General features: G+C 32.4%; 3 protein-coding genes across 6 annotated transcripts; 2 read left to right on the top strand and 1 right to left on the bottom strand.

Annotated features, from left to right (window-relative positions):
- Window positions 1-10537: 10537 nt before the first annotated feature.
- On the bottom strand, window positions 10538-30198 carry LOC127703299 (solute carrier family 35 member C2-like). Its single transcript, XM_052207822.1, has 10 exons — window positions 30082-30198; window positions 27516-27706; window positions 24932-25082; window positions 24073-24136; window positions 23503-23575; window positions 22299-22467; window positions 20882-20965; window positions 18746-18921; window positions 17242-17365; window positions 10538-15371 (listed from the first exon to the last, which is right to left on the bottom strand). The coding sequence occupies exons 2-10, from the start codon at window positions 27699-27701 to the stop codon at window positions 15256-15258; spliced, it is 1143 nt and encodes a 380-aa protein (XP_052063782.1). The 5' UTR covers window positions 27702-27706; window positions 30082-30198; the 3' UTR covers window positions 10538-15255.
- A 7-nt stretch (window positions 30199-30205) lies between these two features.
- Window positions 30206-43832, top strand: LOC127703297 (uncharacterized). Of its 3 annotated transcripts, none has more exons than XM_052207821.1 (8): window positions 30206-30235; window positions 31777-31957; window positions 34387-34486; window positions 36198-36346; window positions 37261-37357; window positions 40543-40707; window positions 42228-42298; window positions 43345-43832. In XM_052207821.1, the coding sequence occupies exons 2-8, from the start codon at window positions 31782-31784 to the stop codon at window positions 43382-43384; spliced, it is 798 nt and encodes a 265-aa protein (XP_052063781.1). In that variant the 5' UTR covers window positions 30206-30235; window positions 31777-31781; the 3' UTR covers window positions 43385-43832. The 3 variants fall into 3 exon arrangements, with proteins under 3 accessions (XP_052063781.1, XP_052063780.1, XP_052063778.1); XM_052207820.1 differs by having other exon boundaries at window positions 30224-30316; XM_052207818.1 differs by having other exon boundaries at window positions 30224-30348.
- A 4225-nt stretch (window positions 43833-48057) lies between these two features.
- LOC127702005 (uncharacterized) lies at window positions 48058-62598 on the top strand. 2 transcript variants are annotated; one of them, XM_052205981.1, is made up of 11 exons: window positions 48058-48145; window positions 50372-50448; window positions 50980-51152; window positions 51722-51872; window positions 52372-52538; window positions 52995-53137; window positions 54365-54537; window positions 56551-56621; window positions 58628-58835; window positions 59988-60095; window positions 62123-62598. In XM_052205981.1, exons 2-11 carry the CDS (start codon window positions 50374-50376, stop codon window positions 62378-62380), a joined length of 1527 nt encoding a protein of 508 aa, XP_052061941.1. In that variant the 5' UTR covers window positions 48058-48145; window positions 50372-50373; the 3' UTR covers window positions 62381-62598. The 2 variants fall into 2 exon arrangements, with proteins under 2 accessions (XP_052061941.1, XP_052061942.1); XM_052205982.1 differs by lacking the exon at window positions 48058-48145 and adding an exon at window positions 49821-49841.
- Window positions 62599-119802: the final 57204 nt, after the last annotated feature.

Raw genomic sequence — 119802 nt, 5'->3', positions numbered from 1 at the left:
GTGTAATAAATGGATCTTAATTATAAATTTAATACCAAACAAAAAACAATAAACTTGCGGCAAAGATGGTATACCGCAAACAAAGGTGCAAAGATTTTTGTACACCATATCCGGATTTCGACAATTAATGTCTCTTCAGTGATGTTAGGAATCGGAAAAGTATTTGGAATGCCATTTAATTTACCTCAATTTAGGATAGACTCTCGAATTTTGAGGAGTCAAATCAGGATCATATAAACCCAAAGGCAAATATAATACAAGCCCAAACGAAAAAATATAAATAAGTCTAAATTGAAAACAACGTTCAAACCTATGATTGCGTTGGATAAAAACCGCGGTATACCATCTTTGCCGCAAGTTTATTGTTTTCTGTTTGGTATTAAATTTATAATTAAGATCCATTTATTACACCTTGTGACCCGTTTATTTGGCAATCGCCAATGGCAGTCAGCAGGGTTTAAGAACATTTGTTGTTCGACCTGTTAGTCAAATGCGTTTTGTTAAAATATACCTTTTCACTTTTTTGGTCTTTTGGAAAATGTTGTTTGTGCTGTATTTAGACCCCTCTAACAAGAAATTTGTTTTGCATGCACACGTATAAAAATTGCGGTTTTTATCCAACGCAATCATAGGTTTGAACGCTATTTTCAACTTAGACTTATTTATATATATATGTTATAATATACATAATTACTCTAAATATCAGCACAACAATGTCATATCTGCAAATTTGCGGAAGCAAATTTTTGTTCTTCCCTCGCCGGGATTCGAACTCATGCTATTGTGATATCGAGACAACACCGCCTGCACTGAATCCAGCGCTCTAGACCACTCGGCCACCTAGACTGAACTAAAAATTAGCTTTCGGTGGCCTAGTGTTACCTTTCCTCGTCAGTAGAATCTAGAGTTGTATCACAGTACATGATAAATTAGGCATGAAGATGGAATTGATTGCTGATAAGCTAAATTATCTATCGTAGAGGATCGTAAGATGCAGTCACAGAAATAATTATTTGATAAGTACATCTAAACAAGTGACAACTTTACGACAGATCCATCCATTGGATCATCAGTGAAGGTGATACACGGCTGAAAACACATATCATATTCATAATTACTCTAAATATCAGCACAACAATGTTAAATCTGCAAATTTGCGGAAGCAAATTTTTGTTCTTCCCTCGCCGGGATTCGAACTCATGCTATTGAGATATCGAGACAACACCGCCTGCGCTGTGTCCAGCGCACTAGACCACTTATATATAAATGCCTAAGAATGAAACTTTAACACGATAATGAGTGTTATAAAAATAGTTGTTAAATATTATACATTCACGCTATATTTCGCTAAACAAATTAGCTTCATTAGGCGCGTGCAGCCATCCAGGTAAAATCTGATGCTGCTAAGATATTTTTTGTAGCTTATCGTACATTTCCAAGGAGATGTACGATAAGTTGCAAAAAATTCTTTATATATTTATGCATACACTGTGGTTACATATAACACTAGATTGCAGGGACACAACACGTATGACCGCAGCTCGGGTAATACTTAAATACTAATGTCCTTTATGTATTTGTCCTGTAAAGAATTAATATTGGTGATATATCTGTAATAGTCTCCGTTTAAGTGATTCACAGCATGTGTAGGCTCAGACGGTTAATGGTTAAGTGATTCACAGCGTGTGTAGGCTCAGACGGTTAATGGTTAAGTGATTCACATCATTTGTAGGCTCAGACGGTTAATGGTTAAGTGATTCACAGCGTGTGTAGGCTCAGACGGTTAATGGTTAAGTGATTCACAGCGTGTGTAGGCTCAGACGGTGAATGGTTAAGTGATTAACAGCGTGTGTAGGCTCAGACGGTTAATGGTTAAGTGATTCACAGCGTGTGTAGGCTCAGACGGTTAATGGTTAAGTGATTCACAGCGTGTGTAGGCTCAGACGGTTAATGGTTAACATGATATACTAGTAAAAATATACGTTTTTTATTGGTGGTAACCGTATTTTGAAGTGCACGTCATGTTTTATCGATATTTGTTTTTGTGTTATGGGGCCTTCGTCTCATTGCCGTATATCCCACATATCCATTCTCAGAATTATAAAAGAGATGATGTCGAAGGATAAGCATGAACGGCTCCTCAATGAACACTGGTCATCTTACTCGGTAATCAGCTGGAGGCAACGAACTAGTAAGCTTGTAAAAAAACTTCAAATTGACATTCGTCATATATATTAGTGGTCAAAGACTGAGCACAAAGCGTGCACTGCCTCTTCACATAACACTCGCTCGTAATATTACTTGGTAGTCATAGACAGGAATGAGGTAGCCTTCTAATAAAATTGGCATAGTTATTCAGTGTAGGCAGTCAGTAACCTGCTATCATTTGACATTCGTCAGAATACCAGTAGTATAAGTCAGTAACGAGTTAGCATAACTTAACTCGTCATATTATACTGAGGTAAAAACCAGGAATGAATATGAATATCTAACTCCCTCTCGACATTCGACATTTTATATATAGTCAAAGCCCGAGTTAGCATACCCTGCTCTCTTATGTGACACTCGTCATATAACCCAGGAGTCGAATGTTAGTAAATAAGTTATGATATCTTGCTCATAACTTGACACGCGTCACATGACTGAGTGGCCAAAATCAATCAATTAGCATATCCGGACCCCTCACTTGACACTCATATGTCTGGTTAGTTATATATATATCTAAAAATGGAAAAGGTGTAATACCACCAAAGCATAGTACGTCACACGAAAATAGGTCGAAAAAAATATTCCCTTGAATTTGACAGTTGTAGGTAATTAATCCTACATTTCATTGCAGTAAATCATTTCTGGGTCATAAACATATAGCTTGGGTATTTAAAAGACACCATTATTTTTTTTAGGGTTTCTATAGAATATTTTGGAAACTTGAGGTTACATGGTTACTAAAGCTTGTACACAGGTTAATAAAAGGGGGAAATTTGATTGGTTAACTTCTAGTGATGGTTTTTTTCTTATATGCAATGAAATGTTATGTGAAATTTTTTCTATAGTACTGGACAGGATAAAACTTTACTCATGCCAAGTATTTCTTTATTTGAAACAAAGATAAATTCTGCACAATTTTTTGAAAAGTGCAAATTTAACAACGACTAATAGAGGAAAATCAATGGTGGTATTAAACCAAAACGATATTTCCTAGTATACAGATTGATGTTGGGATGTTGCTATACATAAAAGAGAATATACAGAAGAAAAATTGAAGTCATGTCATTAATTTTTTTCATTGAAGATTAATTGGCCTTCAGTATCAATTTTCATATGAATGCTAAGTAACAACAAATCTGGTGACGAATAATTTTCTCCATCCAAATAGAATCTTTAATATTTTGCAGATTCCCCACTCGGACGCTATTTATTTAAATTTCACAAGAAAACTTTCTGGTACTTTAACGGAGTGTGATAACTGCGTTAACCTTATTGCCTTTTATTTCTTCTATATACTTTAGTTTTGAGTAAATGGTGTTGTCAAATTCAAAATGTCAAATGTTTTAACGCATTTGTACATTCATAACATGTACTATAATATATTTTCATTTTTTAGAATCCATCAGTTCTGTAATCCAGGTCTTTTTGTGATCAATTAAGACCATAGGATGTATTGTCATCACATGGTGTTCGTCGTCGTCGACGTACACTTTTTCAATAAACTGTTAACACAGAGATATGTCTCGCCTATTTGTTATTTTGATAATGCAAATGTTGAAATTAAAATAGCAATACTTTAACATGTAAGTTATGAGGGGCCTGATGGGGGGTCTCATCACGATTCACGAGTTGATTTTTTTTTGTCAATCACGATTCACAGAAAATAAATTTCCATGATCACGGATCACGAAAATATAAAAAAAAAAAAATCTGTAGAAAAACGGATCACGATAGCGAAAATGCGCCGATCACGAAGAACGAAAATAACCCACCAGGCCCCTCAGTTATGCAAATATTCAAAGTCAATGCACCATGACTGAAGGTACTACAGGGCTAAATCTCCATGGAAATGAGATGTGCCAATGCTAATACAACTGCAAACCAAATACCATTGACTTTTCATAAGTCATTCCCTTTAAACAAACCTTAACACAAACATTAACTTGTAAACTATGTAAAAGTTTCAAAATCAATGAACCATAATTAGGGGGTGGGGTTATATAATCTCCATGGGAATGAAACTTGCAAATGCCAATACATTTGCATACTGAATATCATTGACTTAACATTAGTGGTTCATCTTAAACTGACCTAATCACAAACTTGTACATGTAAACTTAGCAAAAGTTTCAAAGTCAATAGACGATGACTGAGGGGTAAGGACCAAATATTCTCCATGGAAATGAGATTTGCTAATGCTTATACAACTGCATACCAATTATCATTGACCTATCACTAACGGTTCCCCTTAAACTGACCTAATCACAAACCTATGAATAAGTTTCAAAGTCAATAGACCATGAATGAGGGGGCGGGGCCAAATAATCTCCATGGCAATGAGATATGCCAATGCTTATACAACTGCATACCAATATCATTGACCTACCACTAGTGGTTCCCCATAAACTGACCTAATCACAAACTAATACATGTAAACTAAGCAAAGTTTCAAAGTCAGTAGACCTTGACTGAGGGGGCGGCCAAATAATCTCCATGGTAATGAGATGTGCCAATGCTAATACAACTGCATACCAAATATCACTGAACTACCACTAGTGGTTCACCATGAACTAGACCTAATCACAAACTAATACATTGTTGACGCCGCCGCCGATGCCGGAAACAGCATACCTATATCTCGCTTTTTGACTCCGTCAAGGCGAGACAAAAACCTTCTCTCCTGAGCTAATATCGGATTGACAGGAACTGTAAACAAGATTAATATCAAGGCAAATATACAAATTAGTTACATGATCTTACATGTCTAATAGTATTTATAACACTATCAATACCGGTAACTGTTTGTTGAAGTTCAAATCCTCTTATAAAACTTTTTTCAAAATTTGTTTGAATTGATAAACAAGCAAATCGGGATAATTTCATTAGTAATAGGGCCGATATCTTTTTGCGACAAAAATGATATCTGTTGCGCCACAACTTATCTGCGCCAGTGCTTCTTCTGTGCCACTTCATTTTGGAAACTCATAGGTTTCATTTGCGCCAATAAAACAATCATACAATTCAGATAGTAGATAATAGGTAATATATATTGTGATGATTGCTTAATTGAGAATGATTTTATTTAAGGAGGGAATGAAGGCTTAACAAATTCAATAAATAATGGAGATCTTTGCATTGACCAAAAATAATTTAATGATCTTGATTTTACTTAAATGTTTTGAAAAGCTGAATGAGAAATAAAATTGACAGCAATAAAGAATGAAAATAAATATCCAGATGAACAGTCTCAGGTTCTTCTGAGCTGTTTATTATCGACAATTTAGATATAAAAAAATTCCAAAAAGTCTCATGTTGCAGTTGTCAGATCAAATACACGGTTCCTTCATTCAGCACTCAAGTTTAAAAGTGTTATGTACAACATTAAAGACCCTTTAGTGAGCAAGCTCTATTACTCATGCCCCTTAAAACAGGGAAAAGCATTTAGTGACATGGTTTATTTGTTTCTGTGTAACTTAAGATAGCTATGATTTTTCTGTTAATATTTTTAAAAACAGTAAACTAAGTTGTCTTACACAAATCTATATTGGTTACCATAACCTTGATTATAGCGACCACATATCAATAGGAATATACCTCTCATTATATGTCCCAGTCACCATTGGGGTTTAAAATTATGGATGAACAACATATGAAAAAATCAGATTTATATAGTGCAGCGCCAGTGGTCATATATTCATGTAAGGTTTCAACCCTATCTGCAGTTTTTAATGTAACATCCAGAAACAACTTCTTTGCACAAATTGACCTTTGAGGTGTTGACTTCAAAATCAATTGGAAGCCTCCTCTCATTATATGGGATCATATATCTAAGTTACTCCAGTTAACAAGCACATATGTAGTATTTGATTTAGAATCAAGAAACCAACCTTCGGTACAAATTACAATCTACTTTTAGTAACTTTGACCTGCCCTTTGAGGTATTGACCTCAAAATCAATAGGGATGACCATCATATTTTACGTGACCTTATATTAAAGTAAGGTTGCAATCTCATATTAAGTATTTGTGTGAGCATCTTGAAATGAAAATAACTGACATACTTACTGAGGAAGAATGATGATCAAATGGATGTGTATTGTAAATAGTTCAAGTTGAAACTAGTAGTGGTACATAAGACAAAACATATGTATTATCCAGGGGCCAAACTTTTAACCATATCCAAGACAAAGCCTTACAAATACAAAAAACTTGCTTCATAGGTGGCTATTCACATGTGACACTCTGAATCATACCAAAAGTTGTGAATGATTTCACCCATTACTGCTGAGGACATTGATGGTACTTGCAGTAATTCCACCAGTACTGTATGTAAGTAACTTGTAACCTGGACACACCAGTGACTGCTGGGAAAGACTGACTAACAACCAAGAATAGAATGGTGACGTCTGGAGACAGATGGCATTCAGGGAAGACAAACAAGGGTGTGAAGGGTTGGCACCCCAACACGCTGTTCCTGTGAAGGAACACCATACCAAGCTACAACACAGAATAACGAGCAATACCCCCAGGGTCTTCCGAGACGGGGGAGGATGAGAGACCCATTGAGCAGGACAAAACGGTAACAACTCGGCTAATCCAACGGACTTTGACTGGAACAACGGCAGAAACTAAGTGTCATTGTGGAAAGGTTTGCAAGAACTTAAAAGGTTTAAAGATACACCAGGCAAGAACTAAGTGTGGATCTGGGAAGCAGCAAAGGGAACGCACAGTTAACACTGATGAGACGAAGGAGGACCACAGCCAGGATGCACACCACAGTGCGGAGGACCTCTTACATAAGGAAGCTACTCAGATCAACATTGAGAAGGAGCAATGGAATCAAAACCAACAGAAAACAGCGACAATACTTTCAACAGACAGCTGGAAAGAAAGGATACAATGGCCATCAACAGATGATAGGAGATGGGAGATCTTTGATGAAGACCTAGACAAGATCTTAGATAACACACTAACTGGAGATGTACAGAGAAATATATCATCATTGTCAACAATTGTATATGCAGTAGGACAAGAACGATTTGGAGGTAGCAACACCAAAACAGTGTAAGCCACTCAGGGTAACACCAAACATAACCGACGTCAACAAGAAATACAAACACTCAGAACCGAAATAAATGATGTCTCAAAGCAGTATAGAAGAGCAAACGAGAAGGAAAAAGAATGGTTAAATGAGCTAAAATCAATACTGAGGGAGAGAAGAAACTATCACAAAGAGCAGAAAGAATCAGAAAAGTAAGGAAAGAAAGACGGAAGAAAAGAGCAATGTTTGTTGCCAAGCCTTACAAGTTTACCAAAGCAACACTGGACGGAACGGAGGCGGGATCAGCGAAAAGCACAAAAGAGGAAGAGGAAAAACATCTATCAGAGAGACACAGCGACGTTATGCAGTGGGAACATCTAGGAAACTGCAAAAGGATAGAAAATGTGCCAGAACCAGAAATACCAATGAATATTAAGGAACCATCATGGAAAGAAGTGTCAGATGTAGTGAATAAAGCTAGGTCTGCATCATCACCAGGACCAAATGGCATCCCGTATAAGGTATATAAGAATTGCCCAAAGATTTTGAAACACCTGTGGAGGCTACTGAAAGTGGTGTGGAGGAAAGGGAAGATACCATCATGTTGGCAGAAAGCAGAGGGGTGTTTTATTCCAAGAGAAGAAAAATCAGAAGACATCACATAATTTCGAACAATATCCCTCCTAAATGTAGGAGGAAAGATCTTTTTCTCTATCATGGCTAGAAGGATGACATCATTTATGACAGATAACAACTATGTAGACACTTCAGTACAGAAGGGCGGGGTACCAGGATTCTAAGGATGCGTGGAACATACAAGCATCATTTCACAACTGATTCAAGAGGCCAAAGTGAACAAGAAAGATCTTACAGTAGTATGGTTAGATTTGGCCAATGTCTATGGCACTATTCCTCACATGCTGATACAGGAGTCACTAGATCATTACCATATTCCAGACCACTTTAAGATAAGAAGTTATCTCAGTAGGATTGAGCTGCGGTTTACAACAAGCACATTTACAACAACTTGCAGAAACTACAAAAAGGAAGGAATAGTTACTGGACGTACCATCTCAGTTATCTTGTTTGTCATGGGAATGAATATGATAATTAAATCTGGAGAGAGAGAAACTACTGATACACATGTCCAGGCTAGATGGGCGTTAAAGGCCTTGGAAGAGACAGTAACATGGGCAAGGATGGCTTTCAAGCCAAAGAAGTCTAGAGCTCTAATACCGGTAATAAGAAAAGGGAAGAGCACACACCAAGTTGAATTGAAGGTGCAAGGAGAAGTCATTCCATCAATAATTGACAATCCCATCAAGTGCTTAGGAAAGTGGTTTGATGACTCTTTAAGTGACAAGAACAATATAAGGAGAATCGAACAACAGGTTTCAGAGGGAATGAGGAACATCGACAAGACAGGTCCACCAGGAAAATTAAAGGCATGGATATACCAACATGGACTCCTGCCAAGGATATCATGGCCACCTATGTTGTACGAAATTACATTGACAACAGTTGAGAAGCTTGAAAGAACCATCAACAGGTGTCCCTCCAAGTTTTACAACTGTAGGACTGTACAGCAGGACAGCAAAGTTGCAGCTACCATTAACATCAATAGTGGAAGAATTCAAAGTAAGCAAAACTCGCCTTGTAATGACATTGAAAGAATCTAGAGATGACAAAGTAAGAAGAAAACAGCAGGTGTCCAAGTAAGAACAGGACGGAAGTGGTCAGCCTCCAAAGCAGTTTCAGAGGCAGGGAGTAGATTAAGGCATAAAGATATCGTAGGAACAGTGGCAGTAGGAAGACAGGGCCTTGGAACATCGAAAAGTTGCTACTGGAAAAATGCTAACACCCAAGAGAGACGAAGTCTAGTTCAAAGAGAGTTAAAATCTAGATGAGAAGAAAACAGACAAGCAAAGACAGTAAAATTAGGGAGCCAAGGTGCTTGGTCGAGATGGGAATTAGAACAACGATCCCTTACATTGTCAGAAATATGGCGATATCCTCAATACCAACTACAGTTCATTCTAAGATCAGTGTATGATGTGTTACCAACACCTACAAATCTGCACAGGTGGAAACTTTCAGAAACACCAGATTGTCCCTTTTGCGGAAACAGAGGAACACTACAACATGTACTTTCGGGATGCAATATCGCTCTTACACAGGGGAGATATACATGGCGACACAATCAAGTACTCCGGGAACTTGCTGAAGTGATAGAGAAACAGAGGAAAGATGCAAAACACACTAGAAACAAACCTATCAAGATCCAGTTTGTGAAGGAGGGGGAACTATGCCAGAAAAGTAAACAGAACACATTAGGAATGTTAAATCAGGCTAGAGACTGGCAGTTAGAAGTAGATCTAGGAAAAAAGCTGCAATTTCCTGATATTGTACCAACTAACCTTAGACCAGACATGGTTCTCTGGTCTTCCGGCAGTAAAAAGGTTGTAATTATAGAGCTGACTGTTCCCTGGGAGGAGAGATGTGGCAAAGCCAATGAAAGAAAGAGGGCAAAGTACGATGAACTGTTGGCAGTGTGCAGAGATAGAGGATGGCAGTCATGGAACTTTCCTGTAGAGGTAGGCTGCAGAGGCTTCCCTGCACAGTCAGTGTGGAGGTTGTTTTCTGCAGTAGGAGTGACTGACTGGCCGGCAAAGAAGAGCAGCAATTCAGAAACTGGGCCAAGCAGCAGAGAAAGCGTCTTGCTATGGATGAAGAGAGACAGTAGTAGCTGGAAACCCACCACCAATGCGCAGTGATTGATCACCACTGTGGACCGCCCATCCTGAGTGTGTACCGAGCTAGGGGTCGAAACACATGATGACGGATGGCCTTGGCTGAGGACATTGATGGTGTTTGCAGTAATTCCACCAGTACTGTATATAAGTTGTTTAAAGTTCAGTTGCACATAAATGACATATTCAGGACAAGAACATGACTATATGATATGAATATAATCCCTACTTTGTACTAGACTGACTTGCTGAGCCAGATTATCAACATGCTACTTTACTAGGTAACAGTCCGCAGGAAGATATTTAAACCGAACCAGGCACCTTATTCTGACTCCGAGCCGAGCGATCTCTACTCTAACTCCTCAATGCTGCATGCTAAGCAAAAAAGCTGCCAATTTTCAAGTCTTTTGTTTGACACCAGAGGGGGCTTAAACTCGAAACCTCATTCACGAAAGGAGAGCATGCTACCACTAGACCACCAAGCTGGATTGCTGCAAATTGAATCTTGTATATTAATTCTAATAAAAAAAACACCAAAATAATATTCAACAATAATGTATTAAAACAATTATATTATACAATGCATATCACAATAAATTAATAAAATTTTATGAAAATTGGAGATTTTTTGACTACTTGATCCCAAGGCACCTGAAGCACGATATAAAGTAAAATCAACAAGTATTTATTACCAATGTAATTCTTTATTATTGTGACTGAATTACAAAAGTTCAATAAGTCTAGAGAAATTAAAGAATAATTTTTTGTACAATATCATGGATAGTTAGCCACAGCTTATCGACCAATCTGTGGCTCACTATCTGTGATTATACAGTGAAACCGGACAGAATTTTGTACTTTAAATACGGTAAATCTTTTCTAACATAATGGTTTGTCATTTGATTGAAAAGTACCTTAGACTAATTTACTATCTACACCATATTCATTTTAAATGTGTCTCCATCATCTGGGAGGTTTTAGACATTAGAATACATTGTACAATTTTTTGAAAAAGATTTTTGATAATTGCAGGAATGTTCAAGTCTGATTGGCATGATATGATGAAACAATGTGGAGGACTTTAGATTCTTCCTATTAAAAGGATATATAGAGGAAAAGGTAGTTTCACAGAAGAAAAAATTTGTCATTTTACAGAATCTACAAAATCATTTTTCATCTGATCTACTGTGGATTCATTGGTATAGGTTAACCACGAATGTAAATGTTCAACAAAAGTACAAAATTGCTTAAGGCTTGCATGCAAACTTTGTCCAAACCACAAATTCAAATAACCATGAAAATGCAATTTTTCCCAAACCCATGAAAATTGGTATACACGAAAAAATTAATCCACAGTAGCTGAAATCAAAACTTGCTTCTTTGCAGAAAGCCTCTAGAACATGTACATCAATCTTTTTTTACATACATTCAACTTCACATTATAGAGAAAGTATTAGATACCGGTAGGTCTATATGAAATAAGAGCCTACAATAGCAGACAATTTTACTACAACATCAATACACTATTGACCATGGAAAACAACCTTTTCCCCAATTTTTTAAACAGGATAAGTCTACTAGTTGGAGAGAAGATAACATATGATAACAAATGACAGAAGATAATACTTAGTATTAGTAATAGCTTACAGTGATAAACAATGAGTTGAATAAATAAAACAATTGATATTATTTTTTACTTTTAACATCAATCAAAGATGGATACATACTGTCATTGCACAATGTTATATTCATATGAAAATAAGTACTCAGAAATGATTCAATGGAATGTTGTCTACACCAATTAACCATTCTCAATTATATGCTACTTCCCTTGCCAAACAAATTATTAGGCATAATAATTTAACTACATCTTTACACAGGTATAACAAATAATTCATCTAAGAGCCCAATAATTAATTTTCAGTACAAAAATCCATCTGACACAAAAGATAAGTGGAAACTGGAGGTAATATTTTCATGCAGCAAGTTTTTCTTCAAAAATAAATATTATTAAGATATAATTCTATTGAATTTATTAAGAAATTTGTGACATTATTAAGTCTAAGTATTTTTTCCTATCAATATCAGTGAACATTTTCTAAAAAATGTTTTTAACATACATGTTGTAAATATTAAGGGCTTTACACATAAATAAATTTTCAAATGTTTTTCTTCCTTATTGTCCATAGTTTTGTATGGAATATATATATCTGAATTTAATTAAGTTGGACACAACCTCTGTAATTAGGGGAAATCCAGGAAATTAGGAACGACCTATAAATAAAGGCAACAGTAGTTAACCGCTGTTCAATAGTCATAAATAGATTAAGCGAAAACAAATCCTTTAAATAAACTAAAACCGAGGGAAACACATCAACTATAAGAGGAAAATAACGGAACAACAGAAACACAGAACTGCAACAAAAACAAATGCCAACATACATATACAGTGTAATCACAGTAATATTTGTACTATGATAAATGTTGAAATTTCAGATTTCAAATTATTCCGAGAAAATTGCATTAGGTCAGACTTAGCAAATCCTTTAAATAAATATGTCTGTCTTTGAGAAAAAATGCTAAATTTGTCATAAATGTAACAATAAGGTGGTAGATAGCCTTTGCCCAACTTTGTAAAAGTAAAGATCTTGGGACTTGTTTGTGCACGAAATAAAGAATATAACTAAGTACAACCAGTGATAATAAACAGCTGCACCATAAGCGCATGATACGCCCGTCGTCTTGTGTGTGAATTTTTATGCAATAAGCATAAATAGTTTCTGACATACGGTGTGACATGCGAAAACCCCCCTTTTTTTTTACAAAAAACTCAATATCTCTAAAATAAAATTTTGAATTAAAACCAAAAAGTTTACAGATCTTATGATTAATATAATTAAGAAGTGTGTAAAATTTTAAGCAATAATCATAAATCGTTTTTGAGATACGGCGCGACATGTGAAAACCCCCCTTTTAAAAAAATTAAAAAATCAATATCTCAAAAATAAAATTTTGAATCAAAACCAAAAAGTATACAGATCTTTAAATTAATATAACTAAGAAGTGTGTAAAATTTTAAGCAACAATCATAAATCGTTTTTGAGATACGGCGCGACATGTGAAAAACCCCTCCCCCTTTTTTTACAAAATACTCAATAACTCAAAAATAAAATTTTGAATCATCACCAAAAAGTATACAGATCTTAAGATTATTATAACTAAGAAGTGTGTAAAGTTTTAAGCAATAATCATAAATTGTTTTTGAGATACGGCGCGACATGTGAAATACCCCTCCCCCTTTTTTAACAAAATACTCAATATCTCTAAAATAAAATTTTGAATCATCACCAAAAAGTATACAGATCTTAAGATTATTATAACTAAGAAGTGTGTAAAGTTTTAAGCAATAATCATAAATTGTTTTTGAGATACAGCGCGACATGTGAAAAAAAAAACACACCTATTTTAGTTACTAAGTCCCGTAACTCAAAAAGTTTTAATCTTATTTTCACCAAAAAATATACAGATCGTTTGACCATCATAAGAAACAACTATGTTAAGTTTCATGAAATTTGGATAAGTCATTCTCAAGTTACAGTGCGACATGTTTACGCCGGACAGACAGACAGACAGACAGACGGACGCCGGACATTTGTATACCATAATACGTCCCGTCAAAAATTTGACGGGCGTATAAAAATGTGTAGAAGAACAAAATAACTTTCTAGAAGTTGAAACTTTACAGAATATATAACTTGATACTGTTTCGTAAGCAGTGAAAACCTAAGGGAAACAACTCTTGTGTGGCTGCATATTCCAGCAACACAAAATAAAATGCTCCGCTGGGGCGCAGCTTGATTCGACCGCAGAGGTCGAACCCTGAACAGTTGGGGCAAGTATGGACACAACATTCAAGCTTGATACAGCACTGAATTTGGATTGTAATTAAATATTTGACACAGCATAGGTTTCTGACACAGAATGAATGTCGTCTAAGAACTTAAAAATTTTTAATTTACCTATTCATACCATATCATTATTATTTGCTTTTATATATAAATCAGAAATGACCAATTTAAAATGGAAAATTTTAAAGAAAAAAACGAAAGAAAAAAAATTCCCCCCCAATTTTTTGAACCCCCTTATGATTCATCACCCCCAAACTCAATCCCAGCCTTCCCTTAGTGGTATGGTACCTTGCAGTACAATTTCAGAGAGATCCATACACTTGAACACAAATTATTGTCTGGAAACTAGAAAAATGCTCTTTTTTTTGCCCCTTTTTGGCCCCAAATTCCTAAACGTATAGGGCAATTACCAACAAACTCAAACCCAGCTTTCCCTTTGTGATATGGAACCTTGCAGTACAATTTCATAAAGATCCATACACTTACACACAAGTTATTGTCTTGAAACTAGAAAAATGCTTGTTTTTTTGCCCCTTTATGGCCCCTAATTCCTAAAATTTGTAGGCAATTACCGCCAAAATCAATCCCAGCATTCCCTTTGTGATATGGAACCTTGTGGTACAATGTCAGAGAGATCCATACACTAAAACACAAGTTATGTCTGGAAGTTACAAAAATGCTTATTTTTGGCCCCTAATTCCTTAACTGTTGGTACCATAACCCCCAAAATTAATCCCCACCTTCCTTTTGTGGTATTGAACCTTATGGTAAAATTTCATAGAGATCCATACACTTACACACAAGTTATTGTCATGAAACTAGAAAAATGTTTTTTTTTTCCATTTTTGGCCCCTAATTCCTAAAATTTGTAGGCAATTACCGCCAAAATCAATCCCAGCATTCCCTTTGTGATATGGAACCTTGTGGTACAATGTCAGAGCGATCCATACACTAACACACAAGTTATGTCTGGAAGTTACAAAAATGCTTATTTTTGGCCCCTTTTTGACCCCTAATTCCTTAACTGTTGGTATCATAACCCCCAAAACTAATCCCCACCTTCCTTTTGTGGTATTGAACCTTATGGTAAAATTTCATAGAGATCCATTAACTTAAACTAAAGTTAGAGTGCGAAAACCAATGTGTCTTCGGACGACGACGACGACGCCAACGTCATACCAATATACGACCGCAAAATTTTTTTGCGGTCGTATAAAAAGAAATGTAATCTCAAGTTGTTATTTTGGTAAATGTGGAAAGTTTTTGTACCAATTTGAGCTTAAATTAACAACATATAGCACCCCATATTGCAATAATTTAAGACAATAACAATAAATAATAATCATATGCTATCTGTCTGTACGAGCATTAAAAACATCTATTTCATCATCAGAGTCTACATTAGCTTCTCCATTGCGTATTAACATTTCCAAGTCATGTGACATTTCTTTAGTATCTGTACTTCCTGTAACAAGGCAATACAAATTTAAAATTAGATATGAAAAAAAATTATAGTAGTATTTCTGATGATACAGCGCTGTTATTCCTTAACAAACATGGTTTACACAAGAAATTTTATAAAGTGTTATTTTCATATACTGTAAATTCAAAAGGACAACAATGTGAGATTAACTATTGCAATTTCAGTAAAAACTGCACACAGTTATATGTATCAGATGTTAGAATGCAAGTTCTTATTATTGCGATACTCCTTCAGTCGCATTATTCGCACTTATAAAAACCTCACAATAATTTTTGAATTTACTGTACTATATGGTATGTGTTTTTTTATTTCTTGAAGGTCTTATGGTGACCTATTTAAGTTGTTTCCACATCTTCTTATTTTTATACAGTATCTTATGAGAGGAAAACATCAATGACATGGACCACCAAACAACCTCAATATGGTAAATATATCTAAGATATTCATTAGATAAAAGAAATCTACTGTATATATATGTGGTTTATTCATAAATACATATAATACAAACTTTCTACACATATGATCGTGTGTTCAGAGATTTACTCTTTGTGCATTTTGTAAGTTTTAATGCATTGTTTTGTAAAAAAAACCCATGACATTGTATAATTATTTCAAAATAACATACAGCATCAGCTGTTGTTTTGATTTAACATGTTTAAGATTGTTAACATCCCCAAGATTTATTCCATAAAAAATTGTTTTTCTTATTTCCTGAGTGATATTTAGGACATATACATTTAAGACTTCTCAATCATTTGCTCTAATAATTCTGTATAACATTAAATCTAGAAATAGGCATTGAATTAAGAAAATTGTGCATGTTTTGAATTGATAAATACAAGATGAAATATAATGCAGTATAATTTTGATTAATCTAAAAAAAGAAGTTACAGGGGATTAATTAAAATCTGGTTTCCACAAGGTTACTTTAAACTAGGGATGTCAACGTGTACTCGAGTATCGCTCCTCTTGGGAAATTAAATATTAATCGAAATTAATCAAAATTAAAATTCATTTCAAATGTTTGCGTTTAATTGTCATTTAAAATTCCTCTGAACATAGGTAGGCTATGAACAAAAGCACCTTTCCAAGGCTTACACTTTTAGCTTATCGTGTCTTAGTCATTCCACCACCTCTGTAACGTTAGAGCAAATATTTTCGCAGGAGTGTTAGTTGTGTAACAAAGCGGAGAAATCGACTTGATAAGATATTTCTAAATAAGAACAAATTTGTTGCACCCTGTGTCTGCCCTCGGGTTAAAGGCATCAGTAAGTTCTAATCATCACCCCTTTGGTCATCATTAAATGTGTTTTTTTACGATTCCCAAATACTATTGTTTGAGTAATAATTTTTCTATAGATTTTTATTAATTAATTGATTAGATCATTGCCAATTTACATAATTAGTATATGTAGTAAATGAGCTATTAATTATGGTATAAAATTCCTGGGACTATTATCTAGTCCTGGGTAATAATATTGAAGGTTTTACGTCCATAAGACAACGTCCCACAATACGTAAAATGGGTATAATTTTGTATTTCCATTTTGTAGATGTTTTTCCGAGCGAGTACTCGAGTATCGCTCAGTAAATCTAACGAGTCCTCGATTAGTAAATCTTCACCGTGTTGACATCCCTACTTTAAACTGTTCATAATTAATTTTCCAGAGAACAGGTCATTGGACTCTTTGTTGGTTCAAATAGGGTGTAATAATGCATAAAAAAATATTAGATGGCACAACAGACCAATCAATTTCTCTAAGAAAATAGACCTACAAAAACAAACAACAATGAACAACACATTGTCAAGATAGTTTGACTAGGTACAGACACAAAATTACTTTATACTTACTATAAACAGCTTTAAGAATGACATGTAACGAGATCCCTGCTAAACAAGCCACAAGTCCAAGGCCATTTAAAAAAGTCATTTTATCACCATTTACTGTGGCTGCTAAATACAATGTACAAATTTCCTGAAAAAGTAAATAATTAGAAAATGTCAAGCTATTCATGAAATATTAAAAACCCAAATAAACTAGATATTCTTACATTTATTTTCTTTACATCAATTACCATATATATAGTGACTATGTATATGCATGCTGAGTAAGCTTAGCAATGTTACTGGTTCATAAACCATTGAACTATGTACATGCATGCTGAGTAAGCTTAGCAATGTTACTGGTTCATAAACCATTGAACTATGTATATGCATGCTGAGTAAGCTTAGCAATGTTAATGGTTCATAAACCATTGAACTATGTATATGCATGCTGAGTAAGCTTAGCAATGTTACTGGTTCATAAACCATTGAACTATGTATATGCATGCTGAGTAAGCTTAGCAATGTTACTGGTTCATAAACCATTGAACTATGTATATGCATGCTGAGTAAGCTTAGCAATGTTACTGGTTCATAAACCATTGAACTATGTACATGCATGCTGAGTAAGCTTAGCAATGTTACTGGTTCATAAACCATTGAACTATGTATATGCATGCTGAGTAAGCTTAGCAATGTTACTGGTTCATAAACCTTTGAACTATGTATATGCATGCTGAGTAAGCTTAGCAATGTTACTGGTTCATAAACCATTGAACTATGTACATGCATGCTGAGTAAGCTTAGCAATGTTACTGGTTCATAAACCATTGAACTATGTACATGCATGCTGAGTAAGCTTAGCAATGTTACTGGTTCATAAACCATTGAACTATGTATATGCATGCTGAGTAAGCTTAGCAATGTTACTGGTTCATAAACCATTGAACTATGTACATGCATGCTGAGTAAGCTTAGCAATGTTACTGGTTCATAAACCATTGAACTATGTACATGCATGCTGAGTAAGCTTAGCAATGTTACTGGTTCATAAACCATTGAACTATGTACATGCATGCTGACTAAGCTTAGCAATGTTACTGGTTCATAAACCATTGAGTTTTGTTGTATTGTTATATATATGCTATTGTAATGATACCCGGGTCCCTATTCCATATCATTGAGAAAATGAAAACTTGGAACTTCCAATTTTTTGTTTTACTTCCTGAAAGTTTTTGATCAAAATAAAAAGGTCTTCAAATTTATGCATTTCAATTGATTCTAATGAAATGACCTACCTGTTATTTCCCAAAAATTGAAAGTTGACCTAAATATTTACATACTAGTGAACATTCAGGTTAAATTTCCTTATTTTTATATTCAATTCCCTGAAATTTAAGAAAATTTGTAGAATAAGAATTAAAGAGTCTATCTACATTTAAAAGAAAAAAAAACAACCTGTAAATTGTAATGCATATCCTTTACAACACTTTTGAAGTTTTATCCTTGACTGGCTCTGTTCTACACTTACCTTAAATATTCCTGCTATAGACAGTGTTAAACTTGATGTGTTTGCTAACAATAAAAATTCACTGAATTCTAGGAAGAAGGCTAAAACTGCTCCAAGTAATACTAATCCTGCATTTCTCAGCACAAGAGAAACATCTGAATACCTAAAGAAATCAGCCTTTGCACTCAGTAATTCTCCTGTAAAACAAAAAACATTCATATTGACTAAAACATACAAGAGGCCCCTGAGAATCAACAGCTTATGAGTAATACATAAACTGTTAGATAATATCTGTTTAATTATGCCTTGCCTTTTGTAATTTTGATACATGTAGTATAATGCAAACGTTGAAATCAAAATGCCAATATTTAAACATGTAAACTATGCAAATCATTCAAAGTCAATGAACCATGATCGAAGGTACAGGGCAAATAATTTTAATTTACGGAAATGAAAAATGCCAATGCTTATTAAACTGCAAACCAAATACCATTGACTAATCATATGTGGTTCCCTTTAAACTAACCTAACCACAAACTTTATCATGTAAACTATGCAAAACACTTAAAGTCAATAGGCTGCCGCTGGAAACAGCACACATAAGTCTTGTTTTTTTCTACTTTGTCGAGGCAATACAAAAATACTAAATGTTCTTACAAGTATATGTATATGTATTAAATGCGTTTGTTAAAATTATTTTCAGTTGTAATGAAAAAATGAATGACAAGACCACTTTGCCCCTCAACTAGAAAATTAAAATTAAACATTTCAAATACATCCTCTAGATGTTTAAAAACAAGACATTAATCTGTCATATGACAGTATTCATATTTTGTAATTTTGTCTAATATTTTTATTTAGGGTGTTAAACTTCTTGCATTTAATGCAGAACTGCCAAAATAGCCTCATTTTGAGATATTGCCATTAATATTTATATATATATATGAGGAAAGTCTTACTCCAATAGATCTTTTGCTACAGGTGTCTTAAACAAAGATGTTTTAAAATACCGGTATGGGTAATTATTTACCAATGACTTAAAATACATTATAAATTGTCCATTTTAACTGGTCTTAATACAAGATTTTAATTTCCGGTTTTTGATTCAAAAAGGAGTCAGAAAATGGATGTGTGTATTGGATTTCAACAAGTTTGATGTTAAAGTTGTGGTTATTTTTCATATGTTATATTTTTTTTCTTTGAGTATATACAAATATGGACTGTACAAAGGTTGAATATCCAGTATTGCCACCCCTTAAAGATTATTTCTCTTAGGGCGCAGTCTGATGTAAAAGAAGTTTGTAGGGTTGACGATCTTGGATAGGCACCACTTTCAAGGGGCTACATTTGTTTAATTATACCTAATTAAGGGCAACATTGAAAATTTGTGTTAAAGAAGCTCTTGCACATGTCTTACTGTAGTAACAAATTGTCAAAACACTTTTTTCAGAGAATTATTTTGTGTCTTAAAATGCCTCATATGTACTACAAAGGAAGAAAATTTTGTTGGCCCTGAAAAGGGCCATTTGTGAAAGCTATCCTTTGCACCAGATGGATTTCAAATACTTGTTTCTTCATCACTCCACAGACTTTTAACCTGGCCTTTACCATTTTGTTTACAACCGTCAGTGACATCATTTTGATGGTAAATAATTCATGTAAAAATCGAGAGGCTCAAAGGGTTATCTACTGGTGAATAAAGAAAAATTTAGCAAGTTTATTACATCATACATGTAGTAACATCCAAGATGATATTTCTGCACTAAATGCCCTGAATATATCGTTCATACTTTATTCATTAACCAACAAAACAAACATAATATTGAAAATACTGAGGAGTAAGCTATTTTTACATTTTTTAGATAATGGCTCTTATCGTTTCTTCTTCTTTAAACTGTTACCCAAAGTTATACATTTTTAGTATAAAGCCTGTTCATTTTCAGATAGAACATATCACATATATGCAATCAGAAATTGAAAAAAAATTGAACAGGAAGTCCTCATCCAATGTATATGTATTAATTACAACACTTCCCCTCTTTATTGTAATAGACTACGATTGGGTACAAAATTTGGCATACCAACAGTAGTTAACTTAATTTTATGCAAATGACAGCTGACATTCTAAAATACATTAAAAATTTAATAAATACAAACCTTCAAATGCTATAGATAAAGGTAACAAGCCTACAATCATCCATGGCTGTATGTGGAACATCAGGTCTAATGGATTACTTAAACCTAAAAATACATTAGAGTCATACATTCTTATAATTGGAACATCATATCACGTCTTTCACTAAGTAATATTAAACTATAATCAAGATGCATATACTATAACAGATTACAATTAAAAAATCTTATCAATATTGCTAGACCAAATAAAGTCCTTGAATTATTATGTGGAATATCATTGCTAAATAATAACATGTATAGTAAAAGACAGAGTTGGACACTCACAGACATGTTTGGCCATGCTGTTCTTTGTGTGCCTGTTCCGGTTTTGGGCCTGTGGTTCAGTGGTTGTCCTTTGTTGCTGTCTGTCTTATTTTTGTTTTGTCATAAATCAGCCAATAGGTTTTCTGTTTAGTAGTGTTGCATTTTGTCATGTATTGGCCTTTTGTTACTGGTTGTTTGGTGTAGATTTTGCTCATTGTTGGTGGCTTATATAATTATGGTTGCATTAACTCACATCATTTGGACTCTGGTGGATGGTTACCTCCTTGGCAATCCTACCACATATAGTTATATACAGAACATCCTTTTTGATAAATAACTTAATCATAATAACAAAAAAATGGAAGTAAGAAAAACCATATCATAATGGTTGGTCAAGGTCATTAAACACCCCTTAGTAGTACTCCCTTGCTCATTTTATTAAAAGAAGAGTTACTTTCAATAAGAACCAAATAGATATATATCTATCTATTGCAATTTCTCATGCATAGAATGAGAGCTAATCACACTGGGTTTAGTATGGATATTACCATAATGCGACCTATGACAAACCCTTTCTTTCATAATATGTATTTTCTGAAATTTGAACTTTAATGAAATGAAATCTGTATGAAGGTGATCTGAATATTGCACTGACATATTCTTTACTATAGAAGGATGGCCAGCTACCATAACATTTGACCTCTATAAATAGAAGTTTCTTACATCAAGATCTTGATGCATGAAACTGGCTCACCTTGACCTACAATTTATATATGTACTTTAACCAGTCATTCGTGTACAAATTGTTTGCGAAGGTGAACCACTTTTATACAACCACAACAAAAAGGATGTGTCAGGTCTGATCTCATTTGCAGTAGACGATCGGTGTTCGAGTATATATATTGTTATATGAAAGAAAACATACAATCATGGAAAAATATCTCACATCTCACCAAGTTATATAAAGCTATAATCAAGATGTACAAACAATGAAAGACTAATCTTAAAAATCTATTAACCTTCATTGGGCAAGAGAAACTTATTTATATTGTCAATGCAGATATTTTTTGTCTTTTACAAGGTGTGATGAGCTAGCACAGTGTTGGATTAAACCTTATATTAAAATGTCTGTTACCTATTTCATGTTTTTGTGTGACTATTTGTGCCAATGTCCATCTGAGACCAGACAAAATGGAGGCTGCAAAAACCATTAGGAATCCCTCTAGATCAAATTGTGTTGATTGGAAAGTAAACATAAACAGACCTCCAGCTATAAATAATACTACAAATATTAATGACCATCTCTGAAAAAGAACAAAATACACATTTACTTATGCTCAGAAGTAATTAAGGCTGACATATCATCATAAATGAAATGATTTAAATTCTTACATAATGATACAAAAATTGTCCAGGTCTAGTAACTTATTTCCTAGTGATAATTGATTGATTGTTGGTTGCTTAACATCCAGTAGCAAATATTTCATAGGACTATAGTGATTATTGAGGCTCAATGCAAATGTTTAAGATCTGGTGATGAAACCATAAAAGTATATTGAAAACTAGTTTAGGAGGTTCAATTATAAGCTTTTTCTCTAGTCTTTATTTATGAACATCTCAAACACCAAAATATTAGCTTTATACAAAAGATAGATTTATACAAGGAATTTATATAATAATGGCTCATTGCTGAAGGCATTCAAAGAGATATTTAGATACTTGGTTCTATCTTGACCCATGGTTTTGAGTTGACAATATTTTGCCTAAAAGATCAATAAAGTGCCCTTCTTTTGTGTGATTTCATTAAAAATTGGTGAGTTTATTTATATTAAATGTGTTTCAAAATTACAATAACAAATGTAGATGTACTTATTAAAATTGAATTAATGAGAAACAGATAATACCGGTAAGTGACCACGTTAAGTATTAAAATATAAACAAAGTCATAAAAGATATAAATCATCTAAGAATAGAAAAGTTCCAGAATAGTTGTTTCAATGTGGAGATTGAATAAGTCGTATCACATGACATGCCTTGATTTTTATGCAGGCAAATTCAGTAAATGAAATGATTTAAATAGATTTGCACTTAAAAAGTCGACCATACTGTTCTAGTTTGTCTCCCTCACCCTGATGAAAACCTACTGTAAGGTGACATTGTCCATATATTGATCTTTTCATGCAGACATGGTTGTATTGATTCCAGCACTGCATAGATTTCTGATGTTATCATGTGACTTTTGTCAATGTGTTTAAAATGAAATTGGACATGAATGTATTCTTTTATAATACAACAGACCGTCTTACAATCATTCCACAATAATGAATACAAATACCTACTGGTTTTTCTAGTCTAAAACACAAAGAAAATCCTAGTATAAATACTACAGCTGTTGACTTGGTCATTGTATATCTATAAATAAATATGCATAAATTACCTGTAGAAGTCAAGACAAATCATTTGTATCTATTCATTATTCCTCTGAACTGACATTTTTCTTAGTTCTTAGTTTGTATGATTCATCCTAAATAAAAGCTTTTATCCTTTGTATTTCAGCCATGAAGTGAAAAAAAAGGACATATTACTATAATTGAATGAAACTTGGTGTCTTCGGATCCTGATATTTAGAACATGTTGACAGAACTATGGTATTAGATATTTTTTTTAAGGTGAGATTTTCTCCTGGCTTTTGAATAACCCCCCTGGCCTAGTGTTACTGTTCTGTCATTGCTGGTGTTTCTAAGTGTCCATACTATTGACTGGCATTAATGTGACCTTGTCTTGTCCTTATTTTAAGATGTTCGATAGTGACTTTTAAGAGTGTTAAACCAACATAACATTTCAAGAGGGAATGCATAATTTAACTTTCTGCTATGAAGTGATCAATTAAAATGAGGATGTATACTTACAAAGATACAGTAATAAACTCAAAACTCCAGTTTGATAATGCTATATCCAGAATACTAGCAATACCTGTAATATAAGTCAACACCATAATCAACAGAAAAATATCATTCATAAACAAACGAACAAAAACTGATTTTATCACCTTTTCAAATCCTGCTGTTTCTGTATAGGTGCTTGTAGTTTGGCGTATCATTTTTGAAAACAAATTGTGCATAACCAGAATGGCATTAAAATTGCCAAAGTCAAGCCTAGCTTAAATTATTTTTGATATGCATCCAGATACACTAGATATTGCTTTAAACTTATTCTTACAGACAGTAAACTGGATTTCTGTCATTTATTACTACATGTACTTTTAGATCATCCCCCATTTTTACTATGGTTCATGTTGCTCAGTCTTTGGTTTTGTATGTTGTGTTTCATGTACTGTTGTTTGTCTTTTCATTGTCTTTCGTTTTTTGCCATATTATTGTCTGTCTGTTTTCGATTTATGAGTTTGAATATCCCTTTGGTAAGTTCACCTCTCTTTTTAACAATCTATTTGGATCAACGACAATATCTGGTGTTCAGCGATGCTAAGAGAATTTGGACTACTGTATCTACATGCTCAACCAAAACCAGATTTTTGTTCATAGGTTATATACAGTGTGTTAAATGTTCTTCTTTACACCATATAACAATATCATGGTGCTCCAAGATATGGGGAATATACAGTACATACATATCAACAATTTATTTCCTTTTTGTCAGGAAAATTATTTTCAAACAAAGTTCTTTTACTTATAATATTAAAGTCTATTTTTGAAACAATTATTTTTTAAATGCACATTGAGATGAATTTATTTTGTAATGTGACAATACCTGTAGGAGCAATTTTCTTCACATTTATGTCCCAAGGTAAAGTGATTCTCTCTTTACTGGTACACACTTGTAATAAACATCTACATAATCCTGCTAGTATGAACTTGATGACTAGATGGGCCATAGTTAATGATAATGGAATCTTAAAATGCTGAAATTAGATTTTACAAGAATATAAAATATTAAAATAAAAATCTGTATGAATCAAATGCTTGTGAGCACTGAAGGGTAAAAATTGCATTCATTTTCTGTGGAAACTAATTTTAAATATTACTTTAACAATGACATCATTGATATTTTTAGAACTTCAACAGATACTAGATTCATGCACCATGCACAATTTATGTAATTTTCTTGACAAATATGGTTAAACACATACACATCATTGTGTAACTTGAGTATCTGAGTAAACATTTCATTGAAAATTTTCTTGAAACTTTCATAAGTAGGATGTATAGATTGATTGATTTTTGGTGTTTTAACGCCACTTTTAAGCACCGCTTTTGGGCTATTTCGTGGCGGCCAGTTTTTATTGGTGGAGGAAGCCGGAGTGCCCGGAGAAAACCACGACCTTCGATAGGAAAACTGACAATCCTAGTCAATTAAGATTGGAGTTGAGTGCACCCGCACGAGTGGGGTTCGAACTCACAACCTCAGTGTTGACTGGCTAGTGATTAAAGTAGTAACTACTTAGACCACTCGGCCACCGAGGCCCCTAGGATGTATAGAATGTTTTGCTCAATTCTCTATGTTTTGTGTATATCATTCTCTATGTTTTGTGTATATCATTCTCTATGTTTTGTGTATATCATTCTCTATGTTTTGTGTATATCATTCTCTATGTTTTGTGTATATCATTCTCTATGTTTTGTGTATATCATTCTCTATGTTTTGTGTATATCATTCTCTATGTTTTGTGTATATCATTCTCTATGTTTTGTGTATATCATTCTCTCTGTTTTGTGTATATCATTCTCTATGTTTTGTGTATATCATTCTCTATGTTTTGTGTATATCATTCTCTATGTTTTGTGTATACCATTCTCTATGTTTTGTGTATATCATTCTCTATGTTTTGTGTATATCATTCTCTATGTTTTGTGTATATCAAGAGTAGTGAAAAAATCTGGAAAATTGATAACTATCAAGCCATCAACATAAGGGTTTTGATTGCATGAATGCAATCTTTACCACAAAAATTAAAGATGTAACAAAATTTTTTACAAGTCATTTGTGCATATGTACGCACTGCTGACAGACATGAGAACACTTGGAACTATATGTTTGTGTGTAAAGATTTAGTTACTGGTTTATTAGCTAAGCTGTTGGGGAGGACTGTACCTTAGAAAAGAATTGGAACAATAGTTCCAATCTTTCAAAATAAAAAGGGCCAAAATACATTTAGTTGCATTAATTAAGTTCATATGCCTGTTATTGATTATCAGGTTGTCTTCATATTGGTATTGTAAAAGACCTGCTGAGAGTTCCAATTTTTTTCTTTGGATGAGTGGAGAAAATTATTTGTTAAGATTTCATGATTTGAAACAATATGTTTTATTTATTTACAACTCAAAAGGGGATAGACTTGATGTTGGGGTCAAACTATTATTATCAATCGCTTTTACATATGAAATCAGTGATAAGCCAGGGTCAATTAATGCCATGTAAAACACATTTGACATCACAGTTGTTATTTGGAATTTAAAGAAGTTTTAGCAGGGTTATATAGGTCCAAGGAAGATGTATAAGACAAGCTCAAAAGTGCCAAGAGTAAAGATAAATTGTGAATTAATTAAAATTTATGATCAAATATCTGACAGAAGCACCAAATTTTTTAAAGACAAAAACATTTACAAGACCATCAAGTGACATTATGATGATTATGATATAGTATACAGAACAGTAATTATAATTAGTTATTATCAAAGGTACCAGGATTATAATTTAATACGCCAGACGTGCGTTTCGTCTACATAAGACTCATCAGTGACGCTCAGTTCAAAATAGTTATAAAGCCAAACAAGTATATAGTGTTATTTCTTTGCTAAGTTATTCCTTGGTTTTTCAGTTGTTTTAACCTTTTAAATTTAATTTGTTTTTACTGAGAGAACTGTAATAAATGAGTAGGCAATCTTACATTCCCTGCATCATGTCGTCTCATGATTAGTCATAAATAAGTTGGTATTCAATGATTCCAATTTTTTCTTATTTTCTTCAAGATATCAAAGGGCTATCAGTCATTGATAATCAGATCTTAGTGCAAGTGAAAGTTAAAAGAAAATAGATTATGTACATATTCTATCAAGAGAAACCTACAACGCTACAAACATGACAAATGTACTGATGTAAAATGTATATACATTTAATTTCAAACATGCAACATTTTTCTAAACAGATTTAATTCATTTTGACAATCATGACAATGAATATTTAGTTTTTATAGCTCTAGGAGAATAAATTATATATTTCCATCAGCAACCATAACTCTCCATCAAATGCAAGAATACACCTTGTAGTATTTTAAGGACCTTTGCTATGTTGTTTAAGTTTTCATACACGACTGCTGATTTAGAAAAGAACTTACATGAATAAACCTCTGGTTGTAAAATGTCAATCCAATGGAAAATGTGTAATAAAATATAACTAAACATAATGTTTTTATGGCTAGTTTTACAAATGAACAGGAACACACTGATGTTTTTACTATTTTGGCTCTCGGTTCAACTACATCCTCCAGAACTCTCATAGGGGGCCTTCTTTTCTTCCCCATGGTGTCTACAAAATAAAGTATGATTTTGTAAAATAAAAGTGATGTTAGATTACATAAAAATAAAGGATTAATATATTATTCACAAAGCTTACAAGTTATATTTTATACTTTAGTGTCTTACTTGATCATGTTGATGGGGATTGTTTTATGCCAAATTTAATGCACATGTACATGCATGTCCGATTTAAATGTGCATGATGAATTAGTAGGTGATCAATTTTCAATGCTCTGGCATGTCTGGAGCCTCTGGTGGTTTAGTATAGATGTCACCTCTCCATAATTTTTCAAGAAATTTTGTAATCCCATCCTATCAACTTGTTTCCTGACATGGTGGTGAAATCTCAATTATTATAACATGAAAATATTTGTGATAGGGTTATGATGAAACAAAAAGATGATCACAATGATGATGAAATAACTTGACCTACAAACCCTATAATCATAGACAAAAACAATAAAAAGTTGATATTTTTCTACAGAGTGTTTAAGGATCAGATACCAGCACTACCGCCTTACCACCACATAAATATGAACCAAAATGAAGACCAACATTTGGCCCATTGAATTTCACAGATAGATATATATATACATTTTAACTAAATTTTTAATGTAAAATATCTTTTGATATCAAAAGTTTTAAGCTTAACTAAAAAATAAATCATGTAATTAAAATGTTTGAAAGACATGAAAGACTTTTAACATGTTTAATTTTTTCAAACATTATGCAGAGTTAAATTGGCTCTTAATTATGCATAATGTTTTTCTAAAAGGTTATTTTTTTTTGTGTGCCTCATACCAAGGATTCATATAGTATAAATCTGTGCTCATACCGATCTTTTGAGTTTAGCCTATAAACTATTTTCATATTACCGACTTTTGACCACAGGCATTTGTCTCTGAAATTTTTTACCCCCTATATACCTTAATGTAACACAAGGTACTTAACTCGCGTTTTTGAAAAATGTCACCTGGTCATGAACTTTTGTTATATTTCGATTTCACAGTCGTCTACCCCACTAAAACTTGTTATGCCATAAATCAAAATTGATCTATCTACACAATGGTGTATATCAGGCCTACCTTTATTGTCAGAATCATTCGTAGCAGGCCTCCCCAAGTATGTCAACCGTAATTATTTCATCTCCCCACAGCTGATTGGAAATAGAAGTCTCGCAGTATATGATTAATTATAAAAAGTATTTCCAAAAAACTTGTTAGTATTTGTCTGAACTTATCATCCAGATAGTAAATTTGTAAAAAATTCTGTGAAAAAAAACTAACAAATGTTATTAGAGGTATGTCTTATGAGTTATGAGTTTCTATTTTTAGACTCAAATTTTCCCATTCCATTAATGTTATTCACTTTCTCTCCGGATTTTACATATAAAATGAGATAACTCCAAGAAACTTTTATTTTTAGCAATAAGATTTGACCGATCGGAAACCAAGATATGTATAAGAGAGGGGAAAGATACCATTTACTGCTAGACTTATATTTCCAATCAGCTGAGGGGAGATGAAATAATTATGGCATTTTTCAAATATGCAGATTATTAATAAGTACCTTGTGTTATATTAAGGTATCTAGGAAACAAATTTCAGAGACCAAGTGCCTGTGCTTTTGACTCTGGAGTTTATTTTTATATTTTTTCGTAGGACATCCTGGTACTCTGTCAAATTAGAGCAACGTAATGAAGTAAAGTCAAGCTTTCAATCTGTACAATTTTGGTGGGGGGAATTAACTGTCTTACATTGTAGGTTTTCTAAAAATAATCGGTAAACAGTCAACTTTGCCCCAAAATTGCACAGATTATATGTTTGATTTTACTTCTTTTGTATGCTCTTACTTGACCAAGTACCAAGATGTCCAACCAGAGATTAGGTGACCTGTTCAAAATTATATAATCTGGAGTCAAAAATCAGTAATATGAAAAAAAGTCTATTGCACCTGATTTGTAGTTTGTTCTTGTGAAGTGCTGTTGCAACACCGTCCCAGGTTAGGTTGAAGGTTGAGTGCTCACAAACATGTTTTACTCTGCCACATTCTTTATGTGCATTTATCAAGTCAGGAGCCTGTAGTACAGTGGTTGTCTTTGGTTCATGTTTGTCAAGATTTGTTTTTCGTAAATTGTTTTGTTATAAATCAGCGACCAATTGTACTATTTGCCACGTTGCAATACAGTTCTGGGGATTCTGCAATGTACCCATACAGATACAGATGACTACAACAGTGACCATTGACTAAGGGAGGTGATAAAACAAGAAAATTTTAATCTGGTGCATATTTTTAAAGCTGTGTACATGTGCCGATGATGTGGACAGCTGGTCTTGATTCTCAAATACAAAACATCACCCTCTAACAGTTTTAAATAATTCATACATGCTCTTTCAGTAGTTTGTCATTTTTACGTTGGTCAAGGACTCATACATGTACACTATATCCTGCAATATTAGCTGGGAGATTTTGTTTACATATTTGCCACATTTCAATATCCGGTATTGTGTTGGGAGTTAGACCGGCGCAGCAACTTCCGGTATTAAATTTCGAATTTTCCAACTCTTCCACAGCCACAGGGCTACTTTGCAGCTTATATTTCATGGTTAATTAAAATCGGGTTCTTACAGGATTAACAGCTATATAAAACAGGTGGTGTGCTAGTCAATACTATCATGAAAGCTGTGAAAGGGGACATGTTTAAAAAAAAATTGTGGGAAAAACTTGTTTTCAACTGGGAACAGTATATATATGTTCCTGCTTTAATCATCAAAAAACTATTTTTTTCAATATTATTTTGATAAGATATTCTTAAACTGAATGTTGAATTAACACCCTTCTAATTTTCAATTGAAACAAACTATATTTCACTTCCCTTTTCAAACATTTTTTTCCATGAAATTTACAGACTATCACTAGTACTGAGAAGAGGTGGACAGGGGGTACCCTTCTCCGGTATCGGGTCCATTCGTGCCCAATACACGTTCGCACATAGTCCAAATAATTATGACGTCTTGGAAGGCTATTTTAAATTTTTGCTTTGACGCCTTCCAGCGATGTAAGGCGTCAAAGAAAAAAATATAATAGCCTTTCAAGATGTCATAATTATTTGGACTAGTTCGCACCCCACACGTTCCCCTCTAGGTCCGTTCGCACCCTTTTTTTTTTATTCAAAAACCTGAAAATTTTTTAGATGCTTTGTAGAATTATAAGTTCATATCAAAATATTTTTATTTTCATAAATAAAAATTCGGGAATTTTTAAATGAAATATTTTAAATTGATTTGATGATTATTTATTAAATGTTAATTATGTATGATTACTGCTAATTGGTATTTATACACAGCCTAATTTGGTGTTATTGTTGAGTGTTTTTTAAATCATGATTGTTGTCATGGTTGTTTTGACTTAAATATTGTATTAATAGTTGATTTGGTCTCCATTTGTATATTCATGAAGTTTTTGCAATTGATCTTAAAGCAAGCAACTATGAATCAAAACATAAATCCACATGAAATGCAAGTCTATTCAGTCTTGTGTATGTAGAAGACATAGAAAAGACCATAGGAACCTTTAACAGGGCTCTAGTATATCTGATGCAGGTGAACAGAATGATGGACAGACAGGAGTAAAGTATGCCCCATCTTTAAAATAAATAAAAAACATATTGAAGACTCTATTGTATAAACCATTAAGTAATATAGTATAAATATATATGCTTAAGGTGGTACCCAACACCTTGACTAAAATTAATTTGGCTCGTTTAATTTTCATAAAATTTTGACATAATGTTTACTTTGACCCTTTGACAAAAATATAAAAATTTCAAAGAATTTGAACCAACCACTTTATCAGAAAAATTTCGTTGGTTATATAGCATTTTGACAAACACTAATTTTGATCATTGAGAAGCGTAATATTTCCTTAACAAAACAACGTGATTAAAACGTTTAGCTGATTTTTACAGAGTTATCTCCCTGTAGTGTTAGGTACCACCTTAATATGTTGCATAAACTTTTACATAACCTCTTGAATATAAAATATTTTCAGTATATTTTATGCATATATATAACATTACAGAATTCATGATGGCTGGTACAAAGTTAAAAGTTCATCACTATTACATAAGAAATTCAGAAGTACCATTTGAAGAAGATATGTTCAATGAGTTTAAAGGTCATAGAAATTTAGCAGTGGAAGAGTTACCTCCCTGGACACAGGAAACCACCAAGGAAAAGGCATCAAGAAGGGCTGTTTCTAGGTATATTTTTATGTATTACGTGTATTTAGTATAAACAGAACCCAAAGATATTGTTTGAAACATTTTTTTTAACATTTTGTAAATACCAATATTTGTTCATGATCATGATAATTTTGGAAATCTACCACTAAAGACCAATCTCAACGTGGAGGAAGACATATCTTCCGTTTGGATATTATACGTTTCTTAGTCTTTTCCAATGTCTTTATTTGACTGTAGTTTATTATTTTGTTGCAATTTAGAAAATATTTTCAAAATAATTTGTTCATGTGCACTATTAATATAGGTTGGACATGCAGTATATGTACGTCCAAACTACCGAACAAGTTGATTATCTAAATTATTTTTTAAATGAATTCATTTGAATGCAGATTTATAAAAGCATTGAAATACATGTATTAGGGATGAACAGGGAAGTAAAGATGAAATCAAATGTGAAAGCTATGCACAATTTGTTCTATAGTAAAATATATGTAAAAATATACCACAGAAAGAAGTCTTTAAATGATGCTTATATATATATATATCTGTATAATAACAAGATTTCAATTATGAAATTAAAAAACATAAAATCTTATACTCTTGACACATTTATTTTTAGTGGGTACCAATTTTTATACGACCGCAAAAAATTTAGCAGGTCGTATTGGTATCACGTCTTCGTCGTTGTCTGAAGACAGTTGGTTTCCAGACAATAACTTTAGTATAATTAAATAGAAATCTATGAAATTTAAACACAAGGTTTATAACCACAAAAGGAAGGTTGGGATTGCTTTTGGGGGTTATGGTCCTAACAGTTTAGGAATTAGAGGCCAAAAAGGGGCCCAAATAAGCATTTTTCTAGTTTCCAGACAATAACTTGTGGAACGGTGTATGGATCTCTCTGAAATTATACCACAAGTTTCCAAACCGCAAAGGGATGGTTAGGAGTTGCTTTGGGGGGTTATGGCTCAAACCGTTTAGGAATTAGGGGCAAAAAAGAGGGAAAAACAAGGGTTTCCTGGTTAATTGACAATAAGGACAACTTAAAAGCAGTGTAAGGGAGGTAATCCAGACACAACATTTTGATTACCTCCCTTACACTGCTTTTAAATTATGTATAATGAAATGTTGTATTGTCTTGAGATGATTAGCTGTCAATTTATTTTTAGAAGTTACTATTAAGGAAAATTAATTTTAGGCATGATTATGTATGTCATTTTCTTTTTTCAGACTTTTATGATGTATTTAAAGGGTAATTATGGTTGCAAACTCCATTGGAAATTTGAATTGAGATTATGACCATATCTTGAGGGAAAGAATTTTTTTGGGGAAAAAGGGGGGGGGGGGGGGTAAATTTTTTCTCAATTCAGATTTCAGAAAATTAAAGAAGAAAAATTCTTCAAATATTATTTTTTTTGCAAAAGAAAAGTTTTTTTTTTTTTTTTTTGGGGGGGGGGGGGGGTCAATATGCAACAACATATATAGTGTATTGCACAAATGCGAAAATAAAGGGGGGTTATTTCTTTTTTGTGGGGGGAGGGGGGTCAATTCACAACAGCAAAGTGTATTGCACAAAAGCAAAAAATTGAATATAAATTCAAATCATATAACCAATTCTAAGTTCTTTGACTACAGTTATTCTGTGTCAGAAACCTATTATGTGTCAAATATTCAATTACAATTCAAATTCAGACCTGTATCAAGCGTTAATATTGTGTCCATTTTTGCCCCAACTGTTCAGGGTTGGACCTCTTTGGTTGTATCCAGCTGCGCTCTGCGAAGCAATTTATTGTGGATTAATATAGAAATTTGGTATTTTGTTAAACATTTATATTTGTAATTCACATATACCCACAATATACACAAAAATTAGTACCCAATGAATAACAATTAACCCACAGTATGAGAAATTGTAGACAGAATTATATTACATTACAGCAGTCAGGAAAAATTAGAATTCTTCCCAGTTCTGAATGATACATGAACAAGACTGCAACAAGATAATTCATTCAAAATACACAAACACATGTTTGGAAAAACACCCAAGAATAAATTAATCAGCAGTTTAATTGGTGTAAAATTGTTAGGCTATACACCTAGACTGAAAAAAAGACATAACACAACCAAATCCCTCTATGGGTTGGAGATGATAAATATACAGCTGTTTGGTGTGTGGGCTGTGTAGGTTTGAATGTTAGAGAAAAATATGCTTGTATTAATGTAGCTAGTATTTTCATCTTTACAGGTAATGGTAAAGAAGATAGGATATATTAAACATGATGATAAAGTATAGTTTTGCATGTATAAGAAATTAAGAAATGATAGAGAAATGAGCAAATTTAAAGTAATTATACAGAGCTATTTCTAAAGCAGTTCTTCCAAAATTGATTTTAGGGTCATGTTCTTTCCATTATGTAAAACACTTCAATAAAATGTTGTATTTGTAGGGCATTGAATGCTATGCTAAACACAGGTAAAGGTGGAAAAGTTTACCTGGGAATTGTGGACAGTGGAATGGTAAGGGGTCTGCAGCTTACAACTTATCAGGTAAGTTTTACTATAGCTATAGAATTCTTAGTGGTTTGAAGCTCAAAAGTTTGCCTGGGTTCTGTGAAATGTGTTATTGTTACAATTATTTAGTTTAGCAGGATATTGTGGGCATTTTTAATTTTTAAGATCACAACAATTATGGTTGCTTTTTTTTCTTGTCTCAAAAATAGCAACAATAAATGCACAGAAAAAATTCTCAGTTGAAATCACATTTTAACATGATCATGGTAAAAAGGGGATTGCAAAAATAGGTAGCGAAAGAATTAACAATTTTTAACAGCTTACATATATATCAAGGCTATTTCTAAAAGGTTTGCATTGTTTTCTCCTTTGCCAAAAATTTTAAATTTGGAAACATTCTGTAATTTGAAAATAGAAAATATACTATTTTATTCTATATCTTGGAATTGGACAAGGGTATTGGCAAGCATTTTTCTTTTATAATTAACTTGGTACAGGTCTGAGATGACAATGCAATTAAGGCTTTGAATATTCAGTTATGAAACAAAATTTACCAGTATATGGGACAAAATTACCAGTCAATTTTCATTAAATGTTACCCTTCTCTGTCCCGTACCATTCCGTCCGTCCCCAAAATTTGTTTCCGTTCTAGATCTTTAGTTTGCCTCAACCAAATGTTATAAAACCTTACACACAATACTCATTACCACAAAACACAGATCAACTTCGAAATTGGGTGGCGTCACTTTTTCCATTCATGAGTTATGCCCTTTATAAACATAAAAATTGCGGAATTTTTCATTCCCTTTTCTAACTTAAGTTTGCCTCAACCAAATGTTATGAAACTATGTCAATAATTAGTACATTGACTCATGCATATTTACAAGCGGGGGCATCTGTGGCCCATTGACACATTCTCCATTTATGTTTCTTCCTTAAGTATTTGTACTATAAAAAAACTTTTAATTTTTGTTTATAGCAAATAGGATTTTTGATGGTTTTCAAAAAACATTTCTTGCAAGTATTAAATAATACTTTTATTTGACCCAATTTTTGATATGGGACCTCTTATAGCTTATTATACTAAACAGTATGGGATTTGCTTATTGGTGAAAGATGTAAATTGACCTGTAGTTGCTGACATGCACACCATTCAGTCACGGTCGACAATTGTTTCATTGCAATCATATCACATCTCCTTATTTTTATACATGTACTATATAAACGATTGATAATTTGTTAAAAGTAAACGATTGATAATTTGTTAAAAGTAAACGATTGATAATTTGTTAAAAGTAAACGATGAATAGTAAATTCTTAGGGAAAATGTAACTTTTGTGCCCGACTGAGTCGATGTATATCAAAATAAAATGTATAGATTACTGAAAATTTCTTTTATTATATATATATAAAAAAAACTTTTTATCAATGCTTTTGTCCAATGACTGGGGGATATAAGGTATGATTTATATGTCGGAAGTTTCATAATAATTTTGTTGAAACCCATCAATTATTTGCAAAACTGATTTTTTTTGTTCATATTAAATTTGAAATAAAGTATCAAGTCATTATATATATAATTAGCTTAAAGATACATATTTTATTGTGATTATCTGTACTAGTGCATCACATGATTTATTAATAAGTCAGTTTGCATTGCTTTATGCTCCTGGTAGTTCTTTTGACAGACACCTCTCATATATGGTGCTTTTTTAGAATAAAAATTTTCTGATATCGATACTTTCAGCAAGACCATGTAATTGGTAGTCTAGATGATTTGATGTCCAGGTATAAGCCTCCAGTAAAGAAACATCGTTATAGGTTAAAGTTTGTTCCTGTTGTGGACACAAAATGTTCTGAGGAGGAAATTATCAAGCAGTGTTCTTATGATGCAAGGTAATGTGTTACAAAAGGAGAAGGTAAGGTAGGATTTGGGAGTAAGTATAAAGTCCTTAACAGCAACATGTCACTATACGGCCATCCACACCATTTAGTCTCTGATGGATATTTGCCTCATTAGCAATCATACTACATCTCATTTTTATATCAAGTGTGATTTAAGTAAATGTTACATTCTTATAATGCACTTGATGCCTGTTATTTTCTGTAAAGTTGATATTTTTCTTGATTTATTATTAATTACCAACATCAGGTCATGTAAAAACTACTATTCGTTATTAAATTGTTTTTTTTTGGATGGGGATACAGTGATGTACCAAAATGAATTAATTCCATATTTCAAATCATTCTATATTTCAAGAGCTTTTCAATTTTAAAAGTTTTTTTTTGGCATTTTGAGCAGTGGGTTTAAACTTGAGATCTCTGTCATCTGTATTAATAGCTGAAGCATTTATCCATTGTACCACCTACTCTACAGCATGTACAAAGTGAAGAAGTTAAAAAAAAGTTTGATATTTAACTCTTTGGGGCATTTGTTGAATAATTTTATTGGTGGTTCATTTTTATCCCGGAAAAATCCATGAAAATTAGTAGCCCATGAATAATATTTTGTCTACTACTTATCATTTCTAAATCTCATACATTCATGACATTAGCTATAGTTAATCTGTTCTTGTTCTAGCTCTTAACTTTTTCTGACTTTGATATATGCCTTGCATACCTTATATCTATTTCTATCCTACCAGTTACCAGAATTATAATTGTAGTATTGAATAAAATGTTGATAGAGAAAAGAAAATATATGTATATTATCTATGTAAAATTTAAGAATAGAACTAATATGACTAATATGACTTGGTTACTGTGATTACAAATGAGAGAAATACATGTATCATTCCATAAATTTTCAGTGATTACTGTGACGAGACAGAGAGAATGAAGCCACATATATTCAGAAGTCATCGGTATTGTTGGTGTGATAAAGATGGTGTAGCTCAGTTTAATTGTGTAAGTGTTCATAAGAAATAAATTATATAGATGGAAATGTGAAAGACACCAATAATTTATCAGTGTAATCTTATTCAGTACAACTTATTACAAAGTTAGAAAAAAAGCAAAAAAAGACAAACCAAAAAAAGTTGAATGACATATACTCAGAGAGGTTAGAAATAACAGTAATAGACTAAAAATATTTGAATGATATATATTAACTCTTCATGTTCATGTTCACCTGATAGCAGTAAAATGGTGAGTAAAACTATATAAGGTAGGTTTATTGATTGATAGACAACTAACGTCCAGAAGTAAATACTTACAACTTACTAAAGAGCTGTGTGTAAATATTGCATGAGTATTCAGGATAGTAACAAGTTAATGGTTGGTAATCTATTGATATGTTGAGACTGATTATAAGAAGTATGTCCAGTGCACGATGTTTTGTCGATATTGTCAACATCGCAATGTCTACTTTATCATGTCATTATTGTGTTTACATTGTATCCTATCTATATATATATATATGTTCTGTTAACATCGTTCACATCGTATACATCGTGATGTGGACAATATCGTTTCAACATCGTGTTTATGTTGTATATATAGAGTGTATACTTTTCTGTTTACATCGTTCACATCGTATACATCGCAATGTTAACAATATCGTGACAACATCGTGTTTATATTGTATATCGAGTCTATACTTTTGTGTTTTCATCGTTCTCATCGTATACATTGTGATGTTGACAATATCGTGTTTACATCGTTCACATCGTCAACATCGTATTTATAGTGTGTACCAAGTCTATACTTTTGTGTTTACATCGTTCACATCGTATACATCGTGATGTTGACAATATTGTGTCAATGTCGTGTTTATGTTGTATATAGAGTCTATACCTTTCTGTTTACATTGTTCACATCGTATACATCGTGAAGTTGACAATATCGTGTTTACATCGTTCACATCGTTAACATCGTATTAATGTTGTGTAACAAGTCTATACCTTTGTGTTTACATCATTCACATCGTATACATCGCAATGTTAACAATATCGTACCAACATCATGTTTATGTTGTATATAGAGTATATACCTTTCTGTTTACATCGTTCACACCGTATACATCGCAATGTTAACAATATCACACCAACTTCATGTTTATGTTGTATATAGAGTCTATACCTTTCTATTTACATCGTTCACACCGTATACATCGCAATGTTAACAATATCGTGTCAACATCGTGTTTATAATGTATATAGAGTCTATACCTTTGTGTTTACAATGTTCACATCGTATACATTGCAATGTTAACAATATCGTGTCAATGTCGTGTTTATATTGTATACTAAGTCTATACCTTTGTGTTTACATCGTTCACATCGTATACATCGTGATGTTGACAATATCGTGTCAACATCGTGTTTATGTTGTACATGAAATCTATAACTTTCTGTTTACATCGTTCACAACATATAAACCCTAAGCCGGGAATGTCACATTATATACCCTGTCTGAAACTCGAGTTACACATATATTACTGATTATCCTTGCCTATTTTTTTTATCAATATCAGGTATTTGTTTAACATTCACCACACAGTATATATATTCAGTACATGTTTAATATTTCTTAATATTTTGTGTAATTCTTTTAAATACAAGTTTTCCATCATCTCAATTTTTTTTTTCTTCATTGATATTTTTTAATGATGTTTTTAGATTTCTTGAAATTTTGTATTTTCTATGTATTTTTTTTTTAACAACAACAAATACTGAAAAAGAACAACTTGATATTTTCCGCATATGTAAATGATTCTATAATTTGCTGTGAAATAATTCTATCATATATGCAATAAGGAGTAGGTCCGGTAAGGGCCGATTTTGGCCTCAAATTTCAGGTTCATATAACGAAGGATTTTGGACACTTTTTGAACACTAAAGTGTCTATTTCAGTTGATTCTATTAGTTTATGTGAAAGATTTTAACTGATTTAGTCATTAAAAACGCTCCGATTCAAGCTTAAATATAAAAAATATATCAAATATGCCAAAAATGTCACTTTTCAGATGGTTTTTGTCAAAAATGAAAGTGGCCGCATCCGTGTTCATCCTCAACCTTTATATATGTTATTATTATCATCAAATACAACTTACATTTCAATATTAAGAATGAACACAAATGCAGCCACAAAAAAAATTTATTGACGGATACACGCCATTATTTTCCCTCTGAGAGCCTCTTACATTCTTTAAATGTTCTGCATAGCTTAAGGATGTTCGCTACTCTGTTTCAAAATAACAAGCTTTTTAAAAGACTGTTATAAATAAATAGTATATGAATAACGGAACTAAAAAAACACATAAAAATGAGGGGTCCTTGTCCTTGTTTTCGAGATATAAGCCATTGAATATGCAATCGTTTTATTACATTTCAAACATTATAAATAATGTTGACACCATACCGTGCACACTACAATGCAAACGATGTAAACAGGATATTGATAATACATTGTATACATCGCGATGTTAACGATGTCAACGATGTAAACAGTATATAAGAGTTGTTACAATGTAAACAATGTTGACAATATATCTTGTTAACATTGTTAATAACGCAATGTAAACGATGTAAACATTACATCGTTACAACATCGTACACATTGCGATGTATACGATGTAAACAGTATAAACAGCTGTTACAATGTAAACGATGTTGACACAACATAGTGTTAACACGGTTGATATCGCAATGTAAACGATGTAAACACGATAATCTTTACAACATTGTATACATCGCGATGTTAACGATGTCAACTATGTAAACAATATATAAGAGTTCATACAATGTAAATGATGTTGACACGATATCGCGTTAACATTATAAATATCATGATGTCAACAATGTTGTTTTAACATTGTACACTGGACATGGATGGATTATAAATGTGCTGTTTTGTGGTTTATATTTGATCTTCTCCCAAATGTGTGTCTTTAGAGGGGAAGAGGCAAATAGAAATTCTGAAGTTTTTTGTTTGAGTCATCTAGGGATCAAACCTAGAACATCTTTTGATTGAGACAAGCTCATAAGAAAATGTTGACCTACTACCTATACAACTTCACTATTGAGTCTATAAATAATCATTTAACATGCTTTTTAAAATGAATGTAAAAAAGTGATTAATTCATTACGCAGGGTGTAATGACACAAGATTATGTAATTGAGATAGACATCTTACCATGGAACAGTAAAGATCCACGGAATCAAGACAGTGGATGTGGATCACTGATAAATCTCCATCCACTGCATGAAGATGAGGAAGGTTCAGTCTACTTCAGAAGACAGGCAAGCTTAGTTAAGGTAAGACTGGGCTCATGTAACTGGGCCACTAGGGCAAGGCTTAATAAAGGTAAGACAGGGCTCACATTACTTGGCCATTGGTAAAACTTAGTGTAGATAAAGAATTGGTAATATATGCTATTCCTTTGATTTCCTGGTATGCCACAATGACTAGAATCTATATCAACAACAGTTTTCAAAAACAAATAAATGTAATTGAAGGTTTCCTACAAAAGTTTGTTCTGCTGGTAGATCTGACAAAGGTGCATCCAAACATTCCCCATATGAGAGTACCCATGCTAATTTTCACTCAATAATGATTTGTATTGCTACTTTTAACATTATACTCCAATACTTAGGATAAAATGAAATAAACTTCTAAAGTTACAAATTCCAATAAAAAATAATGTTTGTTAACTATATAAATTGCCATATATCTAAGATTTCTTTAAATGTGAAATAAATAAAAAGATACATGGTATGATTTTTAGTAACGAATTTAAGGGCTCCAGTGAACTTTAAAAAGTTATCATCTGAAAGTATTGGTTTTGAATTGACAGATAAAGATATAAATATACGCTTTGATGACGTGAACATATAATGGCTACTTTTTTTTGTGTCCATCAAAAACAAAAGCTATGTGAGGAAAAATTACCTTTAAACTGATACATGTACTTTGAAGAAGAATCTCATACCTTGTCAATATTACTACCTACCATGAAATGCATGTTTAGTAGATTTTCTCTGCATTTGCATTAACTGTTCTTGGGACATATCCCTTGAATTATCTCAAATATTTTTTTTTTTAAAGTAGCCAGATGATAACGCGTTACTTTTTTACAGTATTACTAACAATGAAATGCAGGTCATTTAATGTGACTTTCACTTTGCTGAGTTATACCCCTTGATATGTCTCAAAATGGTATAAATTATTAGTGTATGATAACTTGTTTGCTTTGCACTAGAGTTTTGATACTTTACAACATTACAATGTATCATAGAATGCAGGTTATATAAAAAGGAGATGTGGTATGATTGCCAATGAGAAAACTATCCACCAAAGTCCAAATGAAGTGGATGTAAGCAATCATAGGCAACTGTATGGCCTTCAACAATGAGAAAAAACCCATACCGTATGGTCGGCTATAAAAGGTCCCGACATGAAAAATATGAAACAAATATGTTTGATTTTCAATGTTATTGTGGATAATGATTTGAGTTTATACAGCCCTGGAATTTTTTCTCAAGTTGCTAGAAAAACATTTTCATTATGACAATGTAAGTACTTAACCTTGAAATTATTGTTCTTTTGAGTACGTATTTTCATGTTCCTGCCCTAATGAAATATAAATCTTCATTAAATACTCTTAACATGTCAAGAACTTAAGAAGAAATTTCTTTTCAGAAACCAGAAAGGTAAGTTACACGAATATAAATACTACCACAGTATGCATAAGTTTCATTTATGTGTTAATTTATGAGCTTGTGATCATTCACCAAATAGTTTGTGACTTATTATTTTTACTTTCATTTTATTATAGTACTCTATGTCAGAAATATGTGAGTTAACCAGACAGGAAGCCAGGGAATCCTTGGAGGAAGAAGTTAACAGGTAATTTCATAATTTATATTATATCCCAACTCTAGAAGATGGGCGATATTGCATTCACCTTTGCTGTCCTTCCATCTGTCCATTGGTCCACTCTTCCAAAAAACATTTCTGTCACACTTTTCCCAGCTTCAACTGAACAGAACAACTTTCTTATTAGTTTATCAGCTTGACAGTGATGAGTTGTAATATGTTTTCTGATCTCTCAAATACTTTCTTCCTGTTAAATGATACTTTGAATTTTTCAAATTGTCGAAATAATAAAACAATCCTCATCACACTTTTCTTCAGTACTCCTCAACAGAATGATTTCATATTTGGTCAGGAGTAAGGAAGTGATCGGTTTTTATTGGAAAGCACTTTTTGAATTTGTCAGACACCTTCTTACTGTAACTGATTCTTTGAAACTTTCAATATGTTGAATGGGCTAAAAGAAATTGTATCACATTTTTCCAGTACTTTGGAACGAAATGATTTCACATTTGGTCAACAGTTTGACAGTGATGAGTTGGAATGGGCGAACACTGAGTTGCCAGAAATCTACCTCCTTGTTTGCCAATACTTGGAAATATGAGTGGGGTATTCCTAGCACCACGACAAATGCATTCTTCTTTACTCTCAATGTATATTCATTTTTGCTTATATTTTTCAATTACAAACAGTTCACGAGATATTTAATCAAGATGTCATAGGTCAGGCATACTGTGGATTCATTTTTTCCTTTGTTACCAATTTTTGTGGATTGAAAAAAAAAAAAGAAATTCGTGGATATTTGATTTCGTGGTTGCGCAGAAGACTGCATACAAGCCTATAGCAAATTTGTACTTTATTGAACATTTAAGTTCCTGGTTCACATTTACCAACGAAATCCACGAAAATTGGTATCCCATACATTATGATGATTCCATGTTACAATCCTTCTGCTGTATTTACCATGTGCCAAAAGGGCATATCAGTATCATCTAGATCATGCAATGGTATACACATGTTTTTTTTTAATGTGTGAGGGATGATTTAATGAAATGTTTTCATATATTAATTGATTGTAGGCTGAAAAGAGAAATAATCACAAAAGAGGAGCTATGTTAGGAGACCTATCCTGTCAAATACTAGTAATAGACATTGCTAGGAGGCATATGTTTGTCCTACCATTCTGATGATAGACATTGCTACCATAGATGGTGAGAATTCAGGTAGTGTCATACCTAAAAGAATTAAAAAGTTCTCCAACCAGCAACATGAAGGACATGTACATTGAGGAATGAATTTAGGACATTACAAATTGTTGATTGAGACTGTTTAACATTAGACAGAAAAAGCTTGAAGATAAAACACTAGCTTCATTAATTGAGGGAAGTTTGTTTGCAGAAATTTTATTTCGTAGCAAATAGTATTTGTAACTTGTTATCTTATGTTTGATATATGAATGTTTATTTTTGAAAAATGAATTACGGTATGTTATATAATGAAATGATGTATTTTATACTGTTATATATATGAAAGAACATTTGATGAACAATAAAACAGATGTATTTCATGGGACTAGTTGAATGAATTAGGCATTTGAAGACTTACATATGCAACTAGAAACTATACTGCACTATGTATCCCCATAAGCCAGATATTACTATACACTGGCACCCGTCCTAACAAAAAATTACATATAGCCAGGATCCACTAGCAATTTACAGTACATAATAACAGAATACAGTACAGATAACTTGATGGATGTCATTTAATCCTGCTATTGATATGAACAATTGATTGAAAAAGAGATGTAGCTCTATGTCAATGAGATTGCTCTGGTGCTCTGGAATGGTTAGTTCCTGCTTCAATAGGCCCACCCATAATGTTGCTTATTATTTGTAAAAACATCATAATTTATGAAGGGGAGAGGACAGTCCAGGAACAAGTCGTTGAGGAGCTAGTATCATGGTTGGTTCCCATAGAAATGCTCATTATAAGAATAAGGAGATGTGGTATGATTGACAATGAGACAACTTTCCACCAGAGTTTAAATGAATTGGATATAAGCAATTATAGGCAATTATAGCCTTCAACAATGAGAAAAACCCATACCATATAATCTATAAAAGGCCTCAATATAAAAAATAAACAATTCAAACGAGAAAACTAACTACTGTCTATTTAAAAACACATCCACAAATCATGACAAACAATTTATAAATATAACCTCAGGCATTTTGTTGAAAAAAAGTTAAATCACAAAAATACTGAACTCCGAGGAAAATTCAAAACGGAAAGTCCCTAATCAAATGGCTAAATCAAAAGCACAAACACATCAAACGAATGGACAACAACTGTCATATTCCTGACTTGGTACAGGCATTTTCTTATGTAGAAAATGGTGGATTGAACCTGGTTTTATAGCGCTCACTTGTATGACAGTTGCATCAAATTCCACTACACTGTGGTTTTAAGCTGGAATTAGCAGGATATCACTGGGTAAGCAAATTATAGTCAAATATCTGAAGTTATGCCAAAAAAAAGCTTGCTCAGAAAGTATTTACTTTTTTAACCATTGTGCTCTAGATCCACAGAAAAAAATTATATAACTTATTAAGATTTGCAGGTTCAGGGTTCTGCGGTTGTATCAAGCTGTACCCCGCGGAGCATCTTATTCAAGATGATTACAAAAACAAAAATATTGTCAAAAATTATTATTTGAGATTGTAACTCCTATAAGATGTTGAACTTCAAATTAAGTTGTGTTCACCTATACTAGTATATATCTCTTATATTGCTGATCATTTTGGTACACTGTAACAGTTTCTCTCTATCATAGTTCTCAAGATAATAGCCAAAAAACATGGAAAATATTTAAAGATTGTTAACTAAGGGCAATCTCTTTATCTAGTCTACTACAAGCTAATTGACAAAGAAAAAAAAACCCAATTTTGGTCACATTGACATTTCTTTACCTACTAGAAGTGGATTGACAATTTCAGTCATGTTAACTTATTTGTAGATCTGATTTTGGTAATCATTTTTGCTGTTTACCATGTTTACAGTTTCTATCATTATAACCTTTAATGGGTTATTATCCTAATCACACTTTGCATGTTAATTTTCATTATAATCTTTTTCTTTAAGTATTTTAATCCTAATGTACAAGTTAATCCTTACTGCCCACCTTTATATACATTTTACACAGATGCAATTTTCATCACCACCCAGGAATTGTAATACATTTTTTATGACTAGCTCTATACCACTCACTGTGTAACAGAAATTTTACCTCACTGTTACATTGAAGTTACATAGCCAAGATATTCCAAGTTTCAGTAAATATTGGCACTCTACCCACAGACTGGTTCCCTTATTCATAAAAAATGGAGATATCCATGTAGGTGAAAACAGCAGACTGGTATCCCTTGTGTATTGTGCAAAATATCGGTGCACATGATTTGCAAGCACATGCTAAAAGATCTGAGAATATATAAAATATTCACAAAGCTTAGCCACTGCTTCCATTCCTGATACTGCTTACAATTCAGCTACTGGTTACTACGGAATAAATTAAGATCTCACTAACCAACATCATAAAAAAAAACACACACATCAAAACTGATATGGCAATATTGGATTTTGGATAATTTTTCTAAATGGTTTCGACAGAGTACTGCCTGACCAATGATATTTTCATGCCATGTAAATGATCTTCTTGACTGCATCAAAGCACGGTTATTTGCAGATGTTTGTCAACTGTATCGACAAATAATGTCCACAAAAGACGGACACCATTATACATGAAGACTTAGATAAACTAGAAATCTGGGCAAACAATATTGCATGAAATTCAATGCTATTTAATGGGCATAAATAGAAGTCGAGCAATTTCAACTAATTAGAAATCATATTTTAGAACAAGTAAAAACAAACCCGTATTTGCGACTAAACATCTCGGAGCAGCCACATTAACAAAAAAAGTAAAAGTAAATTTTATGTTTCATTAGAAAACACTTGGGCAAATGCCATCAAAAATACAAAACCAGACTTCCATGTCCATGATTAGACCAGTTTTGTAATACGGAACTAAACTATGGGATCCGTACACACTCAAAGACATATTGAGAAAATAATGAGGCATTCAAAAGCGTGCTGCATATTTAACAAATATGATAACTAATCTCGAGATCAGGATGCATCCGTGACGATCATCCTCTCGGAAGTGAAATTAAACCACCAACAAAAAAGAAAGAAACAACGAATTGTCATGTTTTACAAAGTAGTTGAGGAACTGGTAGCTTCATCTCACCAGCCAGGAGTAAAAAGAGACAGATTAAGGCAAAAAAATGCTATAAGCACAAACATTGTTGAACGACTGGAAACAAAAAACTCAAAATCTAATCAGACTATTCAGTGTAACATCGACAAAAAGAAAAACCCATTATTAGCAAGAACCATAGTAGACAGGAAGCATCTGTCAGGACAATTTTAATATAGAAAATTGAGTAACGCCCTTCAACACCTGTATACGTGTTGGCAGAAGATTTATCCATCATGAATGAAATAATAATTTCGTATTTATACGAACTGACATTATCACGATTAAAACAAACAATACTGAATTCCGTACACTCGTTACTATGATATCCTTAACAAAGTACGCTTGAGGCTTAAAGTTTGGATAGTCACACAATGCAAATGCACAGTGAGCATTAAAATGTGAAGAACATCAACAGAACATCCAAAACCGCCTGAGATTTAGTTTGCATGTGCGCAACTTTATACATAATTTCGGAACTGAAAATTTCCAAACAGGAAGCACTGGCTACTGGGTAAATGGAACTTTTTCGATTGATATTCTTAGTTGGAAAATACTAGTAGTTGTTTTTATCTATTATGTTTTTTTTTTACGTATTAACATAACAAATTAAGTTATCACGATGACCTTTTCGAACATATGATATTGACAAAAGGGTTTAAAATATATAATTCACTTAGTTCACTATGATTAGATAAATGAGGCGCTTATTCTGCTCAAACCGGTGCTAGAGGCCATCTTGAATTTGTAGTGAGTTTTATTTAGCTTTAGCTCGTTGCTGAAGGCCTCACTTCAATTTGACTTCTCTGAGGTGGCCTGTTGCAAGTCAAATTTTCTGCTTCTATCTTCATTTTCACGTGGCTTTATTATTCCCGCCCTTCATTCCGGTCGGCCAAACTTTTTAGAGCATTGTTTTATTGGTTTTCCTCGTGATTATCCATGAAATATTCTAAAAAAAAATCAACTTTTATCAGTCTAATTTTGCTGCCTTATTTTTTTTGTCTTTAAAGTTCTTATGAACATTCCTAATTTGATTTGTGGTAGCTCACACGGTGTCATGATTATGATTAGCCTAAGGTGTAGAAACATTGTAAAAATAATTCATTCTGGTTAAAGATATCTTTCGTAGCGAAATTGTACATACAATTGTAAAATTTGCAATGTGGTATTACAATTGATCACAATTTTATTCAATAGCAACGCGAAGCGCTAAATAACCTCTTGATTATAAATAATAAAATTTATAAATTAATTCTTAGAAAAAAATAAAATACTGAAATCTGTTTAAAAAAACCCAAAGAAAGTCCATTCTAAGAATAAATTTATCAAGAGAAAATTCATTTTGTCCGTTCTTTATCTAATTTTAATGTAGATAAGACAAATTATCATTTTAATTCATTCATCCACTCCTCTTATCACCAATATCAGTAAATAAACTTAAATAGATAAATACGATTAGTAGACCTGTGATCTAAACAGCGTAAGACAAATCTGTTTACTAATAATACATCACCGAGTGGCACATTTGGATCACATTTTTCGAATTGAAAAATAATATTTTGGTGAGTACCTTATTGTTGATATTGGAACTTTTATAACTTATACCTGCTAAATACCAAGGGTACTGAATTCCATATTGTTTATTATAATAGTGAGTTTCAATTAATATAAAATAAGGAGACTTGGACCGACGGGGTGATTGCCAATGAGACAACTACCCTCTACACAGAGATGAAATGACGAAGATTTTATTCATGAAGGGTTGTTGCATTCGGCGCCTAAAATTTTGATATCCTAAGTATTTTTTTAACAAATACATGATTGAAAGAACGAGGTTAGGTTTTTTGAATTTATTTTACTGAACATACGAATGTTTATTTTTTGATTTTACCGAGTGAAATAAGGCGGAGCGTTGAGTGCTAAAAAATTGGTAACTCCTCCACATGATAAGGTATTTGTCTGAAGTCAGAAACCTCGTCATATTGTGGCTGTCTTTATTTCCATCTTTATGTTTTTTTTTGTCCAAAAACAGTTTTGTGTCATGTTCGAAGCCAGGAACCGCTCACCGCTTAAAAAACTTTTTTGTCCTGAAAACAGTTTTGTGTCCGTTCGAAGTCAGGAACCTCACCAATGATTGTTTTTAATTTCATCTTTGCGTTGTAATCTTTAAATCAGTGTTTTGTCAATTCAGGATCCTCTCTTTTTGTCCTGAAAACAGTTTTGTGTCTATCCGAAGTCAGGAACCTCTCCAGTTGTCTTTAATTTCATCTTTTTTTGTTTGTTTTTGTTATTTAAACAGTTTTATGTCTATCCGAAGTCAGCACCTAGCCAATTGTTGTTTTTAATTTCATCGTTGTGTTTTTGCCCTTAAGCTACTTACCAATGCTTGTCTTTCTTTATTTCATATTTGTGTTTTTTTGTCCTCTGAACAGTTTTGGGTCTGTCCGAAGTCAAGAACCTCACAAACGGTTGTCTCTTTAATTTCATAATTGATTTTTTTAGGCCTGGAAACATGATTCTGTTGATGGCAGATCTTGTATGATCTCTGTTGATTTTATTTATAACGATTAAGAACTTGGCATTTTGCATAGACACTTGTTTATTGTTGAAGACCGTAATTTTCTGTTGTTTTTCAATCGCATCGTTGGTTTCATTGTAACGTTTTCGCCTCGTGTAAAAGAAGTTGTTGATTCGCCTCGATCTCAAGGCTGGTCATATCGAAACTTCAAAATTGGTATTTGCTTCATCTCCGCCAAACACGCTGAATTAATCAGTAAAGGCAAATATTGGTAGGCTCGGAGTCCGTGTCCAGGTCTTTCTGCGGAATGTTGCCGTGTGAAATACATAAATTAAGGAGATGTGGCATGAATGTCAATGAAACAACTATAGGTGTCGGTCTAGTATAACGTAGGGTTCATATTAATTTCGCATTCGCATGTTATTGACCTGAATATTCATTTCATTTGCCAATGAACGTTGACCAGCCATCCCTCATCATCAAACTTTTATGATAAGATTTGCGTTTACGACATCAAAGTAATGAACTTTAATTTAGCTGTATTTTCGTTAAGGAATAAGCGATATGTTTTTACTTATTTCTGAATTTAAAATATGTATGCACATGTTATGGTATGTCAATTTTATTTTGATTATCTGTTTCAAGTTTTATATATCTGAAACAAATATAGAATTTGTTTGACAATCTGTTTGATATAAAATCACAAAAGTACACCCACTCAAGCGGGTTGTCTGCGAAAGGTAAGACCAATTTTAATATGCCAGCAACTCTAAGGATCATATTTTCTTGAATAATCATAAGTTGGCGTAAAATAGAAAAAGTTTTGGCGTTATTTAATTCGTAAAGTTTTTTTTATTAAATTTTTAAAATCAAACTTTACATTTTTTTAAGTTTAAACAATAATATCTCATAAAAATTGAACAGTTCCATGCCAACTAATTGCAGATTTGAGATGTACCCACGATCTACAATATTACCATGACTGGGACTAATACCTAGTACCAGGCCTAGGTAAGGCAAATGTTGTATGAATCTAGGTACTCTTTCAGTCGATTCAGTATTCCAATGTTTAAGATATTTAATGAGTGCTGGTCTCGAGTAAATGCATTGACAATTTGATCGCGTGTCGATATAAACCGATTAGGAATACGGTTTTACTGAAAAAATGACATATTTTCCAAGATGAAGAAAAACAAAAGGGAAATATAAAACAGCGCTTAAATTACCAATATATCTAAATATAGAAATAGTATGTTTCATTTTATTCTAGTGATGGCGTTGACCCGTGTAATATTAGCTGTGCTTGGATTCTGTTCCAGGATAGTTGAATCTCTACTTTTCGTCATGGTAAACTTTTAATATTATTTGTTTTTCTACACACAAGAGGTGCTTACTACAGGGAAAGTTTATTAATGCATAGAGTAACTCCCGGCCTAGATATAGAAACATTTAGTTCTGATGAGTTAAAGAAGTTATAACACGGTATCACATAACATTTTCTGACATATCACAATTATATCTTTTCCTATTTCGAAATTTATATCAAAGACTTTAACTTTATTCTTAATTCTAATGGCCTTTTCTTGAGATTTTTATTAAGAAAACAATCGAGCCTTTCGAGCGTCTGACCATCCAAGCTTTAGATAATTGTCACTACCAACCGTATACAAACATTTGCTGTCAATTATATTAAATACAATAAAACATACAATTGAATATGCGCTTAATTTGATAAACACGGATACAGGTATACACACAATAGCTTTAATGAAATAATACAATGTTTGTTATAGCTTTCTTTCTTCTGTCCGTTATTTGGAGCCTCGTGTTGCATATGTCAAGTAATATATATTTATAACATTATTTACGTCGTTTCAGATTGACTGGTATGACAAGTATGTGTACTCACCTTTACAGACACTATTGCTACCTATTGTATCCCGTATACCACGGTTCCTAAGTATAAGAGGGCTAGAATATACCATATTTTCAGCAAATATTGTTTCATGGACCAGGACTGCTCTAGTTATTCCTATAGCATGCTGTCTTAAGTAAGCCTTTGATTTACAGAGTTCACAACTTTGAAACTCTAATACACATTTAATAACCCTTAGAGCTGGATTCTTCATTGAACCCTCCGGATTTGTCTCACTACTGGATATTACAAATTTCTGACTTAAACTGAAGAGTATTAACGTCATTGTCAAAATAAAAAAAATTAAAAAAAAAAAAAAACGGCCAAACGAAAAAAAAACAAAAAAACAAAAAAACAAAACAAAACAAAACAATGTACACTTCACAGAAAACTAAAGATCGAGCAGCACAAACCCCAACAAAAACGGATGTGAACTTATAAGAGGACAAACTTCGTAATGATTTCAAATGCTTTTTAGATTATTTTTTTTTTATTGAAAATCGATTCTTTTAATTGTTATCAATATAGCAACAACAGTGTCACTATAGGAGCTGTTTAATATCCATATATCACAAAACTATTACAATGATACTGAACTAGACGCGATGATATACATTTTACTGCAGTAATCTCACAACATTATCTTTATTCATTTTTACCTTTTCACTATGTTTTTGAAAGACAAATTCGTTTTATTATTTACAGAAACCAGTATTACTGGACGGCATTTTTCCTTGTGGTATTTCACGATTTTCTTGACCATCTTGACGGCATCGTTGCAAAAGCTCAAAAACAAATATATGGCTCTGTAGACGATCCTCTGCTTGGCGGATTCATGGATGCTTTCTGTGACAAGGTATAATACATAGAACATATAGATTACTCCGCTGCTTATAAAACTGTGTTCGTGGACGCCATTGTTCTTTTTTTTTTACTAAAACCAGATGTCACTTTAGCATTAAGTCTTCGAAAGCAACTCAATAAAACAACCAAATTTCGAAACTAAGTAAACGACCTCATCTCAATCCATTGACGCAACTGGCATAACCATTTCACACTATATGACCGTAAAATCAACTAATTCGACTGTATGTGTTGTAAGGTTTGAATGTAATCGGTGAAGATATAAAGAGCACCTTCATATAAGAAAAACGTCACCATTAGATGTGCATTTTAACAAATTCAATAATTAGCTATCGAAAAATGTAATTACATATGTATCAATTAGAAATTTATGTATACTGTTGATGATTTCTTAACTGACCTTAATATTCATGTATCTCATTGTTTAGTTTTTGGTGCGATTTGCTTAGTATCAACTTTAAAATATCTGTTATGATTAATTTCTCTTTCAGCTAGTGAATGTTTTTGCCCTATGGTCAATCCTATTGACCACCGATTTTACCCAGATGACCTGGAAACAGACGAACATTTACATCACATCTTGTTCCGTTATTATAGGATTTGAATTTGTTCTCGGTGTTGTCAGAGTACAAGACTACTTCCGCTCCTACTATCTCAGGTATAACGAAAGTATTACATTCGAAATTTGTTAATGATTGCATGGGAGGTATAAATTGCTCTGTAAACGACATTCGTTACCTTCTTACGATCCAAAAACAATGAATTATTTCACATTTTGCTTCCTATCATATTATTATGATGACTCATCAAGAGGATTAGACTTATCTGACAGCATTATACTCTAGTGCCAAGGGAATATTTCCCCTATACCTTGCGTACAATAAACCCCACATTATTCTTTTTGTGTCTGTCCCTAGCCAGGAACCTGAAATCCAGTTGTTATCGTTTGTTGCTGTCTGCTATTTGCTTCCTTTAGTTGTATGCTACAAAACCTACAAATGTTGTAATCAGTAAGTCAGTAATCCCCAAGAAATGTATTTATACATGCTTTATATTGTTAGATTGCTGTTTCATTGACAGATATCCCATTATAAATCATTCTTACATTATACAGGCTGCTCAGAAAAAACGACGCTTTAATAAGTAAAGCGGACACAGCTGCTGTCATGGAAGGAAAATTAAAAGAAAAATTAGAATCAATGGGCATTGCATTCCTATGTTTGGCTGAAGCTTCTCCTATACCTATTACTTCATGGTGTATGTAGACATTTCGTTTTACTTTTTAATTTTCTAAAAAAAACCATTAAGATCTTCAATGTACTCGTAGTAATTAAATTATTATTTGGGTTCATCATGGAAACTAATAAGGTACCTCGCTTACATTTTATTCGAAAAGATGCCATTGGCTTTTCAGCTGCAGAACAGAGGTTGTTAGCTTTAAAAAAATAACGGTAAGTGTTTTAATTAGATTATTTACATTAAAACTATTCCAATGTTGTATATATCAATGACACAGCAAAAAACAGAGGGCCTTAATTCATACCCGAAATTAAACCTGTTAATAGATTAAAAAGAACACAAAACTTTACGATACATTTGATGGGCCTTATTCATACCCGGAACTAAACCTGTTAATAGAATACAATGAACTCAAAACTTTACGACACATTTGTTGACTTATATCCTTATAGTAAATTTTACTTTTCGTATAATCAATATAACTGTTTAACCTGTCTATAGTGTATACACATAAAATTTATTATGTTGCATTCGAGCTAGTGTCCACTACCGATACTTCAATAGGACAGCATAGTCATTATCACACGAACATTCACGTTATACTAAGCTGATGATATATTCACTCCAAAAGTTAGGCAATCACCATACAGAATGATAATAAGCGTAGTACAATTGATTACAGATATATTTCCCTTTTTGTTTCACTTCCCTGCGCCGATAACCGTGACTTATTTCAATCGTTTCCGGATTTCACCAGTGGGAAACAAGACGAATGTTTCATGCAAAGCAACACATGGTTTAACTATTAGTTATGATGGGCGTTCGTATTGGCAAAAGCTTCTTGTGTTAGTGCATCGGATATGTTTGTTTTTGTTGGCCAGCTTTAGATTTGTCTGTTTTGTGTGTGTATGTGCGTGTGTGTGTGTATTGTCCTTTGCATATGTTTATTTTATGTATATCCTTTCATGTGGTGAGTTGGCAGGAGGTATCTTGAACCTTATATACACATTTCATAATCGGACGGATAAGGACTTTAAAATTTGAATGAAAACTTTCCATTTTAAAATAGTTAAATGATTAATAAACGGATATATAAGCGGACTTATCATTCTGGTTCTCAGTTCTTCCGACTGACCATGCAGGCTTTTTATCAATGCAGTAGTTGGCACATATATATTATCTGGTGAGTGTTTTTGTACTATCATTAATTCCTTTTCCATTGTGTCGATTGATTATATATTTTAGCTGGAATAACTGGAATCGCATGCCTGATCATGTCTGTAAGATTGGCATACGCCAGTTTGCAACATAAGTTGAAAGCACGTGAACAAAGAAGACGAGATGAAGTAGACTTTGATGAAATTCCAGAAACCAAAGAAGACGGCGAAAAGGCAACCTACACAGAAAAGATACCAAAGGTAAACAAAGCTGTGTAAACTGACACTATTTCCTGCCTTTCAAGCCAAAATAAAACATGACGTGTTTTGCAAAAGATATGAGAAAGTAATAGTTAGAAATTCTGATTACTTGGAGTGATGATGAAATAATGGACAATTCAAACGATACACTGGTGACTGGTATTTGATTGCATTTGCCGGTAACTTCAATAATCAGAATTTCGACTTGAATGATGGACGCCTAATAGAAGATTATTGGATTCGGAACAATTAACCAATAACATTTCTTGTATACTGTGATACGTGTATCAGTTGCTGTATTGTTACCATAGACTACATATAAACAGATTCAACTAATAAAGCAAAAATTTGCAACCAACAACATCTTATAAGTGGAAACGAGGATGAACCTACTCAGAATACTAACTGGTAGACGTAGAGACGCGGCTATAACTGTTCATTGCATTCGTTTTGAATTGTAAAGACGTTTAAGATGACAGTGTGATTTTATCAGAAGAGCATGCGATTGTTTTGTGATAATCAAGAGACGATTTCAAATGAAACGACAGACATTAATCGCGCTCATTTCATCTGCTATCATTGACTAAAAGCTAGTGACTTTCTTTAGTTCTTTTGCAAAACACACATCCCTTGCACATATTTTTCCATTTTATCACAATAATGCACAAAACTGAATAAATACTGCTTAATCCCATTAGAATTTGTCTTAAGTAATATTTTCAGAGCCAAATCACCAATGCAGAGCTTAAACCAGAAGTTTGATAGCTTGGTAGTATATCGGTAAGATGTAATTAGTCTGTGATATTAGATATTAAATCTTACACCATTTTTCATTTTATTTTTCTATTGAATAGTAGTATCTTGGTATTATTATAAGACAATCGCAATTAAGATACGTTTTTATTTTATGCTATTCTGTATTTTTAAATTACGTTATACAAATCATATATGATCTCTAGTCGTCAATTGACATCAACCAGTCTGTAATGTTTCGTCCCATGTGTGTATACGTAGTCGGTCTCATGTATTTGCTTACATTAAGAAATTAACAACAAGAGTAGTTTGAAAATAAAACTTTAAGACAATGAAGATGATTTCAACTTTCCAATTGTACTCTTAACGTGCATTTCTATGTAGAAATATTCAAGCAGCGCTTGTAAATGAACTAAATATCCCCCAGTTGGTTGATACGATATTCCAGAGCTTGCAATTCCTTTCATGATTTCCTTTATAGAGGGTTGCTACGTACAAGGAACTATTGAATCAAAGTTTCTGACTGTTAAAGTTGATGCCATCGTGATTTGGTTGACCGTATTGTCGTGGCCACAATGCCGTTATCTTCCCTCTATTGTGATATCACCGAATGCGGCAGCACTAAATCTGTAATTACCATGAGCAACACGCGACGGACGAAACATGTGGAGCAGATCCTTTCCGGAGCAACAGAGGTCACCCTTTGGTTTTTTTTTTCGATTGGATTTTAAGATGATATCATCTTTCAAAGATACAAAAAAAAATTGTTTAGCTGATAATGGATATAAAAGTTTGAGACTAAAAATAATGAATAATTTAAGCTTTGAAAAAAATCTAAAAAAATCTGCCATATACCTCATATTTGCTTTAGTTCAAAGTTGACATTATACGGTTTTTGCTGTTGATTTGCATTTAACGCTCTCATTATATTAGACTTTCTTAACTCTAGGTCTCAAGCGTTTCAGATGCAGTACCAAGAAACACACATTGCGCACATTTAAATGATATCATACATTTGTATTAAGCAGTCAAAACCCACTTGTGTCAAAACCCAAGAAATATACTTGTAAGAACTTTTCAAATTAGAGGCCAAACAATGGTTAAACAGTATTCATTTGACTGCTGTTGATATCTATTCTTTAATTCATAGCCTTTATTTGGACGTGTCTAGTAAAAGACGAATTAAAAGACTGCTTTACACAGACTGTTTTTTAAAAAGATTTTTAGCCTGTGATTCACAAATATGTATTTAATTTTCAGAAATTAAGAAAATGCTACAGTGAATCAAATGCATCTAAATTCTTGGCTGAAAGTATTGAAAAATCAAACAGGTAATTCCCATAGTTTCTAGTAATAATATTTAATCAAGGCACAACGCTATCAACCGACTTGATTTTTTTTAATATTGTAACAAATTTAACATGGATTCAGTAAGACAAACCACATAGAACGGTGCATGCATATGTGCGATAAAAACCCGAAAGTCACTTATTATAAACCATGTTTAAACCTAAGTTCAGGGAACACATCTATTGGAACCATAACTTCAAAATAATTATGGATTCCATTCAGGACTACGCCAGAGCATGGACTAAATGAGAAGAAGTTGAACTGGACACTTTTTCAGATTTGTCAAAACAATCAGGTCTCTGATAAAACGTCATATTCATAATTTGAAAAACTGTGTGAATGATCGACCAAAGTCCGTTTTCAGAAACAAAGAAGTTGTGAAATGTTTATCATCTCTTCACGATAAATGCGTTGTTGTTCATAAAGCTTCAAATAATATTTTCTTTGTATGTAAATCGTACTACTACGAGTGTCTTGTAAAAGAATTAGGATTAAATGAGCACTCATGTAATCACACATGTAAAAACATATCATTTGACAAGAATGAGATTTTCGCGAATCATAAGTCCTTCATGGCTTCAATGAACATTACATTGAACTGCAAATCCGAGGACTTACCTTGTTTGTATTAGATACTTAAACTTCACAAAATTCCGTCCAAACAACGGCACATTGCCGGCGGATCTGCATTTTCTACAAAGGAATTGTCCATTAGATTGACATAAATTCCGTCTGCAGTGAAAGAGAGTCTTCAGAAATACTGTGAAACTGTTTACTCACGTTGTGGTATTAACCATATGTGTATTCTAAAAAACTCTAAAGAACTTCTTGATTATTTTAAATCTAGATCTTCCTTTGAAATTAATTCTATCAAAACTTTTGATTTTTCAACCCTGTATACCACCATTCACCATGTGAAATTGAAAAATCGTATAAAAGAAATAATCCACAATGCTTTTCAATATAAAAATGGTAGCATTGCTTTGGAATACCATACAGCATGTTTTGTTATATAGTGAACAAAAAGGTAAAACATGCTAGACAGAGGAACAAGTGATCAGTATGCTGGAGTTTCTTATTGACAACATTTTTGTTGAATTTGGAGGTAGACCTTTTTAAGAAATTGTCGACATTCCTATGGGAACGAACTGTGTGCCTCTCCTTGCCGACCTCTTCCTATTTTCATATGAGTCGGAATTCCCTCAGACACTTGTCAAAGAAAAGATGACCAAAGAAGTCAGATCATTTAATTTCACATTCAGATATTGATGATGTTCTTTCCATTAACAATCCAAACTTGTCTGATTGTTTCCATTAATATATCCTCCAGAACTAGAAATTAAAGAAAAACCAAACACGGCTTCCTCTGCCTCAGGTTATCACGTTGTTGATCATCTTAAGTACGTGTTATAGTGTTCTTTTTATTTGTCCTTGTACATTTTAAACCTTTACTGTTTAGTCCAATTTTGGTAATATACTTTTTGCGTGGCTCGGCACTTATACATCCCGCCTTTGTATTATTGTACTATGGTCATTTTTGTATTCTTGTCTTTCATTTTTGCTTATGTACTTTGTCTGTAGAGTGTCTATATGCAATTGTGTGTTTCTTTGTTGAAATTTTTATTTGGTTTTATAGTGATTATTACAATGTTGACTGCCGTACCCCAAATTTTGACATTTTTTACCTATTATATCTGTTTGTTTTGCTCACTCATTGTTGTCAATAAAATGGAATTCTATGCGTCTGTCGTACAAGTGAGAGGTTTAGCTAGCTATAAAACCAAGTTTAATCCACCATTTTCTACATAAGAAAATGCCTGTACCAAGTCAAAAATATGACAGTTGTTTTCCATTCGTTTGATGTGGTTGAGCTTTTGATTTTGCCAATTTTTAAAGGACTTTCCGTTTTGAATTTCCCTTGGAGATCGGTATTTTTGTTATTTTACCTTTACAATGTATCATAAAAACATCACAGTTTTCCTTTCAGCACATTGTCAGAAGAAAATGATTCAACTGATGATTCCATATTTGATGAAGGTGAAGATACTGTCCGGCCACTACGACAGAGACATAATTCTGTTCCAGTAAATGCTTTTGATACACGTGTTGATAAAGTGTATACTGTTGGTTGTTTTGATTTGTTTCACAATGGTCATATCACTCTGCTGCAACGTATGAAAGCCCTTGGGAAACAGGTAGAGTTTTGATTAACAATTAATTAAAATGAATGAACGGCTTTATACTTATATGTGTTTTATTATTTAAGTGTTCCTGCCAATATCAAAGTTTACAATCAATGTTTGTTTCAATGCTTGTTTTTGTAGCAGGTCAGTGTTTATGTTGTTCCGTTGTTTTCCTCTTATAGTTGATATGTTTCCCTCGGTTTTGGTTTGTGACCCGGATTTGTTTCAGTTAAATCGATTTATGACTATTGAACAGCGGTGTACTACTGTTGCCTTTATTTATATTCAAACGTACAATTTATTCTTCCTTATCAGACTGATTTGTGACGTTTGAACGTATACTTTCAGTCAGTAAAATTTAAATAAATGAAGAAGTCAACCAAGGAAATTATTATCGGTATTTTTTTCATTATACATATAATCATTCAATGGTTAACATTAAAAGAAACGCATTTCATACAAGCACTAGTTAACAAAGGCTTACTAGTATTTGTTAGCATTGACCATTTTCAAAGTGTTCTATAGATTGAACTAATATTCGCAATAAATACATAAATTTGATGAGTTTTTACAGTCACTGCTGGTGGACGTTTTGTTCCCGAGGGTATTACCAGCCAAGTAGTCAGCACTTTGGCGTTGACATGATATATCATTGATACGGCCATTTTCTGTTTATTATATGCTAGAAACACAAAAGGGTTTCTACCCGCAGGAATAGAAAGCCTTAATTAGATTTGACACAACATTTATAAATTTTTGTTTTTCAATGCTCTACAACCTTGTATTTGATTGGCCTTCTTTCTGTTTGGATACAAGCGCCACTGGTGAGTCTTCTGTAGACGACATACGCCTCTGGAATACAAAATTATAAGCCTGATATCTTTTGTGAGTTTTCATGTTTACCATATTCGTGAATTATTCGGAAATATAGATTTTTTTTGTACTAGCTTACGAAATGGAATGGAATGCGAGCTTTATTGAGTTTTTCTCTGGTGTGGCAGTAAGTATAAGCAAATTAGTAAATAAGTAGGTACAGACAAAACAACAATGATTAAATATTATATTCATTGCAGTCTCCATATTTGGCTTTAGAAGGCACTTTTAATATTGCATTTGTTTTCTGAGCAGTTGTTGTTAAAATAGTGTCCAATCTATATTTTGAAGGTTATAGTAGGGGTCCATGACAGTAGAAGTATCTTCAAACTAAAGAAGAGAGTACCTATAGACAGCACAGAGAAACGAATGCTAAATGTCAAGAAATACGCAGACATGGTAAGAAAAATCTTCTGTGACTGTATAATACCCTATGTAAACCTATGTGTACCCAATACCTAATATGAATAGTAGCTAGAATATTGCACTTTCTCTACACAATTTTTTAATCCATATTTTAAAGCTATGTTAAATTTTCCTATATTTATGCAAGAGCTATTCATTTTGCTTATATTTTTAAGAGTTAACTATGTTTTTTGAATTGTAGAAATTTGTGTTAATTGTATATTGATCTAAATTAATGAAGGAATAAGAATATAAGAAGAATCAAAATGTCATTTTTTATTTAAATTGTCGTTTTAAAAGCACAACAGTAATTATAAACACACGAATTCCGAGAAACAATTATGTATTACGTTTTGTTTAAATGTAACATACAATTAAAAAAATCACTACGGAATCCAACATCTTTTTGTGAGAAATTTTAAATGCTTTATGGTGACTAGCAATATTTAACTTCTAAAATGGCAGATGTCTTAAACAAAACAAGTTGGTCGCGGATCGTTCTCACATTTTGCTATTATTGAAATATTGAAATTAGAGAAAATTAATATTGTTAGGGATACAGTTGTAGTATCTATTTCAATAATGATTTTTAGACAACTAACGCAAACTTTGGTGTATTTTGATAGGCGAAAAATATCTTTTGTCTGTTTGACGTCATCAGGTCTGTGTAATTTTGCTCGTGTCGACATAAAGACAAAACCAGGAACTACAAATAAGTTTGACGTCATAAGATGAAAAACTTTAAAGCAATTAAAATGTTGATTATAAAATAATGTGCAACTAGTGATGAGAAAAAATTATTAATCGACCTACCATTAGAGTAGCAATTTTACAATATTTTGTTTTATGGTAAAGAAAGACAAAAAATTCTGTAAAACCTGCCATATCCATATGTAAATCAAATCAATAAAAACATAAATTTTGAAAGGAATAATATCTCGTATAAGTGTTTCATCTACGGCTCTGATGGCGAAGTTTGTAATGGCTAACATAGGAATAATACTATGATATAATTTGTTAACTTATTTTACACTTTACCTTAAGGTGTTTTGTATTGGGAGCACTGATCCTACCACCTACCTTTCCTCTGTTGTGGCTTTATCAGCTTACCAGACAGCATTGTATGTCCGTGGAGATGATATGCCAAGCTTTCCTTCTAGACCCTTTGTACAATCTGTCATGCCTGTCTGCCTGCTTCCATATACTCATGGTGTTAGCTCTACCCAGATTAGAAAATTAAAATATGCTCATATCAAACATGATGATGACATTAACAAGGAACTACATTTATGACAATTCATATCACATAGGAATATGGAATATATTTAAGACAGATTAAATTAAAAAGATAGATTTATATTTATTTAAATTATTGCAATTATGTGTGTATTCATTCATAATATCTGTCATGGTTGTGAATTAAAGCTTAAGGACAAACCGTAGTTCGTATTTATTAACCCTTAAATATTGCTTTACGTATTTAAGTTGATTTATACATGTAAGTATAACTTAAACACTAGATTTGCTTTCATATTAAAAGTTTATGAAAAGTACAGGTATATTCTGAATACCTTGCTTCATTTTTTCCCCAAAATATCGATTAGGAAATGCATTTGTACAGTACTGTCATTTAAGCTGCTAGCTACAATAAGTGCATAGTATATCATTAAAAACAATAATTTTTGTCAGTCTTTTATAATACAATGCCAATCTAGCACTGTATTTTTTTTAGATGGCCGATTTGATAATTTATAGAAGCTAGATAACAATTATATGTATATATCGTCATAAAACAACACAGGAAATGTAAAAAAAATAATGAAAATACAGTTAAAATTCATCGCCACCCAACAACATTTAGACAGTTGTATTCTTTCTTGTCATTTGCATAGACGTGGTGCGGTTTTCTTTTCACAGATGACCAAAGAGAATAACATTGTTTGGTTCTTTCATGTTTCATTTGATATTTAGAAAATTGATTTTTCACAAGACGTTTAAGAATTATCATAATTTTTCCCTAGGTATATTGTGTAGCAGGTACTGACCCTACAAACTATATACACTGCATATTAACGGAAGATGTCACAGAACGACATATGTACGTACGTGGTGATGATATGCAAGATTTTCCAGCAAGAAATCTGTGTGAAGCCCGGATGACAGTGAAATTTCTACCATATACTAAAGGTGTGTCATCAACGAAACGAAGAAAGAGTGAATTCACGTCATGTAATTATGGAACACATGCAAAGGATGACGTGCAAGCAATATTTTATTGAGTACAGAATAAGACTATTCATTGTCATTTGTTTTTTTATACATGTTGTGAGACTGAACATTTATCTAGAACAATTAATTTAGAACATGTTACAAAATGTAATAATCATTCAGATGTATTGTTACTTGCGTTACTTTAAAATTTAATGTATCGTTATATTATATTCAATACATGCCAATAAGTGATAATAGACTTTTGATTTAAATTTTGGTTACAGATGTTTTGTGTCATTAGTTTGCTTTTACATTGACGTAGCACTCCTCCACACCATCCCCCATGATATCTATCATCAATACTTATACGACTTTAGTGCATATTGTCAATAAAATAATATTAACAAAGAAGTTGACATTAAAAAGACTTGGCTTCAATTAAAGGTTCCGTATGTTCAAAATCAAAGGTAGTTACTTTTTTTTTAACTACAGGAATGAATTTTATGATTAAGAAAGATTTATTCTAGAATCACGTGTTTTCTCGCTGCTGATGAGCTATAGGTCTACGAGGGTACCATGTGGGCTATAGGTCTACGAGGGTACCATCGGTCTAGTAGTATATAACAATTATTCCTCTTGTATGTAAATTTCAATCGTTACGACGTTACGTTGCTTTTTTAATTTTACGCTTTTTGTCCCTCGCGCAACGCGTTGCGGGAGTCATAGAAATACCAGGCGTCCGTCCGTCCGTCCGGTCTTGTTAGCGCTCTCACGTGTACAATTCTTGGCAGATTTTTATGAAACTTATATATCATAGGTCTATATCAGCAATATCTCGTACAAGTTCGAAAATGAGTACCGATCAACTATTTTTGAAAGAGTTATGCCCTTGGAAATATTAACTATATTGAAAATTGCATTGTTAGCGCTCTCATGTAAACATTCTTTCAAGATTTTTATGAAACTTATATCATAGATTTATATCAGCAATGTCTCGAACAAGTTCGAAAATCTGTATGAATCAATTATTTTTAAAAGAGTTATGCCCCTTGGAAATATTAATTATATGGAAAATTGCATTGAAAGCGATCTCATGTGTACAATTTTTGCAAGATTTTTTATCAAACTTATATTATAGGTATATATGAGCAATGTCTCGGACAAGTTCGAAAATCAGTGCCGATCAAATATTTTTTAAAGGAGTTATGCCCTTGGAAATATTAATTATATTGGAAATTGCATTGTATTTGCTCTCAAGCCTTCATTTCTCTAACATATTTGTAAAAAGTGTTTTTGTTTAGTTATTGCCATTAGATAGGTAAGATGTGCAACGTGGGGGCCATTGGAACTCTGTTCTTTTTTTAAATCTTTACATCGTTACTAATTGTATTCTTCCGGTATTATACGGCGACTAAATATTTTCACATCATTAAAACAGAAATGTTCACAGTTTACCCTATAAAGAGATTGACTACGATTTGAGCTAGAGTTACCTCGATCTGATTTGGAAAAGGTTTGGGTTTAAGTCTGTCAATGGTACCAAGCCTCACTACACTTGAATAATGCATGTACATTAACAACATATGGTTCAATACTTTTGGAGTTCGGTATTTTTGTTATACTTTTTTTCTTAATGTTAAGCATGAATAACTTGAAAGTTTTGCATGTAGCTTCATATCATAACACACCATGCTGGTATATCAATACAATTTCACATTGCAAATCTCTGTGTTACTTTGTTTAGATCTTTGACATCTGAGTCACTTTTACTCAGACGTCATGCATACTTCAGTGACCTTAGGTTATTTTTGTATGCTAGTCAATTGTACACAAACCATCATATAATTTGAGTTATAGTTGACCATTACCACCAGCTTGTACCATCTTTATATACACCTATTTTTATAATAGACATCTGGACCTTTTTTGCATAAATAAGTGTCAGAAGATACCAAAGGGAGAATCAAAACTCATAAGTCGAAGAGAGACCGGAAATTTATGAAAAAAAACCGACAAAACGGTTGGTTCATTGATATGTTTCGTAGTTTAGTGTGACCTCAATTTTTGCTGAACTAGTATACAATATTGTTAAGGGACCAGCTGAAGCCTGCCTCCAGGTGCGGGGTTTTCACGCTATGCTGAAAACCCATTGGTGGCCTTGGGATGATTTCTGCTCTTTGGTCGGGTTGTTGTCCCCATTCTCTCAACGTTATTATGCTTGCTCTTCCAAGTGCTCCACAAAACCTCTTTCTAAAGTATTAACATTAATTTTATCAACCATCAAAGCCGGGCTACAAAGTTATTTTGAAACTATCTAATCCAAGGGTGGCGTGAATCAGATGTGGATACTAAAAAAATCCAAAGATCGTTTAGAGTACATACAATCTAAGACTCTTTCATCTTGCAATAGTATTAAAATATTTGACTTTTCTACACTTTACACAAGTATTTCACATTCCAAACTAAAAGACAAATTGAAAGAGTTGGTCCTGCTTTGTTTCATAAAAAAGAATGACCAACGTAGATAGAAGTATCTTGTCTTAATGAGAGATAAATCGTACTTTGTAAAAAATCATTCTAATTGAAACAAAAAATTCTATGAAACTGACATTATCAAGATGCTTGGTTTCTTGATTGACATAATATTTGTTACGTTTGAAGGAAGTGTTTTTCAAAAAAAACAACCGGGAACCAGTCTCATGGGAACCAACTGTGCTCCTCTTCTTGTTCATTTATTCATAACAGGACGACTTCATACAGCAACGTCTTGTTAGCAGTAACCTTAGATGTTCTCTCACTAAATAATTCAAAATTTGGTAACTATGTTGAACGCATCTATCCCATCGAACTGGAGATAAAGAATACAAAAGATACAATTAAGTCTGCCTCATATCTTGACTTACATCTAGAAATTGACAATGCGGGTCGGTTGAAAACAAAACTTTACCACAAAGGAGATGATTTAAGCTTCCAAATTGTGAACTTTCTATTTCAATGTAGCAAAATTCACAACACAACACAACAGACTAAAATATTCAAACAAACATGCAAATCAATCTAACATAGATGCCCACAAAAAAGGTGTTGTAGTTGATAGTAAATTTGATTGAGACGCCAACAGAAAAGTTTTTGTAGTTGATAGCAAATTGACCAAAGTCGTCGATAACAAAGTTTTTTGTAGTTGATAGTACATACCGTATAAACATGTAGTTTACACTTTAAGATGAAGTACAAATTAAGTAAATAAAATATGAATACACGTATAAGGGCAAACAAAATGGAAACAACACTTCAAAACCTCTTGCGTCCGAGTCGCACCTCAGGACCCACCTGCACAAGTAACGTCCAAAGTCAAAAACACGATAGCGAGATGCATAAATACCGCGTCACGTCAGAAGATACTATCAAAAGAAACATAATAGCACTAAGACAAATGAAAGGAAAACTGTAAAGTTAACAAAAAGATACGCATTGTCAGCACCTACAATCTATAAATCTATAAAACGCTGCTATGGTGAGGCTGTAGCTTATTGTCTGAATACTAAACACTATTTGTCCTCACATTGAATAATTCAAAGTTTGGTGACTATGTTTAACGCATCTATCCTATCGAACTTGAAATAAAGGATACAACAGATAGGGTTAAGTCTGCCTCATTTCTTGACTTACATCTAGAAATTGACAAAGAGGGTCGGTTGAAAACAAAACTTACGACAAAAGAGATGATTTCAGCCTCCCAATTGTGAACTTTGCATTTTTAGGTAGCAACATTTCAGCAGCGCCTGCAATGGAGTATATATCTCCCAGTTGATACGATATTCCAGGGCTTGTGTTTCCTATCATGATTTCCTTGATAGAGGGTTGATGCTCACAAAGAAGCTATTAAACCAAGAGTTCCACGTGGTGAAGTTGAAACCATCTCATCGAAAATGTTACGGACGCCATCACGAGTTGGTTGACCGTTATGGAATATCTGTTCCACAGATGACGACAGGTATATTCCAATCGTCGTAACCACAATCTCGTCTTCCTTTTCTCCAAATATAACCTACAGAATTAGAATTTTACCGGGTTTGTAATTACATTAGGAACACTACGGGTGTCATATGTAGAGCAGGATCAGCTTAACCTTCCGGAGCACCTCAGGTCACACCCGGTTTCGTGTTGCCCAGTCTTCAGTCTTCAGTCATCAGTTTTCTATATTCTGTTTTCTATACATTTGTTTGTCTTTTGGTCTTTTTGTTTTTTGTGATGGCGTAGTTTATTTTCAACTTATGAGTTTGAATGTCCCTTTGGTATCTTTCTCCTCTCTTTTTAGAGAAATTGCAAAATTTTTCAATTAATAATGAAATAGAAGTAGTTTCAAAGCCCTAAATGAATTGTAAATCCCAAAATAACATGAATACTGATATCAGGCAGTCTAATGTCTTGAGAAAATCTGAAGGGTGTTATTTAAAAAGCTTATAACACATTTAATTTTCAATTCAAAGAAATAAAAGTGGCCTTAAAAGATCGTCCATAAAAAGTCCAAATGTACTGTCACGACTAATAACTATGTGAACTGATTAAATGAATATTTGCTGACGTCAGTAAAAAATATATCATGGATATATAGAATGACTATAGGGGCTGCATGAGTCATATCATCTATGAACGAATGTCATGCATATCGCTGAAACGACCCGTATAATGACATGCACAGATTGAAATCTTATTTAGAATATTGGCCAATCAAATTATGTCATAAATAATTGCAATATATTTTCTGATCATTTTGAAGGTCTTGGACACAAAAGTGAACATATGGTATTTTATGTTCGTCTGTCAAGGACAACGACATTGAACAAGAACTCGATTGCAGTGTTCGACAACGCTGTAATTAATGAAGGGAATCACTTTAGTACCGAAAATGGAATATTTGTGGCCCCTTTTGTCGGTGGTAAACAGTGGTACTAATAACATACCAGCTACTAAAGTCGTCTTATATCGAGTACAACAAGGCGAACATGTGTGGATACAAACCAATCGACATTACACCGAGAATCATTTCTATAGAGCACATGATTCTATGAGTTCATTTACGGGCATGCTGATTCATAAATTGTAACACTGAAAAATGAATGGATAGATTTTGAGGAAATTTTTTATATTGAACTTAACTTGTCTATTGATGATTCAAATAAGCTTTAGCTAAAGCTTACAATAAATGTACATAGATTCCAAATCAAAGGTCTTCAGGAGAATATTTTTTGTATATATTATTTAAGGGTATGTAAGCCCTGTCCAATTTTCCACTGTCTGACACGAACATTTGTATTTCTATTAACATAGCTAAAAGGAATAACTGTATTGGAATTATTATGGTATAGATGTATTTTTATATTCTCAAATAGTACTTATCTATTTTCACAACTGTTGACCTCGAACATACTTGATGAAGGTTTTCTTAGAAACACATGCTGCTCGCACGTATTCACGCTATACCAAACTTACTTGTGATTTATATTAAACCTAATGAAGGTTTATTTTCAGTAACAAAGGTTATACGACTAGAATTCACAGCCCACATTTCAGTCATTATTCGGTCAATCCGAAGTTTTAACTTTTTATCTTTTAAAGATATGATCACGTTTCTTTTAAGATGTGTTTTGGAGCAGTAATGTATATAAAATTATTATTTCAACTATATTGTTATAGGTTAAAGCTAGCGAGACTTTTCTAAGCTATGTAAACTACATTAGGATTATTGTTGCCATTCATCATTCTAATTATCACATTTACATTATTTTATCAGCTAAAGTTATAGATTTAAAATGTCCGAAACATGAATACAATAGGTGCAATGAGGAAGATACTTTTCCAATAAAAGTACGTCTAGCTAAGGATTTTGTACATTTTAAGGAACTGAGAATGTACAAACTCGTCGAAGATATGACGGTATGTTTTGAAACGCCAGACGTGCATATCGTCTACATCAGACTCGTTAGTGGTGCTCGATTGAAAATAGTTGGAAGGCCAAATTAAATACGAAGTTAAAAAGCATCAAATACCAATAATTTAAAATTTTTTGCCTATTAAGGCTAAAGCAATCTATACCTGGGATAGAAAAACCTAAGTATTTCAAATAATTCAATATTTAATTAACAGTAAATTATCAGAACATGCACGAATCACGATATGTCATGTCAAAACAGAAGTGATGAATACTGGGCTGGTGAAACCTTCTGAAAAGAAAATAAGGACTATTATCAACGTATTATATATATATTTCAGTGTCAACAGCACCTGTTCTTGATCATTTCTCATGACAAAAAGATTGGAAGGTGAAACAAATAAAACTTTTGGAGCATCAAATATAAAATGCTCGAACAAAACTGCCAACATTGTCATCCATGCCTGATGGAGTTGCAATATCAGTTTTAGAACAAGCATATGCATTTGATTAACTAAAAATTTACAATACAAATAATTATTTGAGCAAAGCATTACCACACAATTAGCTGCTGGTCGAATCTTTGAGACTGGTAGTCCAGTAGAACCTCGTAGACTGGTAATCAAGTAGAACATCGGGGAGTAAATGCTAGGCAAATCGAACATCAGAAACCGGAAGTCCAGTAGCTGCGGCTGTAATGCAGTGGCAGTAATATAATGTTCCTCATTTGTATCTTGTGTTTTTTCCATACTGTTCATTCCGTCATGGTTTAGATATGTAATGCTTAACAAATTGATTGGTCGCTGTTAATAATGATTCCTCAAGTCCAAAGAAGCTCACACGGGTCGATTAAAAAAACTATTCACAGACATGATGTATAATTCAATAGAAAGAAATAACATACTGATTATTATTGTTAAAAAAGACGGATATACCAAGGTGACATTCAAAACTCATAATTTGAAGACAAACTGACAACGCCGTGGAAAAAACGAAATACATCAACAAGTTTACAGGTACTCCGGAAGGGTAAGTAGATCCTGCTTCACCAGTGACACACGTTAGGTAGCTCATGGTCAGTACAGATAGGTTATAAGTGTCATTTGGTATATCAAACTCGATATGAAAATAAGAAAAGATTATGGTTACGACAATAGGAACATATACGTGGTCATCTGTGACACAGATATTCATTAGCACTCAATCAGCTCGTGATAGCGTTCATAAAACATTCAAAAGTATGAATTTTACACTTAGAACCCTTGGTTCAATGGCTTCCTTGTAAGCTATCAAGGAAATTATGATAGCGAACACAAGCTTTTTGATATTGTATCAAATTGGAGATATCTTGTTTTTATGCAGGCACATACAAAAGTGTTTTATGTGCGTGCAATGCTCATTATTTGGATTGCCTAATAAAAGAACTTGGAATTCAAAGAACATCTTGGAATCCCATTTCTTTCTCGTTCACGAAAGAGGAGACTTACGAAAATTTCATATTCTTTCTTCTGTATTTTGTTATTAACATAAAAAACGATGATGAAAACATCTGTTCTCTATACTGAATGCTAAAAACTTCATAAACTCAATCTAGTGAGCTATACGTAACAGGCTTTCTTACTATTTTTTCCATTAATTTTTTACTTACATGATCACAGTACAAGATGGCCTTCAAAATATTGTGAAGAGTTTTTCCCACCAACGTTACCAATCAAATTAGATATTTTTTATCTAAAGATCTGCTTCAAATTCTTAACATTGACTCATTTCTGTATTTATATGAAGCAGAATGCATACAAGAATTTAATTTCAAGTTCAAATATATATACTCATTGAACTCGTGATCTAACATTTCAGCGAGTGATAGCATCTCATTTATCCAAGTGAACTTGACCTTCAGGATACTTTCGAAACTAGAAGGTCACGGTCATATTTAGATATATGTGAGATGATGCGATTACCCCGTTTCTGTTTTTCTGCTGATTTCTATATTGAAAGTGAATATCGGTAAACTGCTTTTGGCTCATATTATTTTCTCAACTACTCACCATTATCAAATTGGAAGCAAAGTGACATGTTAACTGCATATTTGAAGTTTGTCCTTTCACCTTGACGCTTGAAGTCAGCAGGAGGTAAAGTGTTTACTAGATATTGTACAACTTAACCATTTCTTACTGCATCACAACGAAACAGAGTTTAATGGAGATTTTTCCTTGACAAAATGTTTAACTTATTATTGCAAATATATATAGGAATACTTGTGTTTCATGGATTAGAATCTAAATCAATTCAAAATAAAACTGACGATGAAGACTCTTTTATTGGTGTCATAGCTAGGCTTGAAGACAAAATTGAGAATTTGACACGAATTATAAATCAAGGTAGGATGTATTGCTCATGATTTTTATTTGTACACATTCAAGTATATTGCTCAAGACAAAACATCATCTTGAATAATAAAGAAAATACTAAGTGCTTATTGCATAGAAATCATCTTAGGATCCTGTAGAAGATTACATATCCTTGACATCAAAGGGGAAATTACGTATGAAAATGATAAGGCAACAACTGAAGGATAGTTTTGAAAAAGACAGGGAATTATTCGTTTGTTTTTATTTCCTTTTCAGATAAGGAGAGCATTATAAAGTCACGTAATATACAAATAAAATAGATGTTTGCAGTCTTATAACAATATCAAAGCTAAACAACAAATCGGAACCAAATTTTTACAAACCCCTAGTTTAAAGATTAGTGAATCAAGATGTTTTTTTCTATAATTTATTTTAATATTAGAATAAAATTAATGTACATGTATTATAAAAAATTGAAAACAACACGTTTAATAATTTCGTGCGTTCGAAGCGCTTTTCTGGATTTACCTTCATCAGGAACGCTCAATGCCAAACATTTGAAATCCGAGGGATGTATAAGTACCAAAACAGTTGAAGAGTTATATGACAAAAATACCTAAAACAAATAGCCAAATTCATCTAAGGTCAACTTTGCCTGAGTGAGTTGAAACCTTAGTTTCTTTATAATTTCAAAATTTATAAACGGACAATTTTAGAAAAGTTTGTTATAAATCATGTCAGAACCGAAGTACTGACTACTGAGCTGATGATACCCTCGGGAACTGATAGTCCACCAGCAGAGGTATCGACCCAGTGATGTAAAAAATTAAAAACAACACGTTTAATAATTTTATGCGTCCGACGCGCTTTTCTGGATTTACCTTCATCAGGAACGCTCAATGCCAAACATTTGAAATCCGAGGGATGTATAAGTACCGAAACAGTTGAAGATATAATAGTCCCATACTGATTTCACTTCGCAGAAAGTGTGTTCTGTTGAAATTTTCACCAAGTACGCCCACGTTTAATGTTATGTTTGTGAGAACAAAACAAAGCCTGCCTAGACGGAACAGTCACAACTATTGAAGGTTCATATGTTTACATGATGAGGTTGTTGCATCTTTGTTTAAGTGATCTAACAGAATTAATAAACCAAAAATGTACATCTTATAATAATATGTCATTCTTTTCATGCCTAAGCCGACATCAGGTTTTAGTAAATCCATGATACACTCGTGGACTTACAGTCTATTTAAAGCAGTACATATAATAATTCACATATTTGGCCCTATTAATGTATTTTAAAAAGATACTTGACACACATAAAATCTGTTTGGCGAGACTGTTACAGTAGTAACGTAGCTCCTGTGTCGACATGAAAATATTGATGCGATCATTTTCAATAATGTTTATGAATTATTCGAAACACTTATGATTTTTAGCCCCAGGCATGGATCGTCTCAGCCAAATTTAGCACAACTTTTATGAAATTTTGGGTTTTCAATACTCTTCATCTTCGTAATCCAAATTTGGACTTCCAATTGTTTTGATTCGAGTGCCACATATGCAGACAAAATTCGCGCCTGACTTCGATGAGTTTTAACACATAACTTTTAATGGGAAGATCATAAGTTGTTTATAGCAAAACATATAACGATAGAAATCACTCATAATTATGAACAATTCGATATGAAGATAATCATATTTACTTGAAAGATATTAAATAGTAGCAGTATAACATGGGAAAGTTTTTGTAGTTTTCTTTCATATTTACGTTAAAGGGGATACTTTACAATTTGTGTTCTATCTTGATGGTTCTGAACTGGTGAAACTTATTTATTTTATAGGAAAGTAAACAAAATGCCAAACCTGTGCTATTTTTCGTTCGACTATCAAAAATCATCACTTTGAACAAAGACTCGATTGTTAAATTTGATGAGGTTATGATAAATGAAGGGAACCACTTCAACTCCGGCGATGGTATATTTGTGTCTCCAGTGACAGGGATTTACCAATTCTCCTGGACAATACTGACTACTACAAGCAAATTAGTGGAAACTGAACTAATGGTAGACAACGTTGTAGTGGATACGTTACACGTGATATTGACTGCAAAAGATGGCAATATATCTGGAACTAAAGTAGTCCTATGCACGGTAAAGAAGGGGGATCATGTATGGATCCAAACAAGCAGTGTTTATGCATCGAACTATTTTTACATTGCAAACGTCGCTAAAAGTTCATTCACCGGCATGCTGATCCCAAAAAATTAACACTGATCTTTATTAAACTTGTCGAAAATGCGTTATAGTCGAAAATCATGAACAAAAATGTATGCTTCACTTTGTCAGCATAAAGACATTTCATCTTACTATTCATTGGTGTTTCAATTATGTTGTTCACTTCTGTTTGTTTAGTGTTTTATGATAAAGGCACCGCCTGTATCATTCGTCATACAATTTCGTAGTCATAGCGACTGTCACAGTTAGGAACACGGAAAACTCGGCAATAGTGTCAGGAGGCCGATACTTGACACACAATATGATCTCTGGCAGTAAATTTATTTGTTGTAAAACTTGAAAAACTGAGGTACTCTAATTTTTACCACGACGTTAAGGCGACTGAAGAATTTTCGAAGGGCTAATTTCAATTGTTTTCAACGTGTCCTTTCTGGAAAATATTACGTCGGACAGACTAACAGACAGATGGTTCTAATAATTACCATCGAGCACCAAACGTACGTTGGTTGGTTCGGCCTTTATTATATAAAAGTATCAAAACCAACAACTAAAATAAAGATATATTTAACAGCTAACAGATCATAATTACTTTCTTTACTGGAAAATTGAATTCATAAACTAACAACTAACTACACTAAGACTTATTAATGATTTCGCAGAAATATAAAGTTTCACCTTACCGCCTTATGGTGAAGCCAATAATGACTGATTTTATAGGCAGCATCAACAGTAACATAAATAAGAGGATAACAATATACCTATCATACTGTGTAAACAAAGGCGCTACCCCACGTATTGTTTCTACTATAGACAATATCAAATATATCCACATGCAAATAAAAAGAGTTATCTTTCTTTTTATACGAAACGGTAAATAAGTTTCTGATAAAAAAACCATCATTCCTTTAACGAAATAGGTAAAAACTTTTGTAAAAGAGAATACTAGTATATCATATGTATTAGGATATCTGAACCAAACCAGTCGATCTCCAACTGCATTAGAAGTCAGTACAACTGATTGATTAAATAATTGTTAGTTTTTATAAATCTTTTGGTTTGTTTAATGTTGTAAAACCGTTATTTGATGATTTCAATATAAAAATATACTATTCAACGCAAAAATTGTACACTAGCCTCTCTCTTTATATATACTTATAAAGGAAAATAACAATCGGTTTTGTATTGAGCTAAGTCTTTCAAATTAAGATCATGCAACCACTGGTATGACAGCGAACTGCTTCATTTAAACATTGTTACGAATGATTGACAGAAGGAAATTGATCATGCCTTTTTATTTGTCCTGGTTTTTGTATACAAACGAAAAAAGGCAAACACAAAAAACTAAACTCTATGGGAATAGTTTATTGCTTACCTCGTTGTCTTCCAATTTGTCATGAACATTACAAATTGACAACCCCAAAGCATGGTTCCTATACACTACCTGTTCTGTCTTATATTGACTATCATTGATCATTCACTTTATTATTTTCTTAAATAATTATAATAACTCATCAAAGATACCAGGCATATAATTTTGTATGATCGATGCGCGTTTCGTCTACATTTGTTGTGCTCGAATCATAATACTTAGGCCTAGTCGTAACCGAAGTTGAAAAGTATCAAAAATCGAAAATTCCGAAAGGTTGTGCCTAAATCGGCTAAGGTAATGTATGCCTGGGATAGATAAACCTAATTGTTTCGAATAATTCAACATTTTATAGATAAAGGCAGTAGTATACCGCTGTTCAAAAGTCATAAATCGATTGAGAGAAAACAAATCCGGGTTACAAACTAAAACCGAGGGAAATACATCAACTATAAGAGGAAAACAAAGGAACAGGAACACTGAAGAGCAACAAAAACAAACGCCAATATACATAGAAAACGAACTATTTGATGACAACTGCCATATTACTGACTTGGTACAGGACATTTTAAGGAAATATTGTGGATTGAACCTGGTTTTATGGCTAGCTTAACCTCTCGCTTATATGGCAATGTTAAAAAATATCGCTAAAATGACAACACTACGTGACAGAAATACAGCACAAACGCACGCAAGAACACTCATCACAGAGAAACGCACAAACAAATAATATAATAGTCGACATAACATGCAAACAACAACGAACATCTTCCATCAACGACAGACAGCATAGGAAACCACAAACAGTGACGCACTTACGTAATGAATATGTAATCTTGAACTACATACAATTATATGCACAATACCAGTCCAAACAATTATCATGACAATGACGGTATTGAAAGGCTATTTTATAATTATTTGGACTACAAACGATTAGACATAACACTATATTTATATAAAAAAGGGCCATCCACGGAAAGATGTAATAAAAATAAAATCACTTATTTTTTCAAACATCTTATATTTTTGGGGGAATGTTGTATTATTTAAGTATGTTGTTGTACAACAAAGACCATACCGTATAGTCAGCTACAAAAGTCCCTGATAAGTCAACTTTGTCACCTTTGTTTTGAGTACAATTCATAAGAGAAAAAACTGAAAAATTACAATCAAAATGTATTATTAAATCATTTTATAAAAGATCAACATTCTCCAAACCTATGATAAGATGAAATTGTCAAAACAAATAGTATTTTATGGTCGCAAATAAGAGTAAAATAACCACAGGAAAAAAAGATGGAACAAATAATTGGAGATTATAGCAATTTCTGAAATAAGCAATTTCACAAAATATTTAAACTAATGAATGTTTCTCAGCAAAAAATGAAAAAAATTATCAATATAACTATGAATGTTACGTTAATACTTCAAGCTTGACTGTACGTTTACCGTAGTATTTTCATTTAATCCTTTTTAAATAGAAATTAGACCTTCAAATAGAAAAGTGATTTGTAGAAATTTTGGACGGCATTGAAATTTTCTTTAACTTTATTTTTTGCGATGCAACGATAAAATTTGTTAATTTTCAGGCTTTTATAAATGTGAATATTAGAAAAAAATAAAATGTAAGCAGCATATTGTCAGTTTCAGTGGAATCATTTTTTTTTTCATTTATGGATCATTTACAAGGTTTTCTCATGGTCCTATATATATTGTATAGACATTTCAAAATGAAATAAAGATATATTATTTTAATCATCCCATATATATATATATATATATATATATATAAACAGAGAAATATCTTTCTAGTCGATTGGAAATTTTACACTGTATTTTTTTTTAATCACAATTGCACAAATGTTTGTCGAAATAATTTTGATCTCTCAATTGTAAGGTTCTCAAAATAGCATTAACCAACAATTTAATTTCATTTACTTCAATTACGTCTAACGCTATTTTTACTGCATTTTCCATATACCGAAAATCAGTAAACTTGATGGTAAAATAATAGAAATTTGTCTCCAAACACCAAATGTTTGTTCAGGAAAATGTATCATTCTTTCTGGCATTTTTAAAAACTTGTGGGTTTCATCGTACATTTTTATAAAGTTACTATCAACACATAAAAGTATGTGTTACAATGTTCATTTGAGAGAAAATACTGACATGCGTTTGAAATAATTTTCCGAAAACCTTTTTAGGTAGTAAAATAACTTTCCAACGTCTGGAAAAGATAAACGGCGTCTTTGGCAGTGCTTTGGCAGTGCAAAATTATGTAACAACAGTGACAAAAACAAACATTTGTCTTCTGTTTCATATTAAAAGGCTAAACATTTCGTTTGACATACGTAAGATTGGCAATTTTGTGCAATTACATTTGTTTCAAATGTTTAATACCTGGAAAAGATTCTGTTAAATATGATGTTAGAAAAATATCATTTGCCGACCTTCATTGTACAATTTTGCATGTTTTTTTGTAATTTCCTGTTTATTTTATTACATGAAATGATTTTCCTGTTCATTTTGAAATAATCACATAGAAAATTTGTATTATGTGTTATCGTACTAATTTAATAGCCATTATAAAAATAAAATGTGGTGTCGCCTCATATTTTGCTCGAAAATCATTTAAAACTTTTGTACTTGTTATTTTAACAACGTCTTCCTCAATTTCTATCTGAGATACAAATGAAGACAACAACGCAGACAGTATATACATATTTGCCGCCTATTTCATTTGGCGACGACAGAACATTTATTTTTAAGTTTATTTGATAGCTAGTTAAACGTCAATGAGACTGAAACCGAAAGTCAGTTTTTGATCTGTTGACTCTATCCCTTCAAATCTTGATCGGTGGAATAAAAAACATATTCAAAGAAGAATGAACACAATAAAAATCAGTTATAATAACTCATCAAAGATACCAGGCTTATAATTTTCCACGCAAGACGCGCGTTTCATCAACTCGTCAGTGGCGCTTTAGTCAAAACATGAAGAAGGCCAATCAAATACAAAATTGAAGAGCATTAAAATTCCGAAACGTTGTGCCAAATACGCCTTTGCACACTGAATTCTATCAAATCGATTTAAAAGTCAATTATTATGTATGTTCAAATTACCCCTCCCCCCTCGATTTGTTTTTGTTTTAGCTTAGTTTTTATTTGTTTTAATTGTCTGGATAGTTGCAGCATTGTTCTGGCGCTTCCTTCTTGGCAGCAATATTCTTATGATTTATATTGTCAGAAATCACCTTGGGATTTGGTCTTGACAGCCTTGACATTGGAAGTTTGTATCTGAAGCAATGTCTTTTGAACTGATTTTGTAAGAAATGTCATGAGGATTGGTTTTATCAGCAATGTAATTTGGATCGGTTTGTAATTTGAATTTAATTTTGTCAGCATTTTCCTGTGGATTGGTGTTAGTATTGTTCTTTGGATTGAGTCTTGTCAGTAATGTTCTTGGAAATTGGTCTTGTCGTCATTATCCGTAAAATTAAGTCTTGTCAGCATTTTCCTTAAAGTTGGTCTTGTCAACCTTGTCCTTTGAATATAATTTAGTCGTCGACATTATCCTTTGAATTTAGTCTAGTCAGCAATGTCCTTAGAATTTGGTCTTGTCAGCATTGTCCTTGGAATCTGGTCTTGTCAACAATGGCATTTGGATATGATATTGTCATCATGGTTCTTGAAATAAGGTCTTGTCATTATTGTCGTTTGAATTATGTCTAGTGAGCAATATCCTTAGAGTTTGGTCTTGTCAGCATTGTCCTGAAAATTTGGTTTTGTCATCATTGTCTAAGCATTTGGTCTTGTCAGCATTGTACTGATAATTTGGTTTGTTTGCATTGTCCTAAAAATTTGGTCTTGACAGCAATGGCATTTTGATATGATTTTGTCATCATTATTTGGAATTTAGTCTTGTCATTATTGTCCTTGGAATCGGGTCTTGTGAGCATTGTCCTTGTAGTATTGTCCTTTGAATTTTGTCTTGTCAGCCTTGTCATTAGAATTTTGTATTGTCAGCAATTTTTTGGAATTTGGTCTTGTTAGCTTTGTCATTAGAATTTTGTCTTGTCAGCAGTGTTCTTGGGATTTGATCTATCCTGCTTTGTAATAAGAATTTGGTCTTGTCATCGTTGTCCTTGGAATTTGGTTCTGTCAGCTTTGTCTTTGACATTTTGGTCTCATCAGCTTTGTCATTAGAATTATGTCTTATCAGCATTAATTTTCCTGGGAATTTGGTTCTGTCAGCTTTGTCCTTGAGATGTTGGTCTCATCAGCTTTGTCATGAGAATTTGGTCTTATCAGCAGTCTTCTTGATATTTGGTCTTGTCAGCATTGTCCTGAGAATTTGGTCTTGTTAGCATTGTCCTAAAAACTTGGTCTTGTCAGTAATGGCATATTGATATGATTCTCATCAGCTATGTCATGAGAATTTGGTCTTATCAGCAGTCTTCTTGATATTTGGTCTTGTCAGCATTGTCCTGAGAATTTGGTCTTGTTAGCATTGTCCTAAAAACTTGGTCTTGTCAGTAATGGCATATTGATATGATTTTGTCATCATTATTTGGGATTTAGTCTTGTCATTATTGTCCTTGGAATCGGGTCTTGTGAGCATTGTCCTTGTAGTATTGTCCTTTGAATTTTGTCTTGTCAGCCTTGTCATTAGAATTTTGTATTGTCAGCAATGTTCTCGGGATTTGGTCTTGTTAGCTTTGTCATTAGAATTTTGTCTTGTCAGCAGTGTTCTTGGGATTTGATCTATCCTGCTTTGTAATAAGAATTTGGTCTTGTCATCGTTGTCCTTGGAATTTGGTTCTGTCAGCTTTGTCTTTGAGATTTTGGTCTCATCAGCTTTGTCATTAGAATTATGTCTTATCAGCATTAATTGTCCTGGGAATTTGGTTCTGTCAGCTTTGTCCTTGAGATTTTGGTCTCATCAGCTTTGTCATGAGAATTTGGTCTTATCAGCAGTCTTCTTTTATAAATTTTTCTTGTCAGCATTGTCCTGAGAATTTGGTCTTGTTTGCATTTTCCTAAAAACTTGGTCTTGTCAGTAATGGCATATTGATATGATTCTGACATCATTATTTGGGATTTAGTCTTGTCATTTTTGTCCTTGGAATCGGGTCTTGTCAGCATTGTCCTTGTCTAATTATCCTTTGAATTTTGTCTTCTCAGCTTTGACATTAGAATTTATTTTTTGTCAGCAATGTTCTTAGGATTTGGTCTTGTTAGCTTTGTCATTAGAATTTTGTCTTTTCAGCAGTGTTCTTGGAATTTGGTCTCTCTTGATTTGTCATAAGAATTTGGTCTTGTCATCATTGTCCTTGGAATTTGGTTCTGTCAGCTTTGTCTTTTAGATTTTGGTCTCATCGGCTTTGTCTTTAGAATTAGGTTTTGCCAGCAGTCTTCTTGTGATTTGGTCTTGTCGGCTTTGTCATAAGAATTTGATCTTGTCAGCTTTAACTAGGAACATCTTGGTTTTCAATTGGTTAAAAATTGCAGAAATAATGCGTTACACGGAAAGAAGACCCTAAGCCACAGCAATCCGTAAGGCATGTACATATCTTTCCTTTTTTGTCGAGCTGATATCTATCTAGTTGGTACCGGTATTGTATGTATTCCTTTTATTTCACATGGTCAAGATAGAACAAGAAATCAATTAAAGGGAGGTTTTGGTCAAACTAATTCAAATTCACCACAAACTATCTGTTATTCTGTATTGTCTGTCTTGGTCTGTGTTCTTCTTTCGTCGACGAGTAGGTTGCTTGTTGGTTGGTGCATTGTGCTGTAGTGTCTTATTTAAAAAAAACTTATTATCTTAAGAACACTTATATACTTACATTCATACATACAAATATTTTATACTTTGTACTATACATATGAAAAATATTCATTGGTAAATTATATGTTAAGCATTCTAAACTTTATATTAGAATTTGTTTAAGTAATTGAAAAGACTTTCTGGTATATAGACGATTTTGCTACCTTTTATACAATAAAATTAGCGAAAAGTTGATTCATATTTATCTAGTAAAACTGCGGTTCCTATGCAATCATCTTCTTGGTTATAACATTATTCCAACGATTAAAGCTTTGTATGACAAAAACCTCAACATTATCAAAAGGTAAGCTATTTATAACAAAGCGTATTACATCAAATTATTCCAGTAAAAACAACAGCCTCAAAGTCATAACACATTATAAAGAGATAACGTCATTAATCTGATGACATTTAATGTTTAAATTTTATCAAATTATTTTGATCAACACAGGATCAACATGACACTATTTATCAAAAGCGTTAATGCCATAGGAAATTAATGAAGTGGACTCAATTATCTCTCCTTTACAGCTACTGTGAAATTAAGATAATGGTAAAAACAGGATTTAATTTGTACATTTAACGTTGGCATAAATTGCCATCTTTTGCAATTAGTACAATTATTCCGAAGCAAGATTATTATCATCAAAGAGACAGTCCTTAATCATTGCGTTAGGTGAATTAACGTGGAGTTCCACTTCAGGGAGAATAACGCGTGATTTCAGGTATAACCGGAAGTGAAGAGAATCAAGGTAATTGTCGCATGTATTCATGTTCTAATAAAGGAAAACAAGTAGTTAAGGAGTGTCATTGTCGTAAAATTAATGTTACAACAGGCAATGTATCATGTCATGAGAAAAGCTGATTAGTTTTATTCTCAGAAGGGTCATTTTGTTTTAAAGCTGAGGTGAAAACAAACATCAAGAATTTATCAATAACATATCTATAAACTGACAAACCCATGACCATAAATGCCATTGTAAAAGGCAAAAAGGCATGTCTGATTGAGACGGCCATAAAATGCATGTTTTAATGTAATGTTGATTTAAAGAGGTTCCTGTAGGGTATCGCAGTGCTTACAGCTAAGTTTTATGTATATTATCCTCTTGCATTACAACTCATATTTTTGTGTTTATTTGTTTTAGTAATTTGCAATGTTGACTGGCAATAATGAGTCAAACAAAAAAATATATGTGACAAAAATTACTTTTTTGAATGAATTTACTTATTATAACAGCTAATGCATGTATTACTTTCATGCTGAGAAACTTTCAAATGACTCAATTTGAGTGGTAAAAACGAGATCTTGAAATTATGAAAAATTCAAAAGAGTAACCTAAGTTATTAAGTTCCATAGTTTAATGAATTCTCTGAATGATAATTTTGTGTTTTATATAAAAAAAAACAACAAAAAAACAACAAGGTTCCAACTCGCCCAAAGATGATCCAAAGGTTATTGTGCTACTTTTTAAGGACTCTTTTAATTTTGAAGCTTCCTATTATTATATATTCATCCTGATCTTTTAAATGATACATGGCGATTGTAATTTTTCAGTTAATGAATTATGTAAATATATAAAAACTAAGGTTATAGCCTCTCAAAGCAATGTAACATATAGACAATTTTAGTTGGTCTGTTTTGGTTGTATCCCCTTAAAACATGTCATGTGTTTAGTTTCCTAATAATGTGGGTCTCCGTCGTACCTAATAAAAACACTGATACAGGCATGCATATGAAATTCCTGGTCAAAAAAAATTTCAAAAAAGCTCTTTGAACGCAACAAACTCCAAGAAAAAAAAAACTCATACAACGAAAAAAAATATAATAAAATGAAATGAAAACAAATGAAATAAAATGAATGAAACAAGTGGAAACATAAAGGAAATATTAAAGTTTGTTTAATGACAGAAATAAATACACTTCGTAGGAAATAAATTGTAGGATGAAACAATTGGAAAGTACTCCAAGAAATACAAAGACTAATATAAAACTCAACCGAATGGACATCGTTCGTTCTCTTTCTCTTTTTTTAACTTCTTCATAGTTTCCTGGAGTTATATCAATAACGGACTTATGGAACTACATCTGACAACATAATCAAGCCAATGGCTCTATTTGTCTTGCAACTTTCACACTTTAAATAGCGAATATTTCAATAATGTGTGTTTTACTTCAGTTATAAATCTTGTAATTATTGGCTGAGAAATTTATAAATGTGGAACATTACTTATTTATATCATGTAAATTAAATTAAAAAAAAATAAGTAGATTTACAAATAAATAAATGATTTTGGGAACACAAAATGTGCGGTTCTATGACGCAAGTGTAGTAGATAATTTATACCTCGAATGACCAGAAGTAAGTCTGCAATCGATTGTATTGATTTCAGTTTAATAAAAAAAGCTTTTAATTAAAGGTTTATTAAAAACACCAAAATACTCATTAACATGTCATAACATAATAAATAGGCGTGCGTATAAAACTGAAAGGGCTCAAAGAATGCTGTTTTTTTCATGTAATTATTTTAGGAAACTTTGGCCAACATCCGGGCTTCTTGGCATAAATATTGGCTACTTGGCACACATTTAGCGTTGATCTGAATGAAGAGTTATGTCACGACACGCACAAAGTTGGCTCGACCTTTGCTAACTGTGCTATAAATAAAAAACATATTTGGATAAACTCTAGATCGAGTGACTGAGGTTTGCAACTTGGTCGGACACGTTATGTAAATTAGTTTTTTTAAAGGATTTTAACATTGGAATATGAGTAGAAATATCCAATGATCATTTTGACGGACGAAAATAAGTGATTGTTACCGGTATATAGAATCGATGCGTTCTAGCGTTTGGTTTGTATACCTTAAGCCGTCTTACCAACGATGGTCGGTTGCTCTTAGTAGATGTGTAGCGTGAAAATAAATATAGTTTACGGGAACAAGTCGAAAATTATGCGTATCTCTGTTTATTTCCATGTGCTGCTTTACACCAAGAAAAGTAAACAGCAGCATTTCATTTAATTAAGTAAAAGAATGGAAACTAACATTGTATATTTATATAAATGGTCATACTGGTAAATATATAAATAAGTAAACATATTTTTTTATTCCAGTTATTGAATGTTACTAACTACCATTGATAGCTTACCTATCATATGAATAAATAAATTAAAAGTAGACACAAATCTGGTTTGTTCATCTAAAATTATGTTATTAATCAATTTTGAAACAAATATTATCTAGTTATAATGAAAACTTTCATTGTAAATAATGTGAGCATTTATTAAAATAATGCTTTTGAATTATAATTGTGTACGCCAGACGCGCGTTTCGTCTATAAAAGACTCATGACTGACGCTTGAATAAAAAAAGTAAAAGGGTCTAATAAAGCACGAAGTTGAACAGCATTGAGGACATACATTTCCGAAAGGTTTTGCCAAACACAGCTAAGATAATCTTTAGTATTTCGAACAATTTATAATTTTGTAAACAGTAATTTATTGATATTTTTTATATCAATGATACGTCCTGTCAACAGAGAAGTGGGCTGGTGATACCCCCGGGTAGGAAACCTCCACCAGCAATGGCATCGACCCAGTGGTTGTAAAACCTCCACCAGCAATGGCATCGACCCAGTGGTTGTAAAACCTCCACCAGCAATGGCATCGACCCAGTGGTTGTAAAACAAAGCTCATCAAAGATACCAGGCTTATAATTTTGTACGCCAGTGACATAGACTAATAGTTTAACTGCTTTGCACAATTTGAAGCGCAGTCATATCATCATTTTATTTTTTCTACGCTTCATGCTAAGAGTGATGGTCACTTGCTTTCATTTCGTATGAATTGAAGAAAAAAAAAACAACAGCATTCGATTCTTATATCTATAGATTTTCGAAATGAAAATATATTTATTCACATTTTGAAATTCCACGTGAAATCAATTATAATACGTCATATAACTGAAATTACCATATGAAGATGTCTTTTTCAAAGGATATATATGAAACTTCAATCCTTATTGTACATGTGCTTCGTAGGATAATAATATATTGTTATTTATTTCTATCAATTATCCATATTCACACGATATATTGACAACTTCTTTCAAATGAATAAAATTTACTGTTTTTTAAAAAGTATAATCGTTTGTATGAAGTAGACGAACAATGCTAAAAATAATGATGATAAGCTATGTAGGCAGAGCTAATATTTCTATATTGGGTTGCTTTCATACTGCATTTGTTGTTATCATACGAAATAGAAGCATAAATGGAACCATTCAATAAACGATCAGCATTTGTATAAATTGATCACCTACTGTAAATATTATCAAGTACACATGTCAGCTGATCAGAGAATTGCATTTATTAATATCAACGAAACAACGCCAAACACCAGTATCCTGGAAGTACTAATTCTATAATTACCAATGTAATCAACACATTAAATATTTGGTGTTGATGACGAAGCAACCATCGACGACGACGTCGGGATGTAACATAAATGTCCATGTCGGTACCTTCCTCATGGACGAGACAACATATGAGGATTTTACCAACCATATTGTCATTCTAGCTAGCTGGGATTGGGAATCCATGAACATTTTGATCATTGTTTTATACATCGTAGTAAAACATTAGTTTGACGAAGGTTTACATATTCTTAATTCCTTTTCTTTCCCACCGTTGTATATGTTCTACTGAACTCCAATTCCTGCATGTTTATCATAATATGACTTTTCAGTGATAGTGTTTATATAATGATATGTTCTAACAATGGTATCTATATTCAATATTTGGTACACAGTATCCTGAATAGAAAAGGAATAATATTTGTAGAAAAAAAAATAAAATAGCAAAAATACCGAACTCCAAGGAAAATTCAAAACGGAAAGTCTCTTATCAAATGGCAAAATTAAAAGCTCAAACACATCAAACGAATGGAAAATATTGTCATATTCCTGACTTGGTACAGGCATTTCCTTTTGTAGAAAATGGTGGATAAAACCTGGTTTTATAGCTAACTAAACCTCTCACTTGTATGACAGTTAAAATTTCATTATATTGACAACAATATGTGAACAAAACAAACACTCCACATTCTTTATGTGCCTGTCCCAAGTCAGGAGCCTGTAGGTCAGTGGTTGTCGTTGGTTCGTGTCTGTCATATTTGTTTTTCGTTAATTGTTTTGTTATAGAATTAGGCCGTTAGTTTTCTCAATTGAATTGCTTCATATTTTTCATGTCGGGGTCTTTTCATAGCCGACTATACGGTATGGGTTTATCTCATTGTTGAAGGCCGTACGGCTGCCTATAATTGCTTACATCCACTTTATTTGAACTATGGTGGATAGTTGTCTCATTGGCAATCATACCTCATCTCCTTATTTTTAAACCAACATAATAGGTAAAAATGTAAATAAAAAAAAATATCAAAAATAGGGGTACAGCAGTCAACATTGTGTTATAATCTTAATAACTACAAAAACAAACAAATGTGTCAACAAAGAAAAACAAAATAAAACTATAAAGACAATCGAGACAAGAACCAAAATATTGTACTGATAAAAACAGTTTGATGTTAAAGTCACGGACTTATTTATGAATGAAAACAATATATATATAGAACTAAATACATACTCTTTTTCGACATGTCGGAGATAATGGACATCTTTAACAAAATGCATACATTCCCCATTTCCATTCTCTATTTTATTCTATGTGGCAAAAGTTAAATAAAACTGAACAGATATGAAGCAGAATTACATGATATGATATCTAAAATATTAAGTGTAAATACTACAAAGGTGGGACATACCAAAGGGATAGTCAAACTCTTAAGTCGAAAAACGAACTGACAATGTCATGGAAAACAACACAGAAAAACGAACTGACAATGTCATGGAAAACAACACAGAAAAACGCACTGACAATGACATGGAAAACAACCCAGAAAAACGACAAAAATGCATACAACAGTCTACAAAACACATTGAGCCCAATTAAAAACCAAAGGTGAACTAAGGAATTTTAAGCAGATCCTGCTCCACATGTGAAACCCACCGTGTTACTCATATCAAATATGTTGACAAATAACAAAAGTTCGCAGCTTGATCATATCAATAAGAGAAAATCACTGCTATACGGACTTCTAACATTAAAAGATTATTTTATGGGTTATTTTTGTATGTTGTTATGTTGCTGTCACATTAACTACATAAGCATGACAAGAATTTATTGGGCGAAGGAACAATAACGTTAACGAGATTGCACCAAGCCGGGAAATTATGTTTGCCCGGTAAGTCCGTGCATTTCGTTGTCACAACGGTCAATAAACGGACTAACCAGACAAACGGAATCAACGACCAGCATCGTAATAATGTATATTATTATAGTTCTTTTGAAAAGAAAATAATAATAAAAGTTGAAAGCGTGGTATCCAATGTTTTAATTCCTTAGACAATTATATCACATTTCAACAATATGTTATGTATATAAATTAACTATGGGCTGATACCAAAATATTAGTCCTAGCTTATCAGCGACATAGATCTGATATCTGGATCATCAACTTATTTGTTGTGGTTAGATTTTTGAATCCTGGTATATGTATATACGGCATGCAGTATCTATCCAATGAAAACAGCAAACTAACTAAAAATTAAACTTAAAACTATCATTTTCTATACATAGTCCTTAGTTATCTCAGTGATATCTGTAACGTTCTACTTTCATTTCGAGTCATTAATATTTTTATCAAAACTACAAATCCAAGAATGATATTGTCAACTTTTAAACAACCTGTTTCATTAGGTAGTCCGGGAATAATCTTCTGAAGTGGAGTTAGGCACGGTTATCTTCGTATTAATTACATTAACGTCAGCCGTCTGATTCTAATTGAATGGTAAGTGGTCCTATTAATTGCGACGATGGCATAATGCAAGCCAATTCACTTTTATGGCTTGCACATTAACCACTTTACAACCATTTCTCCAGATATTTGCCATTGGATACATCCGAAGTTGTCATTTCGTTATTTCTAAATTGATTACACGAAAAATACATTAATAGTAAGAATAACTACAATGCTTATTTACATGAGATCCATTCGGAACACTAAAGCCGCTTGACAAGTAATCTTGCGAGGGAAAAAATAACACCGAACCAGTGCTGCAAAGAGCTATAATCAGTATAATTCGTCTCTGTCAATTGTGTGATATATAATGGGATCAATTTTGCTAGTATTTCAAGCCACTCACTTCAATTTCAAGGATAATCAGATTAATATAATTTAATCATGCATTTACATACACGGATTTAAATTCGTTTCGTAAAAGCATTCTTTATTCCGGTTTCTTTTGCTACTAAGTATAATTAAAAAGATGGATTTTAAAGAAAATAAATCAACAAAAGCAAACACTTTATTTTGTATTTCTTTGACGTTCAATTTCTTTACAAATAAATATAGATTTAAGATTTTGTTAAGTAAGTTGGAAGGCAAACTTGAAAGCAGTTTTGTTTCTGAAAATCTATAGAATATAAATTAAGGAAGTTGATTCGAGTAGCTGCGTACTTTATTTATAGTACATTTACAAAAGCTATTTATGCAGTCCATTTGTATTAAGTTTTTATGAGAGCTAAAAACTAAAGATACCGATTTCTATCAATAAAACGACACAACTTGTGTTTTGTGTTAATGATTGGAACGGCTATGGCAACTAACAAAAGTACATTTTACTACATAAAATTTGCATATAATTCAGAATTGAACAACAAAACAATGGATTATAGTTTATATATATCCATATGTATTTTTGTTTGTTTTATATTTTCTTTTTTAAAAATGAAAGTGAGACTAGTTTATCCTTTCATGAAGACACATATTTGTATATTTTCAATTTTGAGAATGTAAATTTCATCCAAATTTTGTCGGAATATATTTAAGGAAATTATTTTATGCATGTTATACCTAATCCTAACGGGTTCCTTTTGCAACAAATGCATGGGGCGATCAGAAATATATATATTTTCTCTGAGAATATCATTATTAAGTCAATATACTCATACATGCATTTCTCTTTTTAAATAGGAAACAGTTTATTGTATTTAAATCACAGAACTTCTAACGTTACATATAGTTATACCTTTATATCATCAATATTGGTATTAAAATGCCATATGTATATACTGAAGTGCATATAAAGATTCGAGTTCATAAAGAATTTGACTAAAAATATATTAGTTTTGTTATTTACCCCGATTCTTTTCTAAGAATTGTGTAATTTGATAATATTTATTTTTAGTTTTAATACGTATAGCTTGAAATTTTTACCTATCTTGCATCACTATTTCTAGCCACAAATCGATAATCAAAGGGTAATGTAACATATAACTAAAAGCAAAAACTAGAAAGTAAATAGTCTGTAAAAAAATGACAGCAATATTGTCGTTGAAGTCTCAAATGTTTATAGCATGCATTGATGTTGTTGAGTTCTTTACACATCTTACTGAAAGTAATGTACCATTATAAGGTTCTATGAAATTAGCCTCCAAAGTTTTCGTCACGAGTGTTCCTTGTGAAGAGTATATATCGAATACACAACGAAGATACCTAGCTTAAAATGTTGTACGCCTGGCGAAGTATCGTCTTCAAAAGACTCATCAGTGACACTCGAATCAAAAAAGTTAAAAAGCCAAATAAAGTACGAAAGTACGAAGTTGAAGAGCTTCGAGGACAACAAAATTCTGAAAGGTTTTATTTAATACAGTTAAGGCCATCTATTCCTGTTGTAGAAAATAAAAAGAATTAATCCCCAAATGCGCGCAAACGTAATGCGCTCATACAAACATGTATCATGAGAACTGAAATCGGTATCACAAACTTATATTCTGTTTGACAATGATGATATGACTTTATGTTTAGACTGTACAATCGTACACGTATCAACATGTCTCCAATTATCAAATATAAAGGTTGAATCTATGTTAAGCAGGTTGTACAACCGTAAAGGGGAGTAACTATGTATACCATAACAGCAGTATCTACTATGACCAACAAGAGAACTGAGAAATAACAAAGAGAACAACCCTCGCCAAAACAGATATTCAATATTATATATACATTAGGTCCTTAGTTTTCTCAACTGAATTGTTCATATTTTTTTATGTCGGGGGTCTTTTATAGCCGACTATACGGTATGGGGTTTTCTCATTGTTGAATGCCGTACGGTTGCCTATTGATTGATTCTCTTTACCTCCTCCATTATACTAAAGATTTACCATTTTTTAACACAAGTATTAATTAGAAGAAAAAAAACACACACTACAATTCAATCACAAAAATAAAAACGAAAAAAAAAATATATATACTTTTTACATATATATTGTATAGTTATCTACTCTGAAATATTTTTTTTGGGCGATTTTGGTACTCTATGCGTATTTTTCTAAAAAAAAATCCTTAAATTTGCCTTTTTGACTGAATTTGGTTGTCTCCCCATATGACGTCACCTTTATTAAGACGATTGAAATGTTGGTTTGGAATGATATACAATCATCTGTTTTATGTTACTCAGTCACAGAGCCAAATCAAACCCCATAAGGTAAATTCTCAATTATTACAATCAAACCTTTACTTCTATTTATTGGCAAAATATTGCATACCGGTGATACAAAAATGATATATATTGAACGTTTTAAAAGAAATGCTTTTGTGTTTTCATGAATTCAAAACATTGAAATTAAACTGTAAGAAACAGTTGAGCAATAGCTTTTTGCAAATACTGCACATTTATGTCCATGAACGCTTTAGGAAAGTTACAGTATTTACTGACTGGTTTAAAACAAGTGATAAATCATATAAATGCTTACAATTCTTTTGAATAACTATTTTCAAAAATATCATAAAAGACTGGGAAAGTATCGAAGAATAATCGAGGTCACCTTAATAACAGTGACCTACTTTCAGTTTGAAGTTGATATTCCACCTTACACCAAGTTAATATGTGTCATATGGTACCCAAGAACATGATTACAACATAACAATACATAGAAAAAAAGACGAAGTTACAGCTAGGTCTCCGAAAGTTTAAATATTTCGAGAGTCACCTATTTAAATATCCTGTGGGCAAAACTTGCAATAAGTCAAATCCATGAAGTATACAGAAGATGTAATGTTAGTTTTCATGTGATTGAAAATAAAGAAAGGGGAATGGAGGGGTTTTTTATTGAACGAGGGCCATCATTTTACATTTACATTTAAATCCTCTGCGTGGTTTATTCTAAACAATTTTAAAACTGACTGAAATTTGCTACGTCTATAAGATAAGTCTATACAATGGATATTTTCTGGAATATATATAAAAGTACATTATCTATGTAAAACATTTATTTTTAAAAAGTCATTGAAGGTATGTAATTTACAATAACCATTCCTAATGATGGAAAATCCAGAAAAACGCTTCGGACGCACGAAATTTATAAAGTGTTATTTTAGTGCCCTAATTTACTGTTTATTCATACGATAATTTTCAACAAACAGTCATTGCACAAGAAGAACTAAACTTTTTTTATATCGGTAGTTAGAAATTAAAGAAAACCACTCTTTATTTTCCCAGTTCAACTGCTACAACATTATACAGATTTTCTAGGAAATATTGTTATAGAGTTGCAACTTGGCAGAGAAAAATATATTGGTACTTGACTGACTCGGGTCAATGTTAATTGCTAAGTCAAATCTCATCTCACATTTAATCAAAGAATCTTTGTCAACACTCAAATACAGTCAAACTAGGAAATGAAGGGACATGTTGAACGTCACTCAAATCCACCAAATTGATAAAGAAACCCTGACATATTATAAGTCCCTACAGACAAAACGAATAATTTCATAAACGGAGGTTAATCACACCAGGGCACGGCAATGTCAATTGTATTACTGAATAAACTTTTTTCCAGATATTAAACTTTAGATTAACACTTAAACAGTTCGTTAGATTGACACAATAGGAAAGCGGCATTAAATGAACGTTTGATATTCTTTGTTGATTGTCAGAAAGAAAAAAGGAAGAATGTTGAAAAACTGATTTATATTAGTGACTTTTGCGAATGCAAGATTTTTCAATTTTGTTTTCTGCTTTGATTCAGTTTCTTTTCATACTTCCCATCTCCATAAAATTGTGCATAGAAAATGTGTTTGGAAGACCTGCATTAAACAAGTTGTATCCTGTTGTACCCTATGTATGTGTTGTTTTATCTATTGTATGTGCATGTGTTTTTATATATATTGTAGGTGTTAATTTATATAGTGTATGTGTATGTGTTGTTTTATCTAGTGTATGTGATGTTTCATCTATTGCATGTGTTGTTTTATCTTTTGTATGTGTTGTTTTATCTATTGTAGATGTTGTTTTATCTAGTGTATGTGTTGTTTTATCTGTTTTATCTGTTGTATATGCGGTTTTATCTATTGTATGTGTTGTTTTTATCAACTGTATATGTTGTTTTATCTGCTTTATATGTTGTTTTATCTGTTGTATGTGTTGTTTTATCTATTGTATGTGTTGTTTTGTCTACTGAATGTGCTGTTTTATCTATTGTATGTGTTGTTTTATCTACTGTATATGCTGTTTTATCTATCGTATGCGTTGTTTTATCTACTGTATGTATCGTTTTATCTATTGTATGTGTATATCTAGGAAAAATACATATCAATGAATATTTCTCGGATGAATTCATCCATTGTACTTTTCCGTTTCTATTCAGCGAGCTTTCAGGTTACAACATATTTCCTGTAATGGCAGCATTATTTCATATGCTATTGTTGTTTGTTGTTATACTATCTATACTAGAACTATTTATTTCTCATTTAGGCTATCTTTAACAGTCAAAACTCCTTTTACGTCGGGTACCCATTTCTAATTTTAACGAAAACTTGTTGACATGATTTAAAAAAGTAATATTACATTGGCAGAAAGAAAAGAAAGATAAGAAAATACAAATTCTTCTCTGTTTATATTTTTCTATAACTATTTTTCTTCAGTTTGATATGCTTATTCCGCAAAATTTGTACGGAAACATCAAAACAACTGGTATACTCTTTATGCCATTCAATAATGTCTAGAAACACCCTACCATCTTAGTTCTTTTCGTGCATGAAGGTTTATTTAATATGCAAGCGTGGTTATCTAATCATTGAGAAGTATTGTCTAACTCTCTTTGTTAAAGGATTAGGCAACTTTTGTAGGAAACACAAAACATACTACATCACAGAACTTGTTAATTTTACCACTTGACTTGTTAATTTGACGGCAGCTCATTAGCATATGATTTGCATAAGAACATAAGTCTTAACGGCTTTTCTATTTCTTAAGAATTGTCAGTAGTTATATTCCCATCGAGCTGAACACAACAAACATGTATTAAATTTGTTTGACATTGTGATTGATTGTTTAAACGAAAGCTTGCGTGCCTATTGCAAAATAGGATCAACGGGCGAATCCTCGTCACAATGCCGCTTTCATTAGTTCTTGACCAATATTTAGAAAAAAATATAATACATTGATTTTGGAAATTACGACAATCCATCATTCTTTAATCTCTTTGTAAAACACGTCACAGACAAATATATACACGTGGATTTCTTCAAGACTTTTAATTAATTTCACTGGATTGCAGTGATTAGCGACATTAGTGTATTGGATCCATGCGATTTTCCCATTTCTATTGTATTAAAATCTAATTTTCTGTGCAAAAGGTGAAATAAAATTGTAAATCAGTTATAAAACCTAGCTAAAGATTAATTAGTTTATTTAATATATTTACCCAAGAGAAGCATAATTTTACAATAATTCCCAGTAACTATTGATATCTTTTTAAAGCAGCCAGGACTTGACTACCGTTTAATTGTTTTATCCCGATTGGGTTTTGTTATATGTAAACAAAGCTGAGAACTTGTAAATCACTGATATGATTATTAATCATAAGTTTTCTTTGAACAATCATCATCAAAAAGTAGGTTTTATTAGTTGTAGGAAACAAATTAGAATAAAGACATCAGCTACCATCTTATCTAATTGTAAAATACACGCTTTTATTGATGATTTATTACAACAGAGGTAAATTTTCTGCATGACAAATCAAGGAAGGCTAATTCTTATAATAAACATATCTTGTTTAAATTGATTATAGTTTTTAAAGGAGACAGAAAACAGAGGGGAAATGTCAGAAAAAATATAATTGCTTTACAACTTTGATTCATATGTATGATAATGGTAATGATGGTCTTATTAGGTAATAACGGATTTACTCCTTTTTGCACGTATCAAAAATGTCCCACATAGGGACTAACTGCAGATGGCTTTTCTTGTCCCCTGTATATATAAAAGGATTTATCTGAAGTCAGAACAAAAATCCTGCAAAGCACATGGTTCACTATAGGATAAAAAAAAGAGGAAAAATCTTATTATCCTAAATGAAACAATGCATACAAAGAGTCAAACCAATTCGTCCTTTTTCACAGCACCTGTCTCCTATAATGAAATTTATGTATCAGGTATGATAAACGCCATTAATCAGTCAACATACTAGGCTATCATGCCATAACTCTTGAATTTTATAAAGAAAACAAACGTGTTCCCATAATATAGTACCAAATAATTCCAGTAAATTTCTTTGAAAAATAACAATACAATATTCAGAGATATCTTTACTTATTATTCTTGAGAGGAATACCCATATAGACAGCATTTCCCAATCGATAAACACATATTGCAAGTCTTATTTGCCTTTCACGTCTGCTAGGCTCTGTAGAGGTCGGATAGTAGAAAATAGAAAAAAACATTGCGAAAGGCATCTTTAATTGTTGTTTATGAAAAGCAGTTTGGAAAATTGAACTCTTCATGCTTTAAAATTTAAAACAATATTCTTACGGTAATATCTTGTATTAAGATATTAAGTAAACTATTGCACAAACATAAAATAGGGAATATTGTTACTTGCAGTAACTTGCTTGATATCGTATGATACTCTTATATGAAATTCATCTCGAAACTATATTTCTTAATATAAGTCCAGTAATCTATTAGTTTGTTCTAAGGTTTTGGTACAACCAATCATCAAATCTTTTATCTTTCAATTTAAAAAGTTTTAAAGGATGCAATATTGCACTCTTTTCATGGCAAAAGAAAAATGTTTTTTGTTGTTTAATTGCTATCAATTTTCAGAATGACACTTTAATCTTCAATTCAATATTCACTGCATTTGAGATAAAGTTTGTGGTAAAGTGGCAACATCTGAAATAAAAAAAAATCCATTAATTTATTTCTAAACTAAATAAATCAACTATTATTATACAAATAGTTTATAAAATAAAATGAAAAATTCTCACCTTTTTAATTCAACTCGCAGTGATATCAAAATTAGCTAAATACAGAAATACAAAATAATTAATTTATTGTGTTTCTCATATGAACTTACGATAGCCTGTCGGTTTGCCAAAGCAGACATCTTGGATTTAAGATTGGAACCCCGATCTTTAAATTTCTGTGCAGATTAAACATATATTCATGCATGAAAATGATTAATCTGTTAATTTGTTTACTCTGAGGAATACAAATTGATTTTGACTGGCACCAACATATTCGTATCGCGAATATAAATACTGTTATATCATTAATTATATAATTTCAAGCTGTATCTTGTGATACGTTTTGGAAGTAACTATTTTTGTATGTCAGTTAAGGGCTGATTAACATTTTCCTCAAAACCATAGTGTAGACCAGTCGTTTTCAACAAATCTTTGACTCTTTACCAAAATTAACAAAAGGACAGCTTTTAGTGTTCTTTGAAGTTTTTTTATATTCCTATCAATAATAGATGTGATGTATATGTCAATAATACAGCACCAAATAACACAACCTGGTTCCTGACTTGCACAGGCACATGCAAAATGTGACGGGGTTTAACTTTTCTTTTTGAGATCTCAATCCTCTCCATTTTAACCTCGATGGGTGAGCTTACAAAACGGACATACAAAACCCACTTAATTATAATATAACGGTATGAAAGAATACAAAAATTCAAAATTATAGGCACTATTATATCGTATTAAAGAATGCTCAATGTTATAAAAAGCAGGCTCAAAGTACTTAACCTGCTGAAACGAGTCTTTAACTCTTATATCGGTTGCGGTACATCATAGAAGATTTAAAAGGCAACACAATCAACAGTACAGGAATACACGATTTTGTGTAATGCATTGAACAAAAGGTACATCAAAACGAAAGAAATATTTTTAAGTATTGCTTAAATCTATGAATAAGCGAATTAAAGTTTAACTCTAAAAATACCAGACGCAGTGATTGAACTACAACATAATGATTAAACTCATCAATTAAGTATAAAACTCAAACTCCTATAAAACCTTATCGCTATTTGGAAATCTGCGCCGCTTGACCCGAGAATCTGCGCCTCTTGAACTATTGACGGCATACAACAATAACTTTTCCATTGTGGCGTCAGATATTTTCTATTATGACGTCAAAATTTAACGGGAACCTTTTTGATGTCCAGTAATGGCGTATTGATATATAAAGTCCAAAAGGTTTCTGCAACTTTCCTAAAACAACTGTGATTGAAATAAATGAAGGTGAGGATTGTTTACCTTCTTTCAGGCTTTATGTGACACATACCCGGTAGGCCGGACAAGCTATTCAGTTCGACAAATTTTAAGACTAAGATCTTCTTTTAGTATTTTCTTTTCAAAATTATATTTACTTAAAGCTGGTGAACGGGGTATTTTTTTTAAACCAAAATTCTTAGAATAAGTTAACTTGACTTAGACTTAAATGTACTTATATCTTATTCACGTGGTGTCTTTTATTATACACAAGTCCAAGTAAGACCCTGATTACAATTTCAATTATGCTTCGACAGGACAAAGACAAAATATACAGATTAGGGCTAAAACCGAACACCTTGATTGATTGATGGATTTTTGGTTCGCTTGAGGCCAAGGAACAGTAAAATAGGCGATGCCACAATTTTTTAAAGATGTTTACTCATACCATAGACAATTTGAACATTGAATAAAAATCTTTCAAAATATATGATTGACTTAAGAAATAAATCCTCAAAAATATGAACATTTGATTTTGTAAGTCTAATCAAAGATTAAAACAAATTATCTTTAAATCTTTATTCCACATACATTTGTAAGCCAGTTAATAAAAAAATCAACATCGTTGGAAAATACATTTCTGTTTTAATCATTCAAGGAATGACTGTAATATTTTTTTCTATCTATGAAGAAATAACATCAAAAATGTGGTACACGCTGAATAACCCGCGTAAAATGTTGTCTATGATCTGATAGACAAAACACTTTCAGCCAATCAGAAGACGTGTTACATCCAAAATTAAATTATTTAGAAAAAAATAGGGGCAACGAATTCCATTTTGGCTAATTTAAAGAGGAGGTATGGGTGTTGAAATACCAAAACCATTGAAACTATAGCTAGCATATCGTTGTAAAGTATGCACGCTTGATCAATATTTCTTTATTGAATTAAGACAACAGTGGTGTATCGATGATCAAATATCATAAATATCATAAATCGATAAAAATCGAGGTAAAACAAAAGCTGTGGGAATCGCATGACCTCAAGGAGGAGCGAGTATACGGGTACGTCGACAAGAAAAGCGTCTCCTGCTATGCATGCGTGATCACTCCTGATGCGAATCCATACTCAGTGAAAATGTCACAATTGGGAAAATTAAACCGTAGCACGTATTTCTTCTACACACTGGGGACCGAGGAGAGGGAGAGGTTACATTTCTATTTGGATGCAACACCACGCATGCCACATGGAGAGCAGGATCTGCTTACCCTTCCAGAGCACATGGGATCACCCTGGTTTTGGTGGAAGTCATGTAGTTCTATATAGTTTCGTATGTAGTGTTTTGAGGACTGATGTTTACATTGTATCTTTACGTTGTTTTTCGTTGTTTCTCCTTTTCTGCCATGATATTGTCGGGATTTCTTTGACTTATGAAAAAAAGTATAACAAAAATACCGAACTCCAAGGTAAATTCAAAAAGGAGAAGTCCATAAAAACTGACAAATGAAACGTTATCAACCAACCTGGCTTGGTACAGGCATATTTTCCTAAAAAAAATGTGGGTTAACGGGTTTTATAGCTACTAAACCTCCAAATTGTAGGACAGTTGTTTTTAGATCTTTTTTTTATAACGACAAAATTGGTTGGGCAACCCAAACAGACATAACAGGTTAATGTGACAATAATTGGGATCCAGCAGCTAAAACTGGGTAAACATACATCACAGACACACATTTGTACAACACAACTAACTCAAAAAATTTAAACAAAATAACAGATAAATCTAACAAAGACGCAATAAAAGGTGTTGTAGTTGATAGTAAATTTGACAAAGACACAGATAAAAAAGTTTGTGTAGTTGATAGTACATACCGTATATTATAGTATACACTTTCTCGATAAAGTACAAATTAAGTAAAATTTAAATACAAGGGTAAACAAAATGGAAACAAAACGTTAAAAACCTCTTGCGTCTGAATCGCTCTTCAAGACCAACCCGACCAGGGAACGGCAAAAGTAAAAAAAAATCCAATAGCGGTATGCATAATACAGAGTCACGTGAAAAGTCATACAACCAAAAGAAACATAACAGCCCGGAGACAAATAAAGGGAAAACTGTAATATAAATAAAAAGATATATCTTGTATTATTTGTGAAGTAGACACTGAATATTTATATACCCGGTATTAGGTCTTGGTACTTTCCGATGAACATTTTGAGAAAAAGGACTAGACATTCTTTGACAGAACCCTGGCTCATCACCTTTTTACTAAGATACCGATGACGTTTTCAAAGTCTGAGTAGCAGCTGCAAGTTCTTGAATATCGTACGAGTTGAGAAATGCACACTCCATACGCGGACGAAGTTGGTTTATTGCTACCAAGGCGAGGAAAATTCACAATGTTAAAATTTGAATCGTCTCGTTTGTCACGGACTCTGGCACTGAGACGAACGCCGTTGTCAAAATGTTTAGAAGTTAGGCGGAGAATGCTGTTTCTGATGTTTCTTTAATCTCTAGTTCATGAGGATACACCAATGGGACCCAATCAGAATAGCTTGGACCGCCAACGGAACATCATCAAGACACTATTATGTGAAATTAAATGATCCAGCCTCTCTGATCTTCTTGTTTTTACAAATGTCTGTAGAAACCCCGATTCATATGAAAATAAGAAAAGGTCGACCAGGAGAGATGCACAGTTGGTTCCCATAGGAATGCCAATAAGCTTTAAATGTTCCTCTGGTTTCTTCTTTCGCTTTTTTCAAATTAAGTGGTCCTAAGTCACTGCATTTATATTATTTAAACGTTCTGAAGTTTATTTGTTTTACACATGGTTTCCATCAGTTTGGTACTTTTTATGTATATGTTTCCGTTTTTTTATTAACAAGCAATACCTTAACCGAACTAATAATCCCTACATGAAAAATTAACGACTGTTAAAATTTTATGAAACTAGAGGCTCTTAAGAACCTGCAGCTTCAACAATAGAGATTTTTAGGTAAAAATCATCATGAAAGGGCAATAAATCTATAAAGAGTTAACTGACAATTTCAGTCATGTTGACATATGTGTAGATCTTGTCCTACTAATCAGTTCTTCGTTTTAAAGTTTCTATCTACATATGTATCTTTTACACCTTTCAAGATAAAAGCCCAAAACTCCAAAAAAATGGTAAAACAATCTTTAAAGAGAAATAACTCCAATAACGAGTCAATTAAAGATTTCAGTCATGGTGGCTTATTTGTAGGTCTTGTCTTGCTGATCATGATGCTATATAAAGTTGTTATCTATCTGTTATAGTTTTCAAATAATAGGCAAAAATGCAAAAAATTGGGGAAAATCGTCATTAAAGGGCAATAACTTCAATCAGGAGTCAACTGACGATTTCGGTCATTTAACTTATTTGTAGATCTTGTCATGTTGATCATTTTGACTGTTTAAATTTTTTGTCTATCTATTACAGTTTTTTAAGATATAAGACAAAAACGCAAAAAAATGTTAAAAATCGTCATTACAGAGCAATAACTCCAATAAGGAGTCGTCTGATGATTTCAGTCATGTTGATTATTTTGTAGATTTTGTCTTGCTTATTATGTTTTGTAATACAAATTTCTCTGTATCTATTATAGTTTACAAAATAATAGACAAAAATGACAAACAAATTAATACTATTTGACATTATAGGATTATACTCCTATCAAAAGTCGTCAGACAATTTTGACGTAAATAGACAGCAGGTAGATCTCAACATTTTTCAACATTTTTGCTACTTTCAGATATTCCCTGTTCATAGCAGTTTTAAGATAATAGACAAAACTTGCATTTTACCCCTGAGTTCTATTTTAGCCATGTCATCAGTCTTGGTTGACAGGCGGGATCATCGGACACATTTTTAAAACTACATTCCCAAATAATGATTATGGCCAAGTTTGGTTAACTTTGACCCAGTAGTTTCAGAGAAGAAGATTATTGTAAAAGTTAACGGACGAAGACCACGGACGACAACGACGGACGACGGACGCCAAGTGATGAGAAAAGCCCACTTGGCCTTTTTTTCTAAAAAGGAAAAGAGAGTAAAAACGGAAAGAAAAAAGCTTAATATAAAAATAAGGAGATGTGGTATGATTGCCAATGAAACAACTATCCACCCAAGTTCAAATGGAGTGGATGTGAGCAATTATAGCCAACCGTGCGGCCTTCAACAATGAGAAAGCTAACGGTTTATAACAAAACAATTTACGAAAAACAAATATGATAGACATTAGCCAACGACAACCAATGAACTACAGGCTCCTGACTTGGGACAGGCATATAAGGTATGTGGCGGGGTTAAACATATTTGTGAGCGCTCAACCCTCCCTTACTCTGGGACAGTGGTGTTACGCAAAACATAAGAACAAACTATAAAAATCATTTTTAAGTTTGTTTCCATATGCGATACGCAATCGTATTAAAAACCAAAAGGACCACACCCTCTTATTTAAAAAAAAAGTCAAATAAAATACAAATAAATAAAAAACCACACGGATGAAATTTGTGTTTATAAACAGGTTATCACCAACACCAAGTTATATCTAAAAAATATAAGTATTGCCTGGATAGAGCCAGTAGATGTTCTACTTTGATCGGCTACAAATATGACAGATCACAAACACAAACTTTTACAGAGATGGCGTTTGTGAATTGTGCTGTTGTGTTGCTCATTCATTAACACCTCTTTTACCTCTCCTTGTATTCATGTTCATTTATATAGTTAACTCTGCTGCCATTTTATTTAGTTGCATTCCATATATCTGGTACAAACCAATTAAATGTTCATGTTGTTTCATTGAATACGGTTGCTGTAACAAATTAAAAACTGGAATCAATAGTTTCTGTGTAGAATGAACTCCAGGAACGGTTCCGTAAACACCGAAACAAAAAGCTTGGTGTTAGACTCGGTCACCTTATTGGAAATTGTAAGAATTTCATTGACTTTTGTATTTTTTATTCATTAGGGTTTCACGGGTAGCCAATAAGTTTAGATTTATCATTACACATTTCTTGACATTGGAAAGGAAATTAAGATTTATGAACCAGGTATGATCAAAGAGACTGTCGTCTTGTAATGATTCACTTAATTACAGGTAGCTTCACTGTAACAATTTGTTTAATGACGGTTTTACATATGTTCTAATCTACACGATCACAATCACTCAATTGCTTAATGCAAAAAGGTACTCAATATTTCACAGAACACATGATCAAGTTCCAACAAAGAAACAAATAATTAATCTTGTTTTTGAAATGATATCAACACGGCCGATAGAGGTAGTCAATTTCCTGCTTGTAGTTATTAAGCAGTCTTCATATAAAGGTAGGCGCTATTGACCCGAGGAGTATTGGACGCATACTTAATTCAATTACTTATGCAAAAGCAATAGATTAAAGCTAGCAACACGGATAAATTAATTTTTGATTTCTAAAGCATCAATAAAAGCTTACAGCAGTAATACCATTATTAACGCGTGGTAATAATAGACACTTTGGAATTTGTCAAAGTGATTGTCGATTGTTTGAAGCTTAAGCTTAAGAAGTATTGAAACTGAGCAATCATTTTCTGTGAATAAATGATGGAAGTGTTCAACAAATAGTGAGTCCAGCAAACAGAGAAATAAAACATTAAAGAGACACATTGTTAAATAACATCACTATAGAAATGACAGCATTCAGATAATAAACTTATACTTCCCGGGAAAATTCTTTGTCAGTCATACTCAAAATGAAAACCAAGGTGAAAACCAAAACGAGCATACACTTTGGAAGTAGAAACTACACGAACAGAAGGTCCCCGTTACACCAGTAACACTAATTATTTCTTTGAATGAAGTGATATATAACTGAATGTGTCAGTTTATAAACACTGACTGCTGGGTTGACCATGTAAGTATGCCATTCAACCAGCAATGGACGAAGTGGAAAGATGGTGAGCATCACAGAGCATTACAGAGTATCGCAGAGCATCACAGAGTATCGCAGAGCATCACAGAGTATCGCAGAGCATTGCAGAGCATCACAGAGTATCACAGAGCACGACAGAGTATCGCAGAGCATCACAGAGCATCAAAGATTAACGGATATGTTGTGAATGAAGGCTAACACGGACTCACCTTTGTAACAAAACGTTCCAATTTAAAAATAGTAGCAATACGCCCTAAGAGATATATGTACTTTTGCTGAATATTTCGTCAAGACAGAATATAGTGACATGTGTAGGAAAAAGATCTTCGGCTAATTATTTCTATGATGAAATTGTTCGATAGTACGATTCAAATCTCCAAAGAAATTTGTCTACTTTAGCGAAAACCTGGAATTTAAATATAATCTTAGTTTTTCATTATTACGCTCTTGTACTTTTCCTATTACAATTGAAAAAAGAAACATTTAACCGACTTATCAGCAATGTTCGTATCATAAAAGTATGATTAATTGTGTAGACGTCTGTTTATATGTGACAAATAACTGTTTTAACATATTAATGTGCTAACCGCAGTAACCATGATAATCATATGACCATAAATGCTATAATGACTGCCACCGGTCACCAATCATAGTTTACACCCCGGTCATCGATGCAAAACCGCGCCAGTGAAATAAAACACTAGTAAATAGTTAGTCACTATATACTCCCCCGATTTATCAAATTCTCATTGATCATATGATTAAATGTCATTCAAGTTTTTTGCTGTATTAAACATTTAATTTCTCTATTATTTCACCATAAGTAGACAAAGAGATCTGGAGAGCATTTACAATGTACGTGAGACAAAAATTCAATGAAATACTGACAAACTATATCAAATACAGATCACATAAATATTCAATATTGAAGCACTATATATATACTGCGTGGTCGATATTTATGGATTTATAGTCCTTGATAGCTTTTGTAGTACATTCGGCCCTTTTCGTTTATACTAGTTTTTCAACGGTGATTTCGGGTTTGAGTTTTCGAATATTTGGCCTAATGACATATCTGAAGAGTAATTAAATAGATATGTTCATCTGTATGGTGCAGTAAAGTTGGTACCATTTGGTGTGATTATCAAAGACGTCCAAAGCGTATCTAAAACTCCACAAATACCTAATACTGTATAACACTTGTTTCAGAAATAGCCTTCATCGGTTCAAGTTTGAAATTTGAATTACACAAACACCATCTGTAACATAAAACGTTACAAACACATGAAAACACAATCCGGCTAATGACAACTAAACACGAATAATATAGTCCCTCCCCGTGATCAACCTTACCACTCGCGAGGTTTGCTTTAATGCAGCCATCGTAGGGCAGCTGAATATAGCGAATGAATTATTCGGGTAAAGGACAACTGAATATTAGTGTTGCCTGATGGGGTCTTGAGAAATAAAGGTTTCAAAGTTTCAAAGTTTTCTAATCTAAGGAATACCGTTTTTGTTGTTACTTTTCTCCATATTGGTCTTAAATTACAGAAAAGGTAGAATTTACTATTCTTATGAAATAAAGGGTACGTTCAAAATTTGTCATCAACTTGTGAAATATTGTATTAATAACAGTTATTATTACATCGAAACGATTGAACACATTGAGTTCGTAAACTTTTGATAAACATGCTGGTTATTTTTTGGCATTTCACTATTTTTGATTGTACAAGTAATTCATTATAAATTCTTTGCTTCTATTTGCATTCATTTGTTAAAGGATAACCTTTATCGAAGCATCAACAATGGTTGGGAGGACTGAAATCGTCCCATTGAAACTTAGAGGTTTCTTCTAGACATTGAACGATTGATGTTATATCTAATATGATCTAAATTGTAGACTGTTATTTGTTCTAACACTTTAGATGATTTATATCGTCGACATACGGATTTCTCAATACGCATGTCCTTCTCTTTAAAGTACATTTTCTCTATATTGTTAGGCATGGTAAGTTATGAGTTACAATTGTGATAGAAACATTTAAGTATTACTAAGATCGTTGTTGGCCCAGTTACATTTTTAAATATTTGGTGCATATTGAGGACGTGAACAAGAGAAAATCTAAATAAAAAAAAATGTTCTGCAAAGATATTTGACCGATATGTAGACCCGGAAATTAAACTTTCCCAAGGAAAATGTAGGTTATGGAAGATAATTTGCAATGCAACAGATAACGTATGAATACCTGAAAAGTTGTTTCAATGAGTTCTGTTACGATCAGATTACAAAGCACTCTCCGAAGTCAAACTAATTGGCAATGGTGTAACATTAAAGATTGTCAGTCGTCCTCTCGCATGATACCGCTGGAACAGTTTATTTTGCGTTAGGACCACAGCTTGTTAATGAAATCTGTATCATGAGAACACACACGTGTTTAAATTTCAAGAAAAGGGTCCAGCTATATAGATCAATCCCTTCTAGTTTCAGTAGTATCTTTAATTTCATTTGGATATAAGAGATGCAAACACTCGCAGAAATGTTGGTTATGGATGACAGTACATCATCAATATATACTAAGTTACCCTTTTGGGTTTGAAAGAAGGACAATTGTTTAGATTAATACGGTTATAGGAAGATACAATGAGGGTGTCAAATGAAAGCCAAAAATAATTCAGTATGTTGTTGTGATCGAGCCTTCATTAGGAACTCAAGTTGTTTAAGATACATGTGACGCATTAAAATCTAAGTTTACATGAAAGACATTTCCGACAACTTAAAACATTTTCTGTTAGTGTTGCTTTAGATTTAGTTTTATAAGAATTACACAATTATTAACTCAGAATTTCTAAAAACATTGCCAAAACAGAGTTTCAACATAAAACTAGAGATGACAATACGATTTCTTACAGTAGTATAAAGATAACTTTATTTCCTTGAGTGGTATAATCTGTGTGTTACCACAAAACCAAAATGACTAGCTTCCCATTGTATGTCAGTTTCTATTGGTTATCTCAATCACATATCAGATTGTTGTTATTAATATGTGGTTTGAGAAAAGACAACAAGGCCGATCGACGAGAATATACTATAAAACGTTTCATGGCTCTGTGCTTTTGTTTACCGATTGTTCTCAACCTACTTTCATTAATGAGTTTGTGGTATTCGTAAGGGCGGCAATGGAAAACTGTGACCAAATAAAAAAAAAGACCTCACGTATGTTCTGAAAAATAGAAGTGAAAATATAGTTTTGTTATCTGTTTGTTTCTTTCAACATTGATAAATGATCTGGAACACATGAAGACAATAACTTAAACAATTTAGCTTGAGTTGCTATGTAATTCATCAAAAAGTTTGAAATAGTAGGTTTCATAACGAGTGAGAATTGGATATCGCTTGATATCAACTCGAGCTATTCAATTTCAATATAATAATAAACGAGCCTTCGGCGAGATTATTATTACTATTTAAAGTAAATAACGAAGTTGATATCAAGCGATATCCAATTCTAACGAGTTGTTCAACCTATTTCTCTTGTGTTCATTGTGTTTGATTAAAAATTCCACTAATCGTTGATCTAGACGTCCCATTCAGGCATCAAACTTGAACATCAGAAATTTTAAAACTTCTTGTACTCTTCAGAATGTAATAAAATTTGACAAAAAGAAGATTATCAGGTGAAAAGTGTGAGTGTTTTGTATAATATAGAAGAAATTAGATATGTTTGTTGCCATGGACGAAATGTACATCGTCTCAATCTTAAAGTTGTGGCGGACAGAAAAAAGCATGAAAATCAGTGCCACTTTTGTTCTGATACTTATTCAGAACAAATTAATATTGGAGCTGCATTTTCAAAATATTTTTTTTATTTTCTTTTACTTCTCTCATTAGTGTTTGGGTTTTTAAAAAGTTTGGATTTGCACGTACCCTTAACGATTTCTGTTACCGTCTTCTCTTTGTGTTTTTTTTGTTCCTATCGAGATATTTCGTAATACTGAAAGTACTGGCTACTCTACCGTCTGGACTTATATTCAACCAGCAAGGTAACCGATGCTGTGGTAGTAAACAAATATATATGATTGTCGTGCGTGCAACACATGTCTCTAGTATAATCCTCATTATAGGTATACACTTGTGGCTAAAAGGTTGGAAATCTTAACATAAGACTTTGGAGCGAACAAACACATATGGAATAAACAGAACGGCCAAAACTGCCAAAGATCAATTTGCCTGAGGGAGTTGCACTCTTACTTTGAACATAATAACATAGTTTTGAGAAAAAAATGGAAATTAACAAACAAAATGTATCCTTTAAATCCTGCCGTAATAACTGTCAAATACATAGTCAGTGAGGTTAGGTGATTTATTAATCTTATCTCTAAAAACTTCCCTGTATTTTGTTAACAGTAATTAATTTAAGTTACACCGAAGGGACTTCTTATCTCGACAGATAGAAAATGAATTGCAACCAAGTTGGTTGAAAGGATAAGAATCTCGTGCTGGGCATGCGTCAACCGTGTTAAGTCATGTCGAAGGGTAAGTTTGACTACCAGTCCTTTACAAAAGTGGTGATGAATTCGTTTGCTCAATAATAGCACGCAAACCGCATTTGAACTATTTCGCAAAATATACAAGTCTCTTTTAAAGCTGTAGTACCACCACCCGTAACAGATGATCCACAAAACGTCTGTCCAAGAATACTATACCAAAGATTATATTAGTAATGACATGATTCAAATTGTGAATTTAAAAAGGGGGGGGGGGGTTAAACCCAAAATAATAATTAAATTAGGACCAACAACACCAAGGCAAAACAAAAAGAAAGAAAAAAAGACGAACGGGAAATTCCACCAAAATTTTAACAGGAATCTTTAGATTTAGCAACACAAATCCCACAAAACCGTTAGCAAACTAAGGTGCTAATATAAACCGGTAATCAGTTCTTTCTTCAATAGAGCCATCCATCATGGCAAGTACAAAATCTGGTAATGCGTCGTGTTCGGAGATGTTACGAAGACCGAAAGAAAGTGTATTTTCACTCCTCTGACACCTACTATACAACAACAGCAATTTGTCAATAAAATTGCATCAAAACAAAGTGAGAATGCATCGAAAAAGATACAGTTCTTTGCAGTTTCTATTATATTTACATTAAAAATATAATAAAATACAAAACTCATCCACGAATTCGAATATCGAAAATATTTTAATCATAACCAAACAACATTGACAATTCTCTCATACGCACGTTTATGAATTAATGTCTTGTTCGGTCACTCGTTGAATACTTTTAGACAAAATAATTCTTTGATTAGTTATTTTTAAAATCGTTTTATCAGTTATAAATTGTTTGATAAAAACTTGCAATAATAGCTTAAAATTTTAGTCGTATACCATATTTTATTTTTATAGACATTTGTACATAAACTGCTACTACTATAGGCCAAGCAATATGTTTGGAAAAAAACTACAACATAAAATTAATCATTCATATATACCGAATCTTTCAAAATGCATGGCAATTTTCAAATCAATGATATAAACTAATTAAAAAGGAACTAAAAATGATAAAAGTGATAAAAAACTTCACCCAGAGTAAATGATTACCAGTACAATATTTCCAAAATACAGTGTAAGTCATGTATATTGCTAATTATCTGAGATTTTCTACTAAATTCTCCGACTAACCTGCACATATACAATTAATTTGTACGCATACTAAATGTTATCTTAGATCAACCATTCACATGAAAGAATATTTAAGAATTTTTCTAACATCTGAATCTGAATGGAAAATCTTCCTTGTCAAAACAATTTTTCATATTTGCCGTGGAATTGTTACAAATTCACAGCAATTCTGCTAATCATACCATTACGTTTTCTTTTGTTGGGATAATTTTTGGCATTTACCACATTGATATAATAGCTAATGCAATTAAATGCACAACTAAGATCAGTTGACCCATTAAATGACCCATCATCAAAAATACCACACATTTCCTAAGTGAAGGCGAACGGCGCCATCCCAACTCTTGCCTTCTCCATGCATTAACATAGCGTAGTATTTAGTGATGACAGTTAGTTTAGAGATAAGGTTCTTGTTATTTTCATTGTTAGTGTTTTGACGTCTTTATTAGACGCCACCTACGAAGTGTAATAGAGCCGTGATCAACACTGCGCTAATGTTTTGTAGTATAGCAGTTTTTTTTACTGAAATTTGATGTTCAACTTTTCGACAACACAAAGGGTACATGAATATTAATATTAGGAAATTTTGTACAATTACAAACGCTGCAACTTTCCATTGTATGCAGTCTTCAACAATATGCAAAATTTCAATTGATAAAATACCGTATTTATCTTAGTAGTGACATTTCTGTTTTAAAAAGCTCGTGGTTTTAATGGTGCAATAAATTATCAGTATGTAGACGTTAAAAAATTTAATATCGACAGCTTTCATGTTCAGTGCTGCCAGTTATTCCAGAAACAACGTTTGTAGTTTCAGTAAATTAATACTAACCCATACCATCAGATAAGCAACACAAGCTTTTGTAGTCGTACAATACACGAATTTATCATAAATATTAAAAAAACTTTATATTTTCTCAACAAAATTGAACAATTTGAAAGTCAGTCTCAGTCAAAACAAAAGTCTAATAAATACACGAAGAAAACCAATAGAAACACTACACATGCAGGGATGAGCAACATACACCGCTGAACTAACTTGCTCCTGAAGGGAAATTTGCTCATGCTCCACATATATCTACCATCGGGTTGCTTTTCGCCTCAATATTCATGAGGTAATTATTTTTACTTTTTATTCAAGGAATCATTGCTTCAACTACTTCATTGTTTATCATATGATACAAAAAGGACAACTGGAATTATCAAACAATTAGACAGTACAACAGACCACAAAAACTACCAACAACTATAACCTCCTCGAGGAAAATGGACACATAGCAAAAGACAAACAACTATAACCTCCTCGAGGAAAATGGACACACATACAAAAGACAAACAACTATAACCTCCTCGAGGAAAATGGATACACATACAAAAAATAAACAACTATAAACTCCTCGAGGAAAATGGACATACATGTACATACAAAGACAAACAACGACGAACAATACATGATCCAGACAGTGGTATACTTAGTACAGACACACTATATGTAATGGGGGTATAGTTGTACATACAGTCAAAACTTCTTTGGTTTTTTACCTTGTAGTATGATAATAATACGGAGATGTAATTTTACATTAAATAATATATACAACTATCCACCAAAAGTTGAATTTCGAGATAGAATATGTCTGAGATTCTAATCTCCGTATGTGTTTCAAATAAATGGCCCGGTAGTAATATGTAAAACAGAAATATAGGCCTTTTGTATGTGCTTGTTTCAAGCAAGGACCCTGTAATTCAATGTAGTTGTAGTTTGATTGATTGATTGATTGATTGTTGGTTAATTAACGTCCAGTGGCAAGAAGTTGTAGTTAGTGGCTCTCCAATTTAATTGTGTTTCGTGTACTACTTTTTTCGATGGTTTCTATTTTGAACTGTTTCACATTTTACATCCCGGGACCTTTTATACCTATCTATATACGGTATGTTTATTCTCATTGTTGAGGTCATACGGTGATCTATAGCTGTATAGATCTACATCTTTGCTCTTTGGTCTTTGGTAGATAGCTGTGTCATTTGCAATCGCTCTACATCTGCTTCTTTTTATGTTGTAAAATTACGTTACTGTTGATTGATAATTAACTGTTGATATTAACTTTTCACTGGTCACCATGAACTCAAATGAGCAACGTTTGGACAAGACGGAAATTTTATCAAAGTCTCACCACCTCTTACACATAAATACACAGCATAGCAAAACAAAAGTTAACAACAAGAACCACTCTATAAAGAGTTATGAGAGACTATAAATACAAGTCAATTACATGAGTATAAAATACACTTTCGCTTTGATAAAATTTTATTGGAAATTTTGGCAGTATAATATACCCTATTTCCATTTCATTTCGGGGTAAATGTGCTATTATACAATTCCTAAAATAGCAATTTATAAATAAGAAATACCAGAAAGATCAGACAAAACTATGCAGGAATTTCATTCATAGGAAAACCCGTCTCAAAGGTTAATGTGTACTAAATTTTCAAAGTATAATTTTCTATTACTTTGAAGGTTGATTTGTTTTGAAATAATCTATTTTATAAACAATGGAAAAACGTCAAACTTCCAGCTCACAGAGCAATATCTGCCATTGTCATAAAACAAATGCTAATTGAATGTAGTCACTTATTATCTAGGAAATAAACAAGTTGTGCAATACGTTATTAAACGCAGTGGTGATATGAAGAGCTTTTTACAACGAGATCTTACAAAGATAATGTGCGAGATTACAGATTCGACATATGTTTCTACATGCTCGAACATTGTGTGGGCTTTCTGCAGTCATTCCTGATAACATTTTTCTGTTTGAACATTTCTGTCGATATTTTAACACTTTACTTTTTGCCATTTTAAAAGCAGTCTTCTTTGTTTTATTATCTTTTGGTACAAATAAAATATTCTGTCTTTGACAATTGTGGTAGGTGAGAAATGCTAGCTACTGGTAATGTGAGCAGACTGGGAGGTGACACATTTATATGGAGATTATCATGCTATAATTCCCAGTATACTTTTTGTCAAACTTAAATGGAGCCATTTCATTGCTAGATATTGCCTTCAAAGTTTCTCTGACTATACATTACGACAATCGTATCACTATCACGCTATTATTTAAACATATAAGGATTTGGGGAAGGAGTGTTATTACTCATAAACAATAAAAAATAAACCTGTTTTTTCAATTCATAGAATTTAAACATAAAAACTATTTTCGTCTATAAACATGTAGCCCACATTTAACATAGCATGCGTATTTTCTCGCTCTTTTTGCTAAGCCTTGGAGTCATGACGAATTCTGTGTTTGAAAGAATTTGTTGTGCATTTCTTAATTTGCTAAACGTTATATATACGCAAAAAGTCTTTGTAAGATAAAGAATATGGAATTTCTTAAAATAATATAAATGTTTGATATTTCGTTACAAGAAGTAAAAACAAGTTTATTTAACGTTGTGTTTAAATGATTATTCACGTGATTAAAAACCATTGAGGTAGAAATGACAGCCACATCAATAAATTTTCTGGTTAAACTCTTAATTTATTGTTTGTCATCCGGCTGTCAATCACTGCCAAATTCAAAAAATAAAAACACCCAAAACATATGACGATCTGTCCTTCATCAATTTATCTTTTCGTATAGAATAACAGTAAATAACTTTAATTAAGATGAAGAAAAAAATCACCTGTTATAACCGGTTTGATATCGCTCTATAGCGTTATGAATGGCATCAGCAAACTTCTAGATTTCTCGAAATATGATAGCAAATTTCCTCCTTTATTATTTTTACACTAAATATTTGTATGTATAAACTATCAGACATAAGATTTTATCATTTGTGTTAATAAGTGTCAGGGAATACGCTGATGGATCCAATTTTTCATCAGTTTGAAGGCTTGTGCGACTGTGTAGTCTTCTTGTGGTGTTACACAAAATAGGATTTCGATTTTTTTTTGCTCGTTAAAAAGCCATATTGTCATTAAAGAATAACGAATAAAAGGTTTATTTCATAAATCATTTATTATGCCGTAGATAATGTAGTAAATTAACTCATTTTTATTAAAAACTCATTTAGCCAATTTATTTATGAAGGGATTTAAAAAACCTGTATGAAATTAGAAAACGGTCTTCTTTGATAGTTTCGTAAACCGGAAGTGTATTCTGCAGTCTAGAAATTAATCAAGTTCCATCAAGAACGACGTTGGAAGTTAATATCCTGCGTCAGGAATTTACAATACAGAAAAAAATAGTTTTTGTTAAAAATCCATCCTAAAATTTAGTGGAGGATACAATGAACTGAAAGTGAAAAATATCCCAGATCATGATGACCTTACGCATGACCTTATTCATATCCATGCTGATGTAGTCTTTCGCTTCTCGTCTTTTTAAAATAAATAAATGTTACTGTTTGTCAGTTTTTATTCATCGCACAGCAATAATACATAAACATATATAGAAAAGAATGTTATGAAAAAATGCCTGGGGCTTAAGAATAAAGAACAGTTGAAAATTCGAAAACACAAGACAATTTCACTCAAAGGTATAAAACTTAAACCTGTCCATGAAGTGCTATAATACATCGTAGTAACAAATAACATTTTGGTAGACAGGAAATTTACTTAAAAGACATGATAAATTAACTAGAAAGAAAGAAAATTTAAAATTGATCGTAAGTTGTACTGAAATGTTCCAGACTTTGAAGTATTTTTACTCTTAAGATTGTTATAGTGAAACACTGACTCTTGTAAATCTACTGTTTTTTTCAGTGCTATTCACTTGTTTTTAGGACTTCGTCTAATGGCATAACATATATACATGTGTAGGAGATAGTAGAAAGTAAACAAATGGTTTATAAATGTCAAAAACTTTCGAAACACTATATATAAGGTTTTCTATCTAAAGGCACAACATTTGGGAATTTTTGGTTTTTACTGCTCATTAACTTCGTTATTGATTTTATCTTCCTATTATTTTGATACGAGCGCCACATTTGAGTTTTGTGTAGAAGAAACGTGCGTCTGGTGCAAGTCTGTTATCACTTCATAAGGAGAACACATGATCAAAGTTTACAAAACCAAATAAGTAATAATTCTTTGAAACTGTAAAACGAAAGAAGTTAGAGTCGTTTAGGATCAATTGTGGCTATATTTAGAATATTGGAATGTAAAGGTTTGTTTATCAAGCTGTCGAGAATTAACGATGCTCAGCACCCAAATATATTGAATGATAGACAAATAATAAATACCCTTTTGAATAGATTATGTCAGTAAATGTAATGATTAGGTTGCAATAACTTGTTTTAAGAAGAAATGAATTTGCTGTGTTTTAAGTTTCTTTTCTAGACATGCGAGAGCAGGAATGTTCCAAACCATAAATGCTTAGCACAGTAGAATTTAATACCCAAAGTTATCTAAAAGAATCGGAAGAATCTTTCTGTCAACTTATCCGTAGATAGTTTCACCGTTGGATTTCGCCCCTCCTTCATAATAATTAAAAAAAAGTAAGGCCGTACGGTGACATATAATTGTTAATTTCTGTGTTATTTGGTCTCTTGTTGAGAGTTGTCTCATTGGCAATCATACCACATCTTCTTATTTTTATAATAACCGTCGTCTGCAAATAGTGTCAATATGTTTGAGAAATATTTGTTCACAGTCCACCAATTATGTTATGTTTTATGTAAACATATAAAACCCTTCTGTTCCACTTTCAAAAACGGAACTAACCAATATCAAACTAAAGCAATAATGATTGAAACTTTTCAAAATGTGTGTTTTCGTAATAGCAAGCAATAAACAACTCAGTCTATCAAAAATTGTCTCCTTTTTTTTGTTGACCAACGCATTATTTAAATTGCTTCAGCAAATTATTGTCAAAATAGACTATTTCATTACTAATTCAACGGTTCAGTTTAAAATTCAAAAGAATAAATCTATTAGCTAAATATTTCTGATTTGGCAATTTATAGTATTTTTTTGTTTCATTATCTTAATTGAATCAGTTTTGGAAATGATCATTTTTCTCTTTAATAGAATTGATTGCCTTTTTAGCATGTGTTATCTTCAGTTTGCACATCTTTGGCTTCTTTCCACTGGAAACAGATAAAAGATATCATAATTGTACAGTGACAAAAGATACAGCAATTATTCAGAGAAATAAACACACATAAACATTGTTTCACAGAGGTGATTACAATGCGTTAAGCGTTTTATTGAACAAGATCTTTGAGTGATGTCATTTTGGAAAATTGACAAAATCTGCCCATTAAAATAATTCTAAAAATTGTCAAGTCTTTCCGCTTGACAGATTCTCTTTTATTTATAAAACGACAGCGGAAGTCGAAGTCAAGATAAAGTGAACATTATCATTGTCAGTTTTTGTTTTAAAGCTTGGAATGAAATCGATAACATGTTATTATTCATTTTCCGGGTAAAATGACAACTGTGTCAATCATCTTTATTCAACAGGTATATCTGTAAATTTGGGCAAAACTGTATTTTGTTCTAAGATATTAGTTTTCAAACTCTTTACCAACAAAAAAATAAAATGGTCAAACACAAACCGATTTACGTATAAAGATACACAAACAAACGGTAAATTAAATGAATACGGTAAAAATGAGAGAATATATAAAGGGGAAAAAAGGGTTTGTCATATTTGGTTTTCGTCAATTGTTATGTTATAGATTAGGCCGTTAGTTTGCTCAATTGAATTGTTTCATATTTTTCATGTCGGGGCCTTTTATAGCCGACTATACGGTATTTTCGTTTTTCTCAATGTTGAAGGACGTACGGTTGCCTATAATTGCTTACATCCACTTCATTTGAACTTTGGTGGATTGCTGTCTCATTGGCAATCATACCAGATATTCTTATTTTGATATTTAACCCCTGCCATAGCCCAAAGGCAAAAAAAAAACAAAAAACAAAAAAACTACATCTCGGTCCCATACAAAACTAAACCCACACTCATGCCAAACTAATATGCAACGTACATTTGTTTTCAGAAAATTGCATGTGTGTAACTCATGTACTCAATTGTACATGCCTTGAAATGTGTTTTTTTTATAATTTTTAATCCTTCATAGTTTTCCAAAATCGTCAGAATAAAGACACTAAATTACAATTTGCTTAGTTTTATTATTTATGCACTGGTCTTTTGTTTTGAATATCGCTTTTGGTTACACGAATATGACGATTTGGTACACACTTTTGTTAACTTTTACCATCGACTATGAAATACGCACAAGCCAATGTATGCAGATATCATTAAACAATGAGAGATAACTTCAGATACATTACACAAATAAAAAGATGTATTATAGAAAGTATGGTTAAAAGGGAGAAAATATACTAAAAGGACAACCAAACTCCATAAAGTCGAAGAAAAACAAACCATACAGTGACCTATAGTTGCTAACGTCTACGTCATTTTGGTATTTGGTGGAGAATTGTTTCATTGGTAATCATACCACATCTTCTTATTTTTATAATACCATTAACAAAAAGAAAAGAAAACGAAGAAAAGATAAATAAAGTCCACAACACACTAAACAGAAATCTAAAGATAAAAAAAAAACCACTTACCCAGCTTAGGTTTTGAGGTCGTGCTATAACGTTCAGTGTATTTTTAAAGGTTTGTTTACAATCGATTTTAATCCGTTGGTGGTGTATACTTATATTGATAATAATACTAATTATATTGCAGTCTGGCAAAAATTGTTAATTTATAAGGCATAAGGTGAACATAGACTTTAAACTAGTTTTCAGTAACTGCGTGTATTCATGTTCTTGCCTTGTCATTTTGGTCTTTCGTGTTTAGTGAATAGTTGTCTCATTGGCAATCATACCAAACTTCCTTATTTTTATGTAACTTATGCGGATGCATGCATATAAGTTTAAATACATTGTATTATTCTACATATTTATCTCAAAAGAAGACTAAACCTTATATATACATATATTTATCTATTCATTCATCTATAGGCTATAACATGCATTTGTGTGGTAAAGTCACTTCCCCGAAAAAGTACGAAATCTAAATGCTTTATAAGAAAGGACTTTTTTGAAAGTTAATCGATAACTATACATAATACGGATAACAGGAATCGTCAAAATGATTGGATAGTACAACAGACCAAACTAACGACGAAACCCGACACTACCGCATTAATAACATATAAACAAAAGACAAAACAACAACGGGCAAGAACACATAGCCGGAATTGGTACAGATATTCAATGTGATAGAAAGAAAGAATAAGAGGGACGTTATTAAAGTGGATACATATTTAATGCTTGAAGAAAACAATAGTACAAAACTCTTGTTTCTAATGCAAAATCTCCTTTTATGGATCATTGGAAACACAGAACTATCAAATATTTAGAAAAAAAATGTAAACATTGAAAGTGTCATTTTCAGCTATAGATGTATTAAATGAATATATTCTTTAAACGGAAAACGAAAATGATGTATGAAAATTTCCCGCCATAAAATATTGTTAATATTGAAATAAAAAAAATAATGAAAAAACTCAGTCCTAGATTGATTAAGAAAATGAAATCATGAAACAAATAAATAAGAATAGAATAAATGTAATTAATGTTTATATCCTGAGGTATTAGTCACATTTCAAACACAAAAAAAACCGTTTATTTCCTTAAGTCTAGAAAAAATGTCAATGGTCCTAATAGGTTATAAATCATGTTATTACAAACGAGCAAAAACTGCAACTTATCATTTCGTAAAAAAACTGTGACATATTAAATGATTTAACATTACAAATACAATGATCAGGTGTAATGATTAGTATCTTGGTCAGTTTTCAGGAGACATATTCACTTAGCAAGAGAGTCGTGTGTTTTCTGATCGGCGCGCATTCTTGCCTCGAGGTCTGTTTCCGATTGACATGATTTTTGATCTGACAAACATATGAACATAGATAATTATTATTTATAAAAGCAAATGACAAGTAATTTTTAACATGGAACAATTGCGATAAAAGATGTTCTTTTGTTAATAGCATGTGTGAAACTATTACAACGGGTGGAGTCGTGACATCGTTGACCGCCATTAAACAATTTCAGGAAATCTTTAAGTTTTTGCACTGTCCAATTGTGTATAGAAAAAGTCCACTGTGAGACGTTTCCCTTGTTTACTGTCAATCACTTCGTGGCAAGCTTTATCATAAATTAATCAAATAAATAAACAAAAAGTTTACATATGTAATTAAATATAGATATAAAAAAAAAAATATTTTGATTGCAAACATTTGCCATATAAAAGTGATTTTTTATTTGTGTTGAAACAACATGAAAAACGTCATTAAGGGCATACGATACAGTTTTGATCCCGTAATGAAATTTTGATGAAAATTTGCATGTAGGCTATTTTTTACCTGATTAAATCAAATATGCAATAAAAAATATACCATCATGTGCTACTTTTTTAGTAAATTGAGGTTGAAATTTCAGATATTTCCTCAAAATTCGGATTTGTGGACGTATTTTTCCTATCGACAGAAATACATAACTTTTTTGTTTTAAAAGATAAACATAAGCTGTTTTTTGTTAGATTATTTGTAATTTCTGTTTTATATAAATGTTCTATAAATGTGTACGTTTTATTTTTACAAATAACTCATATTTATCAAATGTTCATGAATGTAGAAAAAAAACGTCATTTTTTGCTGTATATTTATCAAATTTAAAATAATTGCACTATTGACTTTTTCATGAAAATTGGTACACATAATCTTCATACGTAATCAAACCAAATGTTATTTTAAAAAAGAAGGGTCCATGAACTCGTTTTCAAGTTAAATCAGTTTGAATGATAAAAATCAGTCGAAAACTGCATCTTTTCCCGATAAGTCACAGTTTGACGTCGCGAAAATAACAATTTACGTTAGCAACGTCATTACTTCCCCTGTAACTGTATCGTATGCCCTTAAGATCAATTCATCTTGCCTTAATTTAACGCTCACTGCAGTACGTTCAAAGAAATAGTAATCATTTCTGAAAATAAAAAGATAACAAAGGGCAATAAAACATTACAAATAGAGGAGGGCCATGCAAAACTTTCACCAATAAGAAAAACTAAAGACGAATAGATAAAGTAGTCCAAAAACACCAGAGAAAATCCACAAAACATCATAGCAAGTCTATAAAACATCATTGCAAGTCTACAAAACATCAGAGAAAATCCACAAAATATCATAGCAAGTCTACAAAACATCATAGCAAGTCTACAAAACATCAGAGAAAACACACAAAACATCAGAGAAAATACACAAAACATCATAGCAAGTCTACAAAACATCAGAGAAAATCCACAAAACATCAGAGAAAATACACAAAACATCAGAGAAAATACACAAAACATCAGAGAAAATACACAAAACATCATAGCAAGTCTACAAAACACCAGAGAAAATCCACAAAACATCATAGCAAGTCTACAAAACATCAAAGAAATCAATCACTGAAACCCTGTTTCTATATATATATATTTATCTTACCTCCTATAGATTTATAGAGATAGGATTGGTTAAAGGACTACACGTGGTGACTATGTATATTTGATATAGGGTGTCCTAAAAATATAGGGTTAGTTACCATACATGGTTAGTTACCATATGGGGTTAGTAAGGAGTTACTTCACTTTCAAAACAAGAAAGATGCCAAAACCCTTTATAAAAACAACACGGTGTTGAGGAAAAATTTGAAAGGATTCAACAGACGAAGAAATTGATGATGAAAGGTTGAAATAAGTTCATAAAACATTATTAAAGCTAACAAGTTGTTATTGTTGACATAACTGAGTTACTTCCCTTTCAGAACAAAAAAAGAAATCTGGAAGGATTCAAAAGACGAAGAAATTGATACATGTAATGAACGATTGAAATAAATTCATAAATAAATTTAAAGCTAAAAAAGTTGTTATTATTGGCATTTGTTTTCTGTATAGACAAATGGAAGTATGATCTTAATACTAAGTATTGAAGACTTGCATGATCACCGTTTGATAGGCCGCTAGTCAAAATACCACATGTGAAGATAGTCGGTAAGATAAATTCGTTACACGGTGTGCTAGTGACCTAATACGATATATATTGGGTCAGTAAATTCCATATGGGGATTCGAGCTTCGCTCTCGCCCCAAATGGAATTTACTGACCCCATATATATCGTATTAGGTCACTAACACACCATGTAACTAATAATATAGTCATTTTGAATAATACAAAGAATGTGTGTAATTGAAATAGAAAGGCATGTTTCGCCTGTTACTCACACCGGAAGTTCCTGATGTGCCCCTCCGGCAATCAGTGCACTCTTTAGTGCAATTAAAATTCAGCAAAAGCCATGTTAAGGTATGACATAAACCGACTATCTCTTTGTTTGAACTGAAGACATGAGGTCTATAAATAAGATGCATGATATAACAGAATTAAACACAGAGAGCAAAGGGGCCATGGATTAGAGGAGCATCAACTAATTCAGTTCAACTATACATTTGACAATACACATAAGTTAACGTAATAAGAATAAATACCAATACTTTCCTACATAAAAATATACATGCATTTAGATATATACGGCGCCCCGTAGGGAACACATAAAAAAACAAAAATATATTTTGCGCTAAATATAAATAAATTGTGCATTCAATATAAATAAATTGTGCACACAACATATATGTTTTTGTGTAAGTCCCAAACGGTGCTCCATATTTATCGCATTCTAAAGTCGTAGTTCTTGAACAATTCTTTCCGTTGCTTTATTTTGTTACCACAGAAAGAAATTCCTGCAATATCTATGTTTATGCAACACTACTCACTAGTACAATAATACAACCGGTCATGGTATCATTGATACTATAATATAAAGAATTAGGGTATGATAAAAATGAATTGGAATTATATTAAATGGATATGTATAGTTGATGCATGTATATTTCAAATTGACAGTAAAATATATTGTTCTGACGTAATTGATTAATTACACAATTATTGTTAAATTTCATGTCATGGTCAAGTCCTTGCAGTATAATAATAAAATTGAGAATGGAAATGGGGAATGTGTCAAAGAGACAACAACCCGACCATAGAGCAGACAACAGCCGAAGTAAGTTTCCTTTTCGACAAGAACGATTAATTTTTAATTTGACACTTCGACGTTTTATGAAAATGGTAGGAAAATTAAAGAAAGAAAAAGGCACAAGATTCAAGTAGTATTGTTCTTTAATTCTTGATCATGAAATTAAGAGGAGCAAGCTTTTCTAAAGAACCACAAACTAACGTATACTGTGGCCAAAAATACCAATCTTCATGTATGGACTGATTTGGTATAGTTTGGACATGTGATTGATCATATTGGTTTTGACTAGCACATAAAACCCATCTTACATGTACGTATCCAGACACATGTAATTGTACGGTAAAGTTTACAACAAGCTTACCTTGAGCTTGAAAACAAAAAAAAAAAGCTCATGATCGGAACGCATTGCTTACTTTACTCCTGTTAA

The sequence above is a fragment of the Mytilus californianus genome, unplaced genomic scaffold (assembly GCF_021869535.1).
Source record: "Mytilus californianus isolate M0D057914Y unplaced genomic scaffold, xbMytCali1.0.p SCAF_5, whole genome shotgun sequence".
Lineage (NCBI taxonomy): Eukaryota > Metazoa > Mollusca > Bivalvia > Mytilida > Mytilidae > Mytilus > Mytilus californianus.
The sequence above is the reverse complement of the archived record's forward strand: the minus strand, read 5'-3'. Positions and strand labels throughout refer to the sequence as shown.

Bases quoted from the DNA above. Each gene is read 5' to 3' on its own strand.
- LOC127703299 (XM_052207822.1), bottom strand. From the start codon at position 27,701: ATGGGGAAGAAAAGAAGGCCCCCTATGAGAGTTCTGGAGGATGTAGTT. The intron at 24,137-24,931 runs GTATTGTCACAT...CTTATATTACAG, and splicing joins GAAGAAAATTGCTCCTACAG to GTATTGCTAGTATTCTGGAT. The intron at 22,468-23,502 runs GTAGGTATTTGT...GTTCTTTTTCAG, and splicing joins GTTTTAGACTAGAAAAACCA to AGATGGTCATTAATATTTGT.
- LOC127703297 (XM_052207821.1), top strand. From the start codon at position 31,782: ATGATGGCTGGTACAAAGTTAAAAGTTCATCACTATTACATAAGAAAT. The intron at 34,487-36,197 runs GTAAGTTTTACT...CGATACTTTCAG, and splicing joins TGCAGCTTACAACTTATCAG to CAAGACCATGTAATTGGTAG. The intron at 42,299-43,344 runs GTAATTTCATAA...AATTGATTGTAG, and splicing joins TTGGAGGAAGAAGTTAACAG to GCTGAAAAGAGAAATAATCA.
- LOC127702005 (XM_052205981.1), top strand. From the start codon at position 50,374: ATGGCGTTGACCCGTGTAATATTAGCTGTGCTTGGATTCTGTTCCAGG. The intron at 51,873-52,371 runs GTATAATACATA...TTTCTCTTTCAG, and splicing joins TGGATGCTTTCTGTGACAAG to CTAGTGAATGTTTTTGCCCT. The intron at 52,539-52,994 runs GTATAACGAAAG...TACATTATACAG, and splicing joins TTCCGCTCCTACTATCTCAG to GCTGCTCAGAAAAAACGACG.